At 31.9% G+C, this 144,179-nt stretch overlaps 5 protein-coding genes across 5 annotated transcripts in view; 1 reads left to right on the top strand and 4 right to left on the bottom strand.

The window, feature by feature from the left end:
- The window catches only part of LOC127734849 (pantothenate kinase 3-like), a 14,310-nt gene extending 10,783 nt beyond the window's left edge, over positions 1-3,527 (top strand). The window contains exon 7 of the mRNA XM_052244888.1: positions 1-3,527. This exon is cut by the window's left edge and continues 1,948 nt beyond it. The gene's annotated coding sequence lies outside the window, so the exon portion shown is untranslated.
- A 5,519-nt stretch (positions 3,528-9,046) lies between these two features.
- On the bottom strand, positions 9,047-29,945 carry LOC127734842 (peroxidase-like protein). The gene is made up of 13 exons (XM_052244872.1): positions 29,925-29,945; positions 27,500-27,705; positions 24,682-24,817; positions 20,698-20,912; positions 20,052-20,231; positions 18,260-18,317; positions 17,625-17,731; positions 16,565-16,666; positions 15,586-15,678; positions 12,408-13,125; positions 11,191-11,360; positions 10,522-10,624; positions 9,047-10,106 (listed from the first exon to the last, which is right to left on the bottom strand). Exons 2-13 carry the CDS (start codon positions 27,696-27,698, stop codon positions 9,932-9,934), a joined length of 2,256 nt encoding a protein of 751 aa, XP_052100832.1. The 5' UTR covers positions 27,699-27,705; positions 29,925-29,945; the 3' UTR covers positions 9,047-9,931.
- Positions 29,946-63,430: 33,485 nt separating this feature from the next.
- On the bottom strand, positions 63,431-117,380 carry LOC127734834 (TP53-binding protein 1-like). Its single transcript, XM_052244863.1, has 33 exons — positions 117,345-117,380; positions 107,783-107,949; positions 107,208-107,280; positions 105,127-105,208; positions 103,879-103,967; positions 103,477-103,528; positions 102,605-102,744; positions 102,330-102,414; positions 101,138-101,199; positions 100,536-100,609; positions 99,683-99,793; positions 98,929-99,016; positions 98,314-98,412; positions 97,243-97,531; positions 96,635-96,720; positions 95,701-95,818; positions 93,939-94,965; positions 92,673-93,254; positions 91,806-91,928; positions 88,957-89,176; positions 88,181-88,438; positions 87,381-87,468; positions 86,455-86,546; positions 85,923-85,998; positions 78,060-78,260; positions 76,628-76,758; positions 75,163-75,360; positions 72,759-72,839; positions 71,127-71,273; positions 68,917-69,014; positions 68,213-68,406; positions 65,902-66,032; positions 63,431-64,335 (listed from the first exon to the last, which is right to left on the bottom strand). The coding sequence occupies exons 2-33, from the start codon at positions 107,912-107,914 to the stop codon at positions 64,148-64,150; spliced, it is 5,415 nt and encodes a 1,804-aa protein (XP_052100823.1). The 5' UTR covers positions 107,915-107,949; positions 117,345-117,380; the 3' UTR covers positions 63,431-64,147.
- On the bottom strand, positions 81,125-82,560 carry LOC127734853 (uncharacterized). Its single transcript, XM_052244892.1, has 2 exons — positions 82,326-82,560; positions 81,125-81,757 (listed from the first exon to the last, which is right to left on the bottom strand). The coding sequence occupies exons 1-2, from the start codon at positions 82,411-82,413 to the stop codon at positions 81,144-81,146; spliced, it is 702 nt and encodes a 233-aa protein (XP_052100852.1). The 5' UTR covers positions 82,414-82,560; the 3' UTR covers positions 81,125-81,143.
- Positions 117,381-125,513: 8,133 nt separating the features above from the next.
- Positions 125,514-132,771, bottom strand: LOC127734835 (uncharacterized). The gene is made up of 4 exons (XM_052244864.1): positions 132,562-132,771; positions 131,154-131,383; positions 130,555-130,903; positions 125,514-129,835 (listed from the first exon to the last, which is right to left on the bottom strand). Exons 1-4 carry the CDS (start codon positions 132,767-132,769, stop codon positions 126,138-126,140), a joined length of 4,485 nt encoding a protein of 1,494 aa, XP_052100824.1. The 5' UTR covers positions 132,770-132,771; the 3' UTR covers positions 125,514-126,137.
- Positions 132,772-144,179: the final 11,408 nt, after the last annotated feature.

The raw sequence follows: 144,179 nt of genomic DNA, 5'->3' as shown, positions 1-144,179 counted from the left end.
CCTTTATTTTTTATTTGTTAATAAGAAAAGTGAGGTGATCATTCCATGTATAATTTGTTACGTAATTTATTTTATATAGTTGATTTGTAGAGTTATTTTAGATACACAGAGTTAGTGAGAATATAGTTTGTCTTTTATTTATTCAATTTATGTTTGATCACCATTTTTTTTTACCCTGTCAGCTGTTCCCTCTATTTTCACATTATTACAGTAATCAAAATAATTATCAATTTGTATATGACTTCATACTTCCGTGTTAGGATTTGAGCACTTCTGATCAAGAGAAATTTAGAAAAGTGGTTTAAGCGCACAAAATTCTTAAAGTTTTGTTTTCATTTATAGTCATATTCACACTATTTCTGTAAATACTGTTCAAATGAATTTGCTAAAATGGGATTACATTTATGGATGAAACAAGAAATAATTCAATTGAAAAGAATGTATACACAACAAATATGATTTTTATTGTTTTGAGGTTATATACTTTTATTTTCATTTTTAAAGGAAATGGCTACAATCTCCACAAAACATGGAGATTTTATTGTGTAGATAGGAAAAAAGAAAACTGTGCAAAAAGTACTCTGCAAAAAAGGTTTAGTCTTAAAATATTGCCTTTCTTAAACTTCATAGTTAATGATTATATCTAATAGATCAAGTTGCTTTCACTTTATATACCAATGCACAGGATAAATTAACAATGATAATTTTATATCTTTCATGGTTTGATGTAAACAGCCACATATGAGTCAATATAATTATACTAACTATCTTCTTTTATTTAATACACAGTGATGACCCATTATTAAGCTCAAAATTATATATATGCCAAATTTAATTTTTAGTCGTATATTGGTATCACGTTCGAAGACATTTGGTTTCCAGACAATAACTTTAGTATTAGTAAATAGAAATCTATGAAATTTAATCATAAGGTTTATAACCACAAAAGGAAGGTTGGGATTGATTTTGGGGGTTATGGCTCAAACCGTTTGGGAATTAGGGGAAAAAAGTGAGAAAAAACAAGGGTGTCCTGGTTAATGGACAATTACTTAAGTACAAATTACAGTGTAAGGGAGGTAATTCAATCACAACTTTGAATTACCTCCCTTACACTGCTTTTAAATTATGTATAAAGAACTTTTGTGCTCGGCGAAGCAATTTATTTTATTTGATTTTATAGATATAATAAATCTTGATATATTTGAACAGGGCAGTATTTAAAGGAGTTTGAATTCAACTTATTTCAATTTTTAAATTGTTCAACCATTATCGTAACTCATAATAATTTCATCTTTCTATAGTATGTTCAAAATTTTGTTTATATTTGAATTTTTTTTTTTTCTATTTATAACATTATTTTTTAGAAGTTTTTGGTTTCTTTTTTACAACATTTCACAATAGAGTCCTATAGTAATTTGTAAAATTGCAATACTGTATTTTTTTTGACTAAATCATTCATATAAAACTATGTTTTTTTCCCAAAAGATATTTTGATGGTATTTTAGGTTGGGTTTGAATAAACTTGGTTCCAATAGAAGCAGAATTTTCTGAAGTATGGTTGTTTATTTGTTTATTATTTTGTCTTCCGTTGTTTTTGTTTTCTTTGTTTCCTTTATCATCAGAGAATGAGAATGTTTCATTACCTCATTACAAATATGTAAGCCAAAAAACAAATATATTCGAAACAATTTTGCATTGTATGATTATCAAGTTCATAATCATCCAACCAGAAATAACCACAATATCTTTTAAAAGAATTGTAGCTTTATATGAAATTTATAGCAAAAAATTTAATGTGACAAATAATTTGTGCATAACACATCATCCTAGTGTTTGCATTGTGTAATTGGGTTCAGATATATTAAGGTAGCTTCATACAAGAATTTGTAGCACAATAAATCAAGAAGTGACTATGAATCAACAATCTTTAACGACTTCTGGTTTGATAACACTGATGCTAGACTATCAGTCTATGGTATCATTCACCCACCAGTCAATGCTTTGGCACTTGTTAATATTTATTACACACAGTATGTTATTATCAGAGAAAAGATTTTGTGATTTTGCAAAAACTTACAGTTTCAAATTCTTTCAAACAAAATTGACTATAAGGGTACTTCCCTTTAGGCTTGATTTGTAATGCAGCTGTTTTTTATTTTTGACCGTTTGAATGTTACTGATGAAGAGTAATTCTGAAAAGCAATTTGAACACAGCAAATTCAGTAGGTTTGAAGACTGTTAGAAGAAAAACAACAATTAAAAAGTTGTTCTTCTGCTTTTGTTTATTTCCATATGTACAGGGATTATTTCATGTCATGAAGGTTTTATACCATATCCATTTGTTTTAACTTTCATTAAGCTTTGTATCAAATTAAAGAGGAGGAGAACACTTATATATAACTGGTTGTTTTATTTTACAATAATTGTGTTGAAAACATCATACAGATATTGCTTATATTTTTTTCCTTTAGAAAGTTGTAAAGACTTACCTTAATCTTTTACCACATTAGAAGTTTGAGATTTGATTTTTTTTAAATGAATGTATTTATAAAAGCAGATGAGACACTGCACAAATGTTTTCTTTAATTTAGTGGTATTATCCATGATTCTACATGATCTTTGAATACTAAGGAAACAGATATTTTCAATGGTTTGTGTAATGTCAGAAATTAAGAATTTATTGAAATCCATGAAAAAACTTTTTTTTTACTATGAATATTGGTACCAACTAACCAATACTTTTTTTAAAGTCACAAGTGTCAGATTTGTAGACATACATAAGTAATTGCTATGATGTATTTCTCATCCTCCATATGAACCTTTCTGTACCTGTAATGTTTATCATTGTTGGTCAAAGGGAATGTCTATTGTTGTCAAGGAATTGACCTGGTAATGTATTTTTATGTATAATTATATATATTAAAAATAGAAATGCTTTGTCATATATAAACAGAATTTACATTTATAGAACTATAAAACAGACTTTTGATTTGTAGAATTATAAAACAGACTTTTGATTTATAGAATTATAAAACAGACTTTTGATTTGTAGAATTATAAAACAGACTTTTGATTTGTAGAATTATAAAACAGACTTTTGATTTGTAGAATTATAAAACAGACTATAGATTTGTAGAAATCATTCTAACTAGGCAGCATGATCTTATTTACCTAGGATTGCAAGTTTTCCTGCAGATGGTCGTGGTTCTCTCTGGGTACTCTTGTTTCTTCAACTAATAAAAACTGGCCACCACGATACAGTAAGTTGTGCTGAAAGTGGAGTTAAATACTAATTATCAATCAATCTAATTAGACAGAGAGCATAAATATTTTTCATCCCAGAGAATCATTTTTTCCAGACATATTTGTAACTTATGGTAAATTTGTGGAATTTACCACATTGTAATTATAGCCATTCAAATGTCAGACAGAGGTAATGATTTATATATTATTTTTTTATTCAGTTTTGTATAATTTATTGTACAATTTTATTATCATTTTGGTTGAAAAAAAGAAAGGATGATAAATTATGTAGTTATGTTTTTATTTCCACTATGATTGTGGTTGAAAGCAATTGATTAATGTATGTCCTTGTTCAAGAACCACTACTCATTTTCTATCCTAGTATAATATCTGACTATTTTTGGGTGGAACAAAATCACACATCAGATGGTGCGGAAAGCAGGATAGTACTATTTATTAGGTCATTAGGAAGTAATTTTGTTAAACAATCAATAAATAAAAATATAATTAAGGTTTAAAGCCTAATACTAAACGAGGACGACCTAATAAAACCAGAGAGGACTAAAACTAAAGTCAAGGAAAAAGGAAACAGAGCTATGGGAGATGCATTTCTTATTAATTTAACGATTTTTAAAATTCTAAACCTAAAACATCAAATTTCAATAACTCCAGATTGGTTTTAGTAATTTTACAATTTTAAGAGAAGGAACCAAGAAATACTACTGTCATACTAACTCCTTTATAAATATGAGAAGATATGGAATGATTGCCAATGAGACAACTTTCCACCAGAGACCAAATGGCATAAATGTAAAGTGCTTTATCTTTTTCTTAATACTTGACTACAAACTTCAAGAATAATATTTGTAATATTTGTAGAGAAGTGTATTAAAATATAATCCAGTGTTAAGGTAGATTTGACTGGGACATCATGGGGGTTTAATACAAATAATAGAATTTGTAATATTTTGCCAAAATGTAGTTTACCTGTATGACGTGTTTCATTATGCTATTTTCTAAAACGAAATAAAAAGTATGGGTCATAGAGCTTTTTTACACTAAGGGATGTTGGAATAATAATACAAAACTTCATTTATATGAAAAATCTGTCAAATGCATTTCTTTCTCAAAATTTTAATTTTTCATCAAAGATCTAGACAGATTGTTATCTACTATTTCACAATCGAAGATGGCAAAAGACCCATCTTACTAGGTTTTGCGGTGATAACGTGTATATTGTCATGACAGTTATATAATTGACATATTGACATCTGGTATAATAAGAATGCTTGCGTAGCAATTCAAAGAATCCTCAGACCTTGAAGTGTTCTTAATGCCGATTTGGTCTTTGACTATTTACAGTAAATGTTTTAAGCACACAGGTTCTGGAGGCAATACAGTATCGTTATGATTTCCCTTGGACTGCTGAAAAATACACCATAATTGCCTTCAACAACTATGTATATAACTCATCATAAACACCAGGATTAAAATTTTGTATGCCAGACGTATGTTTCGTCTACAAAGTACAAAGTTGAAGAGCAATTGAGGACCCCAAAATTCCGAAAGTTTTTGCCAAATACAGCGTATAGGTAATCTTTTACTAAGGGTAGACAATCCTTAGTAAAAAAATTCAAAGTTTTGTAAACAGTTCATTTATAATTATGACAATATTAATGATAAACACATCAACACAGAAGAGCTGACTACTGGGCTGGTGATACCTCTGGAAGGAAACCTCCACCAGCAGTGGTATCGACCCAGTGGTTGTAAATAAACTCATCATAGATACCATGATTAAAATTTTGTACGTCAGACGCATGTTTCGTCTACAAAAGACTGATCAGTGACGCTCGAATCAAAAAAAGTTAATAAGGCCAAAAAAGTACGGAGTTAAAGAGCCTTGAGGACTCAAAATTCCGAAAGGTTTTGCCAAATACAGCCTCAAAAACTTGAAACCCCTCGGCCTGTAGAAAAACACTTGAACAGTAAATGGACACACTCTTTAAATCGAACTGGACCTGAATATTATGTCCATGCCTTTCTGTTTTATATTCTGTAAAGTGGAATATTTACTATCATCCTGTAAGCCAAAAACAAATTAAAAACATTTTTTATGGACAAATAAGAGGTATAACACTTGATCAGTGAAGGTCAAATCAGTCATAATCACACTTCATCTGTATTTTAAGGGTTAGACTTGTTAAAATATAAAAAAAAACTTCTGTCAAGTGGTACTTATATGTATTATGTTCAGTCAACCTTTAAAAAGCAGTATAAAAAACCGATAAACATACAAACCTTCTTACTTATAGCATGTGTGCTAAGGAAAATATCGTAATGGAAGCGAATACTGATTTGGAAAGTAAGTAGTAACGCCAAACAGGACTGAAGAAAGAGTTCCAATTGTAAACTTTTAATTTCTATGTAGGAACCTTTTAGCATATGGAGTATATATCTCCCAGCTGAAGGGCCTCAGTGGCCGAGTGGTCTAAGTAATTACTACTGTAATCACTAGCCAGTCAACACTGAGGTTGTGAGTTCGAACCCCGCTCGTGCGGGTGCACTCCGACTCCAATCTTAATTGACTAGGATTGTCAGTTTTCCTATCGAAAGTCGGTGGTTTTCTCCGGCTTCCTCCACCAATAAAAACTGGCCGCCGCGAAATAGCCCAAAAGCGGTGCATAAAAGTGGCGTTAAAACACCAAAAATTTTTTTTTTAAAATCTCCCAGTTGATACGATATTACAGAGCCGTCGTTTCTTATCATATTTTCGTTGATAGAGGATTGCTGCCTACAAGGAAGCTGATAAACCACGGATTTCTAGTAATAAAGCTCAAGTCACCTCTTCGGAAGATTTGGGGGCGCCATCGTGAGTTGATTGACCGTTATTGTATATATTTTTTTTTTTTTTCGTTTTAATGGCTTTACATTTTGTCTTCTCGGGGCATTTAATAGCTTACGATACGGTATGGGCTTTGCTCGTTGTTGAAGGCTGTACGGTGATCTATATTTGATTACAGCTACGCCTTTTTGTCTCTATTGGATATTTGTCTCATTAGCAATCATTCCTACTCTTCATATTTTATATTGTTTATCTTTGTGCCGTGTTTCGTTTTTGTAATGATAATGTCGGTCTCTTTTCAACTTATGAATTTTTATTCTCCTTTTGGTATTGTCCGCCTGCTTTTATATAAGAAGTCCTGGTATCAAATTTGTTCTATTTAAAATTAACAATGGTCAAAATCATCATACAAATATGACTTGATCCGAAAACTTCCACAGGTCGCAATTCAGTGTATCATTGTCCAGTATTTACGTTTCACAATGAACGAAAATTATCACACTTTGAGAGCCTTTGGTTTAATAGTTTGATAATACATTACGTGACTTTGATGTCATAGTTTATTACAGTTGCATTCTTTATGTTTTCAACTTTTTTGTTAACTATGACATTGAAGCTTGTAAACTTGACTATAAATGCCAGGACTGCAATTTATCTTGATTTGTTTGCTTGTAATGTGTTCTTTCCTCTTATTCATCTTGTGTCCTGTTTCTTTTTTGTTTTGGTAAACTTTCAATCCATCAAAAGTTGTTGTGTAATGTTTAGAATCAGTTAATATTAGATATCAAATCTGGCAAAATAATCATTGAACGCTCTGTGTGTTTTGTGTTCTTTTTTACATATTAAGAATATTGTTCAGAGAATTTTACTAAAACTAAACGTATACAAAAAAAAAAAAGAAAAAAAGAAAAACAATCGAAAATTGTGGTCTATTGTTGTAGGTATTTGTTGCTTACTCAGCTTGTCTTTTGAGTCAAACGATTCTTCGTTTCATCACAGCAGGAAAAAAATCACAATTTCCAAATTGGTGTTAATTTAAAAAAAATGTATCTGCATTAGCACAATTTAAAACATACCCCATCTTGAAAGATAGAGACGTAACTAATAGAAATGTACACAGGATACACATGCCAATCTATGAAAGTTAATGTGTTTACAAGTTGTCAATCCATTTAATAACTTCTTTTTTTACCTTTTACATACGTTTTCGAATTGGTATTATATAACTTGACCGTGAATTTTATAAAATCATTGATTCAGTCGTTTTATTGATATATGTGTTTTAACATCTGTCCAATAACAAGTGTAATTAAATTCAGATTTTAGTGTCGTCTGTTGTTTGCCCTTGTACAGGTCTTTGGTTTGTCTGTATCTGTAAATTTCCTTAAGATTTGCAACATTTCCCCTTACCCATAGTCGCATTGATACTTTTTTAGTTTTAGATTGTTCTTTTTGATTGATCTTCCTTGTTAAATTAGCGAAATCAAAGATACAATACTTAAACAAAAACAAATTAAACACCAAAAACAGAAAGAAAAAAAAAAATCAAACAAAATTAACAAAAGGTCAAATGCAAAATTTTCGGGAGAATTAACATATACAGCCTTGAGATTCAAACATCGGACCTTCGACACAAAAGGGGACTGATTAACAAACTTTGATGCTAATGGTTAGCTAGCGAAGGAGACATTTATCTTATTTGAATATGTAGTATTTAGTTTTTGATGAATTGTCGTCTTAGATGCTTCATTTTACATGGGTTCATATAAAATGAAACTAGACCACTTCAATGTAAAAAAGAGAGGGTTCTATCAACTTCACTCTCCACAGAAGAAACATACTCATAAGACTTGAACTTTCGATCTTCGTTAACATACGAACGTCGGACCAGCTGATTTACCCCCAGTTTTTTGTGGGGTTCGTGTTGCTTAGTCTTTAGTTTTCTATGTTGTGTCATCTGTACTATTATTTGTCTGTTTGTCTTTTTATTTTTGGCCATGGCGTTGTCAGTTTGTTTTCGATCTATGAGTTTGACTGTCCCTCTGGTATCTTTCGTCCCTCTTTTACCCTGTTCAGCATTTACCCCTCAGCAACCACTCCTAATGGTTGATTGATTGTTAGTGCTTTTTTCCACTTTCAACATCTTTTGCTAGTTCATGGCGGCCAGTTTTTATTGCTAGTTGAAGACAGAGTACCCGGAGAGAATAACCGACCTTAACCGGAACAAATGGCAATCCTTGTCAATAAAGATGGCAGTCGAATTCACTCACGACGAGCGGGGTACGACCTCAGTGTTGATAGGCTAGTGATCGCTATAGATGTGTTTACATATAGTTATTCTTCTTAACAGAAGTTCCTCTGGAAAACCTGCTTATACGCAAGGCTATAATATCTGTCCCTGTGGCCTTTTCAACATTTTTGATTCGAGCGTCACTGAGGAGTCTTTTGTAGACGAAACGCGCATCTGGCGTACAAAATTGTAATCCTGGTATTTATAATGAGTTTATTTGGAACAAATATTCTGTACTCTTTATTCTATAAGGAATAAATACTCGTCCATAATATTTGCTTTAAGTAGAAAAAAAATATTCCACATTTATTCTATATGGAACTAAAATTGTGATAGAACTTCTATTCCATGACATAAATATCCAAGACATGGAATTGTTGGGATTTAGATTTCAACATAGCAGTATAAAGACATTTGGAATATTGGTAATTATCTTGGAGTTATAAGGAAATAATTGTTGATTATGCGTGTTTTTTTTAAACACAAATGAATAACAATTCTTAATATAAACACATTTAGTTAAACTTCTTCCTACAACTGTTAAGATAATTCGCAATGTACGTAACACATGTGTATGTTAATTCAGTTGACATGGACTCAATTAGAAAAGAAATTGCTAATATCAGATTATTGAATTCGTATTATGTGATTTAAGAAATAACCAAATATGCTCTATAATTGTGTATTTTATTTTATTTTACGCCTATAACTTTTATTCTATGATCTTTACGGAATACACGCTTTCTTTTCACAATGGGCTGAATAAGTATTGATTGTTGGTGTAACAATGGAATAAGGATTATTGAATTATGATGGATGTCCAAGTGAACTGTGATGACAATCGCACTATCCCGCTAAGCTGTGAGTCATTTGAGCCACAAAAAAAGATGGCCTAATAATTGCAACAACAACCAAAAATCCGTAGTATTATGTTGCAAAGTTGTGAATACCAATAAGTTCTTTTGAAATGATGAATAAGACTTTCTATGTATCCATTTTGTGTTATTGTTATAAAACAGTTACACATTGTAATATAATAACACAGACGTTATCAAAATTAAAAATACTAACGACAAGATATTCTTCAGCTAAGACGGCAGGGTTCTCCTGTAGTGTATTAATTAAGCGACTGCATTATTAATATCTAATTCTTTTTCTGTATTAGTTTTTGTCCCTTTGGAATATAAGGCATACACAACATTGTAGTTTTTGGAACTACAACGTACGTCACGAGTCACGTGATTTTTGATAAACAAAACAACATCATTTGATATAAAACAAACTGTAATAACCACCAAAAATATTATGCTAAGAAAGCATGTGATAAGCCTTTACCATATCGATATATCGTCCACGACGTAAGCAATTTGATGCATTTTAATTGAAACAGTCTTGTTTATTTTCTCCTATCATTGAAATGCATCAAATTCCTTTGAGTAAGATATTGTCGATATCATTTGAAGCATCTATAAAAAAAGAACCATCTTAATTGTCCACAAAATAATCCCATTATTATTGCGTACAAAAGGAAATGTTTCACTAAGAACTATTTCTTAGTAAGCTGCCACGTGTTTGTAGGCTTCTTTGAAATGTACTGGTCCGAGAGTAGCCCAGATAGGGACCGGGTTAGCTGGAACGGGGAAGAATATGTTTGTACGCAATTCACTTGGTTCTGCCCATGCCAATAAATCAATGTCTGGAATAGCGTGGCATGGTATCTTTTGATTACTGAAAACATAACATAAATCAATTTATAGGAAAGTACTTATAAATAAAACAAAACAAAACAAGGCAAACATGTACATAAATGTGTGATTTAAATTCTTAAGAATATATCAGAGAAGTTATATAGTTAAATTTAAGTCTGTATGCGGTATTTCTGCTTATAACTATGAAGTTTGCTTATGAAAATATTGGTAAATGTGTGTTAAATTATTATGTTGTTTAGTATCTTAAGTTCTTATATAATAAGTGGTATATTTTCATTTAAATACAAATAAAATCAAATATAATTATAGCAATTTGAGCCATGAGGTATAAAATTGAATTAGATAGAATTTTAGCAATCTAATTGAGGCATGAATTAAATCAAATATAATCATAATATAATATAACAACATACAAATTGAATAAATATACTCACTGTTTGGAGGGTAGTAAGAATGAAGCCGGCTGGATATGGTGAATTTTGGTGTTCTGGCAAATAATTTTTGATATTTTGTGATGTCTAATGGTTTCAAGTTGTCCTAAAAATTAAATAATGTTTATTAGTAAATATTTTAAGATTTCTAAAGTTTACTGAACTTATACATATATCAATATCAGAGAGAATTTTATGCATTTTTTTATTGTCTATTTGTTAATTGTCCACTGAGACACCAACAACATTTACCCAACACAAATAGCCAGTACTATCTTCGACTAGTGATCTATTAATTCCCTATTGTAAGTACTCTGGTACTTCCATGGTTTGAATGATAATTTTTTTATCGCAAATTTACAGCCTATAGACAATGTGATAGTGTGAAAAATTAAGCCGTGAGTTGCATCAGACAAAGTTCATCTTGAAACAATTTTTATTTGTTCTGTTAAGGACTTTGGTTGTTGTACTCCTTATCATTTCATAAACTGTTGGTTTCGTATGTACCTGCTGATATTATTCAAGGAAAATCGTTTCTTATGCACTAGAACCGAGTTAATATGAACTTTTACAATAACAAAAATTAGCAGAATTTACACAATATGCCCTTATGACAGACCTGTGTATTTAAAGTTTATATGAATTATTCATTTTGTCGACATGAATACTTACGAGGCGAGAATCCAGTCAGCTTGAAGTCATTTTCATACCAAAATCTATCGCCGAATTTCCAGTTGGCGAATGATTTTCCAATCAAACATTGGAATGTTGGACCTGTTAATCCACCTTTAACTCTTTTCTCTGAAAGACCGCCGGTATATAAATCTATATCGTCCACATGTCTGAAATAATATGAGAAAATCGAATTATTTTTCAGACTATTTAACATAATAATTGTATTGCAAACATGGGAATATTTATACCGTTTGTATTATTATCAGCATAAAATCAAACGGCGAATACAAGTACAAATACCAAGGAATTTTTTGCAATTGGATGGCGATGTTGTTTGAATATTATCATTATATGTAGAAATTGGATATATTATTGGACATATGAGTATATTATTATTATTAAATGTAGATTTTATGATACAAATAAATCTAACCATTTCTGTGTACAATCTATGAAAAATTAAACGTATAAAAAACTTATCGAAGATACCAGGAATATAATTTTGTACGCCAGACGCGCGTTTTGTCTGCAACGGACTCAGCAGGGACGCTCGAATAAAAAAAGTTAAAAGACCAAATTAAGAACGAAACTAAGCTTTTTCTATAATTTCCGTGCTAATAACACACCTTTCTCGATAACCATAATCAGGTTAAAGGTGCAAAAGCCAAATTAAAAAAAAAACTGTTTGAGACATTGAAAACCAAGAAGACATAAATAAAACAGTGGAAACTTTGACTGGTAAACGGATAAAATTCATTATTTTAATATTTGTATGTATTTCATTAAGAAACGTCAATTTTAACGGACAACATCTTGCAAAGGTGATCGACAGCTCTGTTCAGGTCCTTTTGTTTTTTGGGAATCCCAAATATTTTAATTTCTTTTCCAAATGTTTTGCTTCTGATGTTTATTCCAGAAACACGTGTTGAACGCTGAAATCGATAAGAATGCAACGAAAATAGTCTAAACAATTTTTTTTTCGGAACTAATCATTATGTTATTAGAAGCCAAGTGTTCGAATGGTTTACTCAGGTAGAACATTTGGCAAAGTTGACCTTAGATTATTTGGCTATACAGCTCTTGATCCTTGATTTTCATATTAATTATGTGCATCTTCTGTACAAAGGTTCTGCGTAAGCAGGTTTTCGATTTAGCAAAGGCTTCGTGTATACAACTATATCCTAGCACTTTTAAATATTGAAATGACCACTTACTTGTAAGTTTTGGAAAGTCGTATAATTGCGTCTTTGTCATGATCAACAAGACCACCTGGTCCATGACCAAAATGAATTACTGGTGGAAGTCCACACCACTTTCTCCATGCATTGTATGGAGGCAGACCATGATCTCGTCCTCTCTGTATATTGAATGATACCAAGTCAAAACTCATTCCATGATGATCCATAAACAGATAATTTCTAACACCGTCGTTAACAACACGATCACTTTTAGCATGACTATCGTCCAACATCCATTCTCCTATCCAATCGTTTCCTTTGCCTCCATGTGACATCAATACACCGGGTCTGTTGTAGGTTTTGTATATAGGGAATTCTGCAATCTTGTTACCCCCTGGACCTCCGTAACCAAGGAAATTTGGAATCATTGAATGTCCAAATCTGAAAGCGGCTGCTGCCATAACGTTTGCTGTAGTTGGGTCCAATTTTTCATTGTAAACTGTATTATATTTGCCATATACAGATTTAAGACCATATATGGTCATAAATTCGTCGTTAAGAACAAGAGGAAGCCATTCGGAATAGATGATATGTTGAAGAACTCCTCCAATTATCTTTCTGGTTTCTTGGAAAATTATTTCATCAGTCCAGTGGGGGTTAATTTTACCTAAAGCTACAGCCAATCGATTGTGTTCTCTTAGGAATACGATGTGGAGGAAGGCAAGAGAGGGTACAATTGTGTTTCTGTCATCCCCTGTAAATTTAATTAATATTCAATGAAATAAAAACCCGGAATGTTATTATTTTATTAGTATTTGTTATCTCTTTCTTTATTCAATTTATAACGGCAAAAAATACATTTTGTCTTCGTAGTATATCTAATGCATCAATCTACGTCTGGAAACTATTCACCTTGGTGATGTGTCTATGTGGTACATGTAGATATTGTAAATCTTCGCATGAAAATGAAAATAACTGCTGATTAAATTGACATTACATGTTTTACATTTGGAAATCATAAAAACCAAAAGTTATAAAAGAACAACCAGTCTAGGTCAATACGATCTGGAATAATTGCAACCTAAACTATACAATATTAATCACCTCGCAATTTATGTAACAGGTAAGCAGTTCGTGTTCATGGGAGAACTTCTAATAGTAATCAGCAGTATTTTCTTTCGGTTAATCTGGATGTATCTCTTAAATTCAATGTCAGTTCAATAAGCAGGTGAAAGAGTATAAATATTATGTGGCTTTCATTTATTTTTGTTTCGAGTGTACCCGATGATGGTTATTCTAAAAACATGTGTTGTGTGCAAGAAATTCGTAGGTGAAACATTTAACATAATTTATCGACAAGAAGAGGTGTGAGGTAAACATTAATACAATAGCAATAAAACCACACAACACAATAACATTAATGGTACTAATTTTGCAGCTCAAAATGCTCATTTCTACTATTAATCTCTGTCCAGTTATGCTCGGGCCCAATGTTTGTAAATTCAAACCCTATTACAAACGTTGAAGATCTACTAAAACCAAGACGAGGAATACATGAGAGAGTTACAATGTCTAGTATTAATATAAACGGTACCATTTTGTCTGCACCAGATGCGCATTTTGACAACAAATGTCTCTTCAGTGATGTTCGATGCCAAAATATTAGAAAACCCAAAACTTATAAAAATAATGAAGAGCTTATATACCATAAAGACCAAAAGTACAGCTAAAGTCGTGTAAGGAATCAGAGCTTTGTCAAAACATCTTCAACGATAAAAACAAAACAAAAACGTCAGAACAATAGTCCGTGAAATGTTGTAACTCGTTATTAGTGTAGACAAAGTATGAATTCAAAAGTGACGATATATGATCTGATTCTGAAAAGAGATGACGACTATGTTCTAAATCCAAGAAGTATATCACACAGCGACATCTTATAACGAGACGCGTCGCTATCGACTTTAAATTTATCCATTCTTTATGTACATAGCAACAACATAACTCAGTCTAATGAAATGGAAATTAGAAATAAAACTTTACACATTTCGTGCTTCCGAAGGATTAAAAAAGAGGGACGAAAGATACCAGAGGGACAGTCAAACTCACAGATTAACAGTCGTCAGGATCGCTCAAACTTAAACATTTGAAAGCCAATGATGTATGAATATTGATATAGATTAGGAGCTATATAACGTACAGGGACAAAAAAAAAATTAAAAATTAAATCAAAGGTGAACTTTAAAACATTCACTTGATCCTAACATGGATAAAAAAGTTTTTCGTGGGATTTAGAAATCCGGTACATAGTACCTTGATGTTATCTTTACAACTTTAATGTGCATTGGTAGGGAGAAGAATTAGATCTTATAGTTGTCTACTGAAGTACAAGGATGAATTAAGTTGTCTACTGAAGTACAAGGATGAATTAGTCTCATCCATTACTCTAGTTTCTCAAGGTAACAGGGACAAAGATAGTTGCTGCATTGTCGGCTAGTGTATATATAAAACACGTTTCAAAAAGAATTATTTCTTTTTAGGGAAGATATCAAGTTTTTAGAACAGTCAGGTCTAAATGAAGTTTCCAAATATTAGAAATTAAAACGACAATAAAATTAAATAATTTTGAAAGAATCCATATATTATCACTAATTTTTTTAAGCCAAACTTTGCAATAACCTACGAAGAGTGATCATTTTAGAGAATACAGATATTTAAGTTCATTTTTAAGAAAGTTTATAGTCTTGATCTTGTACAATGTTTCAGTGTCGTGTAAAAATATTACCCAAGTATTACTATGTCTTCTTTATCGATTTATATGATTTGAACACGGTAAACTACTGTTGCCTGTATCCAAATGTTTTAGAATTAGTATATTATTTTCAATTTCAACGTCTGATATGCGATTAATTTGTAATTGGAAATTATATAATTAGTCCATATTGTCTAATAGACAACTTCTACTAACAAACCGATAAAGAGAAATAAAAGAAGAGTAAAACGGATATAAGATTATACTACAAAAGATTAGCACTGAGAACAGTGAGTTGGTTAAATCCACGTCATTTGAACCTCGGTGGATAGTTTTCTCATTCATTAGTAATCAAACCACAACTCCTTATATTATACCGATATCAAATGAAAATCCCCTTCATTGTTAGCTTTCCTTCGTACAAACACGCGTGTATCTCTTCAGCACTGGAAGATAGTTAGTTACCTGCTCCGAAGCAGTATTCTCCAGGACTTTCCATAATACAATCGCCATCTTCATAACGAGGTAAAAATCCACCATCAGTCATCTTCAGTAAACCTGCAAAAAGTAAACAAAATAGTTTCTTTCTTTTCCGACAACTTTTTTCAAAATCTAACTTCCTATGCAAAAATCTATTCTTAATCAATATCAGGTTTCGTTCGTTCGTGTTTTCAAATTCAAACATAGGATTCACATATATGATCATTTTGTTATGCTCTCATTAATATATAATAATCATACATATGTAGCATGCGGATCATATTACCAATCATTTAGTCCATTTTGAATTTTATTAAGTTAGAAATTGTTGATTTGCTTTTATCATTTCAATTTATGATCAAGGGATCGAAATATGAAAATGATCATTGCTATATTCCTCATGTAAGATGTACAGATTGAACTAGAAGGCGTGTTTAATGTTGTTGCATTCAACTCAGTGAATATTAGCAATTATAACACTAAACAGTATGCTGACAATAACACTAACTAACCCTTACCTTGACTATAACCTTAACCAATACCGTTACCGTTGCGAGTTAATAGACCAAAATGAAATGGTTTCCTTTATATCATATCCTTATCATATTATCATTGATATTGTCATAATTATAAATTAACAGATTATAAAACTTTGAATTTTTCGAAATAATAAGGATTGTCTACCCCAGGAATAGATTATCTTAGCTGTATTTGACAAAACTTATCGAAATTTTGGGTCCTCAATGCTCTTCAACTTCATACTTTATTTGATCTTTTTTACTTTTTTGATTCGAACGTCACTGACGAGTCTTTTGAAGACGAAACGCGCGTCTGGCATTCAAAATTTATATCCTGGTATCTATGATAAGTTTATTTCCTCTGATAAAAAAATATATTAATCAAATTGAACAAAGGGTGAAGCTGTAAAATCTAATTGCATATGTTAAACAAAAAATATGCTAACCTCCTTTTCCTAGACGTAGATATGTTTGCTCCTTCATTGAGTTTCCATAAACCATAGATCCATCGATAAAGGAAGACTGTTGGTTGATCTGATTTCTTGGTGCTTAAGTAAAACAAATGTATTTATTTGAAGATAAATAAATTCTTAAAAAATCGTGAAATTCTAACTCCTTCATTTTATAAGGAAAAATATAAAGAAATCTTTATTTTAATCATTTGCATGCCTATAAATAATGACATGTACAAGTTTATAGAATATACTCCATATAAAGTTACTCGCATTGACTTGTTTATTTATTTCTTCTGTGCCCGATTGAAGGAAAAGTATCAATGACACCTTATGCTGAAATAGAATGATACAAAAAACAGAATAAAAAACGTCTCGTCCTTTTTCTAAAAAAGTTCATCGGAAGATACCAAGACCTTGTTGATAAATATTCCGTATCAACTTCACAAATAATACACGATGGTCTTGAAGTATAGATTCTGTGTACTGACGTTGTTTATCATCTTAATAACGTGTTATAGTATTCTTTTACTTGTCTTTTTGAATATTACTTTTACTATTTAGTCTATTTTTGGTGATATCCATTTGACGTGGCTCTGTACTTATAATACCCGTCATTGTGTTATTGTGCTATGGTAAATTTTTGTATTCTTGTCTTTCATTTTTGCTAATGTGCTTTGTCTATATGCCTTTCTGTGTTTCTTTGTTACATATTTGTTTGTTTTTATAGTGATTAAGATTATAACACAATGTTGACTGCTGTACCCCAATTTTTGACATTTTTACCTATTGTGTCTGTTTGTTTTGTTCATATATCGTTGTCAATATAATGGAATTTTATGCGACTGTCATACAAGTGAGAGGTTTAGCTAGCTATAAAACCAGGTTTAATCCACTATTTTCTACATAAGAAAATGTCTGTACCAAGTCAGGAATATGACAGTTGTTATCCATTCGTTTGATGCGTTTTTGCTTTTGATTTTGCCATTTGATAAGGGACTTTTTTGAATTTTCCTCGGAGTTCAGTAATTTTGTGATTTTACTTTATACATACCTGGTTTACAGTACAGTTCCGGTGCAATAGAAGAACGAACAAAATTCATACACGGTTTATGGAAACGTTTGTCTTTTGGTGGAACAGGTATCGGGAAACAGGAACCTCTACAAAATTTAAAATATGATATTTTATGGCGTCTGCGTTTTGTATTTTTTCTTTGTTTCTTTGCAATGCTTTGTTTTGTTTCTTCGATATTGTTTTTTTAACTATCAATGATTTCTAGTGAAACATTATACTATGAAAATTAGAATTTTCATCCTTACGATCTCTAAACACGGAAATGATGCACGAAATGAAATAAAGTGTTATTTTCTTTTCCATGATTCAAATTTATAGTAATGTTTTCTTATATTGTTTTAGGAGCATTCATTACTGAGGCTGGTCTAGTATACCTATACTTGTTATAATGAATAAAGGAATGTGTACATAGATAAGATAGAATAAAGATACATTACATGCCTGTTGACATTCTTTTGGTTACCCAATATTCGTAAAGTTTTTGTTTTGATAGGAATTATACATTAAAGACTAAATAAGAATATGTAATATTTCTTTCAAAGAAGAGAACCCAATATGACAAGATTCAAAATTACACTGCAATTATATTTTGATATTGTTCAGTTCATGATTACCTTTTATCTCTTGTAGTAGGATCTAGGTCACAACACTGGATTTCTGAATTGTTGAAACCTGTGGGAGAAAACATATTCAGATGTACATGTGTTATGTGTAGAATGATATCTTAAATAAGCTGAAAGATAAAATCTAACTAAAAAACGTAGGGAAAAACAGGAAAAGATTTCATGTGTCCTCATAAAAATACTAATGTCAATTGAGAGCAGGAATACATATTTATCATCATATTTTCAGCACATTGGTAAACATGTATCATAAAATTTCAGCTGCTGAACTTCGTTTTATACGAGCGTGGTAAAAGAGCAGTTTATATCACCCGGTTTTTGGTGGGTATAGTGTTACTCAGTCTTTAATTTTGTGTGTTGTGTTTTGTATACTGTTGTTTGTCTCTTGGTCATTTTAAGTTTTTTGCTATGGCATTGCCAGTTCGTTTGCGTTTAATTATCCTTTGGTATCTTTCACCTCTCTTTTAAAGATTTATTTGTGGTTTATGAGAACATAACATTTGAATTTTGTTTTAAATTCTTACATGAAAAGGACATGTTCGGGCCAACAGGTTAACTTTGGATCTATCTCAATTGACATCAATCACAAAGCAATGATATTGGATGTTTGGAAGAACTCAGGGACTGATACAAACTTGTTGGTAAAGACAAGTATTTAATCAACAACCACCAGCTTTCGATTTACTTTTAAAGGCAAATTTATCTGATATTGCCCGCTGCATTCCATTTATCCGTTTCACTTTTCTTTATCATTTAGGTCGCCATGGTACGCAATTTTATAGTCATGCATTGATGGAAATAAGTTGAAAAGAAAATTATAGAACAAAAGCAATAACATATTATGGTTTTACGACATTCTAAATTATTGAAATGTCATATCATTGTTTCATCAAATGTTTTGATCTTTGAAAAGGTTCTATAATACAGACCTACAGGAGACATTTAGTGTTTAAATAGAGCAGTACCAATACATCTAGAACATAAGGTAGCAATAAAGTAGCCATTTGTTATAAATTATATAATGTGTATGTCAAAAATCCCATTATTTTCATATAAATTTGGGCAATAACGTAATTAATTGTTAAAGCGATAGTAAAACATTTAATGGCATAGTAACTAATTTTTTTTTCATTCATGATTTTTGCAAACTATTTCTATATATGTACCATTGTACTGTAGAATTTCTTTATGATAATTCATATATTCTTTTTTTCTATATGACCATGATGACATAGCACTATAAAAATGACGTATTGGGCGTTTGTTCCGTTATGAGTTTTTCTTTCAAAATTACTCTATGATTTATTTTTTCAAAAGCTTTTCTATATACTTGATAAAATAATGCTCAGAAATGTATTGCTTTTAAAATTTGAAATTTAGATTTGAATTAAGAAACGTCTTAATACATTTATTTCCCAACAGAAAAGGTGGAGGTGAAATACATTAAAGATTTAATTCTTTTATTGTATTTTTATGAGGATATTGTCCCCTCTTAAATATTTGCTTAGACAGTGTGCGATAAAATTAGTTTACCATTTTGCCTCATATTTAGAAAACATAACTGAAAAAACTAAATTATTGAATTTCATCATATATCATGTATATATTCGTTATGAAAAAATAATCTTTTCGTTTTTGGTCACTGAACTAAAATGGTAGTATCTCTGAGGCTTACCGTTCACTTTTAATAACATTTAAGCAATCATGCCAGTAAAAATTAAAGACTTAAAAACATAGATATTAGATAGAATTTAAATGGTCTTTATCAGAATATAAATCTTACCTCTGTTTGTTGGAGTTCCAACGAAGTCATGATCCAGAAACTGACCAAACTGCATCATCATCATGGATTGTTTTGGCTCCCTGAAGTCACTCATGTGAGCATTGTGGACCACATTACTGATTAGTCGAGGACTTGGTAGAGATGCTCCAGTTATACTGTGAATTCTTGGAACATTTAAACCTATAAAATTTCAAAATTTCAAATAACAAATGTACATTTCTCATGTCGGGGTCTTTTATAGCCGACTATACGGTATGGGCTGTTCTCATTGTTGAAGGCCGTACGGTGGTCTATAATTGCTTACATCTACTTCATTTGAACTCTGGTCGATAATTGTCTCATTGGCAATTATAGTACATCATCTCATTTTTTATAATAAAAATAATCATGCAGTCAATGTTTTAATGTATTATATCATACTAAACGACATGAACGACAGTGAAAGAAAATTAAAAAAAAAAAAAATACAAAGTTACTTCCCATATTGAGAATAATCGGTTTATTGCGCAAATGTATGTTTTAGAGATAATATCAACATAAGGTTACCCTTATACTGGTGGTAATTCACTACCTACATATGTGGGTGTAATAAATTTACTTTGTGTACCTATGACCCCTTTGGAAAAGAGAGGATAGATAACCTTACCATCAGAATATGCTGCCGGAAGCCATCTTAGTTGAGCTCGCATTGCCTGCCCCCACGTTGGAACATGGAAATTATTGCAACCACCATCTGCAGTTCTGTATGGGTATTTAGGATTACACTTGGGAATAGGACATTCACAATATGGAGATATATGTTTTTGCCATTCTTCAACTAATTTGTAGTCATTCTGCATAACGTGGATTGGAACTCCAGATCTATTTGAAAATAATATGCGTTGAATTATATATAAACTTTTTTTGTGTGTGACTTATGGTTTTTGATTGTCCGATTGGTATCGACAGCATTTTTTTATACATTAGACTGTCTTAGCTGTTCTTATAGGGTTATTTGAGTTTTTAGAATTTCATATACTAGGCATTCCAGATTTAAGCTGACTATTCCAGACATACGTTTCGTGCATATGGCCATGTTAGATATGTTTATGTTGTATCAACCCACAACAGTACATACATAAAATCGTTGTACTTTGGTAATAAGTTCATTTGACCTAATTATGGGATTTTATTGTGACTTTTATATCATAGGTTATCTAATGAAATCTCAGAATTTGTGTTTTTATTTATGATAACAAAAAATCAATTAATCATTTTAGGAAAAAAATGAATTATGGAGCATCATGACATAAAAATGCCAATGCGAATGAGTTATATAACACGAAGGTATGTTTTTGATACGCTGACAAACACGTACATTTTTACGTGTGAAAAACACTATAACCGGACATTGGCCTCACCTTGATGAGCGGTCAAGACATTGACCTAACCTTGATGAGCGGTCAAGATCGGACCAATCGATTTAGATACAGATGTCACATCAACATATTCTGATTTTAATACGCAGGCGAACATTTGTTCGAAGTCTATACTGTATTTTTGTTCACTAAAGTTTCGAATACAATGGTCATTTTAGATATTTGGTGTTACTGAATTGTCTGGTACTTAAAACTTGAGGAGTTCTAAATCTAATGGTAATTTTTTATTTATGTGATGTAACCGACTTGTCTGATCCTTAGATTGTGAGGTTTAAACCTAGAATGATAATGCCCTTATGTTGTCTAAAATAAGTCACTTTGATCCAATGTTTACGCAGTCCATGATACACTGACGCCTTGAAAACATAAAGAATGAAGAGAAAAAGGATCTAAAATATGTTTATCTGATTATATGTTTAGATATGGAATGCAGTTCAGACAGAGATAAGACGAATAAAGATATATCACTTCAAAAGACCAATTCACAAATCTAATTTACATCCTCGTTAGGCCACTCCAAGTTGATTCATAGTTCTTCGGATTCGCTCGCGACAAAACTTTGGAAACCTAAAAAAAAACTGCGATTCCCTGAAGACTTTCTGAATTAACATCGCTTTTTTTTAAAATGAAATCAACATTTTTATTTAATTTCGTCGCTCGCCTAACAATGCAAAGAAATGACATTTTTCAGTGTTTAAAAATTTCGCTAGCTCGCTTGTATTGCTCCCATTTTTGTACATAAAAGTTCAAAGAACAATTTTACAATTTAGAGTAGTTTTCAAGACATCTTATTAAAACACTGATGCTCGCAAAATGCAATATCTTTTTTTTAGTTGTTCTTTTGGATTGAACACACTATTTTTTCTTAAATATTTTACTTTTTTCTTAATCCTTTTTTTAACTTGTTCAGAACGGTAAATGCATACTGTGGATTAATTATTATTCGTTTGATACTAATTTTCGTTGGTTTCATGGGTACAGGTGAAACACGAATTCAAATGGTCAACGAATTACAAATTTTCTATAAGCTTTGTATGCAGATATCGGCAAAACCATGAAATCAAATATTCACGAAAATGCAAGTTTTCCTCAATCCACGAAAATTGATACCCACGAAAATAAATGAATCCACAGTTTGTAGGTAAGAGAAATGGTTTTAACTTTAATCAAACTCCATTGAAATTCACCATGGTAACCATATGAACCATACAATCTTGACAGAAAGCCAACAGATTCACCCTATTATTATGATTTATGTATGTGTGTTTTATCATAAATTTTATTCGTTGGCCGTTTTATTATTTTATGTCCATGAATAATAATTATGCAATGTCATTGGTCAGAAAGCAAATACTTATCTACAAAAATGGTTTAATGATTATTTTACATTTCTACTTCTTTTTGTGGAATAATTGTAAAAAAAGTGAGTCATAAACATGTAAACACCTTATCGGTCATTCATAGTGAGGTGAGTGACTTACAAACAATCTGAGATATGTTTCCCCATTAATTGAAAGCTTCCACAGTTCTTTAATCTAATGTCTATACCCAGTCAATAAACCACATTTCAGAAAGTTACATGTCATATATTCCAGTGGAACTGGGCTGATATGCATAAAACTAATTAAGTTAAGATATCCAATCGTAGTACTAATTTATCGCAGGACAGGTAGGAAAATCCGTCCGTTCGGAACAAATCTTAACTTAAGAAGTTTTATGCATATCAGCCCTGACCTTAAGGATAGTACGCAACAGGAAGGTCTGCATCACATCAAGACATCTTTTTTTGAAATTGACACTGATGGAAGACTTTACACTACGATTTATGACAAATGTGAGGAATCAGATTTTTTTCAATTGTCAACTTCCTATTTCCAAAAAGTATAATCGTATTGCGTTTTTATATTTCAATTGGTATGTTACGCACGTTCATGTTCACATTATAGAGTTTTTATCAACAGGGGTGTGCTCCTTACACCCAACCAATAGGATTATGAGTAAGATCGATTGCAATCGACACTATTAGTTTTACGGTCATTTTCAATTTCATTTTCTTTTTCCCCTACCGCATATAGCAAGATATAAAAGGAACAGATTTGTAAAAGCAAATTTGCTTCTTTCTGAATCCTAAATATTTATTTCAATTGTATCATATCGTTATGTGATGATTTATCTGAATAAATATTGTTTAAACTCAAAGGGACGGCCTCATTTATGTACAAAAAACAAACGAAATACAAATATAATATACAGCAAAACACGACAACAACTGAACTACAGGCTCCTGACTTGCGACAGGTACATACAAAATATGGCGAGGTTAAACATGTTTACGGGCGCCCAAGTAAGCTTTCTATTGTAATTATCCTATTTGATCATTATAGATTTGTAGACAGATATTATGATACTAGTAGTATTAGTAAATATTTGAAGTCATGTAATTTATTGGTATGACTGCCGTGTATTCTGAAACAGTTTTGGTCAATGACACCGTAATTTTAAAGGTAATATATCACATTTTACTCAAGTGCAAAAAAGTGCAAAAAAAAGCATTTACCTAAATGCGTTAATAAAAAGTGATGTGTGATTTATTATGTGAATTTTATTGCAAGTTAAACAACCATTAAAAAGACAAACTGCAATTAAACTTGGTCTTTTAAGGTGGTACCTAACACTACAGGGAGATAACTCTGTAAAAATCAGCTAAACGTTTTAATTACGTTGTATTGTTAAGGAAATATTAAGCTTCTCAATGATCAAAATTAGTGTTTGTCAAACTGCTATATAACCAATGAAAATTTTCTGATAAAGTGGTTGGTTCAAAATTTTTGAAATTTTTATATTTTTGTCAAAGGGTCAAAGTAAACATTTTGTCAAAATTTTATGAAAATTAAACGAGCCAAATTAATATTAGTCAAGGTGTTGGGTACCACCTTAAAGGATAATAAACAAGAGGTACTACCGTACTAAACATATACAGAAAATATAACAAGAGGTACTACCGTACTGAACACATACAGAAAATATAACAAGAGGTACTACCGTACTGAACACATACAGAAAATATAACAAGAGGTACTACCGTACTGAACACATACAGAAAATATAACAAGAGGTACTACCGTACTGAACATATACAGAAAATATAACAAGGGCAAAGTAAACCCATAGGTCGTATTTATTGAAAGATTGATATTTGTAATGTTACTTACAGTTTCTCAAATTCCGCAAGTGCTCTAAGATTTATAAAACCCTTTTGATTGAGAACTTGGACTTTACTGTACTCCTTTAAGTTCATGAACATAGATCTATGCCACAAATAGCTGCCCTTCGACACCTTATCATAGCCTAAAAAGTTAAAGGTGATGATACATTTAATATACATGTCACGTCACAGTACCTAAATTAAAAAAATGCACCCATTAGGCAAAAATTGCAGTGGAAATCTTACAAGTTTTCTAAGAGACTAAACAATTTGTATCTTTATGATTCGACATTATGCACGTCTTTCAACTTTAGCTGAATACATTTAGATATACACAAAACGTTCAAAGTATATATCAACAGATGAGGTTTTCACTGGCAAAAGTAAAATCTACGGAATGCGAAGTCAACTTTTAAGAATGAGCAATTAAAATAGTTACAGGCATCAATTTCTTAAACAAATGAATAGTAAGCATGGACTATTGTCCAATTGTTCCAAATATTTGGTGAAATAAAACAAAACATCAGTTTTTCGATTTTTACGGATGTGAATTTAAGCATGGATGCAATTTGGGTACTCCTCATTACAGAATCAAAGATCTTTTGGAGGTCGATTCAAACCCATTTTTCTATGATTCAATATGGATTCAAAATTAAATTGGTGGAACTATATAGTGAATAAGGATACATCTACAAAATAAACAGAGAATGGAAACTTTTGTCTGGGTCATCAATAAACGTAGGTGAAAAACTGTCAAAATAGACCAATTTGGGTACCCTCATGTTACATTCAATGAATAATACATCTAACTTCGTATGAGCCATCATTAAATGATTTGGCCCCTAAAATTGCATAACAGTCCAATTGTTTGAAGTTTTGTCTTAAACTAAGTATTTTAAATATCCCACTAATACTTGATAGTTCATTACACTTTTTAATTTTCGAATTTTAATGATCAAAAAGAAGTATTCTTACTTTTATCAGTAAAAGAATATTTTATATATTCAAACAAAAAATTACAACGTTTGGGTGAATTATCATGTTTCTTTTTTTTTTCTATATTTTCTTTTTTCGCGTATAATCATATACGATATATGCTTAGGACTCACAGAAGACAAAAGCATATAGACCAATTAAAAGGTCGCTAACTTCACCAAATCTACTTTTTATTCATTTGAAATATATGAAAGTCGAGTTATATGCAGAGGACTAGTCGAGTTAACCTCATATTACAGACTGTGAATAAATTGATGCCAGCAACAGTTTCTTGTTTCAGTAAATACTAACGTGACAAAGTGTTGTACGGCTGGTTTTCTTTTATGTTTCGTTGAATCACTTGGTCGATTTATTGAATTGTAAATGTTATGAATGAAGATGATCTTACAATTGTTTGCTTCTTTCTCTACGCAAACTTGTTTTTTCAAAAACTAAACACAAAAATAGTCATGTCTATTTGATAATTTCAAACAATTTAAGTACAAGTTTCTTATTTTTTATTTACATTTCATTAGATTAACATGATTAAATGCAGATCTGTACATTTGATGAATGTGTGAAGCCAAAGAATGTGATGTGAAAAATGTGACAAACGTGCTAAAAATAAGACATATTCTTAGTAAAAAATAATTCCAAAAATATTACAACAATAAAATGTTATGATGAGTCATAAATTAGAAGCATTGTCTGTTTTTCTATATATCGAGGTAATGGCACATCATAATTCATTATTTTGGTGTTGTGTTGTCAGTTTGTTAGTAAATTTAAAGTTTAAGAAACTTTAAGGATACGGTGTATCAATTCATGACACAAAATCTCTAAACGAATACGGTAAAAAAAAACAAAAAAACTATTGAACAGCAATTTCTATAGCTTCATCTATACAATGTCGCAGTTTGACCTTCAACATAAAGCAATACGTCTCACCTCACTGCAAGTTAAAGACGATCCTTAAATTTAGATTTACCTGAGTATATTTTTCAATTCATACTTATAAACAGTTTGATAAAACTTCGAAGATTTAATTCTATAATTTTTACAATCTCGAGTTAAACTTGCCTTAGCCTTACCGTTTTTGATTCTTGGTCATATCTATACCAACTTACATCTTCTTATAGCAAAACATGTTTTGGTAAATGTTTGTAATAGAAGTGATATCATTTATCAGCAAAAAATTCAGATTAAGGCAATTAAACCAAAAATACAAGATAGTACAGCGATTCGTATTGCCATACAAAAACAGTGATAAGGTATCAATTTAATGACAGAAAAATAGACACAATTAAGATTTCATTCCAAATCCGTAACTACAAAACATCTTCTGAATGTGCTATTACATCTGGAAAATTTGAGATAATGACGTTTTTCTCTTTTATCAAAACGAATTGCTCTTTTTGGAAGAGAAAGGGTAAAATATTTATTTATTACTTCTACGTAAATCAGATGTAATCGTCTCATATCTTTCGTGCTGACGCCCTTCAGATATGAGAGGCTTACATACTGATATATGTCTAATTTTAGGTATGTGTACACGTGAAGGGTGTTATTCGATGTTATACTTCTTTGATACTTTCGATTTCAAAATGGGTTCCAAAAAAGTTGCCTTAGGACAACTTATATATGGTTATATGATTATCAATAACTGAACTTATTTTTCACTTTGTTGATTTTTTTTCCGGTTTTAAAATTTTCAAATAAAATAGATAAGCATTTTCATTTCCTAACCTTTGATATAGTCTAGTGATAAATATGATAATATGCTCCTATTTAGATTTATTACATGTCATGTGCACTGACTAAGTTTTTTTACATATATATATATTGTTTACCTGAAAGGTACATTTGTTTTTCCAACTCTGTACGAATAGCCCAGTCTTTTAGGGCAATCTGTATTGACTTGGCCATCATATCTGAGATGTGAATACCACCACCAGCAAGAGTTCCTATAACTTCTCGTTTTTGTCTGTCCTTCCCCGAAATAACGGTGAAACAAACTATGGAAGCTACAAGGAGAAGTTTGGTGGTCATGTTGGCTCTGAAATGATAAATGACTTTACTTATACATCTTCAAAAAGTTTTAAAATTGCTCTCTCTCTCTCTCTCTCTCTCTCTCTCTCTCTTTATCTTTATCTTAGATTATAATATTCTGAAATATAGATACTTAATTATTCCCATACTGAACTGCTTAAGGATATGAAACATTATTTGGTACTTTTTTTTGCCCTGAACGACCCAATATCTCAATGTGAAATACCATATACGATTTTTAATCTATTTTTAGAAAATATGTTTTTAATATACAGAAAAATGAGTGGAGTAAACGGAACGACAATAAATTGCATGACATAAAACCAAATTTAGGCAAACCTTTAAATCATTTTATAGGAAAGATCATTGTGTTATTTCTAGATGTCATATTGGTCATACTAGAATAACACAAGAGTATATTTAAAAAAATGAAATTCAACCACAATGTATACCTTGCGATTGCAAGTATACTATTAAACATGTTTTAACAGAATGTATTGATTTTTCCGATATTCGGAGAAAACATTTTAATGTAAATGATTTGTATGATTTATTTAATATTATTCCTGTTCAAACAATTGTTTCATTTTTAAAAGAAATTTGAACATATTCCAGAATACAAACAAGTTGTAAAAGTTGTACAAGTTTAGAATAATTTTAATTTTTTATTACATTATCTTATTGTTGAGTTTTATTTGTAAATAAGTAATTTCGGTTTTAACTAAAATTTTACTAAATTGAAAGACTTTTTGTCTGCTTTTTAAAAATGTCGTTTAAAACTGTTATGATATTTAAAATAGCTCTCGTCGCGGTATAGCCTTTTTGTGCTGATGCGGCGTAAATCAATCACCAATCATTTAATCAATGTATTTTTTTTTATAAGAACTTTGCGATGCATTCACGAAATTAAAAATCATAGTTGATTAAGTGTGATTGACAGTTATAATTGAAAAAGCCTAATATATCGATGTTATTCAAATGATTTATGATTCGTGGTAATTTTCAGAACATTTAGATCACATTAAAATGGCCACAACTGCTGCCACAGCAAATTACACATATGTGCAGACAATCATAAGATACACATGCTTTTTCTGAAAAATGTTCTATTGATTGATGGCTCTGTTATGTGTCATTTTGAAGTTTTAAAGGCAAATGATAAATATTTTGTACTTTAGTCAATTTTAGTAGCATGATTTCCTTGTTTAGTTGTTTACGCCCAAAACCGAAACAGGAAATTTATATGGTGATTTATTTAGGAAATTCAGAAAAATAAATCATCCAATTTTAGAGACAAGTTGAGTATGAAATCTACCCTCCCTTTTTAAAAAATATAAATCTTTTCTCTTTATATCTTTATTAATATTACAGACTTGATGGAGAGTTGTCTCATTGGCACTCATACCACATCTTCTTATTTATATTATCTTAATCGAGTGCCATTGATTAGTCTTGTGAAGACGGAATGTATGTTTACGAACTAAAAGTATAAGCCTGGTATTTTTTAAAGTCTTTTTCATTTACGATACGGGTAATTCTGGACTTAAACTGCACATCAAAACGATCATTTAAATTTTACTTTTAATTTAGGTCAGTCTGATATTAATTGCAAACGGTTTTTCAAATGTTCTAACTAATTTTCAACGTGAACAATATACTGGACAATAAAAATTTAACAACAATAAAATAACAAACTATACTAATCTTCCAAAAAAAATATAACATGCTCAGCCTTGATTGCAATTGTGCAAAATGAAAGTTAACATTGAAATATATTAGAATCACAGGAGATGATTTCATCGCAACAAAATGTTTCTTTACAAAAAATGTCTTTTTCATGCTATCATGTCTTTGTCACGTGCTATTTTTTTTCTTTTTAGAGCAAAGTCAACTTTCCTTAATGTTTCCATGTTTATTTTTTTTCCCCTTTTTCCTTCTATAATTAAAAGAATTAACCTATGAAATCATAACTAACCTTAGCATCAGTCCTGTTTCAAATATCCATAAATTGTAAATTATCATAACCTTTATTACATATTCATTGTTAATCATGTGACAAGTTATGATAATATATCATATTTGAAGGGTATCTTTTGTCCATTCAAAAGTTATACATCTTAATTCATAAAGTAATAAAACTGCTTGCTCATGGGCAAAAGAACACATGTTTCCGAACGCAAATAATGAAGCTTGGGAGTAAAACGATCACGTTCTTCGAAAAATTACCTGACAGATTTCAGACGGTTTCTTGTGAATTTAAGAAACTAATGACGCTGTTTCACAACCGCACCAGTCATAAGAAAGACGAATTTTCTTTGTGTGCATACAATTGTGGTATCTATTAATTAATTGATATAATTGTTGTTGAACATTTTTTTAAATGTTTAACCGGGAGCTAAATATTTCTTACTTGCATACATGATATAGTACTTTTATGTCATGAATGTCAGTGTTGTTATAACTTTTGTAATATATGTTTTTTGTATTTCTCTGTTTTGAACAAGCTTGGAATAGATTCTCATTTCGATTAAATAAAATAGGGATAATAAAATTGTCCATATGACTATCAAGTTTTTTGTTGTTTTTAATGTTATAAATATAATTTAAAGATCATCTTATAATCATATCGTGTAAATATTATTAGACAATTAAATAGCGTATATTGTATTTCTTTTTTAACCCGGTGTAGATTGTGTTTAATTTTAGCATAGGAATCATACTCTCCATCGGGATATGATTTTTCAATAAATAAAATTATACACTATTTAAAGGAAATCCATTACTTTATAATCGATGTTACTTTTCCTTATATTTGAATATAGGGCATTTCATTCAGAAGCCTTTTAATTGAAATTGTTGCATTTGGACCAAACTAAAAACAATCAAAATAGAAAAAAAAGAAAATGTGTGGCATGATTGCCAATGATACAACTTTCCACAAGAGACCAGATGACGTAGGTTTAAGCAACTTTTACAGGTCATCGTATTGCCTTCTTCAATGAGCAAAACTCGTACCGTATAGTAAGATATTACATGACATGACAAAGTGCAAAGCAATTCAAGTGCATGACCTTGTTTGACAACTTTGAAGATTTATAATTTTATTTTGACATGATCAAATTTATTAAGTGTAGAAATAACAAATTAATCAGTATTTTTATTTGATGACAGTGGTGATAAAATATTAATTTAGTATAGCCATGACCTTGTAAAGTAACAACATTGACGGTTTTCAGAGTTTTGTAGATCTCTTCAAATCAATTCGTCAAACCCATACTCATTACTGGACTTAATTTGCATTGTACAAAAACGTCTTTTATTAGTAAATGACTTAAAAGTAAACCGCCAAACTGTTTTCTCTTTTTTTTATTATTTACTAAGTCGAAAAGAATATTTAAAACTGCGTGAAAAAAGCATTGCCCGAGAGAACCTTAGCACCGATATAATTCTAATTGGACGACTAAACGGTTGTTTATTTTCACAGAAAGAGAAGATATAAGATCTCTTTAGAGTTTTGTGTTGATGGGTTGCTTTCTCTTGACGTGTACCGCAAGCTCCTTTTATTCATATTGACCGGCCTGCAAAGACTTTTTTTATATGTATTTTGATTTTAACTGCATAGTATGGTTGATACAAGATTTCATTTAATGCATGCATGAATCTGATGTTCAGTAGTTGTCGTTTGATGATGTGGTTCATAAGTGTTTCTCGTTTCTCGTTTTTTATATAGATTAGACCGTTGATTTTCCCGTTTGAATGGTTTTACACTAGTAATTTTTTGGAGCCCTTTATAGCTTACTGTTCGGTGTGAGCCAAGGCTTCGTGTTGAAGACCGTACTGTGACCTATAATGGTTTACTTTTATAAATTTTGACTTGGATGGAGAGTTGTCTCATTGGCACTCATACCACATCTTCTTATATCTATTAACATGTATTTGTACATGAATTGCGTGACTTCCATCTCTAGAACATGCATCCTTCTCTTGTATGACATAAGAAATTACCTGAATTAGTGTAACAATATCTGTCGTGAGCGATGTAATCTTAGTGGGAAAAATTAGTCGAAAAGACATTAAATAGCGCAAAATTTTGTTTCGATACTACCTACTACAAAATATTTTTCAGTATGGTGAACGTACCGATGCTTCATTTCCGAAACATTTCGATAGGTAAATTATATAATTTTTAAAACACTCTGTTTGTAAAACTAATGTCTAAAACACCAAGAATTCTTATGACATGAATTACAAAAAATTATCCTGATCATCAACCAATAAAAAACTAGGATTCTTAAAATGTTTTAACACTCATCTAATATAAGGATCACGTATGAATCTCACATAATTTTGATGAATGAGAATCGCCTCTTTCGTTTTCATATTGGAATATGGATAGACTTGTCAACACGAGGAATAGAAAGGGACCACAATTTTCGAATAATTGCTCCAAATAACTGTAAATTAGGTAACTGGAACAAATGCATTCCAAACAATCTCATTTTTTTAAAAAAAAGCTTGCTTCTCAAAGAATTGTTTCAATATTTTTCCAACTGATATTATTGACAAATTCTCAGACGTTTTTATCAAATAAATATAAATAGAATTAGATCAACCCTACAACACATGTTAACTAAAAAAGACTTTAAGCTAATGTATGTTTTTCATGCGATCACACCCTTTCCAATTATGATGTGATGTGATACATTATAAATCGTCCTTTTTAAATAATTTGCATGTGTGCTGTTCACAGGAAGCTGCGAGAGAGAGAGAGAGAGTGTGTTGTCTTATTTATGTGTACAAATGTAAGAGTAAGATGTTTGTTTTCGTAATCATGGTAATTTCTTGTTAGTTTGTTTTTGTCCATCGAAAAAAAAAATGAAATTGGTATTGATGACAGATCTTTGCAAGTCTCTGTTAATTTATATAAAACATGTGTAAACTGGGGATTATTTAGAGTTAGGCATATCTATTTGGGCAGTCTATTTCTTGACCTCTGGATGTCATTTCTGTTCTTTTTTATGTGTTTTCGTGTAGCTGTCTTATTGACGTGAACCTACTTCTCATTTGATTCATAGACAAATATTTAGAGAAAAAAAACAAAAAAGAGGTTCCTTGTGCAAACCAAGACAAAGATTGAACCAGAATTCCATGCTTTAGGTTTAATAAAACTGTAAAGAGTAAAATAGCAAAAATACCGAACTCCAAGGAAAATTCAAAGCGGAAAGTCCATAAACAATTGTTCTGTGTAGTAGAGTATCTACCATTTACGTTTGTAAAGTACTAAGCTGCGGCGGTGATTTAGGATGTCATACCTTCCAATTTTGGTTTAAACAGAATTTGAAGCATGTTATTTGATCGCAGTTTGGATTTGAACTATCTTGCTCGTTATATAATCCCAGTTGTCTTTTATACGCCATTTCTAAGGGGGCATATCATTGCCATGTGTGTGATGTACTCTTGGTAGTTATTGTAAGAACATATGTTTAAACACTGGGGTGATGAAATGATTATGTACCTGACGAAAACTTTGATGAATAAGAACATAGTATCGTGAGACGGTATATGATAGATGTTTAAAACAACCTACATAAGGCAATTCATCATCACAAATAATTTCTTGACCATAAAACTGTATTTAATGTCTAAGTCTTATAATCTTTTCCTTATGACTTGAATAAAAAATATCAAGACAGGTGATGTATGTGATAACGTAATGCATAAACTTATTGTTTGATATTCTCAGGAATATTGTAATTGGTAAAAATTAATAAATACTTATATTGATTATCATTATAATGAAAACTATATGACGTCTTTTATAGTTATAGATGGACAAATTTGTTGGCTTTAAATGTTAAGTTAAACAAATATTTTACATGATAATTGACTTGGGTTACTTTGATCTTTCTATTATAAATTGAGGGGATTTTTTAATTTCATTTCTTTTTATTTCTTTTGGTTTAATCATCTTCTGTCTTTTTTTTTAAAGATATTACAATGAAGGGCGGTAGGAGGGGATGTCATCCCGTCAGGACGAAAAAATAAAACAGTCTTTCCCGGATCCCGAACAATCAATTATTAATTCCCGAGTCCCGATAGGTGTAAATTCCGAATTCCCGTGAAAATAAAGATCTAATCCCGAATTAACGCAAAAACAAAGGCCCAATCCTGACGTCCCGAAAAAGGTCCTTCCGCCCCTCTACAGTGAAATATCGTTATAATGAAAGAGTGTTTTATATACAATATTAGTTTTCATGCAAATGTGCTAAAACGTTAGTCCACCCAATCGCCGTCTCCTCCACTGAAGGGAAATTTAAACGACGGTAAAGTATCGCAATCGTAATTCAGGCAAACAAATTTGAATATTTTAGGAAATTTCAATTTGTATAAAGATAAGAACATACACACTCACATACAGATATAGATGTGCCTTTTTAAATGCTTGAAGATAATTATATTTCATTACCTGGCAAAAAATCAGTTTTTCCACATGGTAAAATTTTAAACAATATTTAAAATGATTAGACAAAATCAAAATAAAACAGCAGATTGGTCATTATTGTTAATGTCATTCAAAAAGTATTCACAGTTTATGAAAACACGTCACTACTAATTTAAGAACCCTTGCAACAACTCTTTCAGGAGTCATGGGATGAATGTTGCAGGACAAAATTAGGATACTATTCAACACATTCCTTTTTTCCAGTGATAGTCCGTGTACTCCATCTTTAATCCCCGTCAACCCAATTTGCAGAAATAAACTTTATGATTTATTGTAAATTTGTTCTTTTCCTGACTATAGAAAATGAAAGGATGTGGAGTAAATGTACATGGGACAAAATCGCACACAATACATTGAAAACATAGAAAATTATCAATGAACAGGGCTTTTATTCCTGTTCTTCATCTTGACAGTTGATGTAGGGTCTTCAACAATGAACGAATCATTCATACCCTACAACAAGGTCAAGACGGCCCCTAACGTCGACTTAAGCAGTACTATTGATAAAAATAAACCACAGTTCACCTTCTTGCTCCCCACCCGCCTCGGAGTGCAAACTTTCGCGATGCTTGTGTACGACGGTTCTCTAGTCGAAAGTACCAGGGATACAAGAAAAGTGCAGTAATTTGGAAAGACATCGATCGCCGCCAAAATATGCCTTGAAGTTACACATGTCGGGAGCGGTCAATGAATTACATAGTTTATAATTACGGGCGAGGTTTTTCGACATATATTTGTCATACATTGCCCAACAAAAGATCAATAACTTCGAAACAACAAATGATAGACAATACATATAAAACTAAACAACAAATGATAAAAAGCACGGGCACATCGAAATATATGTAAGAAAACCTAGCAGTTTAAAATAGTATGAAAGGGCAATATACAAAACAGATGACCAGACCAGTATTTTGAAGAAATTTAACCAAAAATGAAATTTTGACGGTGTATTAATATGAGAAATTCTCACATGAACAGGCACACCATAACTGTAAATATTATAAGAGCATACACCTCAAGCACGGGGAAACGTTCTACTGCCTCCACACAGCACTAGAGACAAACTGTAATATATATGCATGAAATATAACGCCACTGGACGTTAACCAACCAAATAAACAAAAATTAATCAAATAATTATTCTAATTGTTTTGGATATATATATTTTTTTAATCTTTGCTATACATGATAAGTGTGTAGGCCTTTTAAAGCAATGAAACCTATACACCCCACCCAAAAAAAATGAAACCCAAATACAAACATTCCCTGAAGACATAAACAAAAATAAAGGTACTGAAAAAAATTGATATTGCAATATGCTGTAAAGTGTTCATATGAAAATAAGAAGATGTGGTATGATTGTCAATGAGAAAAATCTCCACCAAAGACCAATTGACGTAGGAGGTAGCAACAATGGGCCACCGTACGTACCACCTTCAACAATGAACAAAACCCATGACAAGCTATAAAGGCACGAAATAAATGTAAAACAATTCAAACGAGAAAACTAACGGCATGTTTAATGTACAAAACAATAAACGAAAAACAAATATGATATACAGCAACAAACGATAACCACTGAATTTCAGGCGTCTGACTTTTGAAAGACAAATACAGAATGTGGCGGGGTAAAACGTGTTAGCGGGCGCCTAACCCTCCCGTAACATGGGACAGTGGTGTAAATTTTTTATGCAAGATTTCTTTTTTCAGTTTATTTAATATATACGATATAACAAAACAAGACTTGTTTTATTCTACCAGACTGTTTTAAGATTTTTATGCATTCTGGTAAAGAATTTAGGTGAAATGCATATCTTTATTCTAGTTTAGTTCATGATATTTATCATATATATATATCTATCATCATTAAGTTTTCTCTGGTCGGGTTCTAATGTTAAGTACAAGAACCAAGTGATGATGGATTAAAAAAGTTTTACTTCGTATTAATTATGATAACATCACACTATACATATACAAAACATTGAAATGATAGAAAACTATTCTATTTCAAAAATACAAAAAAAGGTAATCATTTTGAATGATCATATTATCAATTTTAGCTTTACTTACATAGAAATCTGAGTGATCATCGAAGAAATAGACGACAATTTTTTAATAGGAATTTGGAAATGATGAGCTAGATCTTAATTTAAATGAAAAATGATGATGATGATGATGATGATGATGATGATGATGACGGATGGCTGTTTAACGTCCAGCGGCAAGTTAAATGCATATTTAGGACGACAATATGTTAATGTAACTTAGATATGAATATTAAAACTTCTTTGTACTAGACCAACACGCTGAGCCGGATTTTTAATGTGCTAGTTCACAAGGTAACAGTCCGCAGGAGACATTTCACCTACATGAGCACATTATTCCGACTCCGAGCCAACCAGTCTTTGCTCTTATTCCTTAATAGCATGTGCTTAGCGGAGAAAGCAGCAAATACCAATTTCAAAGTCTTTGGTTTGTACTGACCGGGGTTTGAACCTACGACCTCATACATCCGAGGCAAACACACTACCACGATACAACCGAGGCGGTTGATTAAAAAAATATTAATTTGTATTCTTTAGTCTATAGGTTTGTTTAGATAGTACCAAATGTTTCATAGGACTAACTTAACATAGTTTATTTTGCCAGTGTCACTGAAATAGTTCCATCTATTGTTATATTGTTGAAAAGACGCGTTATCGAAGTGACATGATGCTTGTTTTAGTTGGGTATGATGATATGATTCCAAAAATCCCGTTCCACCTCATAAAATGTTTAACACCTTGTTAAAGCAAAACGCTACGTCCACAAAGTAACGTGTTTACTTTACTATATATAAAAATAAGAAGATGTGATAGATTGCCAATGAGACAACTCTACACCAGAGACACAGAAGTATATACAGGTCGATTTGACGGTATGTTTCCAAAACATTTCAACAATTAACATTGTATCAGTTTCCCCAAGTTATTTTTCAGCAGTTTGACTCAGCAGTAACTAGTTCGAACCGCTCACTTTCTTTTCATACAGTCTCATATTTTGGCTAACGTCTAATATTTAACGACATTTACATACACAAATTGGCTAGATTTACTAAAGGGGAAAAAGGGGGGGATGCGCAAGTAAAAAATTTGTTTAACCCCACAACGTGCTTCGCCTGTACCAGATCAGGCTATCCGTACCATGTGATACTCGTTGTTTGCCTTTGGTTGTGCGTATTTTCTTTCGGAGGAGTCGGGTGATGATGTGTAATTGGGTCTGTTGTACAATCCAGTCATTTTGGTTATTTCTGTTGTCCTTTAAATGTATAACAATACGATAATTTAAACAAATCTAGCATTTTTTTTTAATATCCATAGACATATATGATAAATGACACAATGCCGAAAGCAAACTTATGTTTTAATTAGGGAAGTATGTCATTGCTTTACGGGCAGTTAAGTTATTTTCAGAAAAAAAATATTCTCAATGAATCAATAACGGTAACGGTACAAATTTTATTGCACCAGATGCGCATTTACTAGTTTAGTTTGAATTAACTATATAATTTGCCAGACTAACACTTTTAATTACTACATATGATTTAGTAAAAAATTAAGACTTTTTAAAAATTTATTTCAAACCTTTGATTTACTTGTATTCTAGCTCATACTTTAGTTTGAGCGTACCTAATAGACGGTGGTTTCCAAAAAAGATCTGGAGATTATGATATATAATATGATACATCATTATAAAGATTTCACACATCGGGTTTTAATGTATAATACAATAAGCAAGAAATGATGGATTTTTTTAAATACCTTTTTAATTATGATAACGTTATACTATACATATTAATAACATTAAGCTGATTTAAAATTATTTATTTTAATATTATATTTGTTTTTATTTCTTTACACCTATTAACCACAGGCCTTCAAGCTGAAAATGTCAAGACAATAATGCGGTAGTTGAATCAACCTAATTTAAACTCATTTAATTAAATATATAGGCGTACAAACCTAACATTTGATAAATGGCACCATCCATAAATAAATAAATATATCAATATACTCCATCTACGATTGAAACTACCAAACGCGAATTTGATCACAGATTTTACCTAATAAGGATTGATATTTATCAATTTAGCGGTCGAAATTGACTTATAGAGGGTATTGCTTTCAATGATTTCTGTTTTTCTATTGAATTTCTCAAGATAATAGGGAAAACCCTAAATTGTGTAATATTTGCTTATAAGGAGTCAATAGGTGTTTTCAGTTGAAGGTAAACCATAGAAAAGCGCTTCGGACATAATAATTCATATGTTAAACGTGGTGATTTCATTTTCAGTCTCATTGCAATATCTACAGATCTTGTATTGCTATCAATTTTTAGTTGAACAATTTCTGACTATCTGTATTTGTTTTCAAGATAGCAGGCGATAACGCTAAAAAAAAAAGATAAGGGCATTAACTCCTATGATGGTTACACTTATATCGGTATTTTTGTAGGTCTTGTTTTTCCGATAATATTTGCTGTTTACAATTTCTGTCAATATGTTGAATATAGTTTTGTAATTGGCAAAACATTTGAAACATTCAACATTTTGTAAACAGTAAATTTACAAACAATGACCTGTCATACCAACGCAGAAGTGTCTACTGGGCAGGTAATACCCTAGGGGGCGAAACGTCTACTAGCAGAGACATCCACCTAGTTGATGTAAAAACTCATCAAATATACCAGGCTTATAGCTAGTTACGCCAGATGTTCATTTCGTCTGTTTCGAAGTTGAGTTAATACAGGATATAGATATTTTAAAATACTTGACGTCAAAATAAATGTAGTAATAACGTCATGAAAAAGCCTCTTCTACTAGTATGTGTTTTTTTTTTTTTTGAGTTGTGAAAAAAGCACATTTTTTTTTGTATCAACTAGCTTTTTGACCCACAAATATAGAACGCACACAAGTATCAACCTTTTAATGTTCAACGATGTTTGTGTGTATAAACAAAACCTCCTCTATAAATATGTTTCTGCACTTGAACGTGCTCGATATTTCCCCACCCACAAATATGTGTCAAAAATCTTTATCATTTGTTTAGAGGAAATTTAATTTATGCTTTCTTTTAACCGTAATATCTCGGTTAATATTCAGAGCATTTGTAAAACCGTACAGTTCACATGTTGAACATGCATATTTATTATCTTTGTGCAAAAATCAACTCCAAGTGAAATAATTTTAGGTCAAATAGAGCCCTAGGCTGCTATTCCTTTTGAAATAATGGATAGGGACAAGATACACATTCTAAAAATAAATTATGTTTATTCTATATTATTTGTGAATGTATTCGCTTTAGATAATAACACATTTTTGCAGGACTAACTGAAAATCTGTTTTTCTACGATTTATCAATAACCCCCGTTCACTATTTGGTAATGGTGTGCACATGTTAAAGCAAAACGATGCGTCATCAAAATCACGTAATAACTGCTATAGTTTTCGATATGACTGGATATTTCATGTCAATGCTATAAACAGCGTATTCCGTTCACACCTTATTGATATGTTAAAAATATCAGCAATTCGAAGACTCCGTGTTATATTGTCATTAGTACAGTCTCATACTACGGCACCCTTCTACTATTCAGCGATATTTTTATACACAAAAACAATAGTTCAAAGAATTCGTTCTTCACTGTGCCAATTGAATACCACGAATTTGTGATATTTACCCCTAAAATGTTTGACCAGACGTTCATGAGTTTGACCCGACATTCATGAATTGACCCGAGTTTGTCAAGTCCTCTTCCAGTTTGCTGGTAGAGCAAAATGAAAAAGCAACAAACCCCAAACACCTACTGTTACACATAGAGATTCCGATAAATCGATTATCAGATTTTCACTCGAAAAAAGCATCATATCGTGACATGTGATATTTTACAAAATGTACGGCAATATAGATATATACAGAAAGCTGTTAATCGGTACAGATCTAGAATTTTAACAAATATCCATAGGCTATTATTATATAATGATATATGGCACGATGCCAAAAGCCAATTTAAGTTTTAATCGGGACAATGTGTCATTGTCCGACGAAGATAATGTGCCATTGTCCGACGAACATAGTAGCTAAGTTAAAATATGCCCTGCAAATGGGGCAACCTCTGTTAAGTGATTCGAATAAGCTATATAATTCGCGAGTCTTAGTTTATTACTGAATTGATACTAAAAAATAGTACAGTTTTTTTTACGTCGAAACTTTTTTATTTACCGTCCCATACTTTTGGTTTCCAGCGTATACGTACCTAGTGATTGTTTTTCAAGAGCATGAACGAAAACCTTATAGAATACTGTACCAACTAATAAGTATGGAACAGAGTAATTGGTTATCGTAACAGTTTTGGTTTCCTTATAAGCAGCATTTTTTGGGATTTACAGCTACGATGCATAGTAATTAATCCCAAATACGATTTTTTTCTGATTTTTATTACCCCAGCGCTAGGCGAAGGATGCATTAAGGGTTACCTTTTTCCGTTTGTCCGTACGTACGTTCCGAAACTGTAGTTGGCCTTATCCAAATGTTATGAAACTTATACACAATGCTTATTAATACCAATCACAGATCGCATGCGAATTTGTGTGGCTTTATTTTCACCGTTATGTCCTTTTATAAATGAAAATTTTTGGGAATTTGCCGTTTCTGCATTCTAACTTTACTAAGCCTCAACTAAATGTTATGAGACTTATTCACCATGCTTATTACCACCAACCACAAATTAAGTTTGAATTTGGGTGGCATCACTTTTACAGTTCTTGTGGTATGCCCCCGTTTATAAATGAATAATTGCAAAACAAATGTCATTCAGTTTCTATGGAAGAAAAACGTCCAAAGGTTTGAATTAGTTAATTGATGCATATTTACAAGCAGGGCATCTGATTCCCATGTTAAAAATATCAGCAATTCGAAGAATCCGTGTTATATTGTCATGAGTACAGTCTCATATTACGGCACCTTTCTACTATTCAGCGATATTTTCATACACAAAACAATAGTTCAAAGAATTCGTTCTTCAATGTGCCTGTATCACTATGTTCAGCTCTTCATCAAATTTAATACCACGGATTTGTGATATTTACCCCTAAAATGTTTGACCAGACGTTCATGAGTTTACCCGACATTCATGAGTTGACCCGAGTTTATTAAGTCCTCTTCCGGTTTGCTGACAGAGCAAAAAGAAAAAGCAACAAACCCCAAACATCTACTGTTACACATAGAAATTCCGACATATCGTGACATGTGATATTTTACGGTAATATAGATATATACAGAAAACCTGTTAATCGGTACAAATCTAGAATTTTAACAAATATCCATAGGCATTTTTATAATATAATGATATATGGCACGATACCGAAAGCCAATTTAAGTTTTAATCGGGACAATGTGTCATTGTCCGACGAAGATAATGTGCCATTGTCCGACGAACACTGTAGCTAAGTTTAAATATGCCCTGCAAATGGGGCAACCTTTGGTAAGTGATTCGAATAAACTATAATTTCGCGAGTCTTAGTTTATTAATGAATTGATACTAAAAAATAGTACAGTTTTTATACGTCGTAACTTTTTTATTTACCGTCCCATACTTTTGGTTTCCAGCGTATACGTACCTAGTGATTGTTTTTCAAGAGCATGAACGAAAACCTTATAGAATACTGTACCAACTAATAAGTATGGAACAGAGTAATTGGTTAACAGTTTTGGTTTCCTTATAAGCAGCATTTTTTGTGATTTACAGCTACGATGCATAGTAATTAAACCCAAATACGATTTTTTTTCTGATTTTTATGACCCCAGCGCTAGGCGAAGGATGCATTAAGGGTTACCCTTTTCCGTTTGTCCGTACGTACATTCCGAAACTGTAGTTGGCCTTATCCAAATGTTATGAAACTTATACACAATGCTTATTAATACCAATCACAGATCGCATGCGAATTTGTGTGGCTTCATTTTCACCGTTATGTCCTTTTATAAATGAAAAATTTTGGGAATTTGCCGTTTCCGCATTCTAACTTTACTAAGCCTCAACTAAATGTTATGAGACTTATTCACCATGCTTTTTACCACCAACCACAAATTAAGTTTGAATTTGGGTGGCATCACTTTTACAGTTCCTGTGGTATGCCCCCGTTTATAAATGAATAATTGCAAAACAAATGTCATTCAGTTTCTATGAAAGAAAAACGTCCAAAGGTTTGAATTAGTTAATTGATGCATATTTACAAGCGGGGCATCTGATTCCCATGTACACATTTTTTTTTAACTTGTTTTATTATTATCTAATTACATAATATAACATAGCATACCATACCAAAACATGCATTCTACAGTACATGGTTTATGAACTCACAGAAAATGTTTTGGAGGGAAATACATATCTTTTTTCATAATTATCTTGAGATTATGAAATTTTAATATATCTATCATTATTAACATTTTACAGGTGGGGTTCTAATGTTTAATGATGCAATAATAAGAGATGATGGATTTAAAGAGTTTTTTCATTTGTTCTAATTACGATAACGCTATTCTATACATATTAATAACTTTAAAATGAGAGAAAATTGTTTTATTTTAACAATATAACATTGTTTTTTTATTTCTTTACACCTATTACCAACGGACAAACAAGTTGAAAATGTCATTATGATAATGAGATAGCTACTCAACCCAATGACACACAGTTAGATATATATGCGTATTCATCCATCAGCTGGTAAACAAATGAAACTCTTTGTTTCAGGTTATATAATCTTTTCATAGACTCTTTTCAGTTATAAATAAATCAATATATAATTGTACTATACTTACGATTACTTTGTTTATATTTGTATCTAAGGTTTTGCACAAAAGACAAAAATCAAATGTCAGAAATGCAAAGCAAAAATAATGTTATATCCTATTATACGACAAAAGTGAACAAACTATAACATTTTTTTTTGAAAAAAAGTATATTAAGAATCAAATGTCAGAAATGCAAAGCAATAAATAATGTTATATCCTATTATACGACAGTCTGATTAAAACCAGCTCCCCACTATCCACTTGCGTTACAAACGCAAGTGGATAATGGGGACTGGTTTTAATCAGACTGATTAAAAGACAAAAGTGAACTAACTATAACATTTATTTTTTGAAAAAAGCATATTAAGAATCAAATGTCAGAAATGCAAAGCAAAAAATAATAATATATCCTATTATACGACAAAAGTCAACAAACTATAACATGTTTTTTTTTAAAACGTTCCCTTGTGGACAACATTCTATCAAAAACGACACCATCTACTTGCTGTTTTTTTTTGCTATCTCTTTACTGTTCTTTACTGGTTTATCAAAGATCAAAGATACTATTGAAACTAGAATATTAAAAAATAGAAGATGTGGTATGATTTCCAATGAGACAACTCTCCAACAGAGACCAACTGACGTAGAAGTTATCAACTATAGATCAATATACAGCCTTCAACAATGAGCAAACGCCATACCGCATAGCAAACTATACAATATCCCGAAATGATAAATGTAAACCAATTCAAACGATTAAACTAATTGATGTATGTACAAAACAATAAACGAAAAACAAATATAACATTCAGCAACAAACGACATTCTCTAAATTACAGGCTCCTAACTTGGGACAGACACATACGCCCTGTGGCGGGGTAAAACGTGTTTGCTGTCACCAAACCGTACCCTAACATGGGACAGTGGTGTAACAGCACAACATAAGAGCAAACTATAAAACTCAGCTGAAAAGGGCTTGACTCATTAGTCGATACAAAGCACAAAAATCGTATATCTAACACTAAAATATCCGTCAATACACATCCAACATCTAATGGATTTATTGTAAAGACGCCATTGACAGTAAGAGAAAAAAACATGACTTTGTGCATTGCCAAAATTTTAGTATCGACAGATTGAAGGACCACGGTTTGTCTGTGTATCAACTCACTAACGACATGTTTTAGCAGTCATATATCTTTATATGCCAGAAAAGTCGTCTAATCTGTAACTTTACCAATTGTATCAAGTTCCTAATTATGACATTTTTACCGATTGTGGATTCGCATGGCGGGTGATGTATGCATAGCAGGAGACGCTTACGCTGTCGACACACATCCCGCTGCTTTTGGAGTTCATGAGACTCTCGCGATTTTTGTTTGTTACATTAATTTGTCTTTTCCTAATCGATTTACGAGATACGAACATCGTTAAACTGCTATCGCCTTAATTTATGTCGTACCTTAATGTAATGTTTTAAACTATTTATAGAATTTGGTTTTGATGGCAGATCTTTAATTGTGTTTGTTTCATTTATATTCATAACTTGTATAGACTATGAACGATTTAGTGCTTGACCTAAAATAGACACCTATCTATCATCGAAGACTTTATGTTGCCCTCAAGAAGTGTCTTGGTTATTTTTGTCATATGTTACTCTTTCATTGACAGTTACCCAACTTTCTATTGTATACTTTGTATAGAATTAAAAAAAAAAACGAACCACTTTATAACATCCGTGTGTCATTAGCGCTTTTCTAGATTAACCTTCATATGGAACGCTCAAATTATTCAACCAATATTCAAAAGCTCGGGATGTAGAAGTACATAAATATGATAGGAGCTCTATGTCCAAAAGGGACATTAAAAGAATAGCCGATGTTCATATAAGGTCACATTTATCAATGGGGAATTTTAGAAAAGGAATATTATCAATCATGCCAGTACTGAAGCACTGATAACTGATCTGATGGTACCCCCTGGGCCGAACAGTCCACCAGTTGTGGTATCTGTATAACGGTCACCAAAACTTTTGAACTGAATTCATCATAAAGGACTATTTTAATTTAATTATTTAGCTACTAGTAATTGATTATGTTACTTAACCTTAACTAAGGTTTCGACATCATCTTAGATGGTTTCAGACAGTTTCATGTTTCCTACAATTATCATAAGTGTGTTGCTTTCCAAACGAAGTATATAAAAGAGATAATTATATTATTGGTTGAAAAAAGTAAGACTCTGTTCACCTTTTTACACCCTTATGTATTTACTATTATCTTTTGGCGATAATATTTTATTTCTGTACATGTAAACAAATCTTTAAAATTATCGATAGCTTAACACTTGCAAATTGATACAAAGTGTACGAAAAGCAGGGAGGCAACAGGATCCTAGTCGAAAATAGATAGGTCAAAATAATAAAGACGAAAAAAAAAACCCACAATAGTCTACAAAACAGTATACTAAAGTCTTGACATTGATCAACACGAACACAGTCAGACATCTGAGGTGCACACAAATGCTCTGGAAAAGTAAATAATTTCTTTATCACTAGTGCTTCGTATGACAACAATAAAATACGGTGACAAGTCACAATCGATGGTATCATAATGAGAAAATGAGTACGGTATTGTAGCTACGACACACTGAATACATTTTGGATCTATTGTGATGGTCATATATTCCATAACGATAGCATCGAAAAACTTCCAAAGAGATGATTTCACCTTTATGATTAAGAACAGTTGACTCCAAAGCTTACTTGTAAGCAAGCCTTTATCGAGTAAATAGGGAACACAACCCCTGGATTATTATATTTTTCGATACATAATCAAAAAGCAGGTGCTGCTTGAATGTTGCTACATAAAAATGGAAAGTTCATAATTGGAAAACTGAAGTTTTAAGTTCCCAACCGACCAACACTATAAATTGGTAGATATATGCCAGGATAAGAAACAGGCCTATAACTGTAATTGTTGTATCCTTGTTGCAAGTTCAGTGGGATAAATGCGATCAACATAGTCACCAAACGTCAGATAATAACATTTTATGTTCATATATCCTAAAATGTCTTGAAACTTATTGCCAATGAATCAACATATCAACGATTATCGTATTCATGACTTAATGCAAGTACTTTGCAAATGTAACCGCTGGATTGAACAAGATTTTATGGCGCCCCAAAAAATCCTTTAGGTGTCATTCGAAGGAAAGTTTAATTACAAAATCATGGACATTTTTTTAAAATATTTAACCGAAATTTTCTTTAATAGCAATGCGTACGGAGATTTTGTGTTTTTGTGATATTTGCTATAATGCTTAAAATATCCAAAGTATCTAGATTGAACTTAATTTTAAGAACTATTTCAAATTGATCTAAGAACATCACTCGTCTTTTAGTATGTTATCGGAACATGTGTCTAACTTGTGTTTTGAACGAAGTATTCTGTACATAAAATGGTCAATAGTTAACTTTCAGCTGAATATTCTTCGATGATTTCATACTGACATGTAAAAATGAATCATCTACATGATCTAGGATTTTCATTTTTTATTACCTATCATTATTCTGTTTTCCAAGCATTTTTATGACATTTCATTGAGATTTGTGGTGATATTCAACAAAAGTCCGTGTGCTCTCTATGGAATTCGGTTTGCATATTATTAGCCTTTACAGTACACACTGAATATTCAAAAGGGTAATGACATTTCAGTGAGTACTTTAAGTGACAATGTTAATACATGAAATATCATAATATATATGTTCTTATCATTTTATCATTTCAGATATGATCCATTGGTAGAGGGATCGTCCGAATTCGTTTTTTATTTCGATTTTTCTGAATTTATTAAGGTTAATTATGTTGTTGATTTCAGGATTTTAGGATCACTTGTACCAAGTTTTTATGCATTCAACATTGGCGTCAAATTTTAATAATGGTGACTACGTAATATATAAATAATGTTTACGCACGAAACGTGTTATTTTCATTTAAACTACCAAAGTGTACCAAAGTCTATTTGTAATAAACATGCACTTTTATTAAAGCCGTTATCTTTCTATTCAACTACGAGTTTCTAATTATACAACAATGGCCATGAAAGACAATCTTACTAGGGTGTTCGAATTTTCTTGACGATCCAAATATAAAATATACGAAAAGAAATAAAAGTTTACCAATGTGAATTATTTCTAAGAGTTAAGTCAAACCTTCAGAAGGAGAGTGGCAAAATAAAATTACAGTCTTGCTTTAAGCTTAAAAACATGAAACAAAACAACGTTATCCACCCTCCTCCTCTCAATGTAATTATTTACATATGTCTATTTTAAACATCACCTCGTTTATCTCGAATTGTGATTCCAAAAAGTAAAAATCTATAAAAAAAAAAAGTAAGGAAATGTGGTATAACTGTCAATGAGAAAACTTTCAACCCAAGATCAAAGGACAAGGAAAAAAATGTTAGAATGAAATAAGCAAGAAACAAACAAACAAATCGTATTGAATGTTTCACAACTCCATGTATTTGCAAATGTAAAACATCATTAAGGTATAAAATATATAAAGTGTTATTTTGTGTTTAAAGGAATAATTCCTTAAGAAATGATACGTCAAGCAATTTAGTCCTTTTAGTTGTACCAAACAAAATTCAAATGTGCCTGTATATTTTCATCAAATGATTTATTGATTTTATTAAAACTAAAACAGATGATAATATGATAACATCATTCTTTTGAATTATGAAAATGCTGGTTACAAAGAAATATTCATGGAAATGAACCTGTGAAGTATTGTTTTAATCTAAATACCGTCGAATACAAGTTTAAAAATATGATTTTCACTTACACTTAAAAATATTGTATTCCTGACAATACTATATTAACATGTTTTAAAAAGTTGTATAAGTATTTTAAGTTGCATGCGTTAAGAACGTTTTTCGTGTCATTTTTATCATCCGTCTTAAGCAAGTTTTTTTAATGGAAGAGAAGATGAAACTAAATCTCTTCACCGCAAAAAAAAAGTAGAGAAATTAGGTTAATTTGCAGATAAAAACGTATCACTGTCATTCTTTCATTTTACATTCTGTACTTCTATTATTAGAAAAAAATAGTAATACATTTTAAATCGTACAACACTCTTTTCAATTTTAACACGATCTAAAAAAACTAAATGAGAGAACATTTATATTTATTTATAAACTAGTATCTTTTATTCGTATTTAGTATTGTCAAACAACTTCCACGATTTTCATATAGGGTTAACTCGTGTACTTTTCAAAAAGAGAGACGAAAGATACCAAAGGGACATTTAAACTCATAAAATAAACTGACAACGCCATGACTAAAAATGACAAAGACAAACCTACAAACAATAGTACACAAAACACAACATAGAAAACTAAAGACTGATCAACACGAACCCCAACAAAAACTGTTTTATTCTAATTTAACATTATTTCAACTGCTGAAGCTCCCAGAGCACAAGTCTTAGAGTTACTGTTGGTTTCTGGTGGAGATTTTATTGCTCAATATTTATTTGACTATGTAGCATTTTGTGGACTGTTGATTGTTTTTCGTCGTTTTTTTGCCATTGTGTTGTTTGTTTTTATACAAATTTTGATTTCTGATTGCCCCTTTGGTATCTTTTGTCTTTGTGTTTCAAATATTTCCCTTGCATTTTGTTCTTACCTGTTCAACCTTTTCAGTAGATTAATTGTATCAATAAATACTATATGACTAGATTGGAATCAAATTACATAAATTGGCAATCCGTAATTTGTTACAAGCTTTTATAAATGTCCAATAACTGATATGCTTAATATCACTGCTAAATATTATATAAGTGACGTATTGGCTAGCTTCCAAGCGCCAACACTTTTATGAAAAATACACTTTATATATTTTATATATATCACACTTATATGTCAATACATAATTATACATTTAATGCAAATGTATACACAGTTTCGGAAGAAAGAATGTTTTATGACACCTCTTTATGACTTCCGCGATATAACATCATTGGCCTATCTATCGATACTCCAATATGAAATAATATGCTCTGTTTATTTTTGTCAGACAACATGCACTACATATCACTGACATTAAACATCTTGCCTTATAGTTTGGTCAACCACCATAATGACAACCGCTGTCTTAAATGCCAACTTTTATCTTTGCTTCTTGACCTTTAGTGACATGATGTAGATTTATCGTTATCAACATTCTACATTTGACCTATAAGTAATACAGGTAACATTAATAAGAAGGTGTTCATCCTGCGATATTTCTAACATTTCTGGAATTTTTCCTCTTCTCAGACTTCTCCTTCTTCTTGTTCTAACAATATTAGGGTCTTATATGGGTTAGTTTGATTAAAAATGTTCGCTTTGAAAATAAAATTCTCTAATGTCTCACAGCTTTTGCTGAGATTCATGCATAATTCCCAATCATATATTATTGCTCCCTGAGAACCTGACACCACTCCCGGTTTCGAAAAGTCTTTGTATCTCCGTAAATTTTAAGTTAAAGTGTTTGCTGTCCGTACAGGTCTCTTTCTTGTTCTCTCTTTTGAAAACTTATAATTCTTATGTTTCATCATATCTTTTTCCGTGTATGCTTGTGTGCTTATGTATTTGGTTTATTACTATTTTTAGTTTCTTTCTTTCTGATAAACCTATTCATTTACTTGCATGTTTATTTATTCTAATTTAACATTATATGCAATGCTATACTATGTCAGACAACGCCGTGCTGCTATCACAGGCATAATGCATTTTTTAATAATTAAGATTTTCATTTCTTTTTTTATTTGAATATGTTAACGTTATAATGTATACAGGGTTTACTATAAAAAACTATCGTTTTTTATGAATTATGGAGAAAAACCAAGTAGGAATTAATAGCAAAGACAGCTTATTTAAGATTCAGAATGTTGCGTTCAAATGAGATGGGAGCTAACATGTTAAAATTCCTACTCAATGTGTCATTATATAACAACGCAGAGTGCATTGTTTTACACAAGCGTATCATCGTTCTTAATATGATTGCAATATTAAAATGGAGACTATAGGTGCCAGACCACCAATTAAAAATCCCTATCTGTTCAACCAAATTTTGCTATTTTCACAGCTTTCTAGATATTTTACCTTAAGTTTAACTTCATAGAAACCAGGTGTATCCTGAATCTTACATGTATCACCTTTCTACAAGCCAATTTTCAACCTACCTTTAAAGTCTTATAAGAAAAATCTGACCTTCGGAACACACGTCTACCAAAAATAACCCCTGGTTTTCTGGAAATCTTAAATTAGTATACTATGGAGCGCATTAGTCCTGAATTTTTAATTCAAACTCATAGACTAGTAAATTTTGGCTCAAAATGGCCTAAATATATTCCTCTTTCACCAAAAGTTTCATTTCTGCAAATTTGTTGGTTAGTTTAAGTAAACAATGACATCAAAAGCACTATTTTGTGTCAGAGTAGGGCTACTTTTACAAACGTTCTAAATTGGAGGGACACCTATAAACATCCGTATATCCATTCACGTCTCCAAACTTTTAAGTCGAAAAAAAAAAACCCAACTAAAAGACAAACAACAGTACACAAACATCTAAATGTTTTCAAAATATTATACACAGTGTACATTTCAGTTACAAGCATTTGGTCAATTAGTTCTATCTCACTTCTACGTGTAAATGTTTTGCTCACATAAATTCATCAAAGATACCAGGCTTTTTTATTCGATAATTGATTTATCTCGAAGATCATACACGGTGTCCGATCATGTAACTTTTTGAAAGGAAAACATAACAGACATGAAGCTTAAAAACGCTAGCCAATAAGATGAATAAAAATTATTTCAGTCGTTTTATTTGAATATTTATGTGATATATCATCCTTGTAGTTACTTTAATACATATATGACATAAAAACAAAACATTAAACACAATTATGTCTCGTAAGTTTTGTATTTAAATTAAGTAAACCCATTCGTTGATTATCAGTCTAAATATGTATACATTAAAAATGTAATTTTCAAAGAACGATAACAAAAATAAATATATTAAACTTAATATCACACATTTAGTTATCATTTGTTTTAGTTAAACACTTGAAAATATTTATTCTTTTTTTTTTATAACTAACAAGAAACCTTTAACAGACCAAGTTTATCTTAAGTATGTTTAGAGAAATTAGATAATACTTGCACATTAAACTTTGCAGCCAACTCCGTAAAAATAAATTATATATGTACGAAAATATAACATGTAACGTAGTCAGAAAAGAGGCTTTCGTCAAGGATACCCACTGTTTGGTCGTTTTTATTGAAAATATGTACATTGTAAATCATAGAAAACGTCTGTTTAATTCATAATTTATTAATATTATCTTAAAAAAAACACATTTTAAATTGAATTATAATTTAATGTAATTATAATTCTTTCATGTGTCCCTCTTTTGGAACATTGTAAAGTTTGTATTATAGAATGAATGGTTCTGCGTAGGCAATTAAATACTTTACGTTTGATCATGTTTGTTTTAAACAAAAATTAAGATAAAATAAATAAAACATAAGTTGTTTTTGGAGTATTATGAAACACATATCATTCAATCAGTCTTGTCTGAAAGCTTTTGAACTATTTAAAGTCAAGAAGATGTCAAAAAATTATCTAGTATAGGCAGCACAGACTTTTTACATGTCAAATGTGCTATCACATTTGAGTTCTAGCGTTTTAAGCGATGTTAACATAATCAATGTTATACTAAATACATTAAAAATGATTTAAACATCAAATGATTAAGATAATATTTATTGATATTTAATGTCAAAAAGATCAATTCAAATGGATAAATTATTTAATAATTTGAAATATCCAGTAAAGATTTAGTGTAAAATAAATTAAATTGCTGGTAAAAGGGAATTTAAATCTTAGTCAAGTATGAAATATAGTATTTATCGATAATTAAGATACCATTTATTAAGAAAAAACGCATTAAATTATATATATGTAAACAAAAAAAAAGAAATGAAACTCTTACCCGTTCTGTAGTATCAGCCAGGTAAACCACAATCCAATGATATGTATAAATGTTTGAATGATTGACAAGTAAATCTATTGTAATCTGAAATATGACAGTAGTTTTGATTGATGTATAGCTCTACAGGTTACAGGTACAAAAGGTTTGGATTGAAAATATGTTTTGTCCTAATAGTAGTTTTGTTTATTTTATTTTCCGTTTTTTCTATGTTGTATTTAAACTTTGTTTGTGTGTTTTGATATCATAAAGTTTCATAAAATAAATATTGTAAGAATTAAATTTCATATTGCACGATCTTGCGAGCAATAATATTCTATGAAGAGTAGTATGGGGCACAAAATTCGGCGATATTGGGACTGTAATCATGAGCTTGTATTAGAATATTGTTTAAATCAGGATAAACATGCCGAATTTGATGCTTTTGGTTGGCATTCAGAATTTACCTTCATCTATGCCAATATTATAGGGCAAATTATATATGAAAAAAAAAACCATTCGGATAAATGAAATAAAACGTAACCTAAATAGAATAGTGAAATCCTTCTGTTTAATTTCGAAGTTAACGCGTAAAATATCAAATTAGAATTGTTTATTGGACACGTCCGTTCAAGTTTTATCCATCCTGTATCGTGATGATTGGCATGCCAGACAAACACATCGTTGACACATGTTACAAACGTAAATAATTCGAGACAGATGATGTAATAAACAAGGCTAAATCATGACACAAGGATAGTTGTGTTCCCTTTTAGAATGTGTTCTGCAGACAAAATATCAACGACAATCACCACGTCCTGGGAAAAAGATTATCATTTTTCATCTGAGGGTCCAACCTGCCAGGAGGCGTCGGTATCCGAGAAATCTAAGTAGTGCTCCTATTCGTGTAGTTACGGCCCTGTATTGTATCACTAGCCTGTCAACACTAAGGTTATGGATTCGAATACCGCATGTGGCAGGTGCGTTCGACTACAATTTAAATTGCCTGGGATTGCTAGTTTCTCTGAAGGTCTCTCTGGGCACTCCGGCTTCCTCTACCTATAAAAACTGACCGCTGCAAAATAGCCAATAGTGTGGAAAGTTGTGTTTTAAAGCAACAATCAAGAAAGAAGAAGACGTCGAAGAAAAACTTACAACGCCATGTCAAAAACAGAAAATAGGATTGTGAAAATCATTTCATGATCACTCTTTTCGAACGTTAACACCCCATCCTCATCGCACCTGTTCGACTGTTAACATCACATATGATGGCATACATTTAGTATTTTTATTAAAATATTATAATATTTCTATTAGATTATTCTTACTATATAAATCCTTAGTTATGGGTAATGACTTATTTTCTTGAAATTTTTCGAATTATAATCTTACCTCTAGTCCTGGTCATTTTAAACTTACTTGCAGTTTCTTCGACCTTAATTTTTCCTGACATTCAGATTTTAAATGTTTAGTTCTCTACACTAAGGATGTTTTCGGCACTGCGACCCAAGGGGAGACAATTTGTTTTAATTGTTTGTTTGGCTGGAGGAGACACGAAGGGCGGTGCTTAAGAATCCCATGAATATAATTCTCCCCGTGTCTAACCCTTTTAAACAAACAGTTATATGACAATATGAAAAGGCGCAAGCATTAAACTTTCTATAGTGAGTATAAACGAAATCACTCAAATATTTTAATACTGATATGTCCTCACTGGTTCAAAATTAACCAAAATAACTTAATAACTTTTCATAAAGACGCATGTTAGCAAAATTATTACATGACTGAGTTTTAAACAATTGTCGCTCCTCGTTTAATTTGGTTCAAGGAATGAGAAATTGTATATCAACCTTTACCTCACCTGAGCCACACTGCCCACAAATTCTAATGTGTGGAGGGGTAATATTGCATCTGCCAGTTTCTATTTGAAAATTATGTGCTAAAACTATTAGTTTTGTCAGACTCCTCCTATGCTCAAAACTACTTACAAGAGATAACTAATTTTCAAATCCAAAAATTACCTTAATGTTGTTATGCACGCAGTTTCCTTTCTGAATGTTTTTTTTCCGGATTTTCTAATCGTTTCAATTAAGTTTGCTTCTTGACATTTTATTTCCCTCTATTCCGGCAACTATAATAGAAAGGGGAACTTTTAACAACGCATACAAACAAGTGTCTTACGATAATCGAAATACATTGTCTTGCGATGATCGAAATACATAGTATTTGTTTATTGCAGATTTTAAAATTTTACGGGTAAAAGAAAGACTACTCGGCGTCCGAGTCGTCGTAATCTTTAAAAAATGTCTCCATTGAAACGACTGGACCAATTTATTATAGTTTTCCAGATAATTGCTCAAAACGCTAAAACGAATAAACAGCATCATTTAATGGTAAAAACTCCTACAAAGAACACATTGGCAGTTTTGAGCATTTTACTTTTTGGAGATATTGTCTCCCTTGTCGTCTTGCTGTGTAAAAAAACCTCATAACTTTTATTGTTTTCAAGATAATAGTCAGAAATGAAACTAAAAGGTAAAAGTAATCTTTTAACAATAACTCCTATATAGAGTCAATCGGCAATTACGATTGTTTATCTTGTCTTGATGACCATTTTTACTGTTTTGAATATACGCGCTGGTTTACATCTTTTCTTTAAAAAATCTTATTTTGCGAAGAACAACTGATTCCCATAACAAATATACCGAAGATAATTTCATCAAAATGCTGGACGTTTTGAACGACAGCATGTTTTTTTAGTTTGATGGGTTGATATTTCAACAGACAGTCGGTATTTCAATAGGCACTTTTTGTGCACCACTACTGGTAGATTTGTTTTATACTTATATAAAACAGAAATCATTTAAAGCCTTCTTAAAGACAAAATGAAGAAGCATCTTAAGAAGTTCGTTAATTTCCCATAAGATATATTGATGATGTCCTGTCACTCAATAACCCACATTTTAATAAGTGTTTACATCTTATATATCCCTGTGAACTTGATATTAAGGATACTACCAAAAGTATAAGGTCTGCATCATATCTTGATTTTTCCATCGATATCGACTCAGATGGTCCACTTCAAACTAGAAAATATGACAAACCTAACGATTTTAACTTTCCAATTTACAACTTCCCATTACTCAGCAGTAATAATCATCTGCTCCATCGTTTTCAGGGGCGGATCCAGCCATTTTTAAAAGGGGGTTCTAACCATATGTCCCCATTCAAAAGCATTGATCGTCAAAAAAAGGGGGGTCCAACCCCTGGAACCATCACTGCTTTTGGGCTTTCATATCTCAATTAATATGTTACGCTCGTGCATGTATACACTTTTACGGACTTCGTTAACAGGGGTGTGCTCCTCACACAAAAACTGTTCCAATAGAGTTATCAGAAGAACGACCGAGATCGACACTAAGTTTCACGTTCACCATCAAGAATTGGTTGACCGAGACGATGTGTCAGTGTTTCAACTCACTAGCGACATGTTTTGTGGTTCGATCTGTAGATAAAAGTATAGTCGTCTTGTCTGTACTTTAACCGACTGTGTTCGATTCCTTATTGTGATAATTATGATTGAATGTGGAATCGCATGGAAGGTGATGCATGCAGAGCAGGAGATGCTTATCCTGTGGACGCAATCAGTCTCGCTCATTTAGAGTTAATGCGATTCCCTCAGTTTTTGTGTGTTCCTTTATTCGTTTCTTCTTTTCGATTAATGAGATTTAAACATCGGTAAACCAATGCAGCCTTCATTTACACAATCAGTGTAACCAACCGTGTGTTACAATCAGTCAGTTACCTATGGTTGAAAATTGTGAGATAATTCTTACTACCCACAGTAGACCATTTATACATAAGAGTTCACACATGCTTCTAGTTAGATTACTGTAGATAGGTAACCAATCCTATCAACACCTTAAAAAGCACGAGTAGATGTAAATGTTACAATGTTAAACACACTGCTTCAACATTTTGATTAGGGTACCTGTTGCTCAGTCTCAAGTTTTATGACATATTTCATTAGTCTGATGTTTGTTTCGTAGTTTTGTTGTATCTTGGTCACTTTTTGAGATGTTTTTAAATTCCCCTTTAGTACCCCCTTCTTGTTTACGCCACAAACATGGGTAAAAGAAAGTTGCCACGAAGGACTGTTAGGACTGTCAACCTATTTTTAAAGAGTCTTTAGATTCGATTTTTACTATGCATTGACTAGGATCTTATTAAATAATAGTTATTTCTGCTAGATTTTTCCACCTAAAATAAATTTTGTATCTTATTCATGGATTCCCGAGATTAAACTACTGTATAATTTATTCTCAGCGTAGATTTTTTTTCAATTTTTGATCTGTGTTTTTTTTTAATCTCCGAGTATAATTGTAATCCTCAGTGTGTGTTTTAAAGTATTTAATCTCAGTGTTAATTAATTTTTTCAAAATTGGCTAAAACTTAGTTTTGGCGAAAAAGTCTTGCCATAAAAGATCCAACGAAACAATTTACTTGATAGATATTTTGAACACCATTAGATTTATACATGAATATCTGTTTCACAGATGATAGCGGATAATTTTCATTTGTCGTAACTACAATCCCGCCCCCTTTCCCCGAATGTGACCTACCAAATTAGACTTAATACTACTATTGTACTAAAATGAGCAACACGACGGGTGCCACATGTGGTGCAGAATCTTCTTACTCTTCCGGAGCACCCGAGATCACCCCCAGTTTTTTGGTGGGGTTCGTGTTGCTAGTCGTTAGTTTTCTATGTTGTGTTTTATGTACGGTTGTTTGTCCGTTTGTCTTTTTCTTTTTTTTAGCCATGGCGTTGTCAGTTTATTTTCGACCTATGAGTTTGAATGTCCCTCTGGTATCTTTCGCCTCTCTTTTACGTGACTATAGTTCTGTAAACAATCGAGATCTTTTCTAAATATACAATTCAAGGAATAACAGTTCCGTATATGAAAAGTGTCCACTGTCAATTAGGGTGGAGCTGGACAACAAGCTCAAATGGAATCACCACATTATTTCAAAGATGAACAGAGACTAAATTTTGTAAGAAGATATTTGTATCGATGCTATCAAGACATCAAACAACATGCTTACATTGAACCGGATGGACATCATCTAGAAAACATCAGTTCAATGTGGGACCCCACTGGACGGACATGAACAAATGGCTCATAAGAGTCCGAGCATGAATAGCTCGCCGGCTAAATATATTTCATTACCTTTATTGCAATCAGTATGTTATTTTCGTAGATCTTGTATTGCTGCTAATTTTTGCTGGCACAGTTTGTACATATCTGTTATAGTTTTCGAGATAATTCAAAAACACAAAAAAAAAGAGTCAAAAATGGTCATTTAAGGGGTCTTCCAATAGTTTCAGTCATATTTGCATTTGTATAGCTCTTTTACAGCTGATCAATTTTGCCTTTTATTGTTTCTACCTTTCTATTATAATTTTCAAGATAATTTGGAAAATCATAAAATCAAGTCAAAAAACAGTTTTAAGGGCAGCAACTCCTATTAAGTCTCATCCAATGGTTTCCATCATATTAGATTTTTGTAAATCGTGTATTGTCCATCATTTATTCTGTTTACAGTTTTGATTTATATTCTATAGTTCTTGAGATAAGTGGCAAACAAGACTAAAAATTTATCAGAAATCTTCATTCAAGGACCCCCAAGGGTGACTGGGGAATAGAAGTATGGTCACCATTGGTCTTCCTCCGACCGGCAGTAAAACCCGTGCTAAAGTGGGGCGTCCGTTTGGCTGTGCGGGATGTACAAATTTGCAGCCACGTCCGGTCAGAATGGGGACGTTAAATCCGATGCCTCGTGTAAAGAGAGTGCCACGCTCTTTGCACGTTAAGAACCCTTGCAACAACTCTTTGAGGGGTCCGTAGGTGACCTGTTGCAAGGCTAAATTTCTGTCCCTATCCAATATACCCTCATTTCCCGTGGCAGTCTAAATTTCTCCGACCTTAATCCCTTAATCTATTACAGAACCTACCTATTGTATTTATTGTTAACTTGTTCTCGTCCTGAATATGCATGAAATATTTGCCACTGGACGTTAAGCAACCAACAATCAATCAATCAATTCATTCAAGGAATATAACACTTTTTAAAAGAAGTCATTCAATGGTTTCAATCATATAGCATTTTTGTGAGTTTTGTCTTGCTGATCATTTTTGCCATAAACAGTTTCTACCTATCTATTATAATTTTCAGGATATTTGGCAAAAGCAGTAAAATTGGTCAAAATTGTCATTTAGCACCCGTCGTGTTGCTTGTTATTACAAATCCGGTAATAGTCTCATTCGGTAGGTCACATTCGTGAAAAGGGCTGAAGTTTTTTGCTTCGTGTTGAAGGCCTCATTGTGACTTTGAGATGGAGAACAGCAATAAAAGCGCTGTTCCTTTGCTTTTTGTGTGTTTTTTGCTGTGCATGTACTGATTTTGAGTCATGGATGGATACCGCTTTTATTTGTTTTTTCTATTATGACACATTTTTTGGTAATATTCGGCATACAACTTTGGCTCGTTTGACTATATCTGAAAAACAAATAAATTAGTTTTCAAGATATAAAAGACAATTAGGGAGCTACCATTTGATTTTTATGGGGGGGGGCTAGGATGAAAAGTTTTGTCCTGCCTTTTTATTTTTCCCTCTATTTGGTCCTGCCTTTATTTTTCACTCTATTCGGTCCTGCCTTTTTTTTTAAAGTTTATCCTGACTTTTTTTTTTACATAAATTGTCATCCTGCCTTTTTTTTTGGCAAATAATCTCATCCTGCCTTTTTTTTTTTACTCAAAACTCCTGTCCTGCCTATTTTTTTCAAATTTCATCCTAGCCCCCCCATAAAAATCAAATGGTAGCTCCCTTATGTACTTTAGCCATGGTGGCCATATTTGATGACTGACCTAGAAAAACTCAAAACTTTATACTAGATACTTGAAAAAGTATATAACAGAGATGAAAATGTCAGAAAATGATCGTTTAAGGCTATAACTCCTTAAGGTTCCACTAAAGTCAAAATATAGGACACTTCATAAACATCTAAACTTTGCCTGTATTTTTCAACCTATAATGAGTAAAGTCCTAAACTATGAGAATATATGTTCATTTAAACATACTTAACATATACACACTGTGTAAATTGTAAATAAACTTGAAATAGAAAGATTTTTTGATACTGACTTCATCAGCTCGAATATCACCTCACCCTAGCAGGCTTGCTTGATATTCTTGCTGATAAAGTCAGTATCAAAAACAAAGATGCCATCATTATTAGGTTAGGTATACTACCCTCCTTTAAGAGTAGACTAGTCCGACAGATAACCAATCTATCTGTCTGTAGGACTAGACTACTCTGAAAGGAGGGTAGTATACCTAACCTAATAATGATTTCACGGTTCAGCTAGCAAGCAATCTAGCCAGAGATATTACCTTTACCTACACACTCAAGTCATTTTGCTGTAATAAAATTGGGAATGGAAATGGGGAATATGTCAAAGAGACAACAACCCGACCGAAGAACAGAAAACAGTTAACAATTCTGTTGAAACTTATTCAAATAATCTACTGTGGATTCATTTATTTTTGTTGATGTTTTATTTCCTGCTTTGACAAATTTTGCTTACAAGCCTATAAAAAATTTATACTTTTTTGAACATTTAAATTTGTGGTTTACAACCTAAACACACAAAATCAACAAAAAATTGGTACCTCACAAATAATTATGATGATGATGATGAATGGCTGCTTAATGTCCAGCGTCTAATTAATATGCATATTCAGGACGAGAACATGTTAATGTATTAAATATGAATATTAACCCTGCTTTGTACTAGACCGACACACTGAGCCGGATTTTTAAAGTGCTAGTTCACAAGGTAACAGTCCGCAGGAAGACATGCCACCTTACCCAGACACATTTGACTCAGAGCCAACCAGTCTTTGCTCTCACTCCTTAATGCCGTGTGGTTCGTGGAGAAGCAGCAAATACCAATTTAAAAGTCTTTGGTTTGACCCAGCCAGTGTTGGAACCCACAACCTACCACACTTGAGGCGAACACGCTACCACGAGACCACTAAGGCGGTCAAATAATAATAAATCCTCAGTATATCTAAATGATTAATAAATTAATTGAACATGTTGAAGGAGAAACAAAGTGAACTTAACACCAGATCAAGTTAAAATGCAGTCAGCTTTAATATACTTTATATACAAACACAAAATATAAAAAAAAACCAAAACATCCATTAGCACCAATCAACATGATCAACATTCCTAAATAATAAAAAAATGTGTGAAGGTTAAAAGTGTTGTTATCTATTCATAACTGATACAGGAACATGTACAATACCTAAAATATTTTTTCACAGAAATTTTCAAAAAGCAAATCATGTAGAAACTATATTAAAATTGTAAGTAAAATATAAAATAATTGTTAAATTCAATACTGTATCATAACAAACAACAAAACAAACAATAAAAATCTTCATAGCCATTTCTAAAATAATCATAGCTTTATATGGTCCGAGTACACAGTTATTTCGTAGTGCATTTCTTTTAGACAATAAATGAAAATAAAAAAAATCCCACCTGCGCTTTCTCAATAATATTTTTACAGTATGTTGTACTACTTTTGGGACAAATCATATCAAAATTATAGAAAACTTCATCGGCTCTAACTCAAAATATGGACAATTCTATGTTAAGGGGGTCTTGAAATCTTTTGACAGCTTCCGAAGTGCTAATTTTTAACCTTTTTCAGCTGGACCAAATCACTACTTAACTTTACAATTCATGACCCAAATTTTTTTACAGTGTAATTTCATCCCCCTACTTGCTATTTGAGGCATAAAACATGAAGGAATACATTTGGAAGGGGTACTAAAAAAATTGGCAAGCAACACACTGTCCACACTAGGGACTTTATTCGTGGACAACGAAAATCAAAGGACGATAACTGTGTACTCGGACCTAATAGGATAGAAAAATTTGACCAATCTTAATAAAACTTGGTATGACTAAAGCTTAATAAATTATGAGACTGCTGACAAAGTTTCATGGCAATAGGATATATATTATAGACAATATGATAAATTCTATATTCAACTTCGCGTGTTAAATTTTGACGTTTAAATTGAAAAATTTCAACTATCAACATTTGGGGCTTTAAAAATCAAAATATTGCAAAAAATTACATTTTAAAGGCCTTAATATATGACATATTATCTATTTAAAGCAATAGAATACTCATTTGATTTATCAGACTTATCACAATTATTTAAAAGTCAAATTTATATGAGCCTGTGCCAAAAAATGGAGGTTTTCCAATGAAGGGGGGCCTTACATGAAGATGTATTATTTTCCAGCAATTTTAAATTTGTGGAGTTTTTTGGTTATAAATAATCCTTACATATGTATTAAATGTACTTTAAATGGAAAGAAAAATTACAAATAGCATACCATATTAGTATAAAAGGGTCTTAAGCCAAGTAAGACTGAAAATAATTTAGGGTCAATTTAGGCCGTAGCACATATTTACATTTAAAAATGCATACTGAAGCTATAGGAAATAAAAATTTGTGTCTTTTTATAATTTCTATACTCAGGATACATGATACAATAAATCTGAGCATAAAAGGACTCTTGCATTCAACTTTTTTTGCAGACAGTATGGTCTGATACAAAGATTTTTCACTTTTTGTGAAAAACTTGCATGCAATTTTAGCCTCAGCAGGCTTATATTTGAACCACTTGCTATTTAACATAAGAAAAGAAAGATACTATGTGAAATGAAACAGGTACAAAAGACATTGTGAAGTGCTTTTAATACAAATTTAGTGAAATCTTTATTATGGACTTCAACTTTTATGTACCTAGGTCCTCACATTTAACTTGATCCAAACAGGCCGTTACACGAGGGTCATTTATACAACACATTTTGCACATATTGTCTGAGATAATCTTATTTTCTGTAGATTCAGAGTTCACAAATGAGTAATACAACTGGGTTAAAGCATAGAAACACAAATATTGACACAGGAAAACCTGTCACATAGAAAGTCAGAATGCCACTTATGCATCAAAATTGAAAAAGCTTTGAAATGCTTATTTTGACCATATAATGCCAAAATGGATAATTTTTGCAGAATTTCTATCAAATAAAAGTTTAAATCCTTTAGTTTCATGCTATTTGACAAATTGACACCATTAAATCATTCAGGGAAGTTGCCAAAGTACAGATTCTATGTTTACTGATTTCGCCTCTTAGGTCCGAGTACACAGTTATTTCGTAGTGCATTTCTTTTAGACAATAAATGAAAATAAAAAAAATCCCACCTGCGCTTTCTCAATAATATTTTTACAGTGTGTTGTACTACTTTTGGGACAAATCATATCAAAATTATAGAAAACTTCATCGGCTCTAACTCAAAATATGGACAATTCTATGTTAAGGGGGTCTTGAAATCTTTTGACAGCTTCCGAAGTGCTAATTTTTAACCTTTTTCAGCTGGACCAAATCACTACTTAACTTTACAATTCATGACCCAAATTTTTTTACAGTGTAATTTCATCCCCCTACTTGCTATTTGAGGCATAAAACATGAAGGAATACATTTGGAAGGGGTACTAAAAAAATTGGCAAGCAACACACTGTCCACACTAGGGACTTTATTCGTGGACAACGAAAATCAAAGGACGATACCTGTGTACTCAGACCATATGATCAGTTCAGTACCATAAATTTTTATTTTTTTTTTTAAATGATAAATGTTCTTTATGTAAAGGCCAACTAGTTTTAATCATGGACAGAAACAAACATTAAATAAAAAAAACACATTTTGTAATTACCAATGAGACAGTCACCCATCAAAGATCACTAGAAGCAGTTATTATCTCAAGGTAGTCATAGAACCTAATCGGTCCAATTTTCATGAAAAACACCAAAATAAACAGAAACAATTTCAAACAATAATGGAAATAATTTGATTGAGCAAATTAAAATTAGCTGATAATCTTTCAAGGTTCCATAGTTTGTGCACCGGGGAATCATCTTCAACATCATTTTACTATCATACGAGCCAACTATTCATATAGTTAAAACTAAAAATAATTAGATTAGTGATGCAGTGACAAAATGACAATCCTTAGGTTTAAAATGGCTCATTGAAATGCTATGTATAAACATCACAAATTCAAATCAAATGGAGAGAAATTTAAAATCATGATACTGTTAGCAAGTTGTGTACACATAATCATGTATATTATTCAATCAACTGTTTTGTCTGATTTCTTTGTGTACTATTTTTGCATTATATCAATGAAAAGACTAATCATTTTTAAGACTTTTCATGAAGAATTAACAATGATTAAATTGTAAATAATTTTAGTTTAAAAAAAATAATCTTGGTATACTAAAGAATTCACTTCATTTTTTTCAATGATACAAGGAGTCAGACTTGAAACTGTGATAAACCATGTCATGTTCTTCTTATTACTATTCATATAGCTGATGCTTGCAGCTTCTTTATCATTCACTCTATTAAATGAAAGTCCACCAATTTTCCGCTAGCTATAGGTTACCAGCAAAGTCCATCAGTTTTCCATGAAAGAGTAACAAAGTGTTGTAATGGCATAAAGATATCTGAGGCATCCAGTGCAGTCCATTATTTGTTAATGAATTATGAAATATATCACTGTGAGCCATGATTTACTCATTACTGCCATCACTTTTCCATGAATAAAGAAACAAAGCATTGTAATGGCAAAATGATATCTGAGGCATCCAGTGAAGTCCATTATTGGTTAATGAATTATGAAGTATATCACTGTGAGCCATGATTTACTCATTACATTCCATCACTTTTCCATGAATAAAGGAACAAAGCATTGTAATGGCATAGTGATGTCTGAGACGTCAAGTGAAGTCCATTACTTGTTAATGAATTATGAAATATATCACTGTGAGCCATGATTTACTCATTACAATCGATCAATTGTCCATGAATTACCCAACATATCACTGTAAAGCTCATAGCGACACCGGAAACATTCATAAGAATTTTATGTCTCAAATCACTTGACTGTCAGTATAGTCATATTCATACATAGGATGTCCAGTAAAGTCCATAAGATGACCGTTGATTAAACACTGAATTAACCACTCAGTTGATACTACAGGAATTTTTAGTGATCTAGCTGATCTTAGAATCTGGGGTTTACAAGAATTGTCTGTCACTACAACTTGCACAATTTCATCTGTAAATATATATCATAAGCATTTTTTACAGTATATTTGATAAACTAAATCTGATCCTTAAGCACTGAAGAAAACCATATCTAATGTAATATGAAATTGTGGACACCGAGATACGTCTGTTCAGCTTTGCATAACATTGTCTTGTTGCAATATTACATGGCATTAAAAAAAAAAAGAAACAAAGAAACAAAAAACTGAATGTAATTAACAAACAAATATAAAACTTGTGGATACTACAATGTATACATAAAAGTATCACAGTATGCTGTGTGTATTGAGGATAAAGAAAATGTATAATTGCATTTATATTTACAGCTTTAATAGAGAAAAAATCACATGGTAATTTTTATTTTTTTTAACATTTAAACATTTTGTTTTTGTTGTTGTTGAGGAAATCAGTTATGGAATAAACGCATTTGATATGGTTGAAAACTGTGGCATTTTCCGATGGGAATGAACGTTACAAACAATGTTGCATTATAATATTATAGGGTTTCATAGCGAGTGAGAATTGGATATTGCTCGATATCAACTCGAGTTATTTAATTTCAATATCGCTCGTTTCTTATTACTATTTAAATTAAATAACTCGAGTTGATATCAAGCAATATCCAATTCTCACGAGTTGTTAAATATAGATTCTACCACTGCATCGAGTGTGATACGATATTTATCCACTCGAGACAGTTAAATTTTCAAATTTAAAACGTGAGGCTCGCCGAGCGTTTTAAATATTTAAAATTTAACTGTCGAGAGTGGATAAATATCGTATTACACGAGATTTGGTGGTGGAATCGGTTTCTCTAATGATTTTCAAACAATACGCAGGCAAATTTATTCCTTCTTTTCGAATGATCTGCAAAAAGATGTGTTCTTTCTATGTGACATCATCAGGCATAGTTGCCTTTTTTCATGCCGTCACAATAGGAAATTCAGAGGAAAGCAAGAACATTCGACATCATAATCTGATTTTAACCAAGGAAGAACTGAGATCAAACGAACCACACATTGATTAAATTTTTTTTATACAATGGGTGCAGAAAGGGATAAATTGACGAAGAATTAGAGAAACCTATTTCTCTTATGGTCAACACTCTCATGGGGTAAAATTAAAAATTCATGGAATCCTTGGTCTAGTCTTTTGCACATACCTGTATGATGTCATATGTCCTGTTCCAGAATCAAACTTTGACATCAGACATTTTAAAACTTTTTGTACGCTTCAGAATGTCATAAAATTTGACAATCAGAAGATTTTCAGGTGAAAAGTGTGAGTGTTTTGTATATTATTAAAAAATCTTATATGTCTGTTACCATGGACGAAATGTTCATTGTCTTAACCTTTGAAAGTCATCAATGACCTAATGAATAGCCAATGGAAATGTCGTAATATCGTCTCATGATGCTGGATAAGCCAATCAAATTAATGCAGTATTCATATCACTTTTTCGTATAACACTCCGTGAAATGTGATACAAGAAATATCTCTTCATGCAAGAAATAGATAACAGGCCACAACCATGAGAGAATCATGTTTATAATAATATAATACTATAAAACCATACCAGTAGCTCTTCTGCTATGTAATTTCTTTACTATATTTGCCCCAGCTATTTCCAATATGTTAGACCATTCTGCCAAGTTTTCACCCTCTAACATTATTGTCATATCCTTTAAATCTCCTCTATGTGCATTCCTAGACCAAGTAAAAAAAACATATATTGAATAGTCACTGCATATATCAGTCATGTGCAAGGGTCCGGAAACGGTCATATTTGCCAGTCATGTCCTAAGATGAAACTATTTGTCCTAAACAAGTAATTGGGATTTAGGACAAATTTTATTTTTTTAACAGAAGTAATTTCGGTCATTTCATTGACTCAATGTTTGAAATCGGATTTCTTAATCGCCATTTTGCACTTGTGATCACTTGTTTTTGTTTATAATCCCTTTCCTGTAATAAAACTGCCACTACAGTAGTTTGATAATCTTGAGGGCCCTCTTAATATCTATATCAATGCCTACGGGAAACATTGTCTAATGATTTTTACCTGTGGTTTTAATTCACACCTGACAGTGATCACAAAGCTCAGAATAATATCTTTAAAACATTTAAGTTCCCTGACAAGTGTATTCATTATTTATTTACTTTTCATCAAAGACAGTCATCAATTCTGATTTAAAAATTAAATCTAAATTTACGTAGAAAAAAGTATTTTTTCATGAGTAACACATGTGCTTTATTTACTATGTAATACGCATGCGTGAAATTGTCTTCAGCAGATTTAATATTTAATCGTAAAATGCAAATTGATTTCATGCTAAATTAAACGAGTGCAACTATTATCTGTTATATTCAAACACTTTTAAAGGTAATAAAATAAAAAAAACATAAAAAGCCGGTGACTTCCTGTCAATTTGATAAACAAAACAAATCCCGGAAATGAATCCGGAATTATTCGTACTTTAAAATATCGCAAACTTCCGGTTTTAACTTCTGTCAAATCGAAAGAAACGTAAGCAATGTCTGAGAAATTAACCATTTTGAGTCATTAAAATCATTTCAATTTTAGACTGTTGCCTTCACTAAACTGTCCTTCATGGTAATGGTAAGACATTTACTAAGTAAATGCGATGAAACAGCAATACAAGTTCGTCATGTTCGTTGATGCTATGAATATAGTCAAGTTGATATTGACAATTTGAAAAGGGGCACCAACTTTTCAAACATCTCAAAATGACCGAAATTGTCTGGAAAAATTTCCGGATCCTTGGTCATGTGGTCACATATTTTCTTGCAAGTGGTTAATACTATTTAATTTGTCACAAGATTTTTTCACATTTTTTAAAGCTCATAGAACTCTGGTAAAGTACATGAATCAAGCTGTTGCACTAATTTTCATTTCAACAACTAACAATTAAATTTCTTAGAAACAAGACTAAACAAAAATCTTAGCCACAGTTACACAAACCTGAAATGTAGGTATTACTGGACAACATTGTATTGTACTGTAGGGTAAGAGAAAATTAATAAATTACCACATACAGAAGTCTGTGAAATGGACTTTAACACAAATCTTCTAAGAGTGATTAAAGTATGAAATGTAGTACATAGTTTTCTCCCCCACAAGAAGACAATGAGAGAATTATTAATTTCAAAGCTCAATGAACAGACCAATATACAGAAAAGTGGACAGCAAAACAATAAATCTTCATGTTCCAGCCACAAGTAATTAGGAAACTTTCCTACCTGCAATTTGTTTAAAATCAAATTTTCATTCTTTTTAGAATATGGTCATGTGATTACTGTTTAAAGAGAAATGTTCACTTTGAAATTAATCCATAGAAAACAGATTTTCTCTAATTTTTTCACTATTTTCACATTTTCAAACCGATTGTGAAAACATTGTTCTCCTCACTAGTGAAATACTGTTCTCGGCAAATGATTGGTCGAAATTTAATTATGACGTCAAATTTTCTTGGTTTCTTCTGAATTTCCTATTGTAACTTCATGAAAAAAGGCGACCATGCCTGATGACGTCACATATAAAGAACACAACTTTCTGCAAATTTTTGAAAAGGAAGGATAAAAATCATAAGAGAAACAGATTCCACCACTATAACTCGTGTATTACGATATTTCTCCACTCTCAACAGTTAAATTTTAATTATTTAAAAAGCTTGGCAAGCCTCTCGCTTTAAATATTAAAATCTAACTGTCTCAAGTGGAGAAATATCGTAACACACTTGTTGCAGTGGTGAAATCTACATTTCTACCTATATAAGAAAAAATCAATAGCAAAACAGACTACATTTTTACAGGTGTAACAATATCAACATAGATTTTCAAGACTTTTAGGCCTTTAATCAACATACCATTCCACTTTTTTCTTCTTCTCTATACTGATCCCTGCTTGTAACATATAGGATTTGTAATCTAGAAGTGTTTGCTGTGATACAGAGTCTATAATCCATCGATGTGACACACAAGGGTAGCCTGCTGCTAAGGTTTGGAAATATTTCACAGTCCGTACATATGAATTTGATATCAGGAACAATGAAGCTTTGTTCTAAAATATTTCAAATCAATTATACATGAAATATTAAATATTGAAGGAAATACATGAATTGTTATCAAAACCATGCTTCACCTATTTTCTTGCAAGTGGTCAATTTGAATCTTTTTTAATTTTATCAAGAGCTGTGTAAGAAAAGAGAGGCATAAGATACATGTATCATCAAAAAGTTAAATAACAAAAAATACCAAACTCCAAACAAATGTCGAAATGAAAAATAACTGTCAAATTCCTGATTTGGTACAGGCATTTCCCCATCAAACATCTCTTTTCGTCAAAGGCAGGGGATTTTCTGACAAAGAAAATTTGCTTTGTATTTTACACTTGCATGTTTTAATGTTTTATTAATATTTAATCTGATATCAGTTTAAAGTAACTGATTGTAATATCCAAGAATAACGTTTTAATCAAACTTATTATCCAGATATATTTTGTGCTTCTGCAACATTTTTACATCATAGGTATAAAAATTCATGAAACTACTTTACATTCTACATAAAATACCTGCAAAAAACTGCAGTTTATTTTATCCAATATGATCCCTCCTTCTTTTGTTATTTGGCTCTTCAAGAAGTCTTTATCAAATGGAACCTTGCCTTCATCTAAAAAGAATGAATAATCACTATTATATTATCAATATCCCTGCTCCAAAAAATAACAAATAGTGAAATCCACTCAACTGTGCTAAAACTTGTCAAAACAGAATTATTCCTCATATAGTATACTACACTTTTGTGGAGTTGCATTGAAATTTATTAAATCAAATCTAAACAGTTGCCCTATTGGAACTTCCTTGTGAAAGTAATGGTAATGTCATTTAAATGACATGAAAAAAAAACTCAAGATTAAAAATCTATATGCAAATATTTATAAGGATTACAATCACTGCATAAATTTGCATAAATGAAAAGACATCAGAAAAACACTTCAATTTCAAACAAATATTGTGTACAATTAACCACATAAAAAATCATACATGTGACAGAGTTGTTAATTCACAACTGGAGATCTGAATATTTTCAGCTGGAGTTTGGGCCTCATAACTGAAATAAAATGCTCCGCTGGGCGCAGCTTGATACGACCGCAGAGGTCGAACCCTGAACAGTTGGGGCAAGTATGGACACAACATTCAAGCTTGATACAGCTCTGAATTTGGATTGTGATTAAATATTTGACACAGCATAGGTTTCTGACACAGAATGAATGTGGTCTAAGAACTTAAAATTTTTTAATTTACCTATTATTGTCCAATATCCAAAATCTAAATACATACATGGTTAGATTTAGCATATCAAAGAACCCCAAGAATTCAATTTTTGTTAAAATCAAACTAAATTTAATTTTGGACCCTTTGGACCTTAATGTAGACCAATTTGAAAATGGGACCAAAAATTAAGAATCTAAATACACGGTTAGATTCAGCATATCAAAGAACCCCGATATTTCAATTTTTGATGAAATCAAACCATATCATTATTATTTGCTTTTATATATAAATCAAAAATGACCAACTTAAAATGGAAAATTTTAAAGAAAAAAAAAAAGGAAAAAAAGGAAAAAAAAAATCCCCCCCCCCCAATTTTTTGAACCCCCTTATGATTCATCACCCCCAAACTCAATCCCAGCCTTCCCTTTGTGGTATGGTACCTTGCAGTACAGAGGATCCATACACTTGAACACAAGTTATTGTCTGGAAACTGAAAAAATGCTTGTTTTTTGGCCCCTTTTTGACCCCAAATTCCTAAACGTTTAGGGTAATTACCCCCAAACTCAAACCCAGCTTTCACTTTGTGATATGGAACCTTGTAGTACAATTTCATAAAGATCCATACACTTACACACAAGTTATTGTCAAGAAACTAGAAAAATGCTTGTTTTTTGCCCCTTTTTTGCCCCTAATTCCTAAAATTTTGAGGCAATTACCCCCAAAAATCAATCCCAGCCTTCTGTGTGTGGTATGGTACCTTGCAGTACAATTTCAAAGAGATCCATACACTTGAACACAAGTTATTGTCTGGAAACTAGAAAAATGCTTATTTTTGGCCCCTTATTCCTTAGCGTTTTGGCAATTACCCCAAAATCAATTCCAGCTTTCCCTTTGTGATATGGAACCTTGTAGTACAATTTCAGAAAGATCCATACAATTACACACAAGTTATTGTCATGAAACTAGAAAAATGCTTGTTTTTTGCCTTTTTTTGGCCCCTAATTCCTAAAATTTTGACGCAATTACCCCCAAAATCAATCCCAGCATTCCCTTTGTGATATGGAACCTTTTGGTACAATGTCAGAGAGATCTATATACTAACACACAAGTTATTGTCTGGAAGTTTCAAAAATGCTTATTTTTGGCCCCTAATTCCATAACCCCCAAAATCAATCCCAACCTTCCTTTTGTGGTATTGAACCTTATGTTAAAATTTCATAGAGATCCATTCACTTAAACTAAAGTTATTGTGCGAAAACTAATGTGTCTTCGGACGCCGCCGACGACATTCCAATATACAACCATAAATTTTTTTGCGGTCGTATAAAAATGAAGACAAATTTTGAGGGGTTGAAATTTAAAAAGTAAAAGGAAGATTTTAAATTACTAACAGGAGGAATGGAAGAGGGCCTAAAAATTGGGAGATTTTGACTCCCGCTGGAAGATTCACATGTATGAGATAAACCAAATATTATTCATTGATATTTTTGTTGTGACACAAACATACCATCAGGACCACTTTCCTCAGCAGACGTCTCCTGTGTAGAGTCTCGTAACATCTCTTTCTCTCTGTCTACAATATCTGTTGTTTTCTTTACCTGGGTGAACATGAAGTACATTCCTTGGAACAATTTCTGTGGTGATTTAGCTGGACCTTTAAAAATGTATGTTGGTATTTCATGTATAATGATCAAAAGGAGCCCATATAATAGCAGCAATAACAGCATATTGAATAGAGTGGCAGAGAAACAGTTCAATAAGGCTTATAGGAAAAACATTCAAAATTTTTCTGAATTTAAAAACAATAAATGACCAGTAAAAAATATGCTCATGAAACAACATATTTAAATTACCAGTATCTCAATGTTTTTATAGGAATTCAACCTAGAGGCTCTAAAGAGATGTTGTCGCTCACCTGCATCTTCAACAATGGCCACTTTTTAGCAAAAATCATCATTAAAGGGGAATAAGTCTATCAAAAGTTAACAGACAATTCTAAGTCTTATCCTGCTGACCATTTTTCCTTTTCAAACTTCTATTTATCTATCATAGTCTTCAAGATAATTGACAAAAAATGCAAAATATATTTGTAAATATCATCATTAAATGGCAATAACTCCAATAAGGAGTCAACTGACGATTTTCTGTCTACTGCCTTATTTGTAGATCTTGTCTTGCTGATCATTATTGCTATTTAAAGTTTCTATTTATCAATTATAGTTTTCAAGATAATACGCAAAAATGCAAGAAAAATTGGGAAATCATTTTTAAAGGTTTATAACTTCATTAAGGTGTCAACTAACAATTTTGGTCATGTTGTCTTTCTTGTAGATCTTGTCTGGCTGATGATCATGTTTGCTATTTAATTAATGTTTCTATCTATCTATTAAAGTTTTCAAGATAATTTGCAAAAATGCAAAAAATTAGGGAAAATACCGCATTAGAGGGCAATAACTTCAATAAGCTGTAGACTGACAATTTTGATTATATTCACTTATTTGTAGATCTTGTCTTGCTGATAATTTTGATCTTTAAACTTTCTGTCTATCTATTATAATTTTTCAAGATAATTGGCAAAAACACAAAAAATTGGTACAATTTGTCCTTTCAGGGCAATAATTTCTATAAGAAGTAGTCAGAAAGTTTTGATGTCATTAGACATTATGTAGATCTCATCATTCTAAACATTTTTGTCACTGTCAGATTTTCTCTATCTATAGTGGTTTTCAGGATAATAGACAAAACTTACATTTTACCTCTATGTTCTATTTCTAGCCATGTCGGCCATGTTTGTCCACAGGCTGGGTCATCAGACACATTTGTTTAACTAGATATCCCATTAATGATTATCAAATTTGGACCAGTAGTTTCAGAGGAGATGATCTTTGTAAAAGTTATTGTCAGACAATGAAGGACAACGACAGACAACAGACGCCAAGTAATGGCAAAAGCTCACACTGGCCCGAATAAAAAGAAAAAGTTTTAAACAGAACAATTGATAAACTAGAATTCATTTCTCAAAACAATTTAAGCAAAAAATTATATGAAAGAGGGAGTCCAAAAAACAATAATTAAAAAATCTATTTGGTGTGGCCTGAGTATTAGAATCTACAATACAAAGAAAGACAATTAAAATTACCTTTCCCTTTTCGAGGAGATCTTCTATGTGTTATTGGGGATGTATCTCCACTAGGAGGGGTAGTAGACTCAGTAGCAGCATCTAAAAATAAAGCCAATCAAATAAAAGATGCTTAACAAATTGTTTAATATAAACTTAACACAGAGAAAAGTCTAACCTGTGTAACCTTATCAGCAACTTTAACAATTGTTGACACCACTGTTGCTTAAAACAGCATGCCTAAGTCTTGCTTTGGCAATAATCATCACAGGTGAGACAATAAAAACAATACTTTCACATAAAAGTTTTGTGAAATATTCATCCCTAGTAATTATGTTATCAGACATGCAATTACAATAAATAATGTGAAGAATAGTTCAAAATGTTACAATACACTATGTCATCAAATCTCTGGTGGAGAGTTGTCTCACTGGCAGTCATACCACATCTTCTTAATCTTATACATAACAAATATCTAATTTACAAATATGACCAATTTTTTTTATCAGATAAATGAAGAATTAAGCTCATAAATTTTTGAAATACAGATGGAATAAAATGTTCCGCTGGGGCGCAGCTTGATACGACCGCAGAGGTCGAACCCTGAACAGTTGGGGCAAGTATGGACACAACATTCAAGCTTGATACAGCACTGAATTTGGATTGTAATTAAATATTTGACACAGCATAGGTTTCTCACATAGAATGAAAGTGGTCTAAGAACTTAAAAATTTTTAATTTACCTATTCAAACCATCTCATTACTATTTGCTTTTATATATAAATCAGAAATAACCAATTTAAAATGGAAAATTTTAAAGAAAAAAAAGGAAAAAAAATTCCCCCCCAATTTTTGGAACCCCCTTATGATTCATCACCCCCAAACTCAATCCCAGCTTTCCCTTTGTGGTATGGTACCTTGCAGTACAATTTCAGAGAGATCCATACACTGGAACACAAGTTATTGTCTGGAAACTAGAAAAATGCTTGTTTTTTGGCCCCTTTTTGGCCCCAAATTCCTAAACGTTTAGGGCAATTACCCCCAAACTCAAACCCAGCTTTCCCTTTGTGATATGGAACCTTGCAGTACAATTTCATAAAGATCCATACACTTACACACAAGTTATTGTCCTGAAACTAGAAAAATGCTTGTTTTTTTGCCCTTTTATGGCCCCTAATTACTAAAATTTTGAGGGAATTACCCCCAAAATCAATCCCAGCCTTCCCTTTGTGGTATGGTACCTTGCATACATTTGAACACAAGTTATTGTCTGGAAACTAGAAAAATGCTTATTTTTGGCCCCTTATTCCTAAACTTTTTGGGCAATTACCCCCAAACTCAATTCCAGCTTTCCCTTTGTGATGTGGAACCTTGTAATACAATTTCATAAAAATCCATACACTTACACACAAGTTATTGTCATGAAACTAGAAAAATGCTTGTTTTTTGCCCCTTTTTGGCCCCTAATTCCTAAAATTTGGAGGCAATTACCCCCAAAATCAATCCCAGCATTCCCTTTGTGATATGGAACCTTGTGGTACAATGTCAGAGAGATCCATACACTTACACACAAGTTATGTCTGGAAGTTACAAAAACGCTTATTTTTGGCCCCTTTTTGGCCCCAATTCCTTAACTGTGGGTACCATAACCCCCAAAATCAACCCCCACCTTCCTTTTGTGGTATTGAACCTTATGGTAAAATTTCATTGAGATCCATTCACTTAAACTAAAGTTAGAGTGCGAAAACTAATGTGTCTACAGATGACGACGACGACAACGTCATACCAATATACGATTGCGGTCGTATAAAAATGACAATTGGATGAGAACCACTCATTATATGTTTTCTTTATAACTGCAGATTAAAATTATTTACATACAAAAAATGAGATATTTTCTGTTGCTTTTATTTCTTTTGATTAAAATCATAATTAGAACATACATGTATCTTCTTGTAAAAAATATAAATAGAGGCCAACCTTTTCTTTTATTGATTTTCTGTCAATCCTATAAGGACAATCATTATACTGTAAATTCAGAAATTATTGCGTGCATTTATTATTGCGATTTTTCAAGAATGAACAAAAATGCGAGTTTTATTATTGCGATTTCGAAAAAAGTGCATACCGGTCTATATTTCAGTTATCAGAATGTGAGTTCTTATTATTGCGATATTCACCCAGTCGCATTATTCGCATTAATAAAAACCTCGCAATAATTTCTGAATTTACAGTAATGAATATGGGACAGTAGCGTTTTTTTTAAACATTGACCTCGAGTCATTTATTGTGATATGTATATTTGATTCATGCAAAACAACTAAAAGAAAGAAAGATGGTTGTTTGAGTATTTTGGAAGTACATTCCTACCTTTAAACATCCATTTTAATTGAATTGCCCTTAATTTTCCTTATTTTCATGTTACCTTCTGCTATTTTTCTACGTTTGGCAACTCTTGGTGTACTGGTAGAAGGTCCTGAAACATTTCTTCTTTTGCCAGGAGTGGGAGAAAATGGAGTTTTACTCTTTTTTATACTGCTTGGCCCTGGCTTTGGCTCCTCAGTTGACATGTTTAATTGTTCATATCTACTCTCTTTTCTTCTCTTTCCTATTACTAAATTTTCTATAAAATAAATATAAAAATGAGCCGTTAGTTTTCTCGTTTGAATTGTTATACATTTGTCATTTCGGGGACTTTTTTAGCTGACTATGTGGTATGGGTTTTGCTCATTGTTAAAGGCAGTACGGTGACCTATAGTTGTTAACTTCTATGTCATTTGGTCTCTGGTGGAGAGTTGTCTCATTGGCAATCATACCAAATCTCCTTATTTTTATGTGATGTTTAAAAGGAATTTCTGATCTGCAAATCAGCTTTATAATAGATATACAAATTTTTAAGATCTGTCTGTAAGTTCTAAATTAATTTGTTGCTGAATTTCCATGAATTTTCGCATGTTGATTTCATTCACAATATGACATTAACAATTACTATAAATTGGGTTATTTTGGCAGTTTTACCATAAAATATTGGTTACATTATGGTGTGTCAAATATTTCCCTTTATTAATTCATTACAGTAATACATGTACAATTATTCAAATTACAAAAAAATATGAAAATTTCTACAAATTTAAGTTAAGGAAAATAAAAAAACATTCCAATGTCGACCACCTGCTGTTGCACATGTTTTATGTGCCGAAGGGCAATCACTCAAAAAAAAAAAAAAAAAATGTATTAGATTCTTTTAAACTATTTCAGAAATATCCTACAAGAAATGTAGACATGAAATTGCTAACAACGATATTTTCAATATAAATTCTATTTCAAAGTGGCATAAATCCTGTATAAACAATTATTCAGCACTATTCAAAGACCTTGCTGGTATAAACTTTAATAAAAAATTCATAAAAATCTGACAAGATATGCAGGTGTGAGAGTGCTAATACAATGAAATGTTCAATTTAAACTACATTTTTAATGGCCATTACTACTGATAAATTAATTGATGAGTGCTAATTTCCAACTCATCCCAGACATTGCTGATATTAACCTTTGATGTAAATTTCATTACAATCCTACAAGAAATAGTGACTTGAGATCTAGAGTACTTACAATCCAATTTTCCATATTATATGTCCCAGGGGCAGTGATTTTGAACTTGTCCATGTCACTGCTGATATAAACCTTTGATATAAATTTCATAAAATCTGGCAAGAACTGTGTATATGTAGGAATGCTTAAAAGAAAGGACAGAGGGACAGATAAATAGACACCAGGTATTTCTATGTCCCCCACACCACTTTTAAGCATTTTATTTAGCGTAAAAATATTTCATGCATTTTACTTTCACTAAAGTTTAATCTTCTTGATTTACTGTTGAGATATCTTACCTAAGCTAACATTAGCATTTTTCATAGTAGGTTCTTCAGTGTCTTCAGACTGGTCACCAAGCTGACATTGTAAGTCTGCTATAAGACATGCTGCTTGGTCTTCACTTAGTATTACTTGACTTGATCTGAACCTGGTAAAGATAACAGCATAAGTCATATCTCTCCAATGTGAAGTTAATAAAGATTTAAGTCAAAAAACAGATATCTTCTTAAAAATCTACTTTACAGTACAGTTATATTTTTTGTTGGTAGTTTGGTATAGTAAATTGCAAATAAGGTGTTGACAATCTGTACACTTGGTAAAACTAAAAAAAACACCAACAATGAATCCGGAAATAGCATACCTAAGTCTAGCTTCTTGGACTTTGTTACAGACGACACAAAAATTAAAGAGACAATGGATACCAAAGTATGTAATGTTGTCTTTCAATAGATAATAATAACATAACATGTATGTTTCATTAGAATCCCTAATTTTGAGGCATTCAAAATTCATGACTTTTGAGTTAAGCCATTTCAATTGATATTTTATAGTATGTCTTTCTATGTTGTGATGTTACACTATTGCTTCAGGTTAGGGTGAAGGTTGGCTCCATGCGACTGTTAAAACATTTAAACCTGCTGCATTTTTATGCACCTGTCCTAAGTCAGGAGCCTGTTGTTCAGTGGTTGTTGTTTGTTGGTGTGGTTTATAAGTGTTTCTCGGTTTTTTTTATATAGATTAGACTTGGTTTTCCTGTTTGAATTGTTTTACACTAGTCTTTTTGGGGCCCTTTATAGCTTGCTGTTCGATGTGAGCCAAGGCTCTGTGTTGAAGGCCGTACTTCGACCTTTGTTTACTTTTTAAACATTGTGACTTGAATGGATAGTTGTCTCATTGGCACTCATACCACATCTTCTTATTTATAAGAATAATATGTCATGTCGCAATAAAATGCAACATTAATGACTGCAGGTGCTTCCCATGACAACAATGCATAGGAAAACAAACAAAAAGCTTGCTATAACTCCTAAATTCATAGCTGTAACATAAAAATGTATTTACAAGAATTGAACGCTTTTTTACAGTCTATTATGATTGTAAAAAGCATTGATGTTGTGTATAGTTTTTTTTTTAAATTTCAAAATGCTTTCTTTCAAAACAAAACTGGTTCTTTACAGCTTACTATATGGTATGGGTTTTGCTCATGTTGAAGGGCATACAGCAACCTGAAATTGTTCACAATTTTGTCTTTTGGTATATGGATAGTTGTCTCATTGGCATTCATACTACATATCCTTACTTATATATGGACTTTATCATATACAAAATGGTGGAGGTGTTGGTGCAGGAAGGTCAGGTGTTTGAGTTTGTAAGCTCCTCTCACTGTTTTAATATTTTCTAGTCTGAAAAAAGATGTATCCTTTCCGATTTTATTCAATGTATGCTTACTTTGCACTCTGACCATTTCCTTGGAGTACTGTATACTGAATAACATCCCCTTTTTCTGTTTCTTCTGTTATAGTTCCAGGATAAAAATAGCCATCTTTAGATAGTACCATCACTGGTTGTCTAACAGGTAATTTGTCTATCAATAGTATATCACAGCCTTTTATAACCATGACATCACCATCATCAAATCTGACTTTATACCTGAAAGATAACATTGTATATCAAATGTCACAGCATTATATAACCATGACATCACCATCATCAAATCTGACTTTATACCTGAAAGATAACATTGTATATCAAATGTCAAAGCCTTTAATAACCAGAACACCACCTCGCCAAATCTTACTAAATATCTGAAAAATAACTGATTGTTCCAGGTTTGTTGCAAGTTAGCTCATTCACTTTGAGTAATCAAAGCGTGAAAGCGCTGTAAAGGCAGTTAATTACAGGTTGTGTGTATTTTTAGTCCAGTTATATCATTATCTTGCATAGTACAGTGTACTTATCAGAGGTGGCTTTCAGTATTTAAGATTTAGAGTTCTCTAATGATATTGAACAAGTTATATGAATGTCATATTCTGAGCACTATATGAAGGTGATTGTTCTCACTTGTTTATGAACTAGTGCATTATGTCCAGTTTGTACCTTTTTTTTATCTCTGTTTATAGTCAAATTAGTTATCAAAGGTACCAGGATTATAATTTAATACGCCAGACGCGCGTTTCATCTACATAAGACTCATCAGTGACGCTCAGATCAAAATAGTTATAAAGCCAAACAAGTACAAAGTCGAAGTGCATTGAGGACCCAAAATTCCAAAAAGTTGTGCCAAATACGGCTAAGGTAATCTATTCCTTGGATAAGAAAATCCTTAGTTTTTCGAAAAATTCAAAGTTTTGTAACAGGAAATTTATAAAAATGACCATATAATTGATATTCATGTCAACAACGAGGTGCTGACTACTGGGCTGGTGATACCCTCGGGGACTTAAAAATGACCATATAATTGATATTCAAATACTGTTTATAATAGTTAGGCATTTTCTTTTTAGTAATAAGTAAATGTTATCAACTGTATTTTATTCAACTCTGCAAATGTGGTTTGTTACTGTTAAGTATGGATGATAGTTGTTTCATTGGCAATCATAACACATCTCCTTATTTATATAATGATCTATATTCAACGACCTCAGGTACAAAACAAATGTATGTAACTAAACTATGATGGGAAACCTTTGACTTCTTTCTTTTATATAAACTTTTGATTTGGTACCATAGAACTATGTAGAATAAATGTACATTGCAACATGTCAACTCTTTCAATGACAATACTTTTTTTAGAAACTATAACTCCAAGCAAAATTATATTTCCAAGTTTAAAGTAATTTATGAATGAAAAAAGGAGTTCTTAATTAAGAAATAAACTGATTCGCTGAGCGCAGCTGGATACACCCGCAGAGGTCCAACCCTGAACAGTTGGGGCAAAAATGAACACAATATTCAAGCTTGATACAGGTCTGAATTTGGATTGTAATTAAATATTTGACATATTATAGTTTCTAAATAAATGTAGTCAAAGAACTTGAAATCGGTTATATGAATTGAATTTATATTCAATTAAAGATTTCTTGCTGTTGTGCAATACACTGTGCTGTTGCGCAATACTTAATAAATCTGTTGCCAGACTATAAACAAATAAAGTTCAATTTCTTCTCAATGTCATATTTGAAATTTATGAAAATCTATAGGGAGATTACATCAATAGCTATAAATAATTCACCAAAGTTTCATGCGAACTGCTTAAAGCATTTTTGAGTTGTTGTCCAACAAGAGTGCACACGCTGAAATGTCTCGCCTTCTTTTACTAATCACTGATATTATGTTGATAGTCCTTAATATAAAGCTTTATTACAACTGTCACATAAACTTAACATTAACCAAGAAAACTAAACATTGACCAATGAACCATGAAAATGAGGTCAAGGTCAGATGAACCATGCCAGGCAGGCATGTACAGCTAACAATTCTTCCATACAACAAATATAGTTGACCTATTGCTTATATATATATAGTTTAAGAAAAACAGACCAAAACACAAAAACTTAACACTGAGCAATGAACTGTGAAAATGATGTCAAGGTCAAAAAAAACCTGCGCGACTGACATATAGATCATAAAATATTTCCATACACCAAATATAGTTGACCTATTGCATATAGTATTAGAAAAAAAGACCAAAACTCAAAATCTTAACTTTTTTTTTTGACCACTGAACCATGAAAATGAGGTCAAGGTCAAATGAGACCTGCCAGCTAGACATGTACACCTAACAATCATTCCATACACCATATATAGTAGACCTATTGCATACAGTATAAGAAAAACAGACCAAAACACAAAAACTTAACTATAACCACTGAACCATGAAAATGAGGTCAAGGTCAGATGACACCTGCCAGTTGGACATGTACGCCTTACAGTCCTTCCATACACCGAATATACTTGACCTATTGCTTATAGTATCTGAGATATGGACTTGACCACCAAAACTTAACCTTGTTCACTGATCCATGAAGTGAGGTCGAGGTAAAGTGAAAACTGTCTGACGGGCATGAGGACCTTGCAAGGTACGCACATACCAAATATAGTTATCCTACTACTTATAATAAGAGAGAATTTAACATTACAAAAAATGTTAACTTTTTTTTCAAGTAGTCACTGAACCATGAAAATGAGGTCAAGGACATTAGACATGTGACTGACGGAAACTTCGTAACATGAGGCATCCATATACAAAGTATGAAGCATCCAGGTCTTCCACCTTCTAAAATATAAAGCTTTTAAGAAGTTAGTGGTAAGATCTCTGACGTTTTTTACACGGTACAAGTTTTCTCATTGTTGGAGATTGTACAGTGACAGTTACACCTGTAACTGCTTAAACCCATTTCTTATGCACTTTAGTTCGATAAACTCACTGAATATCATACCACATCTCCTTATTTTTATATGCATTACAATTTACATGTGCATGTAATTATATATATATATATATCAGAACAAAATTCATTGCGTCACTTTTATTTATGCATCCTTTGGCACAATACAAGTTCTAAAATTACACAACATAAAACAACTAAATGTTATTTCAGATGAAAGTTTTGTTTCAGTTCCATTCATAGGATTTATTAGAATTTTGTATGTTTTGCCAAGTCCAATAATTCGCTCTATGTGCACATGTTTATTATGTCTATCAATTTGAAAATATATGTATCTCAAACAATGTGCTGCTGGACCAAGTGTGGTCAAAACAAATAAAAATTTAGTATACAACTCTAAACCGGTATAAAAATGCATGGCTGTGTCACGTGTCTTCATTTCAAAATTCTCTGCTGAAAACATAGGCATTGATGGTGTTTGCGTAATTCCATCTGTGAAGCTCAACATTAGCCCGGCAGTTGGTGGTGGACAGTCATAAATCCTTTCTGCAGTATGAATGACTTCTTCAGGAAAACCAACTTTACAATCAAAACTTTCCTCTAGATTTCTACTACAATATTCATCAAGTTTAGTTCTTTTGTTTTCACAGGAAACTGCCCTGATTTTTCTTTTTGCGGACGATTCAGTCTCTTGCTTGGTCCAGGAAAATAGGCTGGGAATGGCAGTAGACTTAAGTCTCTGTATGGTGGATTTGCGCCCTGAAAATGGTTATAAAACATTAGTTTTTTGATAATTAAATGAACTTCCATTAGCAATGTATACTTTGTATTACCTGGCGAAATATTAACTAGATTTATTCATTACAATCTGGATAAAACTATGTTTGCCTGATTCAAATCAATGTATGTTATGTAAATCCAAAGGACAAACAATGAGAGACTTATGCAACAAACGTTCATTGTTTGTACCTAAATAACTATAATATAGATGAGAGCATGTCATTGTTTTGTTCCTGTTATCATTGTCATTGATATTTTTCAAGAAAGTCTATGAGGCATAGCTTATGCATTCCTGTCATTACTACATTAGCATAATTACTGCTAAAATAATTCTCAGTATGATATACCTCTTGTAAGAAATCATTATAATTGTAGCAATCACCAAAAAATCTCAAACAGATCACATTGAATCGTAATCCAAAAAATTATGACGTCTTGACTTAACCACCCCCTTTGGCCTTTCATTCTAAAACGATAATTGCGGTTGTAAACAGACTTTGGTTTAAATTCGCATGGCGATTACATATATAACTAAATAGAGTTTTACCATGAATAGTTTCCTGCACGTAGTCTTTTTCAGTAAAATGTGCCTTGCAAACAACAGCTGATTGAGATGGACTCCACGATTTCATCATGTTCTCGTCCAATCTGCGTATGGGCCATGGCGTTGATCCAACTTTTCCTTCTTTTTAAGTCATTTGGAAATGCATGTCCTCCTCTTAAATGACATCCAGGTACACAACAACAAGTACTTGGCATCGTTAATTAAAAATGTAACTGAAATAGTTTATAGTTGCACAGTACAGAAACCGGAAGTTGAGGAACAGGATCGGCTACCACGGCGCCACCTATTCAGGAACGATAATTTGCTACTTTATATAACTGCGAAATAACAATAATGTTAGGCGGGTTCACGTGCATAAAGTAAAACAGAAATGCGCTTAAAAATTGTATAATATAATTCATGTTCAGTCGACCTTTTAATATTATATCAACGACTGAAATGATTTATAAACATATAGATTGCAGATAACACTCGAAATTAACCCGAGCTCTTTCCACACGGAATTCAAATAATTCTAGTTTGTCAATCGGTTGACTGCTTATAATGCAAAATACAAATATATCAAAATTTTTTAAAACTAACAAAACACAATGATCGTTTCTCTATTTCCCAATGTAAATGAAATAAAACAAAAAACATTTTATATCACAATAAGAAGAGGAGAGAATTCAACATTTCCGGATCTACTTGGAGCCTAATGACCCCCCACGTAGATAAGTTGGATATCGCGGAAGGAAGGATTAACCCGGCAACCAGAAAGGCATTAAAGCACTGCCTTTAAAAAAAACTTTTGCTTTCTTTATATCCTATTGCATTTGATATAATGTGTATTTTTTATTCTTGGGTTATTAGTTTGGGGGATTTGTGGGTAATACATTAACAAAGAATTTAGGTGCTTAACAAAATACAAAGGTTTTTTAGGTTTGTATGTGGAATTTGTCAGAACCATGAAAATTAAGTTTCCACTATCAACAGAAACTGGTACCCATGAAAATACATTGTGTAAATGAATCCTAAGCACACCAAATGCATTAGCATATAAAAAAAAGAATACATAAGTCTGGTAAATGTCTGGTAAATGAGCTAACTAGCAACAAACCTTGAACAATTAATTAATTTGCCATAAATTTTAGACTGATATAAATTTTATAAAAATTTATAGATTTTCTGGTGTAACAAGTGAAACTGTGATTTACCAGTCAGGGGCATTACTTAAACAAGTAATTTTTTAAATTACCTATACAAGTAATGTTGAAAATGAGGCTATTTTTAATATTACTTATATAAGTAACTTTTCTAAATATTATTTTTATAGGTGTCCAATTATACAGATTTTAATAGCTTTAACAAATTTTCAAAGTCATCTGGTTATTTTTCCCTTGAAATATAAAATCTAATCCTTCTGAAACACTAATTGCCTTTCTGATGCACTTATCTTTCATATTGAGGCTTCTGGGTCAAAGATTGGTCTCTCGGGACTATAAAAATATCATTTTCCTTGAAAATCTTGAAGGTAGACATATATAAATAGATAAAAACTTGTGATTTAATTAAGACTTTTTTAAAAAAGTTATTTATAATTTGTAACCCAAAACAATTACATATATTCCTGAAATAAGTTTTATTACTAATTCTTTCAAAGATGTATAAAATGACTTATTCAAGTAATATTTTTGTCATTATAATTAAAGTAACCCTTTATCTCTATACTCCTCTCAAATTTTATATTTTCTTAATTTTATGATATAAAATGATGTAAAAATTCACGAAAACTACATTTAGTCCATGCTTTTATTGAAATTTTAAATAACTCTATTGAGTAATTTTATAATTTTTAAAAACAAAAGTTACCTATATAAGTAACTAAAAAAAAAAACTTGTTTAAGTAACGCCCCTGACTGGTTACTGCTCACTGATGATACCCCCACCCAAATATTTTGGTAAACAGGAAGTTGTTGAGTGATGAATCTGAAAATGCACCACACAATATAGCTGACTCATATAAACCATGAATCCAAATTTCAGAAATCCTTGTTTAGTCCGTTTGACTTCTATAAATCTTCAGAAAATAATTCTTAAAAATTCATTTTTACAAATAAACTTTTTTTTTCTTGATGTATGTTAATGTATGATATATACCAATTCCGACTATGAATATCATAATTTTGGGCCAATAATCAAAAAATTTACCCATTAGGTCTCTATGTTACTTCTATTTTGTTTTTATATAAAATACTTGATGGAGTAAGTATGAATAGTGTAACAGCCTTCCATTCAAAACAAAAACATTAGACATGTGCTTTAAACCTGTTTCATTGTGCCATGTGACTTAATTCATTTAAATATCAAAGGACACTTTACATGTCATCAAAAATGACCATCATCTAAGTTTTTTTATAACTGGTTTTTATACGATTTTATAGATGAACTTGCATGTATCTACAAAGATGTTATTTGTGGGGAAAATATTATAATCAGATGTTTTATTTTATTTTTATTCCTTACCAAATCTTCATTTTTGTTACCTTAATTTGATTATATATTTATATATATCTTATAAAAGAATATAAGCAAGCTTTTAATGCTTAAAGCATGATGACAGTATTAACAAAATGGACAGGCTCTAAAAAGTTTTATCAATAAGTATTTACAGAATACATTCAATATTTACTTTTCATAAACATATGAAGGTAAAAATACTACAAAAAAAATGTTTTATATTATTCATTTTCACAAAATTTCATTTCTAAAGTGAATTTTGCCTAAAACTACTTTGTAGTGTTTAAAAATGTAATACTAGTTATGTCCAGTGCTAAGGTTACTCATAGAAATTGAACAATGAAAAATACAAATTCATGTATACAGAAAGTTCAGTAATCACATGACATAAAACTTAAATGAGGTCCAAGTTTGTTGCTGGTCAGAGTTATTCAAATGAGAAAAGTCACATGGTACAATGAAACAGGTTTAAAGCACATGTCTAATGTTTTTGTTTTGAATGGAAGGCTGTTACACTATTCATACTTACTCCATCAAGTATTTTATATAAAACAAAATAGAAGTAACATAGAGACCTAATGGGTAAATTTTTTAATTATTGGCCCAAAATTATGATATTCATTGTCAGAGTTCGTATATATCATACATTAACATACATCAAGAAAAAAAATGTTTATTTGTAAAAATGAATTTTTAAGAATTATTTTTTGAAGATTTATAGTAGTCAAACGGACTATACTGTAGTTCCTGAGAAAGATGCGACGAAAAATATTCATAGGACGGACGGACGGAATGACGGACAGATGGATGGACGGACGGACAGACAGAGGTAAAACAGTATACCCCACTTTTTTAAAGCGGGGGTATAATTAATTAATTTGCCATAAATTTTAGACTGATATAAGTTTATAAAAATTTATAGATTTTCTAGTGTAATGACATTAAATGTCATTCGATTTAGTGCTCAGTTGTAAGAATCCATGATCAATATAGTGTCACTGTATAGTTTTATTCTAGACACATGTTTACTTTATAATATGTTTATATGTGGTGTGGCTGCTTCCAATCCAATTTACTCACCTCGATTTTCCTAAAACTTCTTTTATAATTCCAGGATAAAAGTGAGTGTCCTTCCATTTTGCCATTATTCTTGCATCTGTAATTCATAAATCATAAGTTTAATGATAATAATTGAGTTAATTACTTCTTGTTTAATCAAAGTCGAAAATAAACTGACAACGCCATGGCTAAAAAAACCCAGACAAACAGACAAACAACAGTACACAAAACAACATAGAAAACTAAAGACTGAGCAACACGAAACCCACCAATAACTGGGGGTGATAACAGGTGCTCCGGAAGGGTAAGCAAATCCTGCTCCACATGAGGCACCCGTCGTGTTGCTTATGTTATATGTGATAAAGTGATATTAAATCATGATATAATTATGAAATAGTTCTAAGAAATATTTATATTAACACAATAGATAAAATAAGGTTCATGATAAAAGTATAGCTTGGGGTGGTGGCCATCTTAGAATTTGAAAAAGGCACACAAACAATCAAATTCATGTTGAAAACATGCAAAATAGACAAAGGGTTTTAACAGTCACCTATTTCTCCTGATGTCATTTCAACATTTTTATCATCTTGTTTGTCTGGCTTGGTAGTTGATACAGCTTGGTCCTGATATGGTATTTCTGGGCTGAAATCATAAGAATATAAAAATAAGGAGATGTGGTATGATTGCCAATAAGATACTATAAATACTATATATCTACTCGAATCCAATTGACATGGATGTAAGCTACTACAGGTCAACATACAACCTTCAACAATGAGTTAAACCCCTACCGTACAGTCAGCTATAAAAGGCTCTGACATGACAAAATGTGAAACAATTCAAATGTGAAAACCAATGTCTAGAAGTTCATTAATTACTATAAGTATACAACCTTTTATATAGAAGGAAAATCGCAGCTTTACAATATTTCCAACTGTCAGAGGTGGAGTTTCTCTGAGAACATTCTATAATTAGTAACTATATATCTATGGCCTACGATAAATTCAAATGCATCATGGGTAGAGAAAATTAATTTTGTGCCATGAATTAAAAGCATGACCAAATCTACTTGGGCTGCACAAAAGATATTAACCTAGACTAGATGTTTTTTGGTGACATTTAGTATAAAATCATGAAATGAATATATCTTTAAAAATTATAATACTGTAAATAAATGGAGAATGTATTTTAATGCCCCCTCTGATGCGGCGGGGGCATAAAAATACTCAGTATTTTTCTTAAAGGATATCTGACACTTTGAAGTTTATTTTCTTTGGACACTAGGAAACCATTCTCTTTCCTGGTTACAAATTTTGAGGTTCTATATCAAAAAGTCAATATCTGATGTCAACACTTGTACATTGTGAAATGTATTTGATTCAAAGCTGACAAATCTTAAACAAAGAAACTGATACTGTAGACATAATTTGTTTTAGCAAATTTAATCTTAGATCAAAGCAGAAAATATTAACATACCTAATTTCATTGCTTTCTCCACTTGACCCAGTGGTTGTTGGCTTTGGTAATATAAACAGAGGTTCTGACTCTTCACCACTTCTTGGAACTAAAATAAACATGGTTGTATCTAAACTGGACATTCTTTTAGATGGACTTTTAAAGCTTATCTGATCATTAAATTTTATACAAATCAATGTTTTGTTTGTGATAGGAATTTTACTATAAAATTTTCCCTATCAAAACATTCATATAAATGCACTGTACAAGACCATGGAATGAAAATAATGAGCACAGTCAATATTTAACTGTCCCCTCTAAGGTGCAAACAACTAACAAACCTGACACAAAAATAGCCTTATATACATGTATATATGGTAGGTATATGTAATAATATCATACCAATATAAATTCCAAATATCAATAGTTTATTGTAAGTACTTCAAAATTCACTGAGATCCAAATAGAAACGAGATTGTTATCCAAGCTTTATAAAACTCTGCAATATTGAGAATAATATTCTTTTAATATGAGGCAGGTGTTGCATGTGGAAGATGACAAAGTCTGTATTATGAATTTTATCTTCATTGTACAGGGTATTTTTGTCATTATTCTTTTTGGTAATCAGATATAGAAATTTGCGCAGGAAATCGTATGACTTACAACATGGCATCAGCGTCAACAGAACAGGAACAGGGTGATGCGCAAGGGGACCAAAAAAGTTAACGATTTTGAGTTCATTAGTACATTGATTTTTTGTTTTATTGATTTTTACTGTTATAGGGGTCTTTGTCCACATATAAGGAATGGTATAATCTAACCTGGTTCAGTTTCAATTTTCCTCTGTGCACAAGTTATAGCATCAGAAAAGCTACCACTCTCAATTCTCTTGACCTCCTCATCCCCTTTAGAGGTGTCAGGACTGGTAAACAGATTTTCTGAGCTCAATCGACGATCAACATCCCTGTGTATACTGGAAACCTCCAGGGGTGAATAAGTCTCTGATCCTGATATATGGTGAATGTCTAGTCTAGGGCTTGCTGTAACTGGTTCCCTCACCAATAATAAATTCCTTGAAGCTGAAAAAAAACTTTAATGTTTTAGACTCAAATCCATTGCTTTCTATCTAAATTTAATAAAATGAACAACTTGGGATAAAATTCATACAAACAATTACTTCAGCCTTTCATATTACAAGACTGACAGCTATTTATACTTATTTTTGTAAATAAGTACAGTACAAGATATATAACCAAAGCAATAAAAGAGAAAAATAAAAAAATAAAATCAGGATCCAAAGGCTAATGCATGAAAAGGAATTATCAGAATCAAGAATGCAGTAGGTGTAAAAGAAACATGGAAAGAAATAATCAATAATAAAAAAAAAACGGCTTTCAAGAACATTATAACTGATCAAACCATATAGGAACAGAGAAACTTAAACTTTGTGGAATATGAATTCTGATCAAAACAGTTTATACTGCAAATTCAAATTTGTTTGTGTGCATTTACTTTTGAGACTGTTTAAACATGATTGCTGTTCAACAGACATACATTTTTTTTTATCATCAAAAATGATTTAACACTTGCAAAGTACCTGCAGATTCCAATGACTGAGTTACCACAACTTCTGATCCAAGTCTGTTGACATCTAGAGAACTTGGACCACTACTTCCTGACCTTGAAAGTGATGAACTGATATCTCCAAGGTCACCAGAGGTCACTGTACTATTAGTCCTTGAAGGTGACATAGGGGACTGTATGTATTCTTCAGTTGTTTCTGTTTTCTTCTGAAGTGTTTTCACTGGAATTTTTTCCTGTACACAAATGATAATATGAAACCAATAATAGTTCTTTGAATTATCAAAATACATGCACCAAAGAAAGAATATCTTCATGTGATATGTTTTCGTACTACTCGAATCTTAAATGCATGTTCTGTCGAATGTTTTATGGGTACCTAGATTTTTTTGTCAAGGCTTACTACGATTTTTTACTGTTGTCGATTACTTTGTGATTTTTGTAGGTCATAAAATGGTGCCATATGTTTTCGTATGAAGTAAAAGTTGGATCAGTACATGGACAGGAAATGACTATAAAATACGGAAATGAGTGTTTTCTAAAGTCATGGTTCTGGAAGGGGCTATTATACTAGTCCCAGGTTCTGGTGATTGCTTGAATTTAAAAAAAAAATTATTAAAATACTTTACAGTACTAAAAATAACTAAATAGCTTTTGGTTGATGTTTCATGTGCTGAAATTGTAACATTGTGATTTTTTTTTCAGATTGGCACTGGGTTTCTACAAAAGACATTATTTTTTTAATTTAAAATGCAGTTTTCAAAATTTGGGATTAAATGTAAAAAGTTAAGACTGTTTTCATCTTTATGTATTAAGGTTGTATACAAACAATTGTCAATAGTATATAGAATAAAAGGATTTTGGACAACCATTTTATATAAGAACCATGTTAATGTTAACTTGCTGTTTTGTCATGTGACTTGAAGATCTGGTGTCTGACAGGTAGACCACATAGCTGTACTTTAAGTAACCCTTCAGAATTTTTTCTCAACAACTTTCCTAGTGATGCATATTTTTGACATTAAATAACTAGAGGCTCTCAAGAGCCTGTGTCGCTCACCTGTATTTACTGATGCTTTGGAAATCATGTAAAATAAGGATAAAATCATAATTAATAGTTATAGATATTAGATATTATAATGATATCTAAGATAATAACAAAAAACTACAAAATTTTTGTAAAATTACTAACTCAGGGGCAGCAACCCAACAATGGGTTGTCGGATTTGTCTGAAAATTTCAGGGCAGATAAATCTAAATCAGATAAACATTTTTGCCACTTGTCAGATTTGCCCTAAATGCTTTAGTTTCAGAGATATAAACCAAAAACTGCATTTTACCCCTATGTTCTATTTTTAACCAAGTCGGCCATGATGGTTGGAAAGCGGGGTCATCGGACAAATTTTTTAAACAAGATACCCTAATAATGATTATGGCCAAGTATGGTTAAATTTGTCTCAGTAGTTTCAGAGAAGAAGATTTTTGTAAAAGATTACAAAAATTTACAAAAAATTGTTAAAAATGGACTATTAAGGGCAATAACTCCTAAAGGGGTCGACTGACAATTTTGGTCATGCAACTTATTTGTAGATCTTACTTTGCTGAACATTATTGCTGTTTACAGTTTATCTCTATCTATAATAATATTCAAGATAATAACCAAAAACTGCCAAATTTCCTTAAAATTACCAATTCAGGGGCAGCAACCCAACAATGGGTTGTCAGATTTGTCTGAAAATTTCAGGGCAGATAGATCTTGACCTGATGATCAGTTATACCCTTTGTCAGATTTACTCTAAATGCTTTGGTTTCAGAGATATAAGCCAAAATCTACATTTTACCCATATGTTCTATTTTTAGCCATGGCAGCCATCTTGGTTGGTTGGCGGGGTCATCGGACACATTTTTTAAACTAGATACCCTAATGATGATTGTCGCCAAGTTTGGTTAAATTTGGCACAGTGGTTTCTGAAGAGAAGATTTTTGTAAAAAGCTAACGACGACGACGACGGACGACGGACGCCAAGTGATGAGAAAAGCTCACCTGGCCCTTTGGGCCAGGTGAGCTAAAAATGACTGAACAGGTAAGTTTGATTAAATTTGTTCTTACGTCTTAATTTCAATATGTTTGACATTTGTCACGTTGTAGTGTTGTTTTTCCAAATATAGAAACCGGATAACATGTCTAAATGTACGTGTGCGCAATAGAAACCGATGAAATATGGATGATACAAAAACATATGCCGTACAAAAACATATGACACGACGATTAATGAATCTGTTATCAAAATTTAAAAACATAACAGGGAATATTAGTAAAACAGCTAAACACTGAAATATTACAGGGTCTAAAATCAAAATTAAATGTTTCCCATAACCCAACATACACAGATAATTTGTTGTAACTTAAAAGATGTTCCGAACGCAACTAACAATCAATAAATAAACATCATTGTCATACTTGTTCACATTTTCTAATGTGATAACAGAGAGGAAAAATTATCACTGCAGGAGGAATATAAAAATAATATTCAAGTGAATCAAATTTTTTTTGTCTTTCTGTAAAATTATGTCTTTGGCATATGTGCAGTAACCTGTTCTAATTGAATCAATGTCATCTCATACCTTTCAATGCCAACTGGTACTTAACTTACATATACCTGATTTTTATGGAGCTACTATTTCCACAAGTTTGTATATATGTATGTCAATAATGCCTATTCATTGTCTTTAACAGGTAACATCTGCATCATATTATGGACAAAGACAACTGTCTATCATCATAATTGATAAACAACACAATTTTACAATTTATTTTGTAGTTGCTATATTTCATGAGCATAGAAGTGTGCATATAATACATACCGTGTGTTGTGATAAAACTTTAACACTTCCATTTTTAAATTTGATTTTCTCCACTGTTTCCACAATCTTGTAAGTAACTAGTGTAGTTGTTACAGTTTTGATTCTAATGTCATCTTGTATATCCTGAAAAAAATAAACAGAACATTATTTACATTTATGTTTTATGTTACAAGAAATTAAAAAGTTGTATCTAGAAGGATAATAGAATCAATTAGCTTTCAATTTTATATTTTGCATTTGTTATAAAGATCTGATTATATCCAAAATCTTAAATAAAAGCTTGTAGTATCACTCTTCTGGTTTTAACTGACCTATCATATGCTAATAACAAACCAGGTGCCTGAAATTCAGTGGTTGTTGTTGGTTGCAGTTTGTCATTTTTGTTTTTCTTTATCATATTTTCATAAATTAGACTGTAAGTTTTTTCCTTTGAATTGTTTCACATTTGGCATTTTGGGACCTTTATAGCCTACTATACAGTATGGGTTTTTCTCATTGTTGAAGGCCTAACAGTAATATTCAGTTGCTGAAATCCACTTCATTTGAACATGGTGGATAGTTTTTTCATTGGCAATCACATGACATATACTTATATTTATAGTAATTTAGTACATGGTCATCTTACAATCAAAGTCTCCACCAATAGTCAAGTACCTTTTCTAAATGTCAAGCTCTAAATATAGATCTGTTGTTTACAGTTCCATATGCTTTTTAGTTTAAATATTCATTGCTTGTTTATGAAAGTATCAGTACTTAAAACATGAAAGGGAAATGTGAGGTACATGTCACAGAGACAGCAAACCAATGAGACGAATAACAAAATGGCAAATAGGTCCCAATAGTGTTCAACAGCAGAAAAGACTTCACCTGACCAGGTTCTAACTGGGAACCACTTTCTGGTATCACTAAAGTTTCTGTTCTAGTCAGCATACCAGCTGTTGTCGATGGTGTCATGACTGTTGTAAGTGCAGACACTATATTCAATGTGGTAGGACTTCTAACAGACAAGGGAACTGATGTTGGAGGTCCCATTTCTGTTGATGTTGTTGGTGTCTGTTGCTGTTGTTCAGCTACTATAGGTTCTCTGAGTAAAGTTATAGGGGTATTAGGATTCTGAAAATCTTCTTCAATCCTGTCCCGAGGAGGTGAATATATTGATGAAATCTGTTGCCCTGCCCTGGTCGGAATGCTTCCTAGATTTTCTATATATTTAGACGGTTCTGATTTTTCAGATAAAGAAGACAGGTTTTTGGCACTAATTGACTGTGATGGAGGAGTGGTCAGACTTTCACTGACAGGACTGCTGAAACACACATGATGTTCCATTGAAGACTTTCCTGCAGGTTTTGTTTTCAGGCCTGTCTTCTTATGGATTTTCCTTTTCCTCTTTCTAGATGAAGGTGGAGTTTCGCCAGGCTGTGTTTGAATCCTTCTTGTTCTATAGTATTCCTATAAAATAAAATGATAATTCTTATTTTGACTGTGCAATGAAGATTTTAACTTGCAAATATATTTGTAATTTCTTTGCATGAAACACTTCTAATTAACTTATTTTAACACTTAATATCTTAATATTGTATTAAAATGTTGGTTTTTTTTTTAAATTGACTAGATCTGAGAGTCTAATTTTGTGTTTCATGATTCCTTTTTTTAAGTAAGTTATTCTATAACTGTTTCTACAAATGTTTCTCTCAAGTTAAGCAAGTATATATAAGAGAAGGACGTGTCTTTCTTAGAACCCAAACTGTTACTCCCATTCTGTCAATAGATGGACAGTAATCCACAACTAACACACTACCAATCAAGTAAGATTCTTTCCAATAGGTAAATTGTAATAAATTTACCTAATCTTATAAAACAAAGTTTGACTATGTAGACAGCTGTAGCACATGTTTAATGTGAAAATGTAATTTTAGACATAAGACTGGTTTACATATTTATATTGTAAAAAGTTGAAAGTTTAATTGTAATCATGAGAATGGTTCACATTTACATGATTGTAAAGACGAAAAAAAGTGTTATTTGTAGCTATTTATCTTTAAATCAAATATAAAGTTTCCCCCCAGATAAAAGTAGAGGGTTGATGTGTTTTTCTTTTGTATTTTCTTTTCATATAAGTAATGAGTTATTTACCACAGGATTTACTTTACTTTCATCGGGTTTTTTAATCTCAATATCTTCTGTTATTTGAGACTGACTTCCATGGAATTCATATGGATCATGGTGTGCCCCAGTCATTGAAATTTCTGGTTCTTTAATGCAAGTCTGTCTTCCATTTCCATTATTTCTAACATTTGGATTTATTTCTTGAAAACTTTCAGCTGTTTTGACTGTAACAGTTTTGGAATTCTTTTTCACATTTCTCGAAGGTCCTTTTTTTGTTCTAAAATTCTGCTCCCCAGCTTTTTGTAGTGTTTTTTCTGACATTGTATTTGCAGCTCCAGTTTCAGAAATATTTACAGATGTAAACGACAGATTTCTAGAAGATGCTGTCTTTGATTTTCCTGGACTTTTTACAGAATCAGCCTCAAATTCCCTTGTTTGGGAAGGGGTCTTTTGTGATGAAACTTTGTCACTCTTTCTGGATGCACCTTCCTTTCTATGATCATCCTCAGTCTTATCATCAATCCCAGACACATTTTCTGCATGCACATCTTTTTCCGTTGTCAAAATTTCAGTATTATCCTTAGTTTTACCAGCAGTTCTTACATACTTTTCAGCGTCATATGATTGAGTTTTGTCCACGTCCAGCGTTGAATCATTTGGATGACTCGAAGCATCTCCTGCTGGATGAAGAGTAGTGTCAACTGAACGTGTTGATGTATCATCTGCATGCTGAACAAAAGTGTCTCCTTGATGAACAGTAGTGTCTCCAGGCTGCACAGAAGTGTCTCCAGGCTGAACAGAAGTGTCTCCAGGTTGAACAGAAGTGTCTCCACACTGAACAGAAGTGTCTCCAGGCTGAGCAGAAGTGTCTCCCGGATGAGCTGAGGATTGTAAACTTTCAATGCTGCCTTGATATCCCGTGGAAGTCACTTCACTTGATACTGTACGGATCATTTTTAATTTGGGAGGAGTATCTTCTTTCTCTTCGTCTAAATTTTTGTCTTTTCCTTTTTCTTCTTTGCCTTCAGCTGTTTTAAATGATACTTCTTCATCACTGAAATTCAAATCACATTCTTTAGCAAAATATCTTAAATCATATCAGTGAATTTCATTCCTATTACGTAACATTGAAATTGGGACAACCGAGAGAGATAAAAATGCAGGTATTGAGTAATACGAATGGATCCAAATGTTCCTTACAAATAAATGGCTTTGACTTTCATCAGATCATCTGGAGTGTATATTGTTCTCTGTTGTCTGTTATTTGTTCTGAGGTGTTGGCAGTTTGTTGTGCTGTCCAATATTTTTGGCGACTTTAATGTATTTCAATACCAGTCCTTTAAGCTGAGCAGGATATGGTTACTCTTCTAAAGCCCCTGACATAACTCTAAATTTTTTGAACAAGATTTAAACTAATGTAAAGTTTTAGTTTTAATTTTTTTCTGCTTTTATGAAAGCTGTTCCCGCTGAATTTCATTTCAGTTGTTTTTTATTAAAAAAAAATTTACTTTGCTTTTTATTTTTTGTGGGTGTTGGAGGACTTCAAAACACAATAATTTGAAGCACCTGATTTAATCTTTTAATCATTGAATTTTCAAGGTACTATTTACATTTATTAGTGTTCATTTCATCAACCAATTGATAAGGAACATTCCATTCTCTTAGCAAACAAGTCAGAATTTACTTATAAACTTATACATTATTTCCTTGATTTACTGTCATAGCTAAAACTATATTGTAACTAAAATCATAAGTAATTTATAATAAGGTAAAGACCAGTATTTCTTACCTGTCATCGTGAATTAAATATCTTGATGTAGATTTCTCTGATGATTTAATTTTTCTAAATACATCTGTTCTGTTATCTTCCTGCGGAGACTGTTCACTTCCAACATGTACATCTGGTCCTGTAATTCAATTAGCTTGATCAATACCAAGATTTTCAATGCTGGTGTTTACATGTATACTGTATACAAACTTATTTTCGTGGATACTTTATTTCACATTTAGCCTATCCTAGCCGCCTTCCTGTCGATTTATTTTGGTGATTTCCTTATTTTCTTTATGTATTTATTAAGGGAACATCAAAGTTTTACATAACTGTGATGCTTTATATTGGTGTTATTTTTATAGTGGCGAATTTTTCAAAAATAAGTTGGTTTATAGTGTGTTTCCATTTGATAGATAGATGTCTATATCTTGTGGTAAGGTAAGTTTCTACTCAATGATGAATATTTTTGAGAAAGTTGTAGAACGGTTTAGAAGTACTGTGGATTCATTATTATTTGATGGATACCAATTTTCGTGGATTTCATTGGTACCGGCGAATCTCGAATTTAAATGTTCAACGAAAGACACATTTTATATAAGGTTGTATGCAGACTTTGGTTAAACCACGAAATTAAATAGCTACGAAAATGCAAGATTTCCATAATCCACGAAAATTGACACCCACAAAAATAAATGAATCCACAGTACCGCTTTTATATCATTTCCTTGCAATGAAGGCAACAGTGACATGTTTTCCCACTAAAGGAAATTTCTTCTTTTTGACTATTTTTGAATTTAAGATTTGAAGTTTTGTATTTATACTTATTTTTCCTCAGTTGTGCTTTTATTAAGTCTTAAATATAAAGATCTCATTCTACATTGATTTTCATTTCAATTAAATGAATAACAATTGACATCCTGAATTAATTCTATGCTAATATATGTATACTTACTGTTAAGGTTGAAAGAATGTTCAGAGACTTGTGATTCTGTAGTGATCATTTCTATAGTCAAAGATGAAGGTTGCTTCAAAGGTGTCCTTTAGTTAAAAAAAAAAAACTTATTGACATTCAATCATCTATTTGTTCATAAAACGATGTTTTTCTGTCTTTAGAATGTTTGGTGATAAAATTCAAATTATTTCATTAAAGACGTCTTTTCAGATAGAAAATGTATACAGTGTAATACAAATTTTATAGAATAACAAGAATTTGAAAATATCTTGTCAGAAGTGTACTTGAAAACTTCACATTAAATATCACTGGAAGATTAGAGTACTGTGCTTGACACAATACTGTCTTGTTCTAAGTAATATTCTAATACTGTACTTTTAAAAGCAACTTCTTTTAACTACGAAAATGAAAAGAGCTACAGCAAATCTGTTAAAAACATTTCCCACAGATTTTTTTCTCTAAACAACACAAGTTAAAATAACTGCATCCAAAGTACACATAAATAACAAACATTTGAGACTTCAATTTCTAAACCCCATTTAAACCTTAACAGCTAAGACAAACTGTTTTAAATATACATGCAGTATCATAGTGTTCAATTAATATACCTTTGTGGACTTCCTTCAATTCTTGGACTCGATGGTTTATCTGTCTTCTGACTAGAAGTATTTTCTTCCCTTTGACTTGTATATTCTACATATTCTGCAGATGTCTGTTGCCTTGGAAACTCCTGGGGTGTTTGAGTAACCATGTCCTCTTCCTGATTATTTTGACTTTGAGAAGACCCTTGTTTTGACTGAGACATTTCTTTATTTTCAACCTGGCCAACATCTTTGTCAAACTGATTTTCTGATGACAGTTGTGGATCTTCTTCTCTTGGTAGTTTAATATGAAAACCTGAAATATATGTTTAACAGATTAAAAAATTTTGTAAAAAAACAGTTTTTAATTGAAGAATTCTATTCACATCTGTATTAAAGTTGGCAAAGTTCAGAACTAAAAACAGGTGGTTTTGGAGTTATGACTTCACAATAAATTATTATGAAATCAGAAAGATCCCTTGTGAGCAAGGGCTATTCAAGAAATATATGTATAGATGGGGAATGGAAGGCACTTTTTATTTAACCCAGGCCATTCATTAACTTTGATTATTTCATATAATTATTTAGGCTATATATCTAAAATAACCACCACCCATCAGATTTTAATAAAAGTGCCTTCTGCCCCATATTATATCAGATAATATGGCTGTCCAACATGGCCTTAAATTCATAAACATAATTTACCATAAAGTTTGTCTTCATTAACAAAACCGCTTGAACCAATATTGTGGCTAATGCATATGATCCATGACTTATGTATGTAAAACAATATTCTTTTTTGTTACTTTTAAAGAAACTTAATTCATATAAACATTTAATCAACTGACACAAGAACAAAATGGAATATTGTAGAAAGCATTAAATTATCATTCAGTAAATAGGTCTGCAAAAAAAGTTGCAGGCAGTCCTCTATGGTTATACAAATTGCCTACAATCTAAATGGTTCAAGTCCCATAACTCTGGAATCCATTTACATCACTGTAATTGGCAAAGTGCTTTTAAAGAGGATAAAAAGTGTTTTCTTTAATATTGTACTTGGATGAGCTGAATAACAAGTTCTTATATGTTAATCCTTACCTTCACTACTCCCTGATTTAGAATCTGTTGATTTACTTCCCCTCTGAGTTGACTGGGAGGGAGAAAAATGCAACATAAATTCTTGTGATACTCCTAAGTCTGTTATGAAAAAAACATAACTGATATAAAATGTTTCGTAATCAAAGCATTTCACAACAGAAATATTTGTAAACAAATATACAATGTTTTATTATATTAAAATGACCAATATGATACTGTGATGCAAATAAATATAAGATCCTTTCGTAGTTTTATGATATAATAATATAATCTACAAATGACAGTTTATGTTTATGTTCATGATCTAGGTCAGCTGCCTTGCTAATGTTTGTTTTTAATGGAATTAAAGTGTGAGCACTAAGATCTTTGGTTTTCTCTTTGAAACACAACAAATTATCCTAGCTTAAGATGATTGTTATTCTGAATGAGCTATATATTAACAGTGATCTTGAGACACTGATACATAACCCTATATCTCTTATCAATGTATACAACATGTAATATGTATTTTAAATTTGTGACATTTATTTACTTAATAAAAAACAACATGATAAAAAATAAAATTAGGGAGAATCTTTTAGTAAGTTTAGTAATTAAATTTTACAGAAAGCATACCTCCAGTACCTTCTTGTTCTCCATCTTGACTTATAACAATAACATCATCAGACTTCTCTAACACCTGGACTGAAGCTTCATCTGTCATCTGAAATGAGCATCTGTTTTATGAAAGAATGTGGTGGAGGACCCAAGATTGATAAGTTTTTTTATGCAATCAATCATTGCTAGAGTGATTTTTTTTGTTGGTATCAGAACTAAACATTTAAGTTACTGTACAGGTAGTTTACAATGTTCATAAAACTACCAAGAAGTTAAAATGCAATCAATAACAAGGACAATAAAGTATACAGCTTGGAGGAACAGGTAATAATAATCACACGCCATGCTGAGAAATACCAAAGTGAAAAGTTAAAGCAGGGTTTTATTTCTGCTTTCATTAGACATAAAAGAGAGATACATAAATCTTAAAAGGCATAGTAGTTTTGATGTAAAAGTATGGTCAACTTTAATAGTGGATTTTATTGTCTTAGAATATTAAGGAGATGAGGCAGCATTTACAGCACAGATGGAAAAAGATTTAAAGACCGAGATTTTAATGCTATTCTATCAAATTTTCATAGCTATATATTTTATTTAGAACAATCTTGAATTTTAAGAGACAAAAAATAAAACAAATGTCTACTGACAAAGTGTATTCAATGTTAAAAAATAGCTTATTTATGTTTTATGTCAGGAAAAAAAGCTACAAAAAGCCATGTTACTTGAAACTTCAAATGTACAAATATGATAAAGTTTGAATACAAACATGTACCTGTTTTGGTGAATATTCATTCTCTGTACAACTGAGGTGAAGATGGAATGATTCCTGGGTTGCTGACCTACTTTTATTAGACTTCTGAGATACATTTCTGATAATTGTGCCCTAAAAAGTAATGCATCTAAATAAATTTCATTTGAAAATACATTGTTAAAAAGATATAAATTTTCCCTTCATTTACCCATTATAATGCTTAAATCTAAGTTTGAATTGAAAATAGAAATTTTAATTTCTCTCTCATTTAGAAATACTCTAAGATACAGGAATTAAAGATAAAAAAAAGCACTAATAAATAAAAGATTTGTGTGTCTTTATCTCTAAATTAATTATATTAACTAAAGATCTAAATATTAAGAAAACCTTTTTAAATATATAATGACTTTGTATACAAACAGGCTTGTGATCAGATAAAACACTTGATCTTCATATATTATACAGACACCTTAGGGCTATTCCATTAAAATGTATGTGGGAGGGTAGGAAGGGAAGTTTAATTATTGAATGTGAGTCATAGGTCTTATTTCAGTATGCGTCTATTACCATTATGCAAAATTATCTAAAAAATGGTTCTTGGTTGTAGGGATATTTTGAAAGTCCCTTCCTACCCTCCCACATACATTTTAATGGAATAGCCCTTATCAGAACAAAGAGACATCTGTTTATTTGTTGAAGAGGTTAGTTGACCTCCAGATGTCGTTTTGCTATCTTCGTTGGGTTGTCATCTCATTGACGTATACACCTCATCAACCTTTTCTTCATACAAAAAATTAAGTATAAATGTATCCAAATTTTCCAATAAAATGTACAATAAATTTCTTGACAGATTAGAACAAAGCCATTGACTTACATTAAAATCAACATTTTGATCTGACAATGTTTGCTCTGCTGTAGGGTCATATTCCTCTTCAGCTTCATTATAAACTACAATATTTATCATTTCTTTATGGTAATCAAATTGTGATAGTCAATCATTTGAAAAATATTAGGAATATAACATTTGTTAAACATACATTACAATAAATGAATACACAAATGAAATATATATAAAACTGGCAACAACAAAAAAAAACCTGGTAAATTCATGAATGTTTTGTTTAAAGAAACCCTAAGAATCATTTGCATCAAAAAACGTTTCACTAAATATTTTGTGCCATTATTCAGTATTGATCAGTACATGTACTTTCATCACTAGAAGTTTATTTTTTTTGTACAGACAAATTAATCAATGAATGATTTGTTTTTCATGAAGAAATTTAAAGTTCCCATTAAGTGAACTCTGCAGAGATCAAAATCCATTGTATTAATGGGACAATTCATGTTGCAAAAACTTAAATACCCAAATGAACAGGTACTGATTCTTGGGAATGGTTTCATTTCTTTCGCAATAATTACACCCTAAAACCTTCCATTTTGGTGGAGGGGATAACAAAAAATCTATTTGATATTTACCATTAGTTGGTGAGTCAGGTATAATATGTGGAAAATTGTCTTGTGATGGAGATACTGCAAACCTGAAAAATAGAAATCAAACAAGCATGTTAATATATTATCCTGATATATTGGAGAACATGGTTTGAAATTACACATACTGTAAATTCAGAAATTATTGCCAGGCTTTTATTAATGCGAATATTGCGACTGAGTAAGTATCGCAATAATAAGAACTCGCATTTTGATATCTGACGCATATATCTGTATGTAGATTTTCCTGAAATCGCAATAATTAATCTCACATTTTTGTCCATTCCTCAAAAATCGCATTAATAAATGAACGCATTAATTTCGGAATTTACAGTACTGAAGTTTTATAAAAGAAACTGTTGCTTTTTATAATTTATAACAAGGATCTGGAGAGTCAGATCTGCCAGTCTTGATTTAGGGCTGTTCCATTAGAACATACGTGGTACCGAGGGAAGGCACTTTAAAAGTGGAGTAACCACCTATAGAGGCAAATTAAAATTTCACTTAAAATTCCCACTATGCAAAAACATAGATGACACCCACCCATAGTTGAGATTTGGAAGTGCCTTCCCTGGGTCCCATGTATGTTTTATGGAACAGCCCTTATTTAAAATACAAATATCTGAAACGATAATTCAAATTTTGCAGAAATTGAAGTTTTTCATTTTGGTATATTAATATCAAACTACGCAGAAGCCGGATAAAAAATGAGAGAAATGGTGTGCATTTCTGGACACAGAACATAAAATATCAACATGTAGTTTACTTGCTGTATATAGATATAAGAAGATGTGGTATGAGTGCCAATGAGACAACTCTCCATCCAAGTCAAAATTTATAAAAGTAAACCATTATAGGTCAAAGTACAGTCTTCAACACGGAGCCTTGGCTCACACCGAACAGCAAGCTATAAAGGGCCCCAAAAATTACTAGTGTAAAACCATTCAAACGGGAAAATCAACGGTCTAATCTATATAAAAAACGAGAAACGATTAACACTTATGAACCACATCAACAAACGACAACTACTGAACATCAGATTCCTGACTTAGGACAGGTGCAAACAATTGCGTTTTAATGGTACCAAACCGTCACCCTTTTTCTGAAACAATAGTGCAACATCACAACATAGAAAGACACACTATAAAACATCAACTGAAATAGCTTAACTCAGACTTACATTTCATCCTCTACAGTTTCTGGGACTAACATGGGCTGTGATAAGTGTAGACTTCCAATATGTTCAGCAGGTGTGGCTGTTATAACTAAAAACAGATTTTTCAATAACTTACTATTCTGTATAATCCATTTGCATCAATTGAAACAAAATTAAATCACATTTAAAAAACAAATCCATTTAAAAATAAAGTTTCTAGACTAAAATAAATTGTACAAGTAACAATATTCTTTAAAAGTTTGGATAGACTCTCTTATGCAAGGGAACCTGAAAAATACCTTCATCATCTGGAAATAAATCCACCTCAGAGGGATCAATACTTTTAGGAAACAGGTGACCTCTAAGTTTTGCTCCTTGTGAGTGTGACATCTCAGCAGTTGCATACTTTCCCAAATCTTGTTTGCTGTTTGATATAAAGCTAAAAAGAATAAAATTCAATAGATCAAAAGTCAAATTATATACGAAATCAAGATGTCCTGTAGTAATGCCATCAAAATAGTACTTACATTTGCAATGACATCTGCACTATCAACTATCAAGAATGGGATAAATTACATTAATATGTGCTCATCCTATTATCATTGCAAAGATTTCAATTTACCACATCCTATTTTTAAATTATTAAAAGGGGCCTCTTTGGCACAGTGGTCTAAGTAGTCGAACTACTATATCACTAGCCTGTCAACACTGAGGTTGTGAGTTCAAATCCTGCACGGGGCAGGTGCACTAGATTCCAATCTTAATTGACTAGGATTGTAAGTTTTCCTACCAAGGTCTGTGGTTCTCTCCGGGTACTCCGGCTTCCTAAACCAATAAAAACTGACCGCCACGAAATAGCACAAAAGTGTTGAAAGTGGCGTTAAACATCAATCAATTAAATTATTAAACCTGATGCTATAAAGAATACCAGTGACAAAAACTTTCTTCAAATGAATTTTTCGACATTTTTGCAAACATTCTTCTTTAAAGTGTACAAATTAAAGCCACTTAACATAAGCATGCATGAGAACTCCATCTGCACATACACTAAAACCCTATGATGTGAAAATAAATATGGTATCAATGATTGTTACAGTACAAACAAGAGAATAAATTCGATTAGTTCATTTGGACTTGCAATATATTTGTCTATGCTTTTAAATGATTTTACCTGGAACCACTGTCTGACTTTTCTTCTCTTTCCACTCCTTTACTAACTTCAGCTGAAATTTTGGAAGAAAATGAAAATTTCAGACAAGGATAACAAATTGAAACTTCAGACACAACATATAAAATCTTTTAAAAAATACCACAGAACTGAAACCTATTATTCAATAAATCTTTTGTTAATTTTTACTTGACTTAATGTTTTGACTTTTTTCCATTTATTGCATCAGTTGTTCCCATTTTTCTTTTTTCATATACTATATAACTAGGGTTGGTGGTCAAATACTTTTTGGTATAGTGAATAAATGAGTGAAATTCAAAAATTGCATTTTAAGTTAGTTAACCTATTTTCAAAGGTGTATGCAATATAGCCCCCCCCCCTTTTAGAGAGGGATTGTATTTATACCTTTTCTTTCAATCACTGTAACTTCCATTTGATCTTCTGATTCAGCCACACTATGGTCTTCAGATTCACCAATCATTATAACTGAGTCACTAACAAGTAAAATGTTTTAGTGTAGATAAATAATTAATTGTGCAGTAAACATTCCCATGGATTTTATAAGTATAGGGGAACCATGTATTTATGCATTGATGTGACCAACAAAAAATGACCAATTTATAAGTCTCAATGTATGTAAAATTTGTTAAACTAAAAATCAAGTATCCAAAAAAAATATAATTTTCTCAACCCACGAAATTTGGTACCAGTGAAAAAAATTGATTCACAGTATTCTATGCATATGCACATTAAACATGTTTAACCAAAGCAGTTCTTGATGCTGCCTAAATTTAAGCATGTACTGAACTTTAATAACTCAATATAATTATAGAATACTGTAAATTCAGAAATTATTGCAAGGTTTTTATTAATGCGAATAATGCGACTGGGTGAGTATCGCAATAATCATGATAATAAGAACTCGCATTCTGATACTGAAATATAGACCTGTATGCACTTTTCGAAATCGCAAAAATAAAACTTGCATTTTTGTCCATTCTTGAAAAATCGCAATAATAAATGCACGCAATAATTTCTGAATTTACAGTACTAATCCAAGAATTCAAATATAGAAAAATATTCAAATGGTGATCAAACAACACATTAATTCACAAATGCACATGAGTAAATTATCAGTGTTGTTCGGTCACGGGTTGAATATTTTTTGATATTTCAATTGTTGGATTAGTTATTCTTTTTATTCATTGACCATGGACATATTTTAATTGAAATAAAGTAGAAAATTGAAGGGAACTATATTATACATGTTCTCAATTTTGTTTTGATGCAAAATCATCAACAATGTCTTGACAACACCCATTGCTGCATGACGTCAGAGGAGTGAAATTATCAGATTTATTTCACATGTGAAATTATCAGTTTTTATTTCATTGGGAAATCACTGTATTTCATTGCAACCCAATGAATGTAAAAATATAACATATCATACAGGCATTAAATATTTATGTCTTTTTAAATTTCATGTAATTAAAAATTTAATCATCTTTTACAAGTTTATAAAATAAAAATCAACATAGAAAGCACATAATTTGAAATTATATAAAAAGGAGAAGTTTATGTTAGCTTGCTGTCAACATTTTCCCCATAATTGAGTATTGAATTGATATGTGTAACACTGACATAATTAATCACCTTGAAGAGTTTGCAGATCTCCTTTTTGAAGATTTTCCATGGCTGTCATATTCACTATCAGACACTAAAACATTGGCACTTTCTGTAATATAAAAACAATAGCTTTCAAAAACGAAAGGTTGAATCAATCTTATTATGATAAGAGGCATGAGAATCCAAAATCCCCTCAGATGTTTAGACTTAACTTGCTGTAGTATTGATCTAACAGTAGCAGGGCTTCCAAAACGGTCATATATTCCGGACTTGACCGAAATTTATATAAAAAGTCCGGCTGCTCTTAGCCTCAAACGGTCAAATATCATAGGTTTGCCACTTTTTGTTATTCAAGGCATTTTCATAAAACGGTCATTTCACTTTTTTTACCAACTATCGATCGGTAAAAATGTCCGTTTGGGCATTATAGTTTATAATTGTGGCAATCTATTTCACAAAGATATTTCGGTCATATTTGGGTTTAATTAAACAGATGCAGCATATTTCATACTTTGAAGTGTCTCAGTTAGTCTATTCCTCTGGGTACACAAATGCACGGCTTGGTACATCAATAAAAAGTAGAAAAAACATTTGTTCTTTTATTTAAAAAACAACAAGCTGTCAAACAATTATCCCTTCAATAAGTAATATTGAAGCCATTAATCATTCACTGATTACAGGTCATTACCTTTGATGAGAGACCTTAGCTTGTCTTAATCAATAGAATTGATGATGCATAACAATGACCATAAAGGTGATCAGGTAAACGAGGTCAAACATGTAAGCGTGTATGGAACAACATCCTATTTAATTACGCTTTGTAGATATTATTGTACATGAGCATTCAGTTTTAAAAAAGTATCCTTAGATTTTAAAATAATTCTTCAAATAAGAATATTTATAAATGAATTCGAATTTGTATGATATTCATTATTATATTTAAAAACACTGTACATCGTGTTTAATACTGGGGTACGCTAAAGGGTGTTCAAAGTTATTTTCTTACATTTCAGCGGGTTGCATCTGATTAATTTAGTCTAAAAGATTGAAATTATAAGAAATACGTTAATAAATATGATTTGATGAAAAATTTGAAAAGGTTTTAAACGAATAATCGTCAGAACCACGTTGTTTGAACTAGTACACGTGTGCGCATGTGTCTATTGTCCGCTGGTGGGAAATTTAATTATGCATCCTAATTCTTTAATAATGCTAAAATTATCATTGATACCTTTATCTAACGTTCATTTCGAGTATTTTCTTGAAGAAATAACTGGAAAAGGCTACTTAACTAAATCGTAAACTTACACAGATATTACGTATCCGTCTCTGATCCGTGATTTACCATTGTCAAGTCAACATCCGGCATTAGGAAAATGTGATTTTAAAAACGAAAGTAAAGCTTTTGACAGCGTTATTTTGCACAAATAAAAGAGTCTAAAGCGGAATTAGGCATAATTAGTACGCTGATGTTGCACACTTCGAATGCTGCACTTTCAATTTAACACTTTACGTCAGAACATCGAATTTATATCAAAGTAAAGTTTAATATCGTTGTAATGTCAATCATTGGTTATATCATATATGATGGCCAACTGATTATCATAGTTGCCTAATTTACTAAGTCTAAAGGGATTTAAAATCGGGATAAGATATGAAATGTCCGGCTGGCTCAAATTTTTTTTGGAAGCCCTGAACAGTAGGGTAATTATTTTTTTTACAAAATATGGTTGAAAAACCTCAAATACATTTGAAGCAAGACATAGAAATGATGATTGTGGACAAGGTAATTACAAGGTAATTATGTTTTGCACATCAAATTCCAACTGGCACAGTAATTTTCAGAAAGACATTCTGAAATTTACAACGGACATCAGTCAGACAGCCTTTACTGCCATTGCTTACACTTGTCCTTTGACCGAGGAAAGGTTAAATCAACACAAAGGTCAGAAATATACAAAACAGCTTAGGTGCTTGAGACTTTGTAAAACTTCTGAATTGTCTCTCCTCCCAACTCTATAGAATTATGGTGTTTACATGGTGTTTTTGTGTTATGTTACCAGACTAACAAGTATCATATTTTATATAATCCTTGGTGTATAGCTTACTCTGTTCTATAGTTGTTCTTGTTAGGTTCTCTAACATCTTGGACTGACTGTCTTTTCCTCTTTGTGACTGTACCTATAACAATTCCATTTCAAATACATTATATCAGTGTTACAACACTACACAACAAACTAAAATGTCTTTATCAATACCAATTGTTACATAAATGTAATAATAATAAAATGGAAATGGTGCATATTTATTACCAGTGTACTCTCTAACTGAACATGCATACCAGCTTCTTGCGTTTTTTACTGAATCACACAAATTGTGACTTGACCATGTCTATAAATACATATTTTGTACTGGCATCCCCATACTATCAAGTTCAAAACTCCTGTCATTGATTTTTCTTATTGAATAAACCTAGATTTCATTTCCTTTGTTTTCATACTATGGCCTGTTTTCATACTATGACCTATTTTCATACATACATCACAAAGTCAATGTGTAATACAATTTACTTGTGCTTGCTTAAGTCTGCATTAAAATTTGTCTTGTTTTGTCAGACACAAATACCTTCAGATTGACTATTTGGAACTATGTATTATTTTTTTTACAAAAAGAAAAAACTTACTTTTGGGTGCTGTAGAGCTGGTAGATGCATTATATCTGGATCTTCTGACTCATACTGTGAGTCCATAATAATAAATTTAACAGGATCTGAAGGTGACCCCTTGTCATTTGAATCTGAATCTTCCTTGTCCATTACAACTTAAGTTAATTCTTACATGTCTTACATTTCTACAAAAAATGTAGCAAAGATATTTAGATTACATAATATATAAACCATATGCAGCGTATATGTTCATGTACTATTGAAAAAAGTACATTTACTACACAAATGCACGTAATTAAAACTGTCTCACTAATTAGCTACAAGAAGAATTTTAGCGACAAGGAGCTTCAAGAAAAAAAAAAATAACAACAAGCTGACAAAACAAATTTAGCAACAAGAAAGTTTATTCTGTTAAAACAATACATTTATAGAAAGTCAATAAATTACAGTTGGGTATTTGTTGTTTTATAAAGTTAATAAGAGCACCATTTACACATATCATTAATGTGATCAATATTCATGTATGCCATATGATCTTTAAATTAGTTAATACTGTAAATAGTTTAAATTATTTAATTAATCTGAAAATTTCTGAACATTTTAACCTATTTAGACAGAATATTTTGTCACATACAAAATTAGATATATGTAAATACTGTACGTTAAAAAACACTTTGATGCATATTTCTATATTTTTTTTGTTTGATATAGTTCATATCTAGATTTCTTGACGCTTAATTCATTTTCATGTTGTTTTAGTGAGACACTTAAAAACTAGTTTAAAATGAAATTTATTTAAAATAAATGTGGATAGTGTCCACATGTGGACACAGATGATGCCCCCGCTTGCATATCATATAGTTATAAAGGGACATAACTGAAGAACGGTAAAAGTGACGCTACCCAAATTTGAACTTGATCTGAGTTTTGTGGTAATAAGCATTGTGTGTAAGTCTCATAACATTTATTGAGGCTAACTTAAGTAAGGGAACAGAAACTAAAAATTTTGCAATTTTTCCATTTATAAAGGGGCATAACTCTAGAACAGTTAAAGTGACGCCACAAAAAAATCAAACTTGATCTGTGTTTTGTGGTAATAAGCATTGTGTATAAGTTTCATAACATTTGGTTGAGGCAAACTTAAGTTTGAGAACGGAAACTAAAAATTTTGCAATTTTTCCATTTATAAAGGGGCATTACTTTAGAACGGTTAGAGTGACACCACCAAAATTCAAACTTGATCTGTGTTTTCTGGTAATAAGCATTGTGTATAAGTTTCATAACATTTGGTTGAGGGAAACTTAAGTTAAAGAACGAAAACTAAAAATTTTGCAATTTTTCCATTTATAAAGGGGCATAACTCTAGAACGGTTAAAGTGAGGCCACCAAAATTCACACTTGATCTGTGTTTTGTGGTAATAAGCATTGTGTACAAGTTTCATAACATTTGGTTGAGGCAAACTCAAGTTAGAGAACGAGAACCAATTTTGGGACGTACATACGGACGGACGGACGTACGTACGGACGTACAGATGGACAAGGGTAAAACTTAATGCCCCCACTGCTACGGCAGGGGCATAAAAATAAGTATATTGTAGTTCAAAACCATTAAAATGCTTTGAATAACATATTTATTCAATCAAACTGTGTTAAAACTGTTTACATTTTTGGATTTTGGTATATCGATGTATATAAGGCCAGACTTTTTTTATTATCTTTTTACTGAGGAAATTTGTCAATATTAAGGGTCGAAGGAACGAAATAAAAATAAAATTAAAAGTGCAAAATTTGTCCAGTCGATACTATAAATAAAAATAAAATCGTCGTATGTGTTCAATTTTTTTTTCTAGAAATTTATTAAATGACAAGAACTATGAAATGAGAACAGACAAATACTTAAACCCATCGATCTGTTATGAAAATATTAACTATGTTTAATATGAAAAAGAATGGATATGGGGCAATGGCACGAAGACATCACCAAATCACAAAATAAGTTTTTATTCATTCTGTATTGCCTCTAATACAGATCCAGGCAAATATACATTATTGTATTTATTGTACACGGAGCCTTGGCTCACATCAAACAGTAAGCTATAAAGCTATATATATATATACATTGATATAGTTATAAAGGGACATAACTGAAGAACGGTAAAAGTGACGCTACCCAAATTTGAACTTGATCCGAGTTTTGTGGTAATAAGCATTGTGTGTAAGTCTCATAACATTTGGTTGAGGCTATCTTAAGTAGAGAACAGAAACTAAAAATTCAGCAATTTTTCTATTTGTAAACAATATTGACAAATTTCCTCAGTAAAAAGATAATAAAAAAAGTCAGGAATCTGATGTTCAGTAGTTGTCGTTTGTTGATGTGGTTCATAAGTGTTTCTCGTTTCTTGTTTTTTATATAGATTAGACCGTTGGTTTTTCCTGTTTGAATGGTTTTACACTAGTAATTTTTGGGGCCCCTTATAGCTTACTGTTTGGTGTGAGCCAAGGCTCCGTGTTGAAGACAGTACTGTGACCTATAATGGTTTACTTTTATAAATTTTGACTTGGATGGAGAGTTGTCTCATTGGCACTCATACCACATCTTCTTATATCTATTAAACAATATCAACGTCAGATTTGTGTTTGGTGGTATATATAAGCATTGTGTATAGGTCTCATATAAACATTTTTACTGTTTATAAGACACACTTAAGTTAGAGAATGGAAACTGATTTAGGGACTTTCAGACATATGGACTGACAAGGGTAAAACTTAATGCCAACGTAGCCGTACGGTAGGGGAATCAAAACCAAATATGAGCTGAATCCTTGATATAAGGAGTGGAGTTATATGCATCTGAAATGTTGGAGGGATGGACGGGCCGAAGAACGAATGAACAGATGTGGGGGTATAATATTCTTGGGAACGATTGGCTGACTGACAAACAATTGATTACTGGACTTACTTTAGCCATAGGCAAACACAGTTAATAAAATAAGTAAGTCATTATAATTCTATGAATGAAGAAAACAACAATAACACCACATTAAAATATACAAAGTTTATTAAATACAGTGATGAATGTTTTATAAGTTTGTATAAATAAATGTGGAAAGTGTCCACATGTGGACACAGATGATGCCCCCGCTTGCATATCATATAGTTATAAAGGGACATAACTGAAGAACGGTAAAAGTGACGCTACCCAAATTTGAACTTGATCCGAGTTTTGTGGTAATAAGCATTGTGTGTAAGTCTCATAACATTTGGTTGAGGCTATCTTAAGTAGAGAACAGAAACTAAAAATTCAGCAATTTTTCTATTTGTAAACAATATTGACAAATTTCCTCAGTAAAAAGATAATAAAAAAAGTCAGGAATCTGATGTTCAGTAGTTGTCGTTTGTTGATGTGGTTCATAAGTGTTTCTCGTTTCTTGTTTTTTATATAGATTAGACCGTTGGTTTTTCCTGTTTGAATGGTTTTACACTAGTAATTTTTGGGGCCCCTTATAGCTTACTGTTCGGTGTGAGCCAAGGCTCCGTGTTGAAGACAGTACTGTGACCTATAATGGTTTACTTTTATAAATTTTGACTTGGATGGAGAGTTGTCTCATTGGCACTCATACCACATCTTCTTATATCTATTAAACAATATCAACGTCAGATTTGTGTTTGGTGGTATATATAAGCATTGTGTATAGGTCTCATATAAACATTTTTACTGTTTATAAGACACACTTAAGTTAGAGAATGGAAACTGATTTAGGGACTTTCAGACATATGGACTGACAAGGGTAAAACTTAATGCCAACGTAGCCGTACGGTAGGGGAATCAAAACCAAATATGAGCTGAATCCTTGATATAAGGAGTGGAGTTATATGCATCTGAAATGTTGGAGGGATGGACGGGCCGAAGAACGAATGAACAGATGTGGGGGTATAATATTCTTGGGAACGATTGGCTGACTGACAAACAATTGATTACTGGACTTACTTTAGCCATAGGCAAACACAGTTAATAAAATAAGTAAGTCATTATAATTCTATGAATGAAGAAAACAACAATAACACCACATTAAAATATACAAAGTTTATTAAATACAGTGATGAATGTTTTATAAGTTTGTATAAATAAATGTGGAAAGTGTCCACATGTGGACACAGATGATGCCCCCGCTTGCATATCATATAGTTATAAAGGGACATAACTGAAGAACGGTAAAAGTGACGCTACCCAAATTTGAACTTGATCCGAGTTTTGTGGTAATAAGCATTGTGTGTAAGTCTCATAACATTTGGTTGAGGCTATCTTAAGTAGAGAACAGAAACTAAAAATTCAGCAATTTTTCTATTTGTAAACATGCATAACTCTAGAAAGGTTGTGTATAAGTTTTATATCATTTGGTTGAGACAAACTAAAGTTAGGTGGGCCTTGGTGGCCGAGTGGTCTAAGTAGTTACTACTGTAATCACTAGCCAGTCAACACTGAGGTTGTGAGTTTGAACCCCGCTCGTGCGGGTGCACTCGACTCCAATCTTAATTGACTAGGATTGTCAGTTTTCCTATCATAGGTCAGTGGTTTTCTCTGGGCACTCCGGCTTCCTCAACCAATAAAAACTGGCCGCCACGAAATAGCCCAAAAGCGGTGCTTAAAAGTGGCGTTAAAACACCAAAAAATCAAATCAAATCAAACTAAAGTTAGAGAACGGAAACGAAAAATTCAGCAATTTTATGTTTATAAAGGGACATAACTCAAGAATGGTAAAAGTGTTGCCACCAAATTTCGTACTTAATCTGTATTATGTAGTAATAAGCATTGTGTATAAGTTTAATAACATTTGGTTGAGGCAAACTAAAGTTAGAAAAAGGATACAAAAAATCTGTACTTGATCTTAGTTTTGTGGTAATGAATATTGTGTATAGGTTTCATAATGAGTTTTGTGGTAATGAATATTGTGTATAGGTTTCATAATGTTTGGTTGGGGCAAACTTAAGTTACAGAATGGAAACTAAAAATTTTGCAATCTTTCGATTTATAAAGGGGCATAACTCAATACTGGTTTAAAGTGACACTTCCCAAATTCAACTTGATCTGTGTTTTATCAGTGGAAGTCAAAATTAAACATTGCATTGTATAAAGCATTGATTGTAGTTGATTCAACTATAATCATGGATAAAGGAAGATAACTCCAATTTTAAAAATTACTTGATATTTAGAAGAAAATAAAAATTTTGCAATTTTTCCATTTATAAAGGAGCATAACTCTAGAACGGTTTAAGTGACGCCACCAAAATTCAGTCTTGATCTGTGTTTTGTGGTAATAAGCATTGTGTATAAGTTTCATAACATTTGGTTGAGGCAAACTTAAGTTAGAGAACGGAAACTAAAAATTTTGCAATTTTTCCATTTATAAAGGGACATAACTCTAGAACAGTTAAAGTTACGCCACCAAAATTCAAACTTGATCTGTGTTTTGTGGTAATAAGCATTGTGTATTAGTTTCATAACATTCGGTTGAGGCATACTTAAGTTAGAGAACGGAAACTAAAAATTTTGCAATTTTTCCATTTATAAAGGGGCATAACTCTAGAACGGTTGAAGTTACGCCACCAAAATTCAAACTTGATCTGTGTTTTGTGGTAATAAGCATTGTGTATAAGTTTCATAACATTCGGTAGAGGCATACTTAAGTAAGAGAACGGAAACTAAAAATTTTGCAATTTTTCCATTTATAAAGGGGCATAACTCTAGAACAGTTAAAGTGACGCCACCAAAATTCAAACTTGATCTGTGTTTTGTGGTAATAGGCATTGTGTTTAAGTTTCCTAACATTTGGTTAATGCAAACTCAAGTTAGAGAACAGAAACTAATTTTAGGACGTACGTACGTACAGATGGACAAGGGTAAAACTTAATGCCCCCACCGCTACGGGAGGGGGGGGGGGGGGGGTATAAAAATCATGATTTATATGAGACTAATATCCTTGACAATATATAAAAGGATCCCACAAAAAAGGAAAAATACAACCCCAAAAACCCCCTAAAACACTGACAAGCATGTCTGGTTTCACTTCGGCATCATTTGTTTGAATGCGGCTGATGCTAACATTCATGTCCGCCAATTCTGTGGACCACATGGTACCAATTATGTCATCTCGTTAACATTTAATGAATTTCAAGGAGCATCAACTTCTATCGACAGATCTGGTTTCAAGTTTTATGTAAAACTATGATTCCCTGGCGGAAGTCGCTATATTGTTTTCTGGACATTCTAAGAGAAAAATTCCGGAAGCTATTTATACAGATAATAAAAAAAGTCTGGCCTAAGGATACAAAGTCACATCCGTCAAAAGTGTACTGTATTGAACTGTTGAAAAGTTACTTGTTTTATAAAAATGCCCTACTGACAATTACCTGCAACTCAAAGGCACAATTAATCCATTATAAAATCAAGAAATCATTTCAACAAGTTCCTTTCAAATACCAAAATGAATGTAACAGTAAACTTGAAATTTAAACTTATCATTGTGACTTTTTTGTCCTACCAATATAATTATCCCGTAATGAGGGTACTCTGGTCACTTAAGGACATTTTTTGTTTTATTTTTCTGTAGACTCAGCTTTGTTTTTTTATTACCGTGTATTGTCAAGCTTAGTTACACATAATTGTTTCTCAATCACTGAATGTACGATGTTGTAACAAACTGAAGCAGCTGACCCCGCTTGTTTACCTTCATTTTCTAATAGCAACAAACCATGTGACACATTGGATCAATATAGGCCAATCAAATCACACTAGGGACAATTAGGGGAAATTTAAGTCTGAGGCAATTATATTATTTGTTTGTAAGATATTGCTTTAAAATTGTTTGCAATGAATTGGGGATTTATTTAATGGGAAACCTCATTATTTACTTAGATATTTGACAGCAATGGTATTTTTATGAATGTTCACTACTACTGGTCAGAATATTGATCTCTTAATATTGAACCAAATTAGTCTTTTTTTTATATAAAATAAATTAAGTACTGAGATTGGAAAGCATGTTGGTATACCCGCTGCTGGATAACTCGGACTATCACAAACTCGGACTATAACAAACTCGCCCTACCATTATTCATACGAAGAAATAAATTGAACAAACTCGGACTACGAGTAGTAGATTGTGTTAACTGTTTTTTCAGACTTTTTTAAAATTTACTTAATTTATAAAAAATTCTATACCAATTTATGAGATAATAATATTTTTGAAAAAAATATATAAGAAATGTATTAAAATAAACTTAGATCCATCATGTAAACTACAAAATGTATGTGTTTATATGAGATACAGTTTAAGTGAAATATAAGTTTGAATTTTATATTTTTTTAATGAGGATAATTAACCATGTTAACTTCTATTTGAAATATTATTGTTATTTTCTCGTTTGTACTTTTAATGATTGGTGTGTGTGTGTGTTTGTATTGTGTTTAATCCTTGGTGTTCATAATTGGTATACAAACAAAGAGAAATTTGATTGACAGTGAATGGCTAAATGTTAACAATTTCATTAATCTGTAATTCTTTATTAATTGATTCACCAATTGAAAAGTAATATCTAAATGGTCACATCAAAAAGATACAATGTTTTTATAAAGGCAAGCCGAAGCAAACATTTATCATACATATTTCTAAAAATAGAATTGGAGTAAAATTAAAAAAAAACCAGAGATTTCTTTGATCTCACCAAATCATGCCAAATAGTTCTATAAAATAACATGAAAAAATTGTACAATATCATTCTCATCATGGGTGTCAACAATACCTGTGGCTGAGTGCTCAACAAAAAGAAAAAGAAAAAAAAAGTTATAGTCCAAGTTTGTTATGGGCCGAGATATCAGGAGTAGGGTCATAAAAAAGAATAGGTTGGTTTGCCCTAACCCGACCGACCCATAAAAAAGCACCAGAGTCAAAATCTTCTTTTATTCAAAATTCGTGATGTTTTTTTTTTTTGCAGAGTTTTGTCGTATCCGTATCCGTCTTGAGTTTGTTGCATAGAATAACCTGATCCGATCTGACCGCGCTTTATCACAGGACAATTTGTGTTATGTATTAAAGCCTCCAATTGATACGGATGAAAAACAACATGTTACCGTCTAGTACAAATAAAGGTTGGATTAAAATCAAAACCCGTAGTTTCCAACAAATTCTATCGTTTTGAAAACGCTAAGGTGTTTGATAAAGTGTATGATGACGATTTCATGCTACGGAAAACTGATGAAATTTGTGTGACTGTCTCTGACCGATCGGGACACTTGTTTGAGCCCGATTTTGAGGAACCAATCCAAGTTGTTCAGGAATTTGATTCTGCATTAAAATTTGATTAAAATGATGTTATTCTGACAGAAGTTCTGTCAACAGTGTTTTGTTCAAGTGTTTTGTATTTGAATTTTGTATTTAAATAAACTTCTTCCATTCTTCTTCTTAGTATGAGCCTCCTCAAATTAGGAGACCCTCCAAATATATGGAGTTTTTCCTTAACTTTAAAATTTTAAAGAATAAAACAAAAAAGTTGTTTCCAACATATGTACAGCACATATAAATATAAAACAATAAAAGTATCATGCATGGCATATTTACAGGGACCTTTTTATTAATTATTTAATTTCATTTTCATAGCTTTTAATATTTGTCCAGAGCTTCTTTACATTTCTTACAATTGTTATATGACAGACTCTGTGTCGGTATATATATGTCACTTATGATACATGTATTCACTATTTTCATTTGTTTGCAGTCTATAAGCAATTGTACTATTGCAGTTCCATTTTGTTGGTGTGATTTTATCAGTGATCTCTTTTCTTATTTCAGGGAAATATTTTTCTCTCGTAGTACTGAGTATAAACTCATTTAAAATGTTTGTCTGTATTTACAATGTTAACATTCAGAAAAAAGTGTGAGCATTGAGGATGAATGCTGAAAAAAAACGGATAATAGAAAAGATCTTTATAGTACAAAATTATAGATCCTGGCATATATGTGTCTGACAATTTATACAAAACTCTATAATAGTCTTTCATTTTAAAAGTTGTTTACAAGGTAAAATAAATTTTCCCCCTATTTTTCTCTAAAAGTAAAAAAAAAAAATTTCCCTACCTACCCACACCTGAGACTGGTGGGTAGGGTTTGGGCAAACAGAAATATTTTTAAGTCTAGCCTAGGTAGACCAGTATTTTAAAGACCAAAATTATCTCCATAATTGGCATAAAAAATATATATTACACATATTAATTATTGAAACAAACAAATTAACATCTATAATCATCAACACTTTCATAATGTTCACTATGGAAGTTGCCACCTCTTCTCATTACCTATGGAACTTCCTAAGAAGAATGTGTTTCTCAAATGTTATATTTTTGTTTACTTTCTGTCCTGTGACTTTCGGTCCGTTTCATTTATCGTGTAGAAATATGGTCCTTTGCCTTATCGAATGATGTGAATTGAAGATGTTACAAATCATAACAAAATGTTTTCCTGTGTGTTCGAACAGATGATAGCAGCCCTGAGTTTAAAATTAAATACGTAATATTATTTTTGCTTACTTGTGACGGTCTTGTGCTTCTCTTCGGAAATCCCGCGAGATAGCACGAGTTCTTTCCCCTTGAAGAGTTCTAATTGCTTTATTGGGTATGAAATAGCCATGAATATCCGGTATTCCTTTCACACTATATCGATACGTTTTCAATTCCTAAGACCTTGCAGGTTTTCTGCCTGGATATTTCATTGAAATAACATCTATATAACTATTTTCTGAAAATTTTAAATAACTTCAGACTTTATATAATTATTCTTGATCATTCTTCACCGAAGGCACTTGTCTCAGAATTTTTTTTTATATATACCTTAATATTTTGATTTCTCGGTTGTCAATCCCACTAAAACTTGTTATGCCATAAATCTAAATTGATTTATCTACACAATGGTGTATAACACGCCTACCTTTGTTGTCGGAGTCATTCGTAGCAGGCCTACCCAAGTATGTCAATCGTAAATTTCGTCTACCAACACTCGATTGGAAATATAAGACTCGCAGTTTCGTATCAACTGGGAGATATATACTGCGTATGCAGGCGCTGCTGGAATGTTGCTACATAGAAATGGAAAGTTCACAATTGGGAAGCTGAAATCATCTCTTTTGTCATAAAGTTTTGTTTTCAACCGAACATCATTGTCAATTTCTAGATGTAAGTCAAGATATGAGGCCGACTGACTTAATTTTATCTGTTGATGCGTTTAACATATTCACCAAATTTGAATTATTTAGTGAGAGAACATCATCTATATAGCGGAATGTGAAGTTAAAGGATACTGCTAACTTCTTTTCTTTCTTCCTAAGAAGTCCCTGTATGAAGTCAGCCTCATATGAATAAAGGAATAAGTCGGCAAGAAGAGGAGAACAGTTGGTTCTCATGGGAATGCCGATTGTTTGTTGAAAAACACGTCCTCCAAACGTAACAAATATGTTGTCAATCAATCTGCAAAAAATCCTCCCTCCCCGGATAACAAAGTTAACGATTGTCCCCATGACATTGAAAATGGTAAACAAACAGATATTTTGGTCAAGAATTTTTCAAAAGCGTTCCATAAAGTTTCAGATTCACTTCTCATTAACAGACTTCACCATAGCAGGATACAGGGGGAATTAATATGGCATCAAACAAGCAGTAGTTTTGAAGGGGAAAAATCTGATTGTGTAACAAATAAGTCAGGGGTAAGTCTTTTCTTGTACTGCATAAACGATATTCCAACCGGTCTTACATCTACTGTGAGTTTTTTTGCAGATGGCACTATAGTTTATATGACAATTAAATCTACATTACACTGTTACACAAGGATCTTAACATATTGGCATCATGGGAAACACAATGAAAATTGGCGTTACACTCAGATTAATGTAATGTTATTTCAGTCACCATAATTTATAAAAAAAAAACAATCAAATTTTACTGCACATTGCACAATAATCGTAAGAACACGTTACAACAGCAAAATATCTTGGGGTAGCTATCAGCTATAACCTTAAATGAGATGAAGACATAAACAATATATGCAAGAAAGCTAATAGCACTCTATGATTTCTAAGGAGGAACCTGAATATTAGCTCAACATCAATCATGTAAAGAGCAGGCATACAAGTCCCTAGTAAGGCCATATGCGTGCTCTGTTTGGGACCCTAGCTTACAACAAGACATAGCATTGAAAAAGTTCAAAGAAGGGTTGCCCGTTTTGTAACCAACAAATACAGAATCACCTCAAGCATTGGTAACATGTTAAATTACATTGAATGGCACAGCCTCTCTGACAGAAGTAAATATTCACGATTGGTAATGCTATATAAAATAGTACATAGAAAAGATGTAATACCTAAGATCAACAAAGAACTGCCACAAAAAAAGACAAACCTGTGACATGATCTTCAATTTGTTGAAGGTTGTCACTGCATTGTATATAGTAGAAGTAGAAGAGAAGTAGAAGATATGTTTCACCAGAGACATTTGGATACAATATATGTCTCTCCATGGTTATAATTTTGATCTAATATATATTCATATTAAGTCCCAGGATATATTAGATACCTGGACTAGCTTGTTTGGGCTACTATAATGAGTTTTGATAAAACCGACTTTTATGAGCGTACCGTCAGGCCGTTAGTTTTCTTGTTTATGAATTGTTTTACATTATTCATTTCGGGGCCTTTTATTATAGTTTACTATGCGGTATGTGTTTTGCTCATTGTTGAAGTCGGTATGGTGACCTATAGTTGTTAACTTCTATGTTATTTGTCCGGTCTCTGGTGAAGAGTTGCCTCATTGGCAATCATACCGTATCTTCTTATTTTCATATTTGCACTGAATTTGTTTGGTTGCTTTTACAAAAAGTCACCTTTATAGTGTAACTGATACATATGTACCACATATATATTGTTAATTAAAAAAAGGTCTTTATCAATATTTTGTCTATAAAAGAATATGGTGTAAACAGTAAGGGTTTCTCGTAAAAAATTAACAGACTGTATTTCTCACCCATACTTCCATTGTAATATCGCGAATAGAACTTTCTTAATCAATGACATTATATATGTAAACTCTGAAAAGTTCTTACATCTGTCAACAGCAAAGCCTACCAGCGTGATATACTAATACATTCCTTTGAAATGGTTCTCTCTTTGCGATGTTCTAACGATTTTAAAAACTTACTGGCCTATCACAAATACTGAATTTCAGTTTTCATGAAACTGGTTGGAGTGTTGTTCTTATATTAGTGTTTTCTTGAGCGGCAGTATTCTTCCAACAGTTATGGAAACCTTTTTATTTTATGTAGTAGCGAGCAGATTTTAATAATCTGCTTTCCAAATTATGTTCCTTGTTTTATTTCTTAGTTTAAATTAGTTACTGTGTATTTTACTTGTACGACACGATATAAATGGATGAAAGGGAGGTTTAAGTGCACGTTAAACTGGTTTGACCCAGCAAATGTTTTGTGCTTGTACTACGTGAGGCTATCTGGACCTAGTAATATTCGATGTCGGTTGTTTTTATTTTGTACGCCAGTCTTATTTATCGGAGAAGTCAAAATGTGATGGCAGTTGGTGTGGTCTGTTATATTGCCAAATTTAAAGCCTAAGTTAGTAATGTCTGTGCATGATCAGGAACAATGATTTATATTATCCCCGACACAGTACTAGTCGATATAGTTTCGAATTCATAACCTTCGACCATAATGATGATACACTATAGTAACAGCGTGGGAGTTGTCGCTGATCTGTTCTCTAATTGGACGAAGATGTCATTGTTATGTTCAAACATACGAAAATTTCGATTTTCAATACATACTATACTGGAACGCATCCATCCATGCTATATTTTTCGCGAGGTTTAAGAGAAAGTAAACATTTAATGAATGGCTATTATTTATTTTGAATTTATTGAACCATAAAATTAATTTTTGACTCTTCACATTGAATAATCCGCGAAGCGGATTATGTAAAATGTGAAGAGTCAAAAATTAATTTTATGGTTCAATAAATTCAAAATAAATTATTGTCATTCATTATAGGTAAATTTCTATCAAAAATAAGGCTCAAAGAGCTTTTTATATTATTTATATTAAGAATAACAATGTACACACATGTTGGCGTATGAATACACAACGTCAGAGTGGGCGTGTCGCCATAAAAATTGACAACATTGAAAATATAGGTAATACTTTTAACCAATTGGAAGACAGTAAATACACCAAATTTATTTATTAAAAATTATCATATTTAAATTCACCTGTGTACGTTATTTTATTTGACGCCATTTTGTCCCAGGTTATAGTTGTCTTTCTGACATTGTTTTACATCTTCTTTTATTAATATTGTATTTATATTGTGTTATAGATCAAATTTATTCCTTCAGTGTATGTTTGCTTGTTTTTGTTTATATGTATTTTTGATCGAGTTAAGTCATTTCAATTGATATTTTATAGTGTGTCTTTTTATGTTTTAATGTTACACTACTGTTTCAGTTTAGGGTGAAGGTTTGCGCCTGTTAAAACGTTTATATAAACCCGCTGCATTTTTATGTACCTGTCCTAAGTCAGGAGCCTGTTGTTCAGTGGTTGTCGTTTGTTGATGTGGTGCATAAGTGTTTCTAGTTTCTCTTTTTATATATGGATTAGACCGTTGGTTTTCCTGTTTAGATTGTTTTACACTAGTCATTTTGGGACCCTTTATAGATTCCTGTTCGGAGTGAGCCAAGGCTTCGTTGAAGGACGTACTTTGACCTATAATTGTTTACTTTTTACACATTGTGACTTGGATGGAGAGTTGTCTCATTGGCACCCATACCACATATCTTCTTATTTCTATTCAGACCACTGAAAACGATATGCGCACGCTACACAGTTGTCTCATTGGCACTCATACCACATATCTTCTTATTTCTATTCAGACCACTGAAAACGATATGCGCACGCTACACAAAATAGACTTATTAACGGACGGAACATTTTACACCAAGATAAAAACATTGAGATAAACATAATGAAGGTTTTGAAATATTACTTCAAGATGTGACATAAGATTACTACGTACGAAGTTTCTGAAACAGGCAAATGGATGATGTGTCGGTGGTACACTGGAATTTCCCTCTCCACCTTCCCCCTTTTTAATTTCAAACATGAGATTAACAAAGCGTAAAAAAACCAATAAAACCTTACAGGAAAAGCACTGAACAATTGAATAAAAGAGTGGCGAAAACTACCAAGGGGACATTCAAACTCACAAGTCAAAAATAAAGTGACAACGCCATGGTAAAAATCGAAAAATAAAACACAACATAGAAAACTAAAGACTGAGCAACACGAACCCCAACAAAAGCTGGGAGAATTCCCAGGTAGTACTTCTGAAGGGTAAGCACATCCTGATCCACACGTGGCACTCGTCTTGTTGCCCATGTAAGTACAAACCCGGTGATGAGTTTAACTCGGTAGGTCACATTTGTGGAAAAAGAGGAAGGGATAGTGGTTACGACAATTGTAACATATCCGTCGTCATCTGTGAAGCCGATATTCAATAACGGTCTAGTATACGTAGATATCCCAAAACGCAAAAAGACAAACAAATTACATAGTAATAAAGAATGCTCGCAGTTAGTTTCCAAGATCAACGGACTTAACCTGCAGATAAGAAATAATACCTTCCTTCACTTAATATCGGTTGCTGCATTTCACATAAGAATATTATTGGCGTAATTTTAATAGTATTCATTTAATAACAAATATTATAAGCCTTAAACCCGTTGTGTATTATTAAGTAATTATTATATAAACACATGAATGTAAAGCGATCGTAATAAAATAGAACAAAAAATAATAGAGCTATTTTTTTCTATCTTCAAAATATTCAAATAAAATAATTGTACAAGAAGAAATTATGTTTTGTCTCAATTATTTACTGAATGAATTACAAAAAAAAAATTGGTTATCGGATCCGTCAGTTTTCTGTCATTGTTTTGATTTGCTTCTGTTTGAAATGTTTCTTTAATAAATTACAAGAAAAAAATCTTTTAAATAATGTTTATAAATGCAATGCAACATCTTGATTATAGTTCAACTATCGATATATAGTATCGACACATTATGATTATTGAATTTATTACTCTATTTTTGTCAGTTTGTAAAGAGAGGCGGAAGACACCAAAGAGTATTTCAAATGAAATTACTTTTCTCTTTTGATAGTCAACAGCTGTGCTATGATAGGCCAACGCAAGCAATCGAATAAAAAGTATTGTAGAGTATAGTTACAACTTTATATATTCAACTTTATTCTTATCACCAAATACACAAGTACATAAAAGACAGAGACATGTATAACATCACATTAATATACAACAGCAAGAAACAATTTCAATTTATTCAGGAGGACATACTCGCTTGTTTATAATTCTTATAAACTTACATAAATTCATGAGATCTGTTAAGTTTGTAGAAGATATAATTTCAGTAAAGAGTATAAAATTATGCCTTCTATCTATTTTTTTTTATTCATAGATTTCTCTTTTCCATAAAATGAGAACAATTTATAATGTAATGAAATTCATCCCCAATGTCTAGTTTACATAAATTACAATTTTTATTTTCCCGTTCTATATTGAACTATCTTCCAAGTATGGCAAAGTGTCCCAAACAAAGTTGTACGCAATGTCGTGCAAAACACACACCCTTCTCGGTTTCATATTATTAGATATTTACGAAAAGTTTAATGCTCAGTAGGTATAAAAAATGCAAAGTATTATCAATGAATGACTGTCCGGTGGATATTAATCGCGTCCACTGTAAAACGCAACATTATTAAGTCCCATACAAAATATCAGACTATTCCTTAAAAGAGCTGGGAAAGTTACGAACTGTAAACGATTAAAGTACGCAATGTCGTGCAAAACACACACCCTACTCGGTTTCATATTATTAGATATTTACGAAAAGTTTAATGCTCAGTAGGTATAAAAAATGCAAAGTATTATCAATGAATGACTGTCCGGTGGATATTAATCGCGTCCACTGTAAAACGCAACATTATTAAGTCCCATACAAAATATCAGACTATTCCTTAAAAGAGCTGGGAAAGTTACGAACTGTAAACGATTAAAGTATACTAACCGATCTACGAGTTGGAGTGTATAATTCAAAGCATACTGGAGTTATTACACGTTTCTTCAATACCGCATTCTGCTTTTATCTTCGGACACATATTTTTATTTCATTTGTTAAAAAAATATGGATGTTTGATCCGATTAAAACAAGGAAATACCGAATTTTATGGTGTTGTAACCTGTCGTGGATAGATACTCTTGTAGGGTCTTGATTTCATAACATTACTATGGAGATGAAGAACAGTTTTCAGATAATACAATATCTAAGCTGGCTTTAGAATACACATTTTTAATTACAAAAGATTGTAAACTTCTAAATAAAACTAGATGCGCCTCCTCAATATAGGGTTATTTCTTGATTTTTATTCATAAATTCATGTTATATTCTGATTTCGAGAAGGACGAATAACTGCCGATGTTATAGATGTAATGACGATGATTTTTGTTCGTTTAAATACAATTTCCCCTCTTGCTGGTTAATGACTAAATATGACATACGTGTCCAGATCAAGTTGAATTTTCTACCATGAAGTGACGGTAACTAGTGCTCGTCCCAATAAAATATCACGAAAATAAATGGAGAATGTGTCCATGGGACACAGATGATGACCCCAGTTGCATATAACGTTATAAAGGGATATAACTCAAGAACGATAAAAGTGACGCCGCCCAAATTCAAACTTTATCTGAGTTTTGTGGTAATAAGCATTGTGTATAAGTTTCATAACATTTGATTGAGACAAACTTTAGTTAGAGAACGGAATCGAAAAATTCAGCAAATTTCCATTTGTAAAGGGACATAACTCTAGAATGGTAAAAGTGACGCAACCCAAATTCAAACTTGATCTGTGTTTTGTGGTAATAATCATTGTGCATAAGTTTCAGAACATTTGTTTGAGGTTAAAGATAGAGAACAGAAACCAATTTCGGGACGTACGGATGTACGAACGGACAAGGGTAACACTCAATGCCCCCTCCGCTGCGGTGGGGGTATACAAAACTGTAATTGTTACAAGACCAGTAAATCTTAACCGAATGTATGGTTGTTGTCTCTTCTTAATCTATTTACTAGATCTGAACATCGGTAAACGACTTTCGTCTTAAACTATTAGTGGAGGTTGCTGTAGAAGGGTAGCATGCATGTATTCAATCAAAGATGATTATTTTTCATTCTTAACTATTAGAATCATCTCTAACATATCTTTACAAATCAAATGATGTTCATTCATATAAGAAAAATATAATTACAAATGGTTTACACTAAAGACGAACCTTTGTATTTCTTGATATATTTATACAAATATGTGAATGAATAAAAAATAAATATAAGTTGATTTTCAGCCACATTTCCGTGTATTTTAAGCCGTTTTATGAAGGACATAAAAAATTCCTTAATGATGAATTTGGTTTATTTTGCAGTTCATAAATTATGGAATTGTTCCAAAACAAAGTTTAAAACTCCTTCAGACAAAATTTGACCGTACACGGTTTTAGCCATTCTTGATTAAATGCTTTCAAACGTTTGATACTTTTCTTTCAAAAGTTTGTACGAGCGCACCCTATGACTCCCCTGACTCCCCCACCCCCAAAATACGCGATGAGCGATAGAAGTGATATTATTTGCTTTAATACAATATCAGTAAATTCATTTAGAAAATTGAACTTTTGATTGATCATTTTTTAAAGGAAAAAAAAATGATTATTTGTTACTCCTAAACATAACTGAATTGCAGATTTCCTCTTGAAACCAGCAAATTTTATTTTAATCAAACTGCAATTATAAATATCATGAATATCTATTTTACTAATATAGTCATTTGTCCATTAAGCTCTGTATACATTTATAATTTTGAATTAAACCACTCTTTTTGAGAGCGTTAGGTGATGTGGAAAGAGTGTTTATGCTTTTTACCCAATACGTATTTTTATGAAATTTAGATTGTTTAACATTTAATGTCCACAAAATATGTCATTTACGGAGACACTGCCAAAACATGTTTGTGCTCTTAAAATACAACCCCTAGAATGGTCTCATAACATTTGTCATCAGCCTGTTCTTATGTTTTTTTTATCCAGTGGTACATGTCAAACCTCAATCATTGATATATCTATTTCTAGTATATCTGGCGGTAAATATTTGTTCAAAACACGTTCAAAAGGTGTTAATTCATATAAATGTGTGTTTCCCAATTATTTTGCCTACTGGCATACGGGTATATACTTTGTCAGGAAAAGTAAAACAATGATTCGTATAAATAACCATAGTTCGTCCAGGTCGTTACGTGAATATACAGCATGCACATGACTTTTTGAAAATGAATTCAAGTCTCGAGAATGAAGAGCTCCATTTCTTAACAAAGAATTAATTATATTTTCATTTCCCCAATTTTGAACTGAAGCAATATCAAGACTAGTTGCTCCTAATTTAGACACAATGTTCACGTCTGCCTTGTTTTTTAGTAGTAAATCTACAATATCCTCGCTCTGTTTACCACAAGCAACCATTAAAGCAGTTCTTCCCATGAATGTCTGAGAATTGATGTTAATATTTTTATCTTGTAATAATACCTCTAATGATTCGGAAGTTTCATTTCGTGCTGCATAGATCAATGCAGTAGCACTGTGATCATTAAATGCAGTTAGATTTTGGAAATTAGATTTATTGCAATTGTCTTGAATCCAATAGATGGCCTCTAAAAGTGTAAGGGAAATGGGAAGCATATCTGTTTTTGAGTTTTTATCGGAGCCATGTTTTAACAGAAGTTTGATGATGTCAGTGTGGTCTTCAGACGAAGCTGACAACAGAGGTGAAACTCCAAAATTTCCTCTTTTTTGTACTGATGCTCCATTTACTAGAAGTAAATTGACGATTTCATATTCCCCTTTGGACGCTGCTTCATTTAATAATGTCAACGATTCACTATATTTCATTTGTACATCAGCACCATTTTCAATAAGTAATTTCAAGACACTCATGTGTTTATTTCGATAAGCATTTAAGAATGCTAGATTAACTTCATTACTTTCATTGGTAATTTGAAACAGATGTGACATAAAAAACGGCAACTGCGAAAAATTGACACGGTTTTCATTTTCAAAAGCGGATACTTTCCCCTCCTTGGATGTATAATGATCATTTACACACTGGTATGAATAACTCATGAGAAAAGACACAACGTTCAAATGACCATTTTTAGCAGCAAGTGTCAACGCTGTTTCGTTGTCGTCTGTTTGAAGATTTACAACGGCTTGGTAAGTTACAAGTAGTTTTACAATTTCAAAATGTCCATTCATGGATGCTTTTATTAATGCGTTCATTGCTTTGTTATCGCAAGCATTAACAGATGCGTTGTAATGCAGTAACTTCTCGGTAGTTTCAAAGTAGCCACCACTTGCAGCTTCAATCAATGGTGTTGATGATCTATGACATACAGTATTTACGATAGCTCCATGTTCCAAAAGCAGTTGTACAATACTTGCGTGTCCTTTTTTCGATGCATACAACAACGCAGTGTTATGACAACTGTTTTTAACATCTATTGCAATGTGTTTATCTAATAAGAATTGTGCTACGTTATAATGCCCATAACTAGATGCTAGCATTAGTAATGTACAACCTTTAGGACCTGTTGATTCAATTTGAGCACCATACTGAAGCAAATTTTTTACAATTTCTAATTTTCCATACATTGCTGCGTGAACTATTGGCAATGTTGTGCATAGTTTTGCAACATTGTTCGATGGGAGAATTATTTTATTTGGATTTGCACCTTTAAGTAATAACAAGTTTGTAACAGATTCATGTCCATGTATTGCCGCTAATGCTAGGTATGTTCTTTCGGCTTCCAAACGACCAAACACATCATCAAAAATATTTCCTGGTAGTGGAAACCGAGAACACCGAAACTCTACTCTGTGCTTATATAGTTTTACGACTATCGGTTCGATCTCAGATTTAAACTTCTTCAATATCAAATGATTAAAACTTTCGTCTTCAGTATAGAACAAAGTGCATGCTAATTCTGAGTAAAACAGTAAATTTTCAAGATTATAGTTAATCCGTCCGTATTTCCGAATTAGTTTTGATAGTTTTACCACCAGTTTACTCAAGAACAATATTATTCTTACTTTATAAACCGAAAATCTGAATAGTTTTGCGATTATTTTAAGCATGTCATAAGGTGTTATCGATTCGTTAATGCAGGTTGGACATAATTCTTTGCTAATAAGATACCCCACGATATCTGTTTGACCTGTCATCAATGCCCATTGAAAATCGCCCTTTAACTGTTTATTTCTGAACATTATATTCTTCAAATTTTGCCATAGTTTACCAACATCTTTAATATTCAATATCCAAGAATAGATTTTAAGGTTTCCTCCTAAAATAGCGATAAATGTGCACAAGCTGTCAGCTTTCAATTCCTTGTATACTTCGCCACATACCCTTCTCTCTAACAACGTTATTATTCTAAAAAGACCTTTTCCAAGGAGCCAATGGAATGCATTGTTTACAATCAATTCAAGTAATGTATGACATTCTAATTTAACCGGTTTTGTATCTAGCGCTTGGGCCCACATGTCCATAAGTTTCAAATTGAGTTTCTGATAATGGTCCCTTTGTTTGTCTTCAACTTGAAAAAATATATACCGCAATTCATCATCACTTTTTGTTTCAAAATAGTTTGTCAATGATTTTTGAACCCATTGAATTTCTAACTGGCAGTGATTGAAAATCTGCCAAGCATTTCCTTTTCCAATTTCTTTATAAAGTCTATGAAAAAAATCGACGTGATAATATTCTGGGATTAAAACTTTATACCCAGTTGTTTCAGTATTTATATTTTTCAATAGCACTCTGTTAATTATGACCTCTATGTCAGCATATTTGAGAATGATATCTGGGGATTGCTCCCCAAAGCAAACTGACACAATATCCATGATAATGTCATGTATGAATACAAGTGTACCATCAACTTCTTTTAGATATACATCTGTCAAATTTTTAGCTATATCAGTGAGATCTTTGATGGGAGTCCCTTTATTCAATCCACATACACTATAACAATCTTCAAATAGATTTTTATGTCTGTTTGAGAAGGAAAGATCCAGCTTTGGCAATTTACCGTTAAAAAGTAAGCAAAGTACTAGAAGACAATAACTAATTGGTGAATCAATTCTCATGGCTTTCACTTCGCTCTCAATTACTTGAATAGGAGTTTGAAAAAAAAAATCTAAATCTTTAATGTCGTTGTATGATTTTGTGAGCAAAGTGACTTTGTTGTCTGCCACTGTTAGAAATGAACGACAAGACAATCGACATAGCAAAGGAAATGAATCGTGCATTAGTAAAGATTTGTCAGTTATACCGAGTTTTTTATGATCCCTCTTGAAATATGATTGAAAGATGTCTTGTCTGTTTATATAGGACAGTGCGTACTTTTTATCTTTTAAATTAATCACGTTTTGTGACAAAACTTTCAGATCCTCAAAAAGTTCGCTGTTGAGTATAGAAAGCCTTACTGAAACTAACAGCAGAGAGCCAGATTGCAACAAACAAGTTTGGATTATCTGACCATAATCCAACCAAGACATGCGTTTCCTCCCATCTATTGTATGCACCCCACATGCATCATCCAGAATAAAAACTTGCTTTATGGTTTCGTCATAGTAGTCTACAATTGTTTTTGGCTCTATAACTGGAACTATTTCATAGCCTTGTGACATAAAACGTAGTGCTAAATGTCTTATGAAAGCAGTTTTTCCGCTACCTGCGTTTCCTGCAACTGTTAAGGAAGAATGCGTCTTAAGAAGATCAAATGCATCAACTGCAGCTTCAATAATAACATAACTCTGTTCGTCTTCTATCCAAGTTTTTATCTGGCGCACTATTTTTGCTGAAATAGTATCAATATAGAAATATTTATCAGAATTATATTTTCCAATATTGGTTCAATCTAAGTTGTATTTCCATAAGGAGAATGCATTGCATAATAACATTAACTGTATCAATTCTACTGCACATGATGCGCATTTAGACAATTTATGAGGGTCTGGACGGGGGGGTCCTTAATTTTGTATTCTTTAGATTTTAAGGGCATTTTTCTTTATCTTTAAAAATAACGCATATTTTGTAAAATTCTCATGAAAATGAATTTAATATTATTTTTTTCTTTAAGTAGATGATTTCTGTACTTCTTTCATTTCTGTAATCAGTATATTGTTAACATGTTATTCATTGTTCCTTTTTACCCAATTATTCTCCATTCTTTACATTTTTTGCTATTTTTTCCTCTGTATTAATTATTTTTTTTGGCCGTTATTCTCTATTCTGTAAACCCCATCCCGATCCTCATTATTTTCTCTTCAGTGATGCTCGATGTCAAAATATTCCAAAGTAAAAAAAAACCTAATAGAAACGTTGAAAAGCTGATAAAGCCAAAAAAGTCCAAAAGTCAATTTTTACAATGGATACTTGTATTGACCTGAAATTTTCTATTTACAATTTTTGAACAGGAATCCCGAGTTTGTCCTGAAATAGTCTATGCAGTAAACATTTTTTCATCTAAAATAAATATTAATATCTATTCCAAATTAAAAGAGGTGAAACACGTACCTTCCACATTACGAGGAATAGTACTTTGCTTTGAATTAAGGCGTTTTGAAATGTCGTCCAGTTGAATTTTCATACGTTCCTCCAGAATACGGGTCGCCTGTTCCTGCATTTTAATATCGTCTATGATTTCTTTAATCATGTTCTTATTTTCTTTTGAAATTGTTTTTTGTTGCATCGAATCACCAGCCAGTTGGTCTTGCTGAGAATCAAGCGCTGCTACATGTTCTTTCAATGTTGTAATATTTCTAGAAAGTTCTTCACATTGAGACTTATATGCCATGTTCAAATCTGCCATTCCTAATAATTCGCATTGTTGTTTTAAAACAGCACTGCCTAATCTGTCTACTACCTATGAATTGAAGCACAAAGTTTATAATTTGTAGTTATTCGTGATATACGTTTGTTAAACTAGACTCTCTAAACGTTGAGTACGCACTCCTAACCTTTTCAATTGACAGATTATATATATATTAAAACGAGATTGTTTTCTTCAGCATGATCATCTGATCCTTTGATAAATAGCATTTTTTAGGTAACGAGAAACACATATTAGAAAATAAAAATATAGTATAATTTGCCAACAATAAAAAATAACTTACATCGTATAACTGTTTCCACACATCTTTAAAACTTTCATCATCAATTGTTCCATCCTTTGAATGCGCTATGGCATTTCTATAACACTTTATCCTAGCCAAATCAGCAGCAGGCGTTTGATCTTCTTCCCCTGGAAGCCTGTCGTATCCATCCTTGGGTTCCTTCTTGATATGAAAATGTCGTAGCAAAAGCGTCATTAGCGCAAGATCAAACGTAGCTGAACAAGCACTGCCTGCAAAAATAAAGAAATGAAGAAGATCAAATTAATTACCAAGGTAATCCTAATAGTTACAGTTTAAGCTCTCATGAAGTTTACGATACTTGGATATTTTTATACTCCTGGAAACCTGTGATATAATGGTCACGATAATTACCCAGATGATAACTACTGTTACCGATTTAGGACTTAGTCTGTTTGTTGTGTCGTCCATTTTTGGTTTTATCAGCGTTTACGCGTTTGTATGAAGTTTTGGATTTTCAAATAATTTGACCCCGATCATCATTAAAGGGGTATTATTTGCTGAAATGCGCATCTTGTGTAGAATGTACATCTTGATAAGGTAAAAAAAGCGGCACAATCATCCTTTCGTCATATTCCTTTGGGAAACCATTTCCCTCAAAATACTTCATTATAGTTTCAAGTCATGATGGACATGAAGCAGTTTGGTATAATGAAGCTATTGTGTAATGAAGCCAAATAAATCATAAAAGCCAATAAAAACAATTAACAATTATATTTTTGAACTTTACCAAAGAAACAGAATACACCAATTGAACAATCAACAATCCTTTATGTCGAAGAAAAAAGACAATACCATTACACAATAGGAAAAAAAAACCGACAAGAAAAAGCAAACAACATTCTACAAAACCCTTTACAGAAAATTTAGGACTGAGCAACAATTCTGAGTAAAATATACTGGGCTCTCGGTTATAAAATTTTACTCAGTACTCGGAGTACAAAATTTTAGCTCCAAATACCAAATCCAGCATTTTGATTAGTTAAGTTCTGAGTCTGTACACAACAGTGCTTGAAACACCAAATCTTGTTTTTTGATTGATTGATCTATAAGTCTGAGTCAAAAACCAGGAACCTGTAATCCAGTGTTCTTCATTGGTTGCTGTCTGTCCGTATTGTTTTCCTTGTTTTTGTGAAAATTTATTAAGAAAATGGGTTTTTTTCTTTTCCATTGTTTCACATTCTGTCACCCCGTGGCCTTTCATAGCTCATTATATGGTATGTGTTTTAATCAAAGGTGACCTGTAATTGTTCAAATCTTTGTCCTTTAGTTTTTATGGATAGTTGTCTCATTGGGAATCATACCATACAATATTGTTTCCTTATTCTTATTATTTTTAAAAATGTCTTTCTAGAACTACTTCCAAAGAAATCAATTAAAACCGACATACCATTTGCTGGAAATAAGATATTCCACTGAGCGTTACTCAGAACTTTCTTTTGTTTCAGAGCTTCAAGTCCTTTTCTTAACACGTTTGAAAGCTGAATGTTTAGCAAATTAGGTGGAAAGCATCTGTCGAAGTAAGAACGAACTGCATTTACACCTGGTCCGTAAACAACTGCCACAATCCGTAAATAATTCTGCTGGGATTGATCCATTCTTCTACTCTAAAAGTATATGTCCAAATGTGTATATTTATATTTTATTTACGAATTTCGTAAAATAGCATGGTGTTCATACTTAAGGTCATTTTGTCAGCTTAATTTCTTTGTCATAAATTTATCAAATCATTCAAATTTGTATCTTCTTTATCGGAAATGTAGGAAGTTGCTGTGCAAATATGATTTTGTGAATTATCTACATTTTACTTATGTATGTTATATCTTGTTATGAAAGGTTTATCAATGAAAAACATTTTATGATTATTTACAGCCACTTTGTTACAGTAGATAACGATTTATATTATATCAAGCTCTCTAATAATTGTAAATGAGTTTCACAGATACAATCAAAGATCTATCATCAACTCTCCAAATAATAAAAATATTTTAAATGTGTTACAACCGACAACCACTGACGAGTTTGCTGTATTGGGTCATGCACATGTTCCCGTGGTTACGTTAAACCAGTGATCTGAGCTCTCATTCCTCACCCTTTAATCTTGATCTGTTGAAAAACAGAATCGCTGGAAATATATATATATATATGGTGTTGCCGTAGAAGTATGAAGTGAAAAGTACAGGTTCCAGCCCCGCTTGGGGAGGAAGTAAAGAATCAAATCTACTCTAACATTGTTAGGTTGATTTTCTAGGCACTTTATAAATATTCTAAAGCCTGGCATTTCTTAATCATAAGAAATCCGATGGACAAGGTATAATTTACAGTTGTCACTACACATAGGCAGACATACATATATATATATATATATATATATATATATATATATATATATATATGCATCTTACTGGCATTGGATGGGATGTGTTTTACTTACTACTTGAAAGATTGTCGATAAAACGATTTAACGTTTGTGTGCAGATCATTTATCAGTCATTATCAAACATGTCAAATAAAATACAAAGCCTCATACAAATTAATTTAGAATTTGTGCAATTTAGAATATAAATGAAATTAACTTACATAAGTGTAAAAGCGTGTATAGAAGTCAAAGTAGTCTTTAGGCTTTTATTGATTTAACCGGTATACTTTTGAATCTATTCACTTTATGATTGCTCACACTTTTAATGTCATTTAAATTTATGAAAACCTGCATTTTGTTAGAAGATATGTATATAGATGGGCACACTGTTACTACACCAATGAACTACAAGTTCTGCAACTTTTTTTTAATAAAACAGCAAGCACGAGCTTTCAAAATCATCAAAGTATGAACGAATCCTCGAATCCTACCACCAGTTCTTCATCTTGAATTTCTGATTGACTTATTTACTAATCAGAAACCTAAATTGAAATATGTAAATTTCCTTTCTGTTTGTCGACTAGCTAGGACCAAGTGATCGAAGCGTTATTCTCATATCGTGACATTGTGTAATAACAATAACGGTATCAATTTTTCTGCACCAGATGCGCATTTCGACAATATATGTTTTTCAGTGATGCGTGAGGCCAGAATCTAATCAGAAGATTCAAAAATGCATGTTTATGTTAAACGAAAATGCAATATAATACAGTCTAACACAACATAGAAAACTAAAGACTGAGCAACACGAACCCCACAAAAAACCGGGTGTGATATCATGTGCTCCGGAAGGGTAAGCAGATCATGCTCCAAATGCGTCACTCGTCTTGTTACTAACACACAGCGGATAACCGTTTCAATATGTCTCTATTTTTAGTTTCTTTAAATTGTTATTGTTATGTTTGTTTTTCAGATGTGTAATCTATTTTCAAGTGATACGTTATTGACACAAGTATTATGTATATCTCAATTTCAAATTTTATTCATTATCTATATCAATACATCGATAGATAAATGTATTTATTGCATATAGTTTATAGTTCATTTGATTATTCGCCAAAATCTATTATATACTGCTGCCAACCATGCCAACATAGAGACAAAATACAGTTGCAAACAGAAAACAAGTGTTTATTTCTTGTTTGTAGTTAACAACAGACAATAATCCCTCAAATATATTTATAAGCAAATGAAAATATGTTATTCAGTCATGCCCAAAGAAGCGTATAACCTCCAATAAAGTTTCTATTCATACAAAAAGGTCTTATTGTCAATTATAAAGACATCATTGATTCAAAAGTTTTCCAGCTATCCAAACTGCACTGCATTTATTTGATTGCTATTATTACAGTTTAATACCTCATACATAACAATAAATACACTAACGTCATTTCGTATTGCTTTTGTTATTTGTTTAGTTTTATATTCGTTTTATGCAAACGATCAGCACATACTTATATAACATTTCTTTTATATATTTGTTTTTGATCCAATCAATTAATTTGCGTCTTATCGCTCAAAGTTTTTGTCAGCAGTCAGCTACAGTCAGTCATGTTAAAACAACAGAAATATTTCTAGAAGGAGCAGTTAAATTTATCATAAAGTAAGTTTAAAAATAAATAAAAAAGACAAACTTACAGGACTATAACAATCTATTCGTTATCTGAATGACGTGGTTGCCGACCAGATATCTAAACATGAATCAGAAATCTAAATTAGGAAAATATAAAATTCCGACTTCTTTTTATAACCAGGTAAAGGTAATATAAAAGTAAAAAAATCGTAAAAGGTACAATAAAAATAAAAAGCAACAAATACAAAATGATGATGCAGACCCAAAAAGTAACAGTTATTATTAAATTTAAAATCAAAAGATACATGTATAAAATTTTTGTCAATATAAATAAAGCTACAAATCTGTCACCCGTCTTGTTCCTCACACACATCGGATAACCGTTTCAATATGTCTCTATTTTTAGTTTCTTTGTGTTGTTGTTGTTATGTTTGTTTTCGGATGTTTAATCTAATTTCAAATGATACATTATGGATACAAGTGTTATTTATATGTCACATTTTATTCATTATCTACATCAATACATCTTTAGATAAATGTATTTATTGCATATATGTTTTAGTCCATTTGATTCTCTGCCAAAATCTATTATATACTGATACCAACCATGCCAACATAGTGACAAAATATAGTTGCGAACAGAATACAAAAGTGTTTTTTTCTTGTTTGTTGTTACCAATAGACCAATTATCCCTCAAATATATTGATAAGCAAAGGAAAATATGTTATTCAGTAATGCCCAAAGACGCGTATAACCTCTAATAAAATTTCTATTAATACGTAAGATCTTGATATAAATTATAAAGATATTATTGATTCAAAACCTTTCCTGCTATCAAAACTGCATTGCATTTATGAAATTGCTATAACTAGTATTACAGTTAATTTTACAACAAATACATGTAAACGTCAATTGTATTGCTTTTGCTATTTGTTTAGTTTTTATATTCGTATTATGCAAACGATCAGCACATACTTTTTATATATTTGTTTTTGATCCCATTAATTAAATTACGTCTTACCGCTCTAAGTTTTGTGAGCAGTCAGCTACAGTCAGTCATGTTAAAACAATAGATATATTTTTAAAATGAGCAGTTAAATCTATCATAAAAGAGAAGCGAAAGAAACCAAAGGGACATTGAAACTCATAAGTCGAAAACAAACTGACAAACCCATGGCTAAAAAAGAAAAAGACAGACAGACAAACAATTGTGCACAAAACACAACATAGAAAACAAAAGACTGAGCAACACGAACCCCACCAAACACTGGGGGTAATCTCAGATGTTCCGGAAGGGTAAGCAGATCCTGCTCGACATGTGGTACCCGTCATGTTGCACATGTAAGTACAAACCCGGTAATAAGTCTAAATCGGTAGGTCACATTCGGGGAAAAGGGGACGAAATTGTAGTTACGACATTTGGAAAATATCCGCTATCATCTGTGAAACGGATATTCCATAACGGTCAACCAACTCGTGATGGCGTCTGTAAAATTGATGAAGGGATGATTTCAACTTCACCACTTCGAACTCTTGGTTTAATAGCTTCCTTGTGAGCAGAAACCCTCTATCAAGGAAATCATGATAGGAAATACAAGCCCTGGAATATCGTATCAACTGGGAGACATATACTCCGTATGCAGGCGCTGCTGGAATGTTGCTACATAGAAATGTAAAGTTCACAATTGGGAAACTGAAATCATCTCTTTTGTCGTAAAGTTTTGTTTTCAACCAATAAAGTAACTTTAAAAATAAATTAAAAAAAACATACTTACAGGACACTAACAATCCATTCGTTATCTGAATGACGTGGTCGCCGACCAGATATTTATACATGAATCAGAAATCTAAATTAGGAAAATATGAAATTCCGACTTCTTTTTATAACCAGGTTAAGGTAATACAAGAGTCAATAAATTATAAAAGGTACAATGAAAGCAAATAGCAACTAACACAAGATATGATGATGCAGACCACAAAAGTAACAGTTATAATGCAAATTAAAATCAAAAGACACATGTATAAAATTATTGTCTATAGCTATAAATCTTGTTTTATAATATGCGGTACATTTAGTAATATCTCAACCCATAAAAGCTTAGTTTGTAATAAGTAAAAAAGATAAATGTCAGAAAATATTAAAATCTTTTTCATTAATAAATATACATAATTTTGACTTGGATGGAGAGTTGTCTCATTGGCACTCATACCACATCTTCTTATATCTATTGAATAATTTTTACTATTGCTGAAATTTCCTAGATCAAAATATTTCTTTTAATGCCCCCCTTTTGCATGTGGAAAATGGGGAGACGGTGATAATATTTTGTTTTTTCAAATTGAAGTATTTACAAATGTTTGGAAGGTCTACCCTCAGCAATAATTCGAAAAAGAGGCTGAACCTTACCGGATTTGTAATAACATAAGCAACACGACGGGTGCCACATGTGGAGCAGGATCTGTTTACCCTTCCGGAGCACCTGAGATCACCCCCAGTTTTTGGTGGGGTTCGTGTTGCTTAGTCTTTAGTTTTCTATGTTGTGTCATCTGTACTATTATTTGTCTGTTTGTCTTTTTATTTTTGGCCATGGCGTTGTCAGTTTGTTTTTGATCTATGAGTTTGACAGTCCCTCTGGTATCTTTCGTCCCTCTTTCAAGGAGCGCAAGAATATCAATTACATCAAAACTGTAATATATATAAATAAGAATAATACCCATATATTAAACTATTTTCTATATATCGTCGTTACTTTCACCGTCAGTATTATATATGCATATCTATTACATTTCATATATTACAGTTGCTGCTTACAATACAGTTAATAAACTAAGAGTTCCATGTGGTGAAGTTGAAGTCTTTCATTCGATTTTTTTACGGACGCCATCACAAGTTGGTTAAATTGACCATTACTGATTATCTATTGAACAGACGACGACGGATTTGTTCTTACATGAGCAGCACGACGGATGCAACATGTGGAGCAGGATCTGCTTACCCTACTTGACATCACCTGTGGGTTTTGGTTGGGTTCGTGTTGCTTAGTTTTCAGTTTTCTATGTTGTATTTTGTGTACTGTTGTTTGTCTTTTCGTCGTTTTTCGTTTTTTGACATGACATTGTCAATATAAAAATAAAAAGATGTGGTATGATTGCCAGTGAGACAACTTTACACCAGAGACCAATTGACATAGAAAGTAACAGCTATATGTTACCTTACGGCCTTCAACAATGAGCAAAACCTATACCACATAGTCAGCTATAAAAGGCCCCGAAATGACAAATGTAAAACAATTCAAACGAGAATTCAGTTTGCTTTTGACTTATTATTTTGAATATTCCTTTTGTATCTTTCGCCTATCTTTTCCAATTGTCGGATCCACAATCCTGTCCTCTTTTCCTCGAATGTGATCCTATCCAATTAAACTTATCACCAAATTTGTACTTACACGAGCAATATGACGTGTGCCACATATGAAGCAGGATCTGCTTTCTCTTCCGGACCACAAGATATCATCGCTAGTTTAGTGTAAAAGGGGTTCTTGTTGCTTTTGCTTTAGTTTTAAGTGTTATTCTTTGTTCTTTTTAATTTTTCATCTTCTGTTTTGTTTATATCGGTAATAGTCTTGTCTATCCTTTGCCATGAAAGAGTTGTTTCAATTTCAAACTTTCCCATTTAGTCAAGTTTCAAGGTTAGAAAATTTAGTGATATCTTAGGGTTAGAAATAAACTCATCATATATACTAGGATTGAAATTTTGTACGACAGACGCTTAGAAATGAATCAGTAACAAATCCACTATTGCATGATGCCTTATCACTTGATATGATTTATCAACTATCTCATACGAGTAACACAGCTGGTGTCACATGTTGGAGCAGGATCTGCTTATCCTACAAAAACGCATGCGATGACCCCCGGTGAGGTTCGTTTTGCTTAGTCTTTATGTAGTGTTTTGTAGACTGTTGTTTGTCTTTTTTTGTCGTTTTTCGTTTTTTGCAATGATATTGTCAGTTCGTTCTCGACTTACGAGTTTGAATATCTTCCGCCTCTCTTTTAAAGATTAAAACACAAAACATTTGAATGTACCATAAAGTCAAGTATGCTAAAACAGGTTATGATGATGCTGGCCACAAATGTGACTTTTATCATTAAAGTTTCAAATCAAAAGATACTTACATAAAATTTATTATAAACTACAATAATAACTACAAATTGTGATTTATGATAAAAATGAAAATATTGAAATTTCAAATCAAGAAAGAAGTTGAAAAACATGGGGAAAAAAATTATTCTGAAAAGTTTTGCCAAATACGATTACGGTTATCTATGTATGGTGTTATATAACCTTAGTGTTTGGAATAATTCAACTTTTCATAAACATATAATTTATAGGAAATAAACGGATCAGTAATATTTCTTGTCAAAACAATTGTGCTGAATACTGGGCTGATGATACCTTTGACACGAATCGTCCGCCAACAGTTGTATCGACCAAGTGCAAGTGGTTGTAAAAGCTTATACAATATTCCAAGCTTAAAATTTAGTACACCAGAAGCGCGATTTGTCTTCACACGACTCATCAGTGGCGCTGGAATCATAATAGTTGGAATTCCAAATTAAAAACGCAGTTAAGAGAATTGAGAACAAAAAGTTCCGAAAAGCTGTGCCAAATACGGCTAAGGCTATCTTTGTCTGTGGTTGAAAAAACTAAGAATTTCGAATAACTCAACATTTTATCAACAGTAAATTTAAAGAAAATGAATATACTCGTTACATTGCATTTCAACACAAAAGTGTTGACACTGGGCTAGTGGTACTCTTAGGGACGAAACGTTCTGCAGCTGTGGCATCAACGCGCATTTCATCTTCATGTAGTTCGTCAATGGCACCCGAATCAAAACAGTTGAAAGTTGAAAGAAATGAACATTGCGATTGTTGAAAAGGACTCCATGCAGGAATTTAAAAAACACATTTTTGTCAACACAATTACTTCATATTGAGAATGGACTCTATGGAAAATTCAACAGAACGCATTTATCACCTCACGCTATCTGGAACCATAACATTAAAGCCTATCTTTAATTCGTTCTTCAATTAAAGGTAATTACAAGATCGACAAGATAACATTAAGTCACATATTTAAAAATATGGGTGAACCTCATTAATTTTTAAATCTATAAACTTTTTTTGTCTTTCATTGCACACGCCTAGCTTTGACTTTTTATTTATAAATTAAACGTGTTGACCTTGTATTTGTGATGGGTTGGTGAACATGTTTTAGTGCGATTTTTTTTTAACTACGTCCAAAGATTAGGAAAACCGTAGTTTTTGTAATGTAGAATTCGCTTATAAGAATTTGGATGCTGTCAATATTAGCAATATTTTCCATAAACATCTGAACAGAAAACAATACCCGATTACTTTAAAGACAAAAAATACACTAGACCTAACATTTCATATACCTCGTACATGTTCACACGATACAGACTCCATTAGCAGGGATGTGATTCATATACAAAAACTGCTCCAACAGAGGTATGTGGACGAACACTGCGTAAGTTGTACGGTCACCATCACGCATTGGTTGACCGATACAATTTGTCTGTGTTGCAACTCACTAGCGAAATTGTTTCGCAGTCTTAGTTCTTTAGATACCAGAATATTAGTCTATTCTTTAATTTCACCGATTGAGTATGGAGTATTCTAGCGAATGATGCATGCACATAAGGATATACTTACACTGTTTCGCTCCTTTTGGGGTTCATGCGATTAACTCAGTCTGTGCTCGTTACTTTAAGTTTTCTTCTTAATCAATTTATGAGATTTGAACATCAGTAAACTACGGTTGCTTATATTAAGTATTATAATCACTTACTGTGCCGAAGTTTAAGTACAAAATAAGATGTTTTTACCATTCTTTTATGAAAGTGTCGTCATAGTTTTAAAATAAGTGCTTATTGAAGGTTACAAATGGATTGAATTTATTAGCCTTCCATTTCCCCTGGATAAAAGGCTCCTTTTTGTACCACACATGTTCTCTCATTCATAATCAGTTTTACTCATCTTATAACTGTAATGATTATCTGTTTCACAGATGACGCCAGATATGTTCCTTTTGTCGTAAACACAATCCCATCCTCTTTTCCCCGAATTTGCCCTACCGAATTAGACTAATCACCGGGTTTGTACTTACATGAGCAACACGAAGGGTGCAACATGTGGAGCAGGATCTGCTAACCCTTTCTGAGCTCATGATATCATCTCCGGTTTTTGGTGGGGTTCGTGTTGCTCAGTTTCTAGTTTTCTATGTTGTGTTTTATGTAATGTATTTGTCTTTTGGTCTTTTTTCTTTTTTGCCATGGCGTTGTCAATTTATTTTCGACTTATGAGTTTAAAGGTTCCTTTGGTATTTTTCGCATCTCTTGTCTAGGTTGCCTTTCAGATAATGTTGTGGTTAATTTTGTTGTTGTGTACTGACTTATTCCCATATTTTCCACATCTCCTTTTACACAAAAGAAATGTATGAAATTATAAATTTAATGTGTATAAAATGTCTGTGCTTAATATAGTTCATTCTAACACAACCAAGAGAAATGAAAAGTCGTTGTACTGTAGAGAAATCATTTGACATAAAAACTCGTCAACGATACCAGGCTTGTAAATTAGTAAATCAGACGCGCTAACCGTCTATTCAAACCACTTTATTTATTTAAACACTTTATAATCTCCTCTGAAAAAGATATCAATTAAACCTAAACCTCTGGTTTACATTTAGATATTGCAGATTATGATTTTTGAACTATTGAAGGTAGATTGACGATAAAGGCTCTTAAAAACCACTACTTCATTGCGTACTTAAGTTTTAGGTTTACAAAGGATTCCCTATAATTAAGAAATAATGAGCAATTTTTGTGAGGTATCTTACAAAACAGGAATTCGTTGTTGGTTAATGTAAATATTTATTTAGAAACCTCGACTAGTACTTTTTGAGAAAGTTCCTCTAATGTGAATTGAACAAGTGAAACTGCGAGCTACTGCTCACTGATGATATCCCCGCCGCAACTGGATAATTTTAATAGTGTAAAAATATGTAAGTGTTCGGTAAACAGGAAGTTGTTGAGTGATGAATCTGAAAACGCATCACACGGTATAGCTGACTTATATAAACCCTGAAACCAAATTTCATGTAGTTCCTGATAAAGAGGCGACGAAAAATATTCATGGGACGGATGGACGGAATGACGGATGGACGGATGGACGGACGGACGGACAGACTGAGGTAAAACAGTATACCCCCACTTTTTTAAAGCGGGGGTATAATAAAGAAAAAAGAAATGAAACAAAATAGAAAATCTTAAGGAAAGTGATATAAAGCAGAATAATTTTTGTGTTTGTTTTCTAAAGGCTCTTTTATGGTACGATATTTTGAATTATTCTACAGTTTATATGAATTGTCTTTCTTTTAATAGCACAAACAACGTTTGAAAGTCTCGGTATATTTCTAAAATGTATGGATGCATGAAAACTGTATACAAGTTTTACAAGTCGACAATTATTACTCTAAATCTAGGATACTAGTATTTAAATTGCTTGTCTAATTGACATGATATGTAAATTGCTACATCAAAATACACCATATAATATGTAAATTGTTTATAAGCAGTTGCAGATTGCTTTATATAGTTAAAGGTTTATTTAGACCCAAAAGGGACCCATTTTACACCTACGCATTTTATTGACTGGTAGGATTTGTAACGGTTATAGATTAAGTTTTGCCATATCATGTGGACTGGGTAAAATTTGCAGCATTTAAGATTTGATATTTATTGGTTTGATAAGAATTGAGATTGCTGTGTACTGTTTTGGTTTCACATTGACCAAGATGGGTTGTCTCATGTTTAAAAGTACTTTGATTATGCGAGCATGCAGACTTATCTAGAACCTATTTTGCGAGTCCCTTAAATTCCAGGCTTTTGAATTACTTAGAAAAGATGAAGAGTTTCGCGAAGTATTTTATAAATTTAAAAGAAAAGCTTTATAAGAACAACAACAAAATTGGAAGACAGCCAACTTTATCAGAGGCGTTTTATTTAGATAATTTCCTCAAAGATGATTAAGCTAATTGTAATTTTGTTTCAGATGAAAATACATCTTTAAAAGCACATAGCAGGTCTGAAATATCGCATTTAAAATTTTGAACGACTGGATCATGATTTGGTTGTGGGCATACATTACCACATTATTTCCAACCGATTTAGGTGAATGGTATTCAGCGAGGACAGCGGTGGTCAATGAAAAAGGATAATACGTTTTGGGTTCGAACAGATGATGTAAATATTCTAGTTTAAATACGTGACATAATTTAATATAAAAAGGGGTTGTCGTTCGATACAAAAAAGAAATATATACACCGAGATCGTTTGATTATTACATTAGAACAAAGATACAATAATATTCGAGAAGATTTGAATTTTGAAGGAATAACTTTGAATATAAAGAAAAGTACAGATACCCATGTAAGTTGTTATTTCAAGTTTTTAATATTTTACAGCTTTTATCCTGTAATCAACCAACTATTGTACAAATAACAAGTATACAAATAAAGGTTTGCCTGTTTTCCTGATTTTGTCTTGTTCGAACAGTAATATTAAACGTAACAGTTTATTTCGGCAAAGCAACATTTGGAATTAAAAAAAACCCAACAAAAATCGTCAAAACAATTTTCCCTCGACATATTCGGCGCTAGTTTTACCATTTCGAACAATTACTCTCTTCTCCCTTTCCCCGAACCATGTATCTGTCTTTATTGAGTGAGTTGCAGTCTTGATTAAGTTCACTGAAAAAGCAATCAAATTCTATCAAATATTATAAGTGTTTGTCTTTCTACGTAGGTTATCCCGGGGACATGTCGTGCTTATGAAAAGCAGTATCATAATGTTTTTAACTGTTGTTTTTCAACGAACCCCCATAACCTTTTAAGAAATGCAAGTATGATGAGCTATATCATAACGTTAT

This window comes from Mytilus californianus, unplaced genomic scaffold (assembly GCF_021869535.1).
Source record: "Mytilus californianus isolate M0D057914Y unplaced genomic scaffold, xbMytCali1.0.p SCAF_3, whole genome shotgun sequence".
NCBI lineage: Eukaryota > Metazoa > Mollusca > Bivalvia > Mytilida > Mytilidae > Mytilus > Mytilus californianus.
Note: the sequence above shows the minus strand (reverse complement) of the source record. Positions and strands in the feature narration are given on the sequence as shown.

Coding starts and splice junctions, on each gene's coding strand:
- LOC127734842 (XM_052244872.1), bottom strand. CDS start 27,698: ATGACCACCAAACTTCTCCTTGTAGCTTCCATAGTTTGTTTCACCGTT. Junction 16,667..17,624: donor GGAACTGTACTGTAAACCAG/GTATGTATAAAG, acceptor GTTTTACTTAAG/CACCAAGAAATCAGATCAAC. Junction 13,126..15,585: donor AGAATACTGCTTCGGAGCAG/GTAACTAACTAT, acceptor TTAAATTTACAG/GGGATGACAGAAACACAATT.
- LOC127734853 (XM_052244892.1), bottom strand. CDS start 82,413: ATGATGAAATCGTGGAGTCCATCTCAATCAGCTGTTGTTTGCAAGGCA. Junction 81,758..82,325: donor CGTGCAGGAAACTATTCATG/GTAAAACTCTAT, acceptor AACCATTTTCAG/GGCGCAAATCCACCATACAG.
- LOC127734834 (XM_052244863.1), bottom strand. CDS start 107,914: ATGGACAAGGAAGATTCAGATTCAAATGACAAGGGGTCACCTTCAGAT. Junction 89,177..91,805: donor AAGTTTTATCACAACACACG/GTATGTATTATA, acceptor ATTTGTGTACAG/GAAAAAATTCCAGTGAAAAC. Junction 87,469..88,180: donor GAAAATTGAAACTGAACCAG/GTTAGATTATAC, acceptor TGTTTATTTTAG/TTCCAAGAAGTGGTGAAGAG.
- LOC127734835 (XM_052244864.1), bottom strand. CDS start 132,769: ATGGATCAATCCCAGCAGAATTATTTACGGATTGTGGCAGTTGTTTAC. Junction 130,904..131,153: donor TGTGGAAACAGTTATACGAT/GTAAGTTATTTT, acceptor TTCAATTCATAG/GTAGTAGACAGATTAGGCAG. Junction 129,836..130,554: donor TATTCCTCGTAATGTGGAAG/GTACGTGTTTCA, acceptor ATACTATTTCAG/CAAAAATAGTGCGCCAGATA.